Here is a 144,179-nt window from a genome sequence, read left to right as displayed (position 1 = left end):
CTCATGTGCCCAAAGTTGCTCTGCATTGACCTGATCAAGCAACAAATACAATCCAAGTGGACTACAGCATTGCTCGTCCCGTGACCTGTGCCTGGCTGACAGTGGAGACCAGTTCAGCAATGAGCTTCTAATGCCGAGCGCTCAGACCCCCAGCCCTCCTCTCAGACCCCCCCACCCTCACCCTTTGCCCTAATATGCCTTTAGCAACTGCCTTCAATCCATCAGTGTCTTTGGATGTAATTGAGAGGGTGGATGGGTGTCAGGATTGGGACGCTTGTCAGTATGTCAGATCCTCTGTTCTCCTGCCTATACATGTGTGTGTTAAATGTCATGGCAGCTGCCTACACACCTTTTGTTCCAACACCCCCTTGCGACATCTATCCTGTCACAGCTGTAGGAAATTCAACTTTTTGGGTCCAAAGCTGCTGCAGGCGACACACCACGCTGGAGCCTTTTCCAAAAAATCCAGAACGGTAGCTCTACATTTAGTACGGAAAACTTACACATAATTAGTTGTTTTTTTTTAAGCCTACAGTCTTTTTGAGAGAACAATAACGGTTTCCCCCAAGAAAAAAAATAACTGAAGATTCGCCCTTTCCTGACCTCAAAATCTCAGAAGGGTTTTCAGGGGGGTGTGGGAATGCAAAGGTCATGGGTTTGTAAAACTGCAATGTCAATGAGTTTCCAATGGGAGGGACAAAAAACATTTTGGGCACAAATCACGCTCTGGCACTGAGAATGTTACGGGTTGAGAGGGAGGTCTGGACACTGTGGTTTCCCACAAAGAGTAACTTATATGGATAAATGTTTTGGATAAGAGAAGGGGGGAAATTAAACCCTCCCTATGCTATATCAAGCTGGAAATCTGCCATTAGTCAGGGAAAATATACAAACATCTTAAACGTAACACACCCAAGCCAAAATCAAGAGAACACAATTGCTAAAACAACAAAAACCATTGACTGGTCATCAGTCTGCTAAGATCCTGTTTCCTTGTTAATTATCTTTTGCTCTCTTTAGAGCAAGAAACGCATATTCAGTCGTGGGATCAAAATGTAATAACACTAAACATCACAACAATGTAGAAACACTTTAATCTGAATACTGGAGACAGTGTCCTCAACAACTTCTATTAAAGCAAAGTGCACGTAGCAACAGCTAATGTTAACTAGCTGGCTAACACTGTAGATGAGGTTTTGTCGAAATTGCAAAAATTAATTGTCAGTCTTGAAAGCGAAAGTAAAAACCAATCAGTACTTTTTTTCATATTGTATGCCATAGTTTTGCAGCAAAAAAGCAATTAATGAAGTTATGGAGATAAATTATAGTTGTATCATTTGCAGCTTGTTGCAAAATGTAAATTCTACGAAAAATGTAAGACAAAAAAAAAGTAAGGAAAATGTTTTTTTGCACATTTAAAAATTACATTTGATCATTCTTTTGTAATGGGGCAAGTAAAAAGGTTGGCAGCACATTTATTGAATTGCTTATTTTTAATAAACCTAACTTTTTAAATTGTTCATTAATTCTCTTATGGAACAACTTGTGTAAACTCATTTTAAATGCTCCAGAATATGAACCAACGAAGATTTAACACAGGATATGAGCAAATAGTGTTTCGTTTCCCCTATTTGTGAATCATCATACAAATTCAACTGCATTAACATAAAATCAGGAAGGAGGGTGATTTTCAGGGAATTTTGAGTTTCATGTATGAGGTCTGGGATGAAAAAAAAGTCAGTTACTCCATTGCGTCTTTCCATATGCCCTTCCACAAAAACGCACTGTCATAAAAAGATTCCCATACCAGGAACAGCTGCGCACTTGTGGCCTTTTAACCAACCAGACCAAATAACAGTACAAGGCCTGTCCGATTCAAATTACTTGAGTTGAGGACTGCACATAAATGTCAATGTTACAATCTTCATCTAGACGTACTTTAACATTTCAGTGGCCCTCAGTGACAAATTATCCAACTCATCCATCTGAGAAATAAAATGCATCATGTTCTCATGCCCTGGTATACGAGCAATGTGCTGAAAAGAATCTTCCACCCTTTTGTCATCTCTAAACGCTCTGTAATTTAAAGAAACACGTTATCTCCCAGCCTAGACAGACGGTCACAGCTAAAGGGGAAAGTTCAAGAGAAGCTAGATGAGTCCTAACAGACAACGCAACCTGCTTGTCTTTGCTAAAGCCCCTTCAGCTGCCACTCGAAAAGACGTTGCCACAATATGAAATCATTTCCTCTGACCCTTCAAACAACTCTTGAACCGGCACAAGTCAAAATTCATGCTAAACCATTATTCCAAATCAGTAAAGCTAAACAGAGTTTGGCCAATATTCTCACAGTAAATGAACAACTGAAACGTGAAGGAATATAGACAATATTGTGCCCTAAAAATGCATTTTAAAGCCAAATTTTGCATGTAAAACTTGCCAACAGAATCCTAGAACTTTGTCAAGGCATTGCTATTCAGGTGCTAAGGGTGTTGTAGCAAGTTACAAAGGAGTTGCTAGGTGTTTGCTTACTAGTTCAAATCAAAAGAGCCCGTCCACAATTCTCTATGGCCCCATTTTCACCTGGTATTAATACGCATTTTCTGTGATCTGATCAATGAAATTTGGAGGTGGCCTGAGACAGATTCTGACCACATTAAATGAAGGTGTAAATGTGCTTGCAAATGTAAATGTGTAATCCCAATTAACATCCTTAAAGTTGAACTGTTTTTATTTGCCTGCTTTACAGTCTATATTTCTATAATTATTCATATTAGCAACAATATAAAAATTCTTTCTGAAGTTATATGCTGATAATTATGATTAAAATTATTATTCTATGTTACGGTTGATAACCAATATTACAATTCTGGTAACACTTTACAATAAGGTCCTATTAGTTACTTCGTGGCCTACAATACATGTGTTACAGTATCTATTTATTTATTATCTTTGTAAATTAATATTTAATAATAATAATAATAATATTTAATAAAAATATAACTGTTCGTTGTTAGTTTGTTTTAGCTCAGGTCCATTAAATTATATTAACAGATGCAACTTTTGATTTTAAAAATTTTATAAACTGTTTAGAATTATTTTTCATTGTAAGTTCATATTAACTAATGTTAACAAATTAATCCTTACTGTAACGTGTTACCAAAATGATATACTATTTTGTCCAAATTTATTAAAAGTAACAGAAAAACCTCAAATCAATCTCTACAAATGCATCTAGTTATCACAACAAGTTATGTACAATATGGATTTTGAGATTTGCTAACGATTATATTTAAAAGTGTTATTACATTATTAGCATTTTTAAAAATTAGCTTTAAGTAAGCATTAGATGATTGCAAAGGTAATATAACTGTAAAAATAGAGGAAATGAGCATGAACAACTAAATCGACAACATCGAGTCTAATCAATAAATGTAAAAATGCTCTAAAACCGGCAATATATCACGCATGCCTAACTGATATCACTACAGATTTCCACGTGCTGGACAGATCATAGTCTAAACCAGTCAAGGACATGACTAGATGTCTGGGCCATTACTGACAAAGAGTCATCAGTCATCAGTAAGAGGTGATGTCTTCTTTCTACAATGTTTTGGAGGGCGAGGAGTGATGGGGCTCAGGTGTTAAAAAAATAAAAACAATTTCTCAAAAGATATTTAACATGAGAGAAGTGGCCCACACACACACACAGTTTCTGCCATCCTGCTGAACACTCAAAGGAACTTATTTTCTCAAACACACACACACACACACACACACACACACACACACACACACACACACACACACACACACACACACACACACACACACACACACACACACACACACACACACACACACACACACACACACACACACACACACACACACACACACACACACACGCTTCTCAGAAACAGCTGACGTTACAACAGGCAACAGCTGACAGGCTACAGGTGGGAAGGGCACAGCCTCTTTAACTCTATACATCCCCTCAACCCCCAACACATAGCCCTTGTTCTTCTCATCCTGAATTTTTTACACTTCGAATCAAACACACACACATATACAGGCACACCTGTTTGTACCGCACAGGAACTGTGATAAACCCTTCCTCCACCGCAGCTTATTTATTTCTGATGGCGGCCTCCCCCGTCTCCCTCGCTCTTCCTCTCGGTTTCCTCAGCGCAGCGAATCTCCTTGTTCTGTCTGAGTCTTTGATAACCTCAGCAAATGTTTCTATTCACTGTGTAAGCAGTAAGCAAAATGTTCAGATGGCAACAGAGTCACGTGAGTCTGCCATGCCAGCCTTCTGAAGTACTTTTTTATTTTCACTCAGTAACTGAAAATGGTTTCTTTAATAAATGTAATTTAGAGAACCATTTAAGCAAGAAAATAAAGGTCAAATGTGTCAGAGCAGAGACAAACAGGTTTTGTTTGGGATTAAACCGATTACATTTCATGTTATGGCCGACATTATGAATCTATAATACTTGACGAAAAGTCAAACATTTAGATATCAAACATATTTGTTCTGTCTTTTTGCAAAACATTCTGTTGCAGCTGAATACCATGAACAAAAAAAACAAAACAAAAATCCTTTGTTTAACAGTAATGAAACCGACAACAGCAGGTTTATAAGCCTGCTGTCACTCTAAGAACTAATAAACGGATCCAACATACAGTTAACATACGTTTTCTTCGAGTTATTGAGAGAACTCAATTCAGTATTAATTAGTGCACTATATGAGGGATGGCTTTTTGTGTGCGCGCTCGGATGTGCCCAGCACAAAAACAGCGCACGAGTGCCGAATTGAGTTCTCTTTTGCGTCTGCTTGCGTTTAAATGGTTTAAAACCACATTAAAAATGTGCACACAGGAATCAATAAGCAAAAAAAAAAATATATATTTTATAACAAGTATCCAATTCCAGAATTGGAATCGATTTTTGATTCCCAATCCTAATTATATATACATAAAGCACACTAAAAACTATTGGTTACATGCACACAGCATCTCATTCCAGCATTAAGAGCGCTGGAACCAATAGTATAGAGATACAGTGATTAAGGGATTAAATATTTACAATAATCTTTCAATATCGCTTCGAAAGATGGTGATATAAATGTTAAAAAGTGACTTAAATTGATAGAAAGTGACAGTAAATAAATGTACAATGTGCCAAATTTCTATTTCAACATATGCTGTCCTTTGAAATGTTCTATTTATCAAAGAATCCTGAAAAAAAGTATCAGTTTCCACAAAAATATTAAATAACACATATTTTTTTTAACATTGATAATAAGAAGAAATGTTTCTTTAGCACCAAAACAGCAAATTAGATTAATTTCTGAAGGATCATGTGACACTGAAGACTGAAGTAATGTTTCCATCACAGGAATAAATTACATTTTAATATATATTAAAATAGAAAATGATTTTAAATGATTATAATATTGCACAATATTACTGTTTTTTCTTCTTCAGTAGTGTATCAGGCATCCCAGTTTTTAAATACAAGCACCACATTTTAATGTGTCTTTTAATGCACTAAGAAGTAAATAGAAGTCTAAAAAGTCTCTTAAAACATTAAAACTCAAACGTAGACTATAAACGAACAACAGCCTTTTTAAAAGCTCTGTAACAAGCACTTCAGAAAGACTTGCAAAGTAGAAGACAGCAAAATGAGAAGACGACAAAGAAGAAAGAAAAGTGCTGCCTGCTGCCCTCAAGATGGACTGTAGGAGTGTGTATGTAGCATTTGAATAATATAAACATTGAATGTAATCCCCAGAAGAAAACATGTAGTGGTTAAGATTCACAAAATCCTTGCTTAAGGCAGATCATGGAAAAGATGCGTAAACATTCACGTGTTAGCATGTGTGTGGGATAAGAAGAGCTCTCTCTGAGAGAGACAGCTATAGGGAAAAAAAAAACGGTTATTTAATTAATCAATTAAATCCAACTCATAAAAATAAAACCTTATCATATACACCTCTACAAACAAAATATCCCATAGCCAGTTCGGATTGGCCGACTGGGTCTTGTAGTTCCAAGCGCACAATTGCGTTCAGAGCTCCATCTGAGAGAAGTGTGCATATTCACATGAGTAAACACTCACAAACACTCAAAGACACGCACACTAAGTGTGTCACATTGGAAGGAGAAAGAGGGGATTTTTTTTTCTCCGTCCCTCCTCCCTCTCTGGCATATTTCCCGGCTCTCCATACTGCTGCCTGCATCTCCTGTGATGAGAAGAGGCCAGCCAGCAATCTTCCATTAAAACATAGCGGAGATCGGCCATACTGAGCCTCAAGAGCGAAGGAGACAATGTGTGCAGATGGCCCTAGACAAGAACCACAGCTGTACTGCCATAGAACTCTAGTGCCCCATGAGAGAAGGAGACAGCAGCAAGTAAGTTAGCAGAATAATGAGAAATACAGCTGCAAGCAGCAATTACTAAGGCCATGCACCCTAGGCACACCATCTATATTGAACTGTACTCAAATGTCAGCTAAATTACAAAGTTTGAAGCATAAATAAATATTTGAAAAGTTTGGACCATTAGATATCGTTGTAAGCAAACTACTTTGTTGGCAATAAAGTACAGACTATGGTTGTAGTCATGCTGGATGAACAAAGTATCTCTTTAGTCTGTCTGAAATCAAACTTTTAATGCTCTTAGCATTAGTTTTGCTTCAATTCTTGCAGAACTTCATGTCAAATTTGTTAACGTCTTATCAGCAAATAATTCTGAACATATAGGGTACAACGGGGCTAAAGGCACACCTTGGAAAATCAGCTTTTCAATACTCCCATAGTGTATGATTGCAGAAAAAAAAAAGTTTTATTGAACATTGATGGAGACACAGATTTGGTGTGGAAATAAATCAGAAAAGTGGCTTGTTTTGTTCAAATTTTTTATAAATGTATGAGGTGGCAAGTTATTTTTTATCCCACACTGGGTTAAAGACTCAATAGCATATTCTTAAAGGGGCACCCTGGTTGATTATGATTTCCCTTTTTTGTGTGTAATGTTGATGTTTGAGCATAAACAACATCTGCCAAGTCACGATGCTCAAAGTTCAAAGCAAAGGGAGATATTTTCTTTTAAAGAAATCGCTTTTTAAGGACTACAACAAACGGCTGGTAGGGACTACACAACATTCCTCCCGGGTTAGTAACATTACTAACCCTAAAATTTACATAAACCCCGCCCCCCGGAACGCGATTTATAGATTATCATGACAGAATATGCTAATCAATGATTAGAAGATAGTTAACTCCACATCAGCTACATAAATTTAAACATAAACAAAAAAGGTTTTGAAATTTTCAGGACACAAGCTGTTGTAGCTCCGCCCCCCGTACTGGGAGCAGCTGCTCATTTGCATTTAAAGGGACAGACACAAAAACGGTGCATTTTTGCTCACCCTTAAAAAGTGACAACTTTAACATGCTATATAAAAATATCTGTGGGGTATTTTGAGCTAAAACTTCACATACACACTCTGGGGACATCAAAGACTTATTTTAAATCTTGTGAAAAGAGCATTATCCCACCCCTTTAAATATGATTATCTCTAAGGTGGACAACAAACTTAATATATGATATTTACCATCTGAACCTAACCATGTTGTGTCAACAAATGGAAAAAGTCAGCCATCTATTTATTATCATGTAAATTATTGTGCCTTTAGACCCAACAGCAGGGGCGCCTTTTACCCCAAATACCATACTTTTACATATTCTTCCGTTATTGAATAACTGTTGCTTTAATTACCTTGAACAAAACTGAAAAACATTTACACGACCTTAGTCTCAAAATATAGTCAATAATTGTATTGCTTCTCATTTGCTAAATAAATTTACAACATTTTTAAAAAACATTAAATATCAGATGAAATTAGCACAGAATCAACTTTGCGTTTCTGTCCGCGATGGCGTCAAGGATCAGCCAAATTTCCACATGCATAGTCAAACGCAGTTGTTAAGAAAAGTGCTGAGGTGAATTTTTGTGCAAGCTAGTGGTTTGAAGAAGAATAAAGTCAAATGCGCTTTTTACCCCGGGTGTGCCCTATAATCGATCATTTTTGTCAGACATGGCCCTTAGATTTTTTGAGCGAAACTGAATGAAGACTGAAAGGAGTAGCGAAAAAATTGTTTTCAATAAATTCAAAATAGCCGACAAGTAACATGGCTGTCCATGACAAATGAGAAGTTATTGGACTCTGCATCTACTGATACATATGAAGAGGGCATGAAGTGGGATCTTGACATAATCTTGCTATTTTTCTATATAAATATGTAGCTGACGGTTTGAATGTGAGGCCCTAAAGTTGGTCTGATGACTATTTAGTCCCACCCCAATCTGTGTGCCAAATTTCTCAACTTCCCTTCAAACAGTTCTAGGGGCCACCATAGAGCCCCAGTCAGAATACTAATGAATCCAACAGGGCCTACGTACCTGCAGTGCTTGGCCCCATCTACAGTTAGGGAGAAAGAGAGAAAGAATTGGCAAGAAATCAGATCAAAAGGCTGAAGTAAGAAAGAGAGAACAGGAGCGAAATGAGAGATGGAGGGGTGTACGTTTCAGCACTTGGCTCCAATGCTTGCTGTTTCAGCTGTGCTGGAGTAATGGCCAACCCTTGCTCTCACGCCACTGTAACCCCGTTAGCCCCAGTTAGCCTGTTCGTTCCGTCCCGTCATGCTAACAGCAACACAACACTGTGCTGTGTATTTTACTTCAGAGATTTTTTTCAAAGAATTTTGAAGCCCATTCATTTGTTACAGGTTAAAATCGGTGTTACTAAGTGCTGCAAAATACAGGCCATTAATGCTGATGAAAAAAGCTGCACAAATTTTTTGTGGATTTACATTTTTACTGACTGTTACACGTCTGAGTTAAAGGTATAATGCACTTTGTGTACACCCCTTCATGCTGTTTCAAACCTGTATGACATTCTTTCTTCATAATAACATCAATGAAGATATTTTGGTTTGTTTACTAACATTCTTCAAAATCTTCTTCTTTGCTGTTTTGCCAGAACAAAAAGTCATACAGGTTTGGAATAACATGAGATGGGAGTAAATGATGACAGAATTTTCACTTTTTTATTAATTACTCACCCTCATGTCATTCCCAACCCGTAAAATTTCCATTGTCTTCGGAACACAAATGAAGATTTTTTTTTTTTTATGAAATCTGAGAGTTTTCTGTCCCTCCATTGACAGCCTACACAACTACCACTTTCAAGCCCCAAAAAGGTAGTAAGGACATCTTAAAAGTAATCCATGTGACCCAAGTTTATAACCTAAATTTGATAAAGTAATGTAAGTGAGTTGTTTGTACAAAAAACATAATTTAACACTTTATTTACTAAATATTAGGCTAATCTCCAACGCAAGTTCACGCAATGTCTGCTCTCGCGTCAACAACACACATGCATCGTGGTGCTCTCGTGAACGCGCTTTAGAGATTAATATTTTGTAAATAATATTTCTTCTTTACGTAAACAGCACTCGTGACGCTTCATAAAACTGAGGTTAAACCATTGGAGTCACATGGATTACTTATATTATGTCTTTACTAGCATTCTGGGGCTTGAAAGTGGTAGTTGAGTAGGCTGTCAATAGAGGGACAGAAAGCTCTCAGATATCATTAAAAAGATCTTCATTTGCATTACGAAGATGAAGCCCTTTTAACTCAAGTATCCTGAATAACCCTGAACGTGAAGCAGAGCTAATCTCCATGTTAGGTCGTATATCGTTAGTAAGCCAGTTACTGACAGGAAGAACAGAGGAAGAGTTCCTGTTATCTCTGTCTTTATATGAACATGGGATTGAAATCATTAGGATCTTATTCTATCTTCTCCTACATCACGCTGCAGAATCAGGTACAAGGCAGCAGTAAATGACTTTGTGTGTGTTCCCAAGGGAAATATCTCTGTCGGGTATGCATAGGTTACACCAGACGAGACCTGACAAGATGACAGTGCTCTGCTTTGTTCTGGAAGGAAAAAGCACACAGAGTCAGACGTTGACAGAGAGCTGATGGGTAAAGAAAAACATATTACTGTCTCAGAGTTTTATGAACATATAATGAAAGTAAATAAGGTCCAAAACAACACTGGACCCCATTGACTTTCACAGTATGGACGAAAACACAACAACAACAAAGAGACAGTTTAGAAAATATATTTCTTGTGCTCTACAGAAAAGGGAAAGTCGGAACAGGTTCGGAATGACATGAAGGTAAGTAAATGATGACAGAATTAAAATTTTCGTGTGAACTATCCCTTTAAGTATAGCAATTTATTCAATAAACAAAACAAATGTCACTGAAACCTCATCCATGAAATAAATGCTACGCATGTGAATATCAAAACAACATTTCACTTATGTAGGTCATGGCTGTGGTAACCTCCACACATGTCGGTTTTATGCAATAGGATTCATTCGCTAACACTTACATTGAGCAGGAAATACAGAAAAAAAAAGAAAAAAAAAGTAATGTGGATAAAATCGACGACTAAACCCCTCCGTCATACAAGAACCAAAATATCCACACAGACGCACTCAGAAAGGAGCAGACATTCACCATATTTAGAAGCAGAATTCTAACATAATGCTTCGCATAGATTAATCCCAAACTAAAAATAAACAAAATTAGATTTTTCAGGTTCTGATTTGTTATCCTTCTAACCGCATAGCCAGAATGAGGTCAACACACATCCTTTTAGCTCAAGGGGAATTTTAAGGAATTCAGTACTACTGATGATGACATATTTTGAGCTCAACTGAATAAGTCTGATTCACGATATGGAAATCAGTGTCGTGGGGACTGCGTGAAAATGTCCAAGCATGACAGATGTCTGAGCTTCCTACGTTCATTAATCAAGGATTCAAGTGTTAACCACCATAAAGGCAGCAATTTCATCATTTACCTCATAATGCATTCGGTGTCTTGCATAATAAAATGATTAAAAGATGTTCACATGAGAACCAATTATTCACGCTTATGTCTTACTATAAAAATGAAAAATGGCTCTGTGGTGTGGTAATGAATACGGTGAACGCATACAATTACCTCTGATGCAGTGAAACGGACACAAAAAATATGAGGTAGAAATCACTATGATTTGCACATAGGCATTGAAGAGATTCTCAAAGGTTAAACCTGGGGACTCTTCAGGCAGCAAGAGCATGAATGGTGGTTTGTCTTTTTAACCCATGTGTTTGTGTGAGTGCATGAGTGGTGGTCTTTATAAGGGATACAGCTGCTCTCTCCTCAGTAAGATGACACCAGTACTTCAGCATTGAGGTAACCACACTGTTCTCTAGACCTTGTTTGGACAGCAAAAACTAGTCCAGAAACCTTCTGCCTTCCAAGTCAATCTAGCAAATTAATTCAGCCTGAAGGACACAGGAACTTGAAACAACGGGGTCTTGAAACAACTAAAAGAATAGATTTTCTTCGATTATTTCTAATCATTATTACATTAAATAATGCTTGCATCATCATTAGTTAGCGTGCATTCAAAGAGTTTAATGAAATGTCATTACAATTTTATTTATTAATGCACTGGCAGACAATTATTTTTATGTCATGGTCGATAATCAATAAATTATACATTTAAATTATTGAAATCTATCATTTTAAATCACAATATTGCTTTCTCAAGTCTGAGATACCAATGCACAATTTGAAAAGCCTAAACATGCCAGCTAGCATTTCAAAAGCTCATTTAAAAAACATGCAACTCTGATTGCTTGTCTGAACCCCTGCCAATCTCGTGTCATCTGCAGCGGGAAAGGGTTGCCCTCATCTTCAGTGGTCTCTTTTCACACTGCTCATTACCTTAATTGATGTTTAACCCCTAGATCAGCTGATGGCGGCTCAATTAAGAGCTTGCTGGAGGAGAGATTAACACAGGGAAGGAGGGCTGTGTTCTCTCAGAGGAGCTTCAGCCCTTCACCGTGCCCTACTCCAACAGCCACATGGTCAGTAAGGACACTGAGGCCATTTTGAATAGGAAAGGGCAGGGAAGGGCTCCCCTCTCCCCATAATAATTAATTCAATCAGCAGCGTTGTGACCTTAAAGTGGATTTGTTTCCAATCAAATGTTGGGCAATATCAGATACCACTGATGATTCACTGGGGTTTAATGTTGTTTTGGATTACATTGACTTTCATTTTAAGGACAAAAACAGATATCTTCAAAATACCTTATTTTATGTTGCACAGAAGAAAGAACATAACATAGGTTTGGAATGACATGAGGGGGAGAAAAAGACAGGTTTGATATTTTTGAGTGAACGATACCTTTAACTTCACCAGTATTTGGCAAAATATCTGCTGGATATCTGGGTTAGGTCTACAGAAAGCATTTGTGTCAAATGCTTTGAGGGAGACACGAAAGGCCAGAGACATTGTTCGAGTGGAAAAATTGATTCAAACGTGGCCACAGGATACGATGTATAATCAGAAGAATATTTCACAAATCAGACAATGAGAACAAAGTGAAGACCTGCTTTATAGGCAGCAGAGGGCCTTTGACACATGAGAAAGCGTGCGTAATAAAACACACATCAAAAACAAAACAGACAGATAGACATCTAAAAACTGCGACAGTATAGTCATACATTTGTTTATGTGGGAAACTAGATAAGAGACTCAGAATGAATAGTCATTATTTTGACCTCATGTTGATGAAAACATCACCATAGATGATCAGGATGAAGGTATCACACTACTTTTGTTCTGTCATGTTTTGCATCATCCTGCCTTGCTTAACTTGGTTTCTTGTTCAATCCTCCCCCAAAAAAAACTTTTCCGAAATGCATCCGCCTAATCCTTTCCATGTATCTTACCTCCCATTATCAAGCAGCGCTTTTTCATAAAACGAACATGATTGTTCACAGGAGGCTTGTTATTTTCTGAAAACTTTTTTTTAAGCATTTCAAAACACCAGTGGTAGGTTTTTAATGCCGTGAAAGCACCTTTTCTCTCTGACTGTTATTGGAACCCCAGGTGAGAGGACATAACAGCATTGAGTCTCTGGAGGTAGAGCTAAGACCCTGCTGGGAATCATGACAGTACAGTACCTGTCTGCATGACCTAGACATTCAGCTCATTATGAGATTCAGCCTATAATGAGAGCTGGAATTCTCAAGCCACCCATCAAACCTTTGTACACACACATTACACTACAGCCAAGTGTCTAGGACAAACACACTTCACACTTAGAACTCAGCCTGTGCAAACTTCAAACTAACGAATTTTCATGAGAGACTGAAGTCACACGTTCACAACTCGTTTAAGACATTTCTTCTCTGAATGTGTTAGGACAGGCAGGGGTTTTAATACTGGGCTCTGGGGACCTCAAGGAGGCCGGCATGGGGTGTTAGGAGGTACTTCATTAAGTTTACTTTTTTTATACCAAAATTGACATCATATCATGAGATTAATAATGGATATTTCATTGATGATTTCCAGTGATACAATTACATAGACAATTACAGAAACAGATATTTTAAAGTTTTGTTTCTTTGCAAAAGGGGATCATCATATTTGGACGTCCTTGGCATCAAAAGTTTGACTTTAGAGTCAGCAAATGTAACAAAGAAAGTTTTTAAGAGTCCGAATACACCAAAAACACATGTTGTTATTGCATGTGAGAGAGAGAGAGAGAGAGAGAGAGAGAGAGAGAGAGAGAGAGAGAGAGAGAGAGAGAGAGAGAGGTGGTGCCGCAAAACTGCGTAGGTTAAACCAAACTTTTGTTTAGAGTCCGTGAGCAGGATCAACCAAACTTGATAAGTGGCTTCAGCATTCAGTGCTAAAAAAATCAGTCCATTCCAACAAACATCCCAAAAAAATACCTCGCATCAGTTAAAAACATATAGCAGCTAATATGTTCCAACACATAACACATGCTATCCTGTAGCGCACTAAACAGTAAACTGAAATGCAGTGGTGGACAGTAACGAAGTAAATGTAATTCGTTACTGTACTTAAGTAGTTTTTTTGCGTATCTGTACTTTACTTAAGTAATTAAATTTTGGAAGACTTTTACTTTAACTCCACTACATTTCAAAGTCAAATATCTTACTTTTTACTCTACTACATTTTCAAAATCAGTCGTTCCTTTTTATTTATGAGTGGATAAAAACTTAACTGGTCAAACGAGCCACCAATCACTAGCCTAACGTGCGTGCTTTGTTTTGAACTTGCCTTGGCGCTATCTGCGTGAACCAGAGCCGTTAAATATGAGAGTTGCGACCATAGACAGTAGGCTATGAGGTTGCGACACACTAGGCTTGTTCGACTTGAACCGGAGCTGCACAGACCGATCAGTTTATGACATCGCGAGAGTGATTGAAAAGCATACAGAGCCGTCTACACTAGTACACTCTAATCGATCTCGCAGTATTTTAATATCATTCACCGAATGGTCTGTGCAGTGTGCAGCCGCTGTGATCTCGCCTCCGCGCGGTCACGTGATTCGTGTAGCTCTCAATAGTTCCAAACAAATCGCGTTGCCAATGATTTTAAGCGGGGCAGAGAGCAGCAGCAATTATCGGTAAATATTGGGGCATAATGAACATTGCTTATTACGTTGACACTAAAATTACATGCATATAATAGCATTTTTTTTTTCTGGGGAGTAGCAGAAACACTGCATTACGTTTTGGTGTTTAATTTTGGAGGGAAATTGGCTACTCCCATAACGTAGAATTTTTTTTATATATATATATATACAAATATATATATATATATATATATATATATATATATAGTCTTCCAAAATATATACAGTAAATACTGTAAATGTATTGGGAACAGTGCCCTTCCGTCCAAAATTAAACAAACAAAAAATGTATTCAATTCAAATATATATATATATATATATATATATATATAGACTAATTAATGTCATTTTATTAATAGATTGATGTGCCAAGAGTGACATTGGAGTCTTCACGTAGACTGAGTTAAGCAAGAGTCTTGTGACAAAAATTATAATAGGACATTATAGTCATAAAAAAAATCATAGTACTTGGATACTTAAGTACATTTGAAGGCAAATACTTTTGTACTTTTACTCAAGTGAATGTTTAAAGGCAGCACTTCTACTTTTACTTGAGTAATATTTTACCTTGAGTATCTTTACTTTTACTCAAGTACATGGTATGTGTACTTCGTCCACCACTGCTGAAATGTGTGCGACTGCATCAAAATCATGTTGACATTTCAGACAGCGACTAACGTTAAATCTGACAGCTTGTCAGAAGCACCACAACAACGATCACCGTTCATATTGGCCCTGTAAGTCACAGTTTCTAATAATCCACTAGCACTAAGGTAGATATCTATTATATTTAATGTAATTGTGATGGATTATATCTTATTCCCTTGTCACCAGTTGGTTTTTAAACGCCTAACGTTAGTCTGAAGTGAACCTCCGTATCTCACTAGCTTCGATTTCAGACGCGACTTTGATGCAATAAAAAGAACCATACAACAAACAACCAGCGTATGTTTGCGCACGAACGCGAATGAGCCTGAATTTTGGTATTTAAAATAATAATAATTTAAAAAAATTCAGAGAGGTGACGGCAATAATTCAGCGCTGTAAGAGATTCAGCTAGACTGGACGAACGACTTACCCGGAGCAGCTACAAGATCCACATCTGTGCGATAAACACCAGGTTTCTTACGGCCCGATAGGTAAAGAAGATTAATATAGATCAAACCAGGCAAGAATATAAAAAATAGCGAGCAGATGTCAATAATAATAAGTGAACTCCTTAACTCCTGTTCAGGGTTATCATTTAGCCCGTACAGTCAAAAACCTCCATGTACAAAGTGTCCTATCCACCATGACTGGTAATGCATTATGATGGACAGATAATGTGGCAAATCAGACATGAGCTTTGCGTTTTTCGTCCAATCAGGTTAAAGTATGGGCACTGCTGTGTGGAAGAAGAATTGTGGGCGGGGCTAATGTGCAATAGGAAGAGATCACGCTGACGCGTTTTATGTATTCATCCGCTTCCCCATCTTAAGGAAAAGATCCTGTAAAATTCCTCTCAGTGTTTACATTTGAGAACTGGAATGTAATAATTACTTTTATATGTTATTGTATTTTATATTTGAAATATTTTATAATATATAAATATCCTGAAAATAACCCTCAATCATGATATGGCTGGTGCGCTATATTAAACACGTTTTATTATTTATAATCTAAGATGTACACGGTTCAGTAGGTTACGTCAGCAAGCAGGCTAAATTTAGTTTTCTTCAAAGCACATAAGTGCATCATTCATAAGTAGAACTGCATTCGTGCATTTTATTTCCAACCCGCTAAACCACAAGGAAGCATTAAGTGTGTTAAGAATGGCCTATTATTGGACAGAATATTAAATACAGTTTTTGACCAGGCTGATTTAGTGGCTCCATGAAATATACATCAGGCAAATCCAATAAAAGCATTGAAAGTCCTATTTTTCGTGGAGGAATATAGTGTTTACAGAGGGAATGGTGGTGGTGATGCACTCAGAAAAATGAAAATGTCAGAGTGCGGTAAGTTTGAAGGCAGTTGAAACGGATACAATCTAACTGATCCATCTGGAAATCAACTCTACGGGTTTTGAAATATCAAGAGAACAAAACACAATCAAATCCGAAATCTTATTTAAAGGATTAAATAATGAGAATGCACTTGCGACATATACTCGGATCAGAGCTGCGTGCGTCACTGCCATGGAGGAACACTTAAAGTCACAGGACTCGAAAACAAAACACTTTCAGTCTGCGATTTATATATGAAATGCGATATATTTTTGAGGAGATTATCACATAAATCAACGAGCAACGTGTGAATTGTCTTTATAAAGTTTATTTTTATTTAATTTTCTTTCTTTCTTTTTTATTTAGTTAAGTTTTTGAGGGCCTAACTCGTTGTTGAAGAATAAGCAAAATTTCGCCAAAAGAAGCTATTTCTTTTCTCATGAAGTCACTCGATTGAGTTGCAAACGTCTTTAATAATAAAAAAAACAATGGCAATTGCTTTTAACTAGCCTCTCTCTATATATATATATATAAAATAGTGCTGTCAAATCGATTAATCACATCTAACATAAACGTTTTTTGTTTATTTATATATATATATATATATATATATATATATATATATATATAATATGTGTGTATGTATATATATATGTGTGTGTGTGTGTGTGTGTGTAACACCCATATATGTATATACACACACACATATAGCCTATATATAAATGTATATAAACAAAAACTTTTATGTTAGATGTGATTCATCGATTTGACAGCATTAATATATATGTATATAAACATCAATTTACTTAAAAAATAAAAGAAGCAACATGAATGTAGCCCTTTGCATATAGGCCTACCTGTGGAGGAGAGAGATTACTCTGTTTTATTCCTTATGTAAGGAGCTTATGCACTGGGGTTTTGTGGAAGAGCATTTACACAAACAGATGGACACCCTGTTGCCCTCTCTCAGATCACTTGCTTCCTACACTCAGCCTGCGCACTGAACAGAATGCCATTCAGCCACAAAACCTTCACTGCAGGCAAAAACAATCATGAAAGTGGGGCTGCAATGACAGCGATGACTCAGACAAGACCTCTGATCTGGGATCAGTTATTGACTGACCACAGTGGGCAGTTATGAACAAGTAAAAAGATGTCAGATTACATCTTATTCATCTTTGAATCTACTATGGTGTGTATAGCAAAAAAGTTTCGATTGTTTTATTCACATGCAGATGGCGTTTCATTATTTAATAGTACCTGCATGCTCGAACACATGTTTCAAAACAGCTGCTTTCAGAGCTGAGAAGGCCTGGAAATGACACTTTTACAGATGGATTCTCTTTTGGCTTGCCTTCTCATTTCCTTCTTTTTTCCCACTCACACTCTTTCTTTGACGCGCAGATGCATGTGCAGATGCACACTTGTTTACGTTTCTTCTTTCTCTGCATCGTTCTCCATCTGCCTCATTCTCTCTTTTCCTTTATTTCTGAATGTATTAATCCAGATGAAAGGTGTGTGGGTGAAAATTTTCCTCTCTGCAGTGACCCGCTGATCTGCTGCACTTGGCTTCCGTAGCATCCTGTCTGCTGCCTAGCAACTCTCTGTATCTATGGCAACAAAGCCAACAAACCCTCCTGCCTCTATCAAACGTACCCCCACAATGAGCTGCAGTGGCAATCAGGAACAGGCAAGAGTAAGTGGAAAAGCGTAGCAAAGGTACTCTAATAATAATAATAATAATAATAGGTTATTAATAATAATAATAATAAATAAATTTTAAGTTGTCTAGTGTCATACTGTCAAATCGCCACTAAAGCACAGCATCATGTATGACAAGGCTGTTATGTAATGCAATGCAACAACACAATTTAAGTAAATATCAATATTTGCATTTACAGCAGCTAGTTAGTATTTACCCCATATATGGCTGCTGTTAGGTATGTACTTATATTTGAAAGTTTGAGAGTGTGCTCATTCATGCATATTAATATGACTATCAAGACATTGTGTTGCTCTCTTGACTTTACAGATTATTATAAATATTGGCAACACTGAGTATTGTCTATAATATTTTTTTTTTATTTACAATTTAATATGTATTTGCTTTTATAATCACGGCATCATACAATGTGGGGTAGTGTGTGTGTACCGTATAGAAGTTTACTCTGCAAATTCTGGTGACGTTGCGCCCTCTAGTGGCCACACGCACAAAACCAGTGAAAGATCCGGGACTAGTTTTCCAAAAGCATCGGATAGTTCACCTAAAAATGAAAATGATGTCATGTACTCACCCTCCAGTCGTTCCAAACCAGTAAGACTTTCGTTTATCTCCAGAACACAAATGAAGATATTTTTAATGAAATCTGAGAGATTTCTGTCCCTCCATTGACAGTCTATGCATCTATCACTTTGATGCTTCAAGTTCATAAAGAGATCTTAAAACTAATCCTTATGAATAGATAGTATTTAGGATTTTATTCACATATAAACATTGATCAGCGAACATAAACAGAGGTTCAACTGTACTTGCTTGATGCACGACAACAAACCTCATTGATTCTTGAGGAAGTTCAAACATGTTGCGTAACACACAAGAATGAACCTCATTGGTTCTCTTCTCGCATGTCAAGTAAGCAGGCTTGAGCTTCCGTTTGCCATATCTGATGTGTGTGTTGATGAATGTTTATGTTAATAAAAGCCTAAATTAAATCTGTTCATCATTTAAAGCGATCGAGTCTCTTCATAAAGTTTGGACTAAACCGCTCAATTCATATGGATTAGTTTTACGATCTCTTTATGAACTTTTTGAAGCGTCAAAGTGGTAGTTGTGTGGACTGTCAATGGAGGGACAGAAATCTCTGATTACATTAAAAATATCTTCATTTGTGTTCCGAAGATGATGATAGTTTTCATTTTTGAGTGAACTAACTTTTAGGTTGTACTAACAGTCGAATCATCTTATCACGAGATGTTTTCCAAAGGAGCTGTAAATGAATTAAAACTTGGAAATGTTCAAAGATCTACAAGTGCTCTGAAATAATGTCAACGTAAGAAGAATGCAGTCAAATGCAGGGCAACCCTAAATCAAAAATGTATAATAAATACAGTGATGACAATTGTATGAAAATGCACACAGAGTATAGATGTTATATATAAGAATTGTGTGATATAATGGGCTTTGCATGCTGATTAAAATATAAATGAAAGCTGCATGAAAACTGCCTATATATTGCACTAATTTTCTAACAGATAAACATACTGAATCAGTAAGAAATCTAAGATCATAGTCCATAAGAAATGTGTTGTTATTATTTATGAGTTAAAGAGATTTTACAGTATGGAAATTTTCAGCCAGAAAGACTATCGAGGCAAAATGTTGAGAAATTTGTTCTTGTGAATAAAAACTTTGCAATGCAAAACAAAGAAATTAACAAGTTGGTTACTGACAGAAAATAAAGAAATATGTCTTTCAGTAAAATGTTTAAATCACATTTAATAAAAGGAGACTTAAATCCTATCAAAATCCTAGCCATTTGGGACCTAGTTGAATGGATATTATGCAGTATCTTAAGCCATATATTGCATTGGCAAGTCAAGATTTAAGTGGTTTGTTTCAACCAGGCTCTGTACATTGTGATTATTTTTTAAATAATTGAAATAATAATTTATTGACTACATATTCACTAAATAAATGCACCACTTTTTGTTAGACTTCTGCTTTTAAAATAACAACAAAAATGTTTTAATATAAAATGGTAATATGAAGAAAACAACAGACAAAACCATTTTCAAATTAAATAAATAGAAGTTCAAGCTAACCATAATGACTGTTTTTATGATGTTTATGATTACATTATTATGTCTTTATGTCATTACAAATATAAGTACCTATCAGCATGTAGCCTAGTTTGAGTGATTGGTAGGCTATAGTTAGAAGTAATAATAATAATTATCTAAATTACGAGCCACCTAAAATAAAACTGGACCCAAACTACATCATTACCAATAAGATAACCATTAAAGATACTGTAAAAACGCTTGTGCATCCATTGAAAATCAGCTGTTTTTTTAGACCTGCAAATAAGTGACGTGCACTAACCCTAAATGACCACCAGAGAGCATTCAAGGCTTAATTATTATGCTTCGGAAAGAGAGTTACAGGTATTTCTGTTATAGATTTAACTTTTGGGAAACCCATTTTGGTTAACTGCAATAATTCGTTTAATCATCATTTTTTATTTGTATAATTTATTCTTGTTACTTATCAATAGCCATTGGTATAGAATCGTGATATTGATTAGTCTACATCAACTTTCATATGTTATGTACTGTTGGCTATATATGACAGTGAAAGCTATGCAGATAACCCATCGAGTTTGTTGGAAATCTCTCAATCTCTTTCTAAAAATGATCAACCTATGGGGAAGAGCAACAAGACATGTTCCTGGATCAACATATTTTGCTGATCCTGGAACAACATTTCAGTACAAAAATGTTATCCTAACCCTATCCTTACCCCCAAACCTAACATAACCCATAACTTATCCCTTAAATCAGAGGGAAATAATGGGTGAATAACACTGATGTAGAAGCACCTTACCCTGGTTGTAAGTCTAAACTTGACATAAACTGTAAACGTGTCCCTCAAATTTGATTGGTTGTTTGGAATGTTGTTCCAGGATCAACAAAGGTGTTGATCCAGGAACATGTTGCACTTGATGAAATCACATTCACCCAGAGCCTATAGAGGGCCCAGAGTAACTGAGTAACTGGTCTCAGGCCAGTAGAAATAGCCTACTGAACAGGGATGACACTCACATAACATCCAGACACATAGTGCAACATTCACACATTTTCAGTATTTTCTACTTTGATAGCTAAGCCAGTAGTAGGGTTTCTTTCATTCCATTAATTAAAGAATGTAATGTCACCATAAATGTGATCGTCACTTGTCAGGCAAATGAAAACTTTATAACAAGTCTATTAAGTCACACTGATGGGGGTGGAGGACCGGGGAAGTAATCTGCTGGTCTCTGTGAATAAAAGAAGAAACATCTCAAAGCTGTTTGACTAATCTCTGCTTCTCTTGCTCGGTTATTGTGCGGGCCTTGGCCAGCAGCAGCATGGGAAGGCGGGTTTGTTGCCCCCTCCTACTGAAATTTAGCGTGTGAACAGTCAGCTTGTTCCTGGGCCAACAGAGTCCCTTCTTTCTTCTTTAAGAGGACCGCCTGCGCGCGGGATCTAGAACCCTCTCTCGGTCTTAATATATGCGCATATTAATTATGCTGCATTGTAATTTCCACCGTGGGATAGAGCATGCAAATGAGCAGTTTATGTTTATGTAGGCTACAATCTCTCTCAGGAGGGTGAAATTTAAACCAGCACCCAGGCCTGTTCTCATGAAGCCTAACATCTCATTTGAAATTGACCAGGAGCTTCATTTTAGAAATTTGGTTCGCAAACAGCGCACATGTTTCCTGTGGGCCCTTAGGTTTTTGTTTTTTTAATGAATGATTTCTTTGTGCCTTCCAGCTTCTTTGTTCATTCATCCAAAATTGTAAGACTTTCGATTTAATTTAAGTTACTTCATTTTATACCTGTCTTTTAGAGTCAGAGGATTGACTTTTTTATCATAGCAAAGAAAGTGACTTGCATAAACACGCACGCACGCACGCACGCACGCACGCACGCACGCACGCACGCACGCACACACACACACACACACACACACACACACACACACACACACACACACACACACACACACACACACACACACACACACACACACACACACACACACACACACACACACACACACACACACACACACACACACACACAAACCTTTACTTCTGAATGGGGACATTCCTTAGAGTTCTACTGTTTTTAAATACAGCTACTGTAACCTAACCATAACAGAAACATTTCTGGATTTTTACTATATATATATATATATATATATATATACATACGTATACATATACACTCAGGCTATAATGTTTTTGAAAAAGAAATCTGAACAAACCCTATCTAGACTAATTACCTATAATAGGCTTATACTTGTTAAATACGCCACAATATTTTTCATTTTAGAATTCATTACTAGTACTAATGTTATAATTCAACATTCCATCTTCTCAAAATTGTCGTTAATGTTATCTTTATATTGACTGGCATTAACAAATAGAATTATTAAAAGATTATTCGTTAATATTCATTTAAATAGAAAATCATAGCACATATTTCCACATATAGCCTATTAATTTTTAATAGGCTATTACTAATGAAAAGTTCAATTGTAACTTCGAAAGTAAATGCAGCGGGAGCTGATGATGCCACAAGTGCTGAATGAAGGGAATATGCTGAATAAATATTTCGTCAAAATATCATGGATGTTTTTATCGCCAACATTTTGATTAAAAAAATACACAAGAAAACATGGAAGTTTCATGTCATAAATATATTATTGAGTATTATCAAATAAATGATAATGGCTTTAAGACAGCGTTTGCCAAGAACAATGTCAGAGATTACGAACTCACTACACTGTGTAACAAAATGCGGCATATCTTTTTGTTAAGTTATCCTGCTTAAACCTTTAGTTATGTATAACCAAGTATGCCACATTTGTTTCATGCAATGCCTGATAACGGTCTTAATCGTATTTAACTATTAAAGTAGTCTAACTATTTTTGCCAGGAGGAGAGCATCAACTATAAAGAAAGAAAAACGATATGTTTCTTATGTTAAACTGCGCCGTATGGAGCAGGTGTACTGTTTCAGATGCGTTCATCTGGGTGATTTCCAGCATCTAAGAAGCCTGTGCAATACTAGTTGCCATGCTGTGCCACACATCTAGCTATAGAATGGGCAGTGCTGCTTTTGGAACAAGGGGATGGGAACGACGAGGATGTCGAGAGGTTCATTCAGTTCTCTTTTGTTAAGCCGGCTACACAGACTATATAACCTGTAGTCTAAATTGCATATCTTAATTTATTTTTATTTATTTTTTTTACAATGACAAGGTGACATTACTTACATTTAGTCATTCTTCCGTAATCTGAGATGAAAACAGTAGCGACATATTTCAGGTGGTGGACCCTCAGGCCGCACAGATAAGAGCATCACGTGTTTCCTCTCACTGAACAAATGCAGAGTAACAAATATCCATTCGAAAGTAAAGTCCGTGACAAAGTGAAATTATACGTTATACATCCAGAATCTCGAAGTTCAACGTGATATCTCCCAAAGGCCATCGGTGCACCGTAAAACGAAACATGCGCAGCTGTTACATTAAGAAGCTTATTACCTGAGTCATAAATAGTTTTTCATTATACCTCAAGTTGATTGAGTCACACTAAATCATATTTCTGACTAAATTAGATAGTTATAAGTATATTTTAATGGTTGTTTGACAAAACATTTTACATTGTGGAATTTGATGAAATCGAACTTCTTAAGGGCTGATTTCAGCACCGTTTCACGGACAGCGCCTCACTACGCAAGGAAAAAAAGCGCGAGCAAGGCTAGTTATAGATTATTCCAATAGAATAGAATGGAATGGAATAGATTAGGTTAATTACATTTTATAAATAAGCAAATCACAGTTATGTATAATGCAGGACTTCCTTGTTTCAAGATCAATAAATTAATTCTGCAGGATGATTTGGATAATGAAACTACACAACAAACAAATGAGAATAAATTATGAATGGGAGCGGGTGAAGAGAATTTAAATATGTAGCCTGACCCAGGTCCTTCTGATTCAGTCTTACACTTATTTTACGCACAACAAGGGAACCATGCTGATATTTTAGATGCCTGTAGTTCTACTCAATGAGAAAGAGAATCACCCCTGTTGCCCCCTGCATCGAATGACATTTATTTTTCATCTTTCAGTCTTTCCCTTTATCCCATAAAAGAGAAGGATTAGTCAAACAATTCACCGAGTCAACTCTATTTCCCTTTTCCCTTTCTTTTTTAAGCCAGAAATTGTCAGGGTGGAAGTTCTCGATCGACGTCCATCCATTGTCTTCTGGGAAGAAGATTGCTCAAATTATTGTAAATACAATAACTCTATAATAAATGGGACACGAAAATTGAAGGGGCTGATAAGACTAGCCCTCAAATCTGACCCCAAGTATTTAGTGTTCATCCTGCTTTAAACCTGGAGGATCTATACTACAGGTGATTCACGTCACAATAATTATTATGACAGAAATAATGCTTGATTTATTGATAGTAGCCTAGAATAAATAAGCACTTTTGCAAAAACAAAACCAAAGAATTGTTGCTTAAAAAAAAAAAGAAAAAAAAAAGGCTATATAAATTTAATTTAAAGAGAAAGCGACATTTAATCGCAAAGTCTTGTCTATCTTTATTTTTCTCTATATTGCTTGGAAATAATAACCTCGGTAACATACACAATTACACCCACATAGGCTAGCACAGGCCAACGAAGAGGCTTTAAAAGTTGGCACGGATTCAGCGGTCAGATGATCCAATCTGAATTTAGACTACTTTAATCATTTCGTTAAATGCAAAACATATTTCGTTAACTGATAATCTAAATAAACGAAATTCTTAAAAGTAAAATGCCGTGTTGAATATGAAATATTCATAACCGTATGGCAGAGGTCACACGTAAAGACGGTTGGAATTTCTCTCACCAAGACACTCCTTTTCCACATTATAACACGGGAATAATTACACGATATCAGGATTGCGTATAGGTTTGATAAATTAAATAAATGCAGTGTTTATTTGTTCTTTTGACGAATTATTAGCCTACACTGCATCAAATTTTAAATACACGAGCTCTTCGGTATAGGCTACAATAGGCTACTGACTAATGTCTTATGAAGCTTGTAAAAACAGCATGTTAAAGTAATAGTTAAAAATAAATACAAAAAAGTAGACTATGCTTTATAATCTTTGCACAACTGTATTAACCAATATAACATTTGGCTAAGTTTTTAAGGAAAACCTGCCACCAAAAAAGTTAACAATTTTGTGTCAGTTGTGTCAATCTTGGTCTCTATAGTAGAAATGCTCATTCATTGTTTCAATAGTAGCCTACGTGCTGAATAAAAGTCTCGCACTTACAGAGTAGGCTACTGAAGTAGCCCATCAGGTTCAACCACTGAAAATAGCTGATAAAGAGTCAACTATTACAGGCAGAACACCAAAAATGTGGTTGTGAGGACATAAAGCTGTAACCGGCGCCAAGAACAACGGCATTAATGAATGATAACGAGAAGGCATGATGAACTCAGGTCTCATGATGGACTCTGCCTTTCCGTTAATTACAGGCATCAAATAAATATTCTCATTTGAAACCGATTACAATATATGGCATAAAGTTGTGCATTTTATCTCCGAGTAGTCTGCTGCTTCACTCAACCCCATTTTGTAGTCAAAACGAATTTCCAGGTCATTTGCATATGCAAATTAGGGTTAATTGCAAACCCTGTCAGGCGGTGCGTGGGAGATGTCAGAACGCCATTTTTGTTTTTCACTTAGACCAGGCTTGGGATTTGTCTTTGAGAAAACAGCTCTTACGGTTTCCAGTTACCAGGGAAAGGGTATCCTGGGGTAAAACTTGTTCGTGCTTAAGTAGGCTACAACTACTAAATGGAGATGTGGATTTAAAAAAAAACACACACAAAAAACAGACAATGCCTATGTCTGAGACGCTCAGATCTTTCCCTTAAAGAAACAATTGCTTACACATATTGATAATATGCCAGAACGGAAACATTTCCACAATTTGCAATTGTATGATAAATGGACATTCAGATCCATGCAAGATGTGTGCGCACTTCTACTAATAGTAACTCGGTTGAATTTTGGGGAACAAAAGATGACGTTTGAGTTGCCAATCACGTATCGGATTCTGAACCGTCCAGCGTCCCAATTCAAAACCAGACCTTACAAGTAAAGCCTACAGCAGCTCACAGACAGGCTGATTTTGAAGGTTGGTCTTTCTACATTCTCCCTCTTCCCCCCTCACACACAGAATCATTCATTCACGTGTGTGAACATAAGCTAGCCTACCTCCACTCTATCCTGCAATAATGCATAAAATGCATATGTAATGTGTTTGCATATAAACTACAAATTTGAATATTGTTAACAGAATCATAACGTTGAATTCACGTGACAAAAACTGGCACCTGATATTAAGAATAAGCAGAACCAGCCCAAGTCTATTGCATACTAATATGATGCACTGGTGGATGGTTAATAGAATATCATTTGGAGAAGAAAAAAAAAGGACAGACCACCTGATGAAAATGTAATTATAATGATTAGTTTTGAGATTTTACAGATGTGTGATATTGTATTGTGCGTAGCCTATTTATTTCTTTATCATTGTATTTATTCTTCTCAAATTACATTATTCTTTTCAAATATTATTATCTTCCATCTGCTGGCTTAATTAAACTTAAATCAATTTGAAATAAACACACCCGAGTTTCACAAACACCAGGCGTAGTTTACGGATCTTTGTCGAGTGCAGCGACACAATTTCAAGAGAAAACATCAGATCAATAGAGTCATTCACAGGCATAGCGATCTAGGCTATACGGTGCGTCTCCCCTGATGTCCGAGCTCACGTTTCACTGTAAGAGGCGAAATGTGAAAAGACCAGAATAGATCAGCCCACATTTGCAATCCTTGTCATGAGTTTTACTGCACATAATCGCCTTAGCACACTTTCGTGGCCGAAAATCGTGGTCCTGAGTTGGTCAAACGCCTCCTTGGAAACACGTGTTCTTATTAGGAATAAATCTCAACAGCCTGACTTCTGGAGCGCACGCTGGCGGTTTATGAAAATCATACAAGTAATTTCGCCCTGGCCGCTTGTCAAGCACACACGCACACGTGGGCACATAGCCTACCTCTAATAGGCCTACTTCAAAACGTCATAACATTATTTTTATAAGGCAAAATGGTTTCTTAACTGTTAACTGTTCTTTGGGAAACTCCAAATGATTCTACCATGGCATCGCCGGCAAACTCCCTCTTGGAACCTTTATTTTTAATAGTATATGAAATACACATTTACGTTTAGGCTAGGCTATATGATGGACGAACTATAGCTATTTATTCACTGGCAGGAGAAACAAAATCTTAGTTGGAGCTTCAGAACTTTCCGTCCTCGAATTTACAGGTTCAACACCAGTGCGTGGCTCCAAGTAGCCTATAGGCTATCCACCACTTTCGGAATGCCTTTAGTCTAAAAGTGGAACAGCATAAAATGCAAAATGTTTTCTTTAAAAAATATTTATTTTAAGAGATCCTCCTTGTGATAAAACGTGTTGGAGAATCCCTCCGGAAATGACTATGTGTTAAAGCAACGGACTAGTAGAAACATGCTGTTGGTCGATAATTGATAATGACCCTGGGACGTGCCATCATCACCGAGCAGTGTCAGTCTGATTCTCTCAGCATCTTTGGCGGACACGATGCCTTGGCCCATTACCTCGAAGCTCGAACTCATTACTTCTGGACGGGTTCGAGGCCTGCGTGCCCCCGGCGCACTGGTAACAGCGGCTTTCGCGTGCTATCCAGATTTGGAGAAAGGACAACAAGCGATGGAATTTGAGACAGAGGAATGGAATGCATTAAGAGTCTGAGCTTTTAGAAAAGGGAAGTCAGACGACTGATGGAAAACCAAGACATGCGGCCTCTGACAGAGTTGTCTATTTGGCAGTCGCGCCTCCTATTGAACCAGTAATTTATTCAAAGGAGATTTTTATCCCCAGCGATCTGATTCTTATGATAATCAACAGACTGAGACCCCTTTCTGTCCCCTTGTCTGGGGTCTACTCTCGGTCCTGACGGTTAAAGCTGATTTGCACGGTTTCACCCTGTCGATTCAGTGGTCACATTCCTAGACACTTATAGAGAAAAAGGCAAAGACAAAGGGTTGCTGGGAGCGAGTCCACTTGATTTAAACTGTGGGTTACAGTTAAAGGAGTCTCTAAGTCAAAGTGTTCTTAGTTCTCCTACAAAAGGCACTTTTTGTTATTTCATTACTGCACCACAAAAATCAAGGCCTTCCTGAGGCTCAGATATAAACTATGCATATTGTATAGACTACCTTTAGATACACAGAAAATATTCTTATTTGTATTAAACACGAGTGAATAAAACCGAGCTATTGTATGCCTAATTATATTATTAACAGATTTTTCCCCCCTCCTATATTTTCAAGGACACGTTTTCTAGGTCTATAGAAAGAACTTACTACTTGGTTAACAAACAAACAAAAAAACGCAAATTATAATGCTTCTCCGAACATATAAGCAGTATTGCATTGCTAATTCAAGAGGGTGGGGACAAATTCTAACCGCAACGTGTCATAAGGGGAGGGCTTAAAATATGCTATATGTTTTTTGGCTTGCAGGTTGAGGCCCACAAGCGTTTAATAAGCGGAATGATAAGAGGGGGGACAACGAGCAGCTCATTCCACTCTCCGTAGGGGAGAAGAGGAGCATCTCAATGGGAAATATTGGTGAAAAGACTGCGTGCAGCCCGATACGGGCACGCTGAATGGATGGGGCCACTGCAACGTCACGCGGAGCCGCAGCCATGAAGCGGAGGACCGAAGCGCTAGACAACATTCTGGAGCGCACGCAGCTCGCACGCGCACATATAGGCTATCATTGCTATCCGTCCTGAAGACCATCGATGCTCGTGGATAGGAGTGAGTATACGCTAATATTTACGTTTATATTGTAGATTGCATTCATAAAACGGCAAGAATTCTGTAATCGTGTTTTAAAGGTGAAGCGAGAATTGCCAGGAATAAGTCCCAGAACAGGTTGCGCGTGTAGCGGTCCTAGGGTTTGGCGCGCGAGACACGCTGCTGTTAGAGGTGATCAGGGCGCGTGCATCCTCCTTGGACACTATTAATGGGAAATTGTCAGTTGTAGCTTATCATATCGATAGTCATCGCATTTTTCATAAAAATAAGCCAATAGTTGGTTTAAATGTAAGAAATTAGAAATTATAGGCAACGGGTTCTTTCAGAAGACTCAACTCATAAGTATAGCCTATGTATATGGAACCCCATTCTCTAATTTGGAAATTATTGGCAGTTAATAAGTAAATATTTTGATAGGGCTTTATTTGTTTTCATTATGCCAATTTGCCAATCTGTAAATGATATCGTGAAAGTGATTATTTTAAATGAGAATTTAGAGTTACAGCAGTGTGCTTTATGTCTGAATTAAAAGCTTTCAATGAGAATATTTATCAGTTTTTGATAAACAGCCAGTGCGGAAAAGCTCGTGGTTTATTTTATGAGTTTTTACTGAATCTTCTTTTTATCTTTAAGCCACAGAATAAAACGAGAATAACAGAAATATTTCTGGGTCATTCAAACCACATGATGGGAAGAGCGTTTATTTACAGAACAATTATCAATAGAAAATATACTGAAGAATTGTTTCTAAAAGCTTGGCAAGAATGATTGTAATTTGTTTGGTGTTTATGAGATGGAGGCCTGTGCGCATGACGTGTTTAATCCTGATGGCCAGCGTTCAGATTAATCACAAGGCCAATATCTACTCTCCACGTGCCTCTTTCATGCGCGTTTTATTCATACCCATGAACACTAAGGCACGTTATAATTTATAAAAAATTCAAATTTTATAGGTTTATACAATATTAGACATAATAGAGACATGTATGTATGTAGGCTATGTATAGGCTACATGCCCCCACCCCCACCCCACAACATTAGTAAATATTATTTAACAATCAGATTGTGACAACTGACCGAAGGATGACCAACGTCACTCATGATTGACTTGAACCCTTATGGATTGTGCGACCGTTGTGTGACATCTCATCGTTTCTCTTGCGTTTATATAGCATGTTTATTAATGCAGTAAGATGGCAGGAGTCTTAAGTAGCCTACATGTGGAGGACATTATGAATTTTGTGATAGTCTACTTTAAAAGTTATTGTTGGGGTTTAGCCTATCTGTGTCGTTTAAACATCACAATCGCGGACGTTAAGGTGTGGTCTACCTCACATATATCTCTGTTACTCGACTATAGGCTAGCTATATTACCCCAAACATTCTATACACAACGAGAAAGTAATGGTCACAGCCTGAAGCACTCGGGAATGTCTATTTATAAAGACAGGGGGAACAAAATCAGACTTAAGTTTTCTCACGTTGTTCTCTCTTTGCTCCCCCCCATAGGACGCCAATTGAGATTTTGCACGAGGGGCACTATACACAGGTAGCTACAACTATAAAAATATTCTCATTTTAATAGGCCTATTTTTACTATTGTATGAGCTATACACACATATGGCTACACACACACACACACACACACACACACAATCAGATCAATTATTTCATTTAGGCTATAGTGTGTGAGAGAACATTGTATTGCGATTGAAAGAGGACAACACCAAAACCGTTAGCTATTATACATGTTTAATTTTAGCAACAGAATATTTCGATTTTTAGTTTTTTATTTTAATCTCATAGTTAAACTATAGTGCGTCATCGATATGAATAGGTGAAAAAATAAAGCCATGGAAATAACAACGACCAGCTTACTTGACAAGACGCTTATCATTTCATATAATTGAAAGCAATTTCCCCAATAAATGTAGGCTATATGACAAGAATATTTAGTGTAACGTACAAACATTATAATTGAGAAGTTTCGTCAAAAAACACTTAGGCCTACCTACTATGTAGCCTAGGACTATGGCATTTTCCACAACACGAATAGCTCACGTTTCCGTTTCTTATTCGTAGCCTATTTAATGAGTTATAATTCACGTTTATATGGTTTTCAGTAAATGGTAGCATAATCTGGTAGCCTAATAAAAATGATTGCATTCTCCATGTTGCATTTGCACGACTTTAACATAAGGACAATCCTTACAATAAATTAAAATAAAACATAGCCTATATAAAGACGCAAATGGACACAGAGAAACAAGCACGCAATTTAGGGTAAAATTTATGATGTCACCTCTGCAGTTGCTTACATTATAATTACTCTCGTTATCAACAATTTAATGCAAGATACGTCGATAATTTTGGGAACCAGACATTAACGAAAAACTTTGGGAATAGGGAATTATTCCTATAATTATCTATATTATATAGGCCTAATAATATTTGGAATTATGCATATATTTTGGATCAGTTTGATTCGAATGATTAAGATTAAACAGGGCACAAAATAAGTCATTTTTATAGCCTATAATCGCTTCACTGAGTCACACAAATGCTCTAATTGGTGTTAGATAGGTTAGATTTTAGGTTAGATTTTAATAGGCCTATCACTTTATGAAGCTAGTTACTAATCTGTCCAGTATAGTTAATCATTATATATTTTAGTTAATTATTGGCACCAATTTATATTTTCTCAGCACAAGAAACAGAAAACCTGAGACTTGAAGCGAAATGGGATGTGAATACAAGCATTGTGATGATCTCACCAGCACTATTACATTAACAATAAAAAACAAAACAATAATAACAACAATCATTATTATTATTGTCTTTAATTACTGGGATGCTGGCCTATTATCATTATTATATTGAAAGCATTTATTTTCCTTTGGCTCAGAACATGCATGTGTCTGTCTACCTGTGTATCACATAAGCATGTTTGTGTGTGCTAACTGTTCATTTACAGGGAAGCTTCTAGCATTCTAATTTACAGCCAAAAGGCTTGATGGCTGAGGACATTTTGTCCTGTTAACAATGTGCTGGTGCAGTTAGTAAAATAATTAGATGATGAGCTGTGTGTAGAGTAAATAAAAGTGTTTGAACTCGCCCCTGTGTCGCCATTTTCACTAGGCTTGAAAGGCTCTAATAAGTAATGACACTCTCTCCCTCTCCCTCTCTCTCCTCTTTGATTGCAACACCTCTGAGAGTGTATGGGGAGGGGCTCCTCTCACACAAAGGCTTTTAATTGGACCAGCTCCTCTTTTATTTGCATAAAATCAGATTGACTGAGAGTCGTGAGAAAGAGAGTGAGAGAGAGAGAGAGAGAGAGAGAGGCTGAGAGAGAAAGACCTCATGATTCTGCCACTTAGCGCTGAAAGACAGGTTTTTGAAACACAAACAACAGCAACTTGAGGGTAAATTTACGGAAAACTAAAACAACCAGTGTTACTATTCTTTTAACTTTTTTTTCTCCGTCTGCACAGTCAGGGTCTTTTTTCCCATTTAAAAATAAATCCCAGCCTTTGCGGGATGCGTTTGAAGCCATCTCTCACACAGGGAGAATGATCAGCCTGCAATGTAAGACAGAGACAACAAGCAGTGAATGAACCCCTTGCATTTCTAAAAACCAGTTCAGACTGGTTCAACAGACTGGTGAAATCATAGCCAAGTTTATTCTAGCAGGTTTTAACCAGTCAGCTTTAAAAGGAGATGTTGGACAAATAACTAGTAGGTCTAAAAGCAACAAGTCATCCTTGCACAGTCATGATCATTAACGAATGACTTGCGTTAAACACATCAGGTTTAATTAAAGCTAGCGTTGAGTTAAATACAGTTGACTTCAATTACATCCTAATTAGAAAGTTAATAAAAGATCTTCTCTTTTCAGGTCCCAGTTCAACCCCAGCTGGGTTTTTCATATGGTGGAAGAGGACGGGTGGCCGGAGGGGTTGGCTGTTATCTTTGGTTATCTAGCTGTATGAGTGTTATTCATTCTTCATAAAGCTAGATAACCGAAAGTAACAAGAATCCCATTACACACCTGAAAGGCATCACCCCACCATGAGATCTGTACTCTGTCCCTCTCCTCTTTTCCTTCCTATGTCTCCCCCTCTCTCCTCCTCAATCTCTGCATCTTATTGCAAGAGCAAGCCACAAAATGGCCTCCATCACTGCTGATAGAGAAGGTAAGCAGCATTTTTTGTTACAGTTAATTTTTGTTAAAAAAACAAGCAGTGATTGTACCCTATTCTCATATTAAGTAGTATGCAGCATCATCATCTTTCCTCTTAATGCCCAACTATTCTCATTACCCTCCTTATAATGGATGTAAAAATTGTGTTTCCACTCTGGGATAGGGCTAATACAATTGTAAAAGCTATCCATTGTTTTTAAGAAGCCTGTTATGGAGTTTGTTCATATTTGTCATACTTATTTGCATGAAAAGGAGAGCAAACAATTCATAAGAGCAGGTGTGAAATGTAAAATTTGACAAAACTGCAATGTTTTTTGATGTAAAATGCATTACTCAAGGACTAAATCTGACTAGCATTACACAAATAAATGGGATATTTGATTCATAGCTACACAGAAAGGAGAAAAATACATATTCACACCAATAGGCGACAACTTTCATTACAAATAATGCACATAATGTATGTAATTCTGAACAAATACCAGCAGGATTCCACTGATTAAATGTAGTTTTTTTTTTTTTTTTTTTGTAGAATAATAATGTGAAACAGGATGTTTACCAATATACAAAAACTATGGATTTGTGTGGATAGAACATGGTTTATGCGAATATGCAGAGCAGCAGTATGCTGGTCAAACATGATCACGTTTAATCTGTAAGTTGCAAGTCTAGAGCACAGAGCAGCAGGCCGAGGCTTAACACAAGGCCACATGATAATCACCCACGGGTGCCTGTACTAACACCCAGTCCGGTGCTTTCTGAAGTATTAGTCTGCAGCAAACGGCACAAAGCTCATTCACTCGTTACCTTTGTTTAACAAGGTCGGTGAGTTGAGACCCCATTGTCTTTTTCAATACCAAACCGGACTCGCTCAATTCAACTCCTGCGTTTGAATAATTAACGGGCTAAAGCTTTCCCACGCAAATCTGGCTGCTATTCTAAGCTTTGGATGCATTCGGACCTTGAGCCAGCACTGGAAACAAACGTTGATTGTCTGAACTTGAATTTTGTGCTGAGAGGTTCTTGATTGGATGTGACAGTGTTATAAATGGGGCTGGGATAGAGCCAGCGCCGGCATGGACATTCTCTAAGTAGCAAAGCTTGTTGGGATGGTCCTGAATACAGGTCTGTGGGTTCGGCAGCTGAACCTTAACAGATTTTGTTGGCAAAACCCATTAAGAAGCCTGGTATTGACAAATCCCATTCATTAGGCTTGTGATCAATAGGTGGACATCAGCCACCAGATCATGGTATGTTATAGCCTAGTAATTTAATTTCTCATTTGGAATTAATAGATCACTGAGGCTTCAAAAGTCTGATTTAGCAATGCTATTTAGTAGTAGGTACATTTTAGATGCTGTAAATGACAGGGAATCTATCTGGTGAGGCGCTGTCATTCTGTCTGTGTTGAAGCCACAGACGCTGCTGCATTGCAGGTGCAGGGATTAAACTGTTCATCTTTGAGAGCAAAAGACAAATAGAGTCCAAACGCACTGAGAACAGATAAGTGAGCTTGAGCCAAATTGATCAAGTGGGTACTACAAGCGGTTATAATATTGGGTAGATTGTGTCCTCCAATGACAAAATATTTCAAACCAGTTTCTACCAAGCAAACGGAGTTTATTGAAACCACTGACAAAAGCTGCCATTCACATACGATCGTCGCATTTCGCAATTCCACGAATTCCACATACTTTACGAAGCTCCTACACTGTAAAAAAATATTGTTGGTTTAACTTAAAAAACCTAGTTGACTTTTTAAATTCATTGAAATTAAAAAAAACTTATTGACACAATGGAGATTGGTTTAATCTTAAAAACACAAAATATGATGTTATCTGAAGCACATAAATGATCTAAGTTGATTTGATGAAAGAAAAATTGTGATAATAAATTATGTAAATAATATTTTATAGTCTACAGTTTCCCAGCAATAACATGTGACAGACTCTTAATTTGATTTGTCCTTCACAGTATTAATATTTTTATTGTCAAAAATACCTAAACAGCAATTCATAACACACTTACCAGTATGCAGCAAATCTGATCATTGTCTTGATTTGCATCACTCCATCATTATCCATTTCTCTTGTTGCATCCTTTACATCAGTCTAGCAGTGAACTGTCCATTTTGGCCTGTACAGTAAACTATAAATGACATTCAATTATGAAATGTCCTTAAAAGTGGTATAAAAGAAAGATCTAAAAGTACATATTTCAGGTGTATGTTAATAATACTGATGTGATTCTTCTTGGCAAATTACTTGAATGGTTAGCATACCTTGACTATTTAGCATAAAGGTAGAAGGTAGCATTTAGGTTGGATACGTCACGGCCTGTGAGGAATAAAGTTTGGCAGTCTAATCAAACTGTCTGGAAAGAAGGGAACAGAGGAACAGGAAGGAAAAGCACGAATGGCAGTTTTCTTGCACTTAGCATTTCGGACTTCAAGTGTCAACTAGAAAAACAGGCATTGTGCCCTTATTATTACCACCCTCCTCCTCTCTCCCGTCAACTGTATGGTCAATAGAGCCAGGCCACTTGTCACAGAGACAATGGATTCCTTTACCAACCTTTTGACAGCGTCCCAGTCACATCAGCCAGGCCGCTTTTGGTGAGCGCCGCTCTGATTCCTGCCCCCGGCAATGCTTCTCTTTCTTTGGACGGAACTCACCAACCGAGCCCCAAAATGGCTGCACTGTTGGAGAGGAAACTGAGGAATAGACACCGTTCTCTCTGACCCCCTCCCGCCCTGACGTCGCCCCAAAGAACTGTGAATTCCCTTTAGGCTGTTAGAGAAGTCAATGGGCCCACACACACAAAGGGGATTAAACACTCAGCAGTAACAGGTGTAGCCAAACGTTGTCCTGACTACATGAAAGGCTGATTCATCACACACGCTGTATGGCGACAAGAAGACCACACCGTTCTCGTTTAGACATTTAAATGTAGTCTAAAGGAATGAATGGGTAATTGCACAATGGGTTTGTGTTTAGACTGTGGCTGAAAATAGCTGAATTTGAACATGGCAGTAATATTGAATGCTGCCATATGAATTATTTACACTCATAGTTTTAAGAAATGTTATTGGAGAAGCAGTTAAAGAAAACAAATATTTAGATGTTGTAAAATCATACATCTGCTTGATTGTCCAAGTTTAATGGGCCATTCTTTTAAAAGCTTGGCATGGCGAGAAAGTACTCGCTCTGGTGAAATGACTTTTTTTTCCCCCCACTGAAGCATCATTTGGATGGCTTTTCACATGTTGTCCACTCTCTGCCACATTGTCCTGTGCTCTCTTCAACACACCTACATGCACACAGTCCTATTGTTACCTCAGCTGTTAATGTCAGACGCCTGACAATGGTTCCTATTTGCAGTATTTGCATAAGGCACTTTTCCAGCAAGCGTTTGGAGTGGTCTTGAAAGAGGGTCCACTTTATCCAGCCACAGCTAAAAAAATGTCAAGTGCCAATTAGAGAAGGTTTGCTGCCTTTCAGCAGGACCCCACCCCTCCAATCCCACTCTTTATTTACCCCTCAGCCAACTCTCTCACACTCAGGCCTGGCTAACGGCACCTGAAAACAAAGACCACCTCTACCTCAGCTACCTCAGAGAAATGAAAGAAGCCACCTAAGAAAAGACTAGCCCGCCACACTGTGCCGTTTCCCCATGTGGAACCATCCATCAGATAATAAAGACTCCCTGAGCTTCTGAGATGATTAACAGGGATTCATAGTCAATCCCTCTGCAGATCTGCCTCAATATGAACCTGTCAGATTGGGTTTTATAGCTGGTACTTGTAATAGTAATGCTGGAACTTTCTGGTCAGTGGCTGGTAATTTTGCCTTATCTGGCAGCCACTGTGGCAAAACATTTTAATAAAACTGTATATAAATTATAAAAACATATAAAAAAAACCACAAAAAAAACAAATTATATATATATATATATACATATATATATATATATATATATATACACACACACACACACACACACACACACGCAACAATTATTCATATAACATAATAATACAATTCAATATAAAAATTTAAAACTTATATAAAATATTATATATTTTATATAAAAAAAAAAAAAATGGCTGGTAAAATTCTGTCTTTGTCTGGTGGGCAAGAAATTTAATTTCCCACCCCTGACTAGGTTATTTTATCAAGGCATGTGCGATGACCTTGTGTTTCATCCTCCAGCCCAATGAGTGTTTCACTGTTGACTAGAACATTCCCTGTGGTTTATATGACTTCCATTTCATTCTCCATTATACTTTCAGAGCTCCTACAGCAGGTGGTCAACATGCATACTTATAGAGCAACTTTTAACATTTAATTTAGCGATATGACACGGATCAGTAGCTATAGATAATGTGAAGACTGCATTTTAATACTCAAATAAGGTTTGTGTTTTGTGTGCACACTAAATCACCACGAAGAAAGTGTGTGTTATAATCTTAAACGGCAATTTTTGAGCTCTCTGGGACACCCTTGTTCCTCCACACGGCGTTTAGTTCTGTTAGCCGCCTCCTGCCACCCAAAGGATTTATCCTTCACTCTGTCTCTTTCATTCAATATCTCTGTGTAGATTTTTTCCCAGCCTTGATTCTCAGATGGTTGGGTCTGATTTGCATGCATTTGCATAATGAAAGTCATTTGCATGCTCAAGGCAGACTTTACCATGAGAACAGACATGAAAAGGTGTGCGTGTGCGTGCGCATGCCCGATCGTGCTTATGCCCTCACATGCTGATGCATTTATACCCTTCTTCCTTCATCTTTCCATTTTCATTCTCGTATAGACCAGCCATCCTTGATGCCAGGGAAAGGAAAGAGTGAAGAAGGTCGGTTGTGTGGCTGTCGTCCTGATGGTGTTGCTGCTCCCCTCCCCTTCGCTACTCGCTTGCCCCCTTCCTCCTGTCACGAGATGCAGTTTGCACAAAGCCACCATCTTAGAACATGCGGGCATTAAATGGAAGTGGAAAATAAGCAGGTATGACCCACCATCACTCTCCTGCGTCTCACACCCTCCTCTCTCTCCTCTTCTATTTTACACACGCTGTCCCCTCTCTCTCCCCCTGCTCGAAGCCACTGTTCATTACAGCAGATGTGTTTGTTAATTGTGAATATCACACGTCCTGGTTGTGATAGGCGCTGAAGGGGGTGGGGAGATGTTTTGTAGTCGTTTGCATTAAATCATTCCCCGGCACAATGGCTGAAGCAGAGCTGCATCTGCGGGCATCAACGTTGAATAGATCGCCATCAGGGATTCTGCTGCCCCGTCGCCGTACCATGCCAGCCACGGAGATGGCGTGCTGCCATTATTGAGAAGAACAGCAAGCCTTCTCTCCAGCTTTCAGCCATAGTCGTCATGATATTAGCTTTCCCATGAGAGAGGAGCTTGAATGAGCAAAATGGATCGCCGTTGTTAGTTTTACATAACTAGAGAAACCATTAGCTAACACCTTGGATTATTCAGCATATACTTAAAGACAAATTAATAGCAAAAACATGCTAAGAGAGAGCAAAGTCGGAGAAGTAGAAGGAGGGTGCGTGATAGAGAGGTCTCAATAAGGACGGGCTCTCTTTTGTACATCTTGGTTTCTAAGAGTCGCGGGCCAGACAAGTCCAGTATTGTTCTCTGTGGCGAGCTTGCTGTGGAGCACTGTTATTAAGGCCAGGAAGCTATAAGTTTAAAAACCGCTTAACCAAAACACCAATTAGAGCCGGCTGTGCCTGATTAAGTGAGGTAGCTAAGTAAACAATACAGACCATTGTCCTTCATTCTCTCAGAGGGCCGCCTTTGTTCGGTCCCATCACTGAAAGTCCAGACAAAAGCCAGAGCTAGGAGATACAGTGGAGGACTAGTGTGTTAATAGCGATGTTCAGAGCTCAGTCTCTCTGTTTAAGAGGAGAAGGTGTCTGCTAGCTGTATACACTTACAGAAAAGTACTGTGCCGCCACGGTGCCATGTGGGACTGTGATGGTGTTTCATGGCAATACTATGGTACCATGGTATTTACTTGGTACCTCCATGATATGACACCATGACAGTACCATGACACATCTCCAAAAACACATTTTTTGTAGCTTTTTTGTTTGTTTGTAAAAACTACTTTTTACAGTCCCTTTTTAGGTCTCCATCAGAAACTTTTATTGCCAAACTACTGTTCAAAAGTTTGGGGGCAGTAAGATTTTTTTAAATATTTTTTGAAAGAAGTGTCTGCTCACCAAGGCTGCATTTATTTGATTAAAAATACAGTAAAAACAGTAATTTTATGAAATATTATTACAATTTAAAATAACTCTTTCTTTTTTTTTTGCTATTTGAATATATTTTAAAATGTTATTTATTCCTGTGATGGCAAGGAGACTCTCGTCTTCAGAAATCATTATATTATGCTAATTTGCTGCTCAAGAAACATTTCTTATCACATCAATGTTTAAAAAAGTTGTGCTGCGTAATATTTTTGTGGAAACTGTGATACATTTTTTGGGGGAATTCTTTGCTGAATGCAGTTCAAAAGAACAGCATATATTTGAAATAGAAATCGTTTGTAACATTATAAATATCTTTACTGTCACCTTTTTTTAATTCAAAACATTCTTATGGAATAAAAGTACCAATTTCTTTTTAAAGATTCTTTCTGACCCCAAACTTTTTAACGGTAGTGTATATCTAGTGCAACCACTAGAAATGAATGTTAATGTGAGCAAATCAAACTTGCAGAACAGCTACACAAAGAGTTTTCCCACAACAAACTACAAATGTAACCGTCCAAAAACTTCCATCTAGCAAAATGACAGCAGCAATGAAACAATAATATCCTCTTTTCCACTTTTATCACATTAAATATGTCATTTAATTTTTTTAATTCCAAAACAAAGATTTTATTGTTCGCGAGTGACAAAACTCTTTATGCCGGTAGCAGAGAATTAAAGGATTGCAGTCACACTGGGTCTACAATCATGTCATTGTTTTTAGTAATCTAAGTGCACCGTAGTAAACAGGTGGCGAACAGGGAGAAGAGCGGCTGAGAGGGACGGCACAGTAAATTATGCACAGTAAAAACAAAGCCAAAGCACATCAGATAAAAAAAAAAAGGAGCGAAGAATCTGCGGCAGCTTGCGTCTGGGAGCGTGCGAGGTGGCTGGGGTTTGGGCAAAGGGGCAGACATTCTCCCGTCTGCACACACACATACACACAAGGGTCCCCTTTTCTGAGCAGCTGCTCTCGCCTCTTCATGCAGGCACCAGCCTTGGGAACCACCACGACGAGGCTCCCCCAAAAAATGGGCACCGGGGCCCCCCAAAGTCTGAGTCTGTCTGCCTCCCCCCGCCCTCCGTCTCTCCCTCCCCCTCCTGACGATGATGCTGGGTGCCTGGGAAGGACTCAGAGTTCATGGTCAGACTGCCTATTGAGCTGACAGGCTGACTGTTTGCTCAATTCACTCTTCTATTCAGTCGGGACAGGAGGAGGGAGACAGAGACACAGTAACACTCCCATGAGCATTCATTTAGGGAAGACAACCGGAGGGAAATAACGAAAGAAAGAATGAAAGCCAAGGCGTTTTTTTTTTTTTGCGAAACATTTGGCTTAAAGATACCAGCCTGACCATCATGCCAAAACTTCCGCTCACACTTATAACATTTTCCGACAGCCAAACAAAGATAGATTCATTGCCACCCCATAAATACAGAAAAAAAGCGAGAGTTTGATCAGCTCTTGCCTCCTTGCATTCTTAATCACCTGCACACCTCGAGTTGCTTGTCTGAGCCGCGTGGAGCGACTAAACTCTGGAGTTCTCCGGGCTTAGGTTGTGTCACATGCCTCCTCTTTGCTTCTGTTCCACGTCGTACCAAGAGCAGAGGCACCGTCAACTTCGGCCTCAATCTCTCAACCTGGCACTCGCTGAGTCACAGCCGTCTGAGGAGTTTGCTTGCTGCTAATTTCTTAATGAACCCTACAAAACAGAAAGAAAAAAACACATTAAAATCCAATAACAGAACACCTTAAAGTACAAAAACAGTCCTAAAGAGATAAACCGACAGTTTTCAGTAATCAAATGTATATTCTGATTTGAATTGAAATGGTTCAATTATCAAAAATATGATTTCACTTAACACGTTTCCTGTTTCTTTTGTGTCTTTTCAGGTTTTTGGAGTCAAGTCGAACAACGTGAAATCCATTAAATGGAGGAACGTTCATACAGACGGCTGAAGGAGTGAAACGGGTTACTTTACTATGCATGTGCCCCAACATAAGATAACAGCACTTTATTTGTTCTATATGGATTCAAACTTGGCATTTGTGAAACAGTTTTAGAGCCTACTGTTCCAATGGCCATATGTTGCGAGCCAAGTATGTGTGTGTGTGTGTGTGTGTGTGTGTGTGAGTGTGTTAAAAAATATGTGAGAAACTGTTAAGTCTTTCTTTGTATGGGTCAGGGTCAAAGTACTTAACGAATTGTGTATTTGTACAAACACACTAGTTTGGAATTCTCCAAGAATTTTTTAGAAAATGTCATTTTTAAATGCCAACCATTTTGGTACTTTTTGATAAAAAGAATTTAAGAGATAAAAATGTGTTAAAGATTAGATTTAGCCTATAGATCTTAAAAATTATTTTAACAGTTTAACAAGGCTGTCTTGCTACAATCTTTAGCATAATGCACTTTATAAAACACAAACTGATTTTTTTTTAGTTCAATAGTTTTCAATATTAAAGTAAAATGTAGTGGCCTGTGTATATTCCCTAATGTATTTCTCCAACAACTGATTACTAACTGATATCTAACATGAATTATTAGAAATAACGAGTGAGGCTCTGTAGATTCTGCATGTATGAGTGTGAGACCCACGGCAGCAGTGAACGATACTGCACTCTGATTGGACAGCTCAGTGTGTTGTACGCCACACACTTGTTGGACAGAGAGCTGTTGTCTTTAATTTCTATGCAATTGCGTTGGGCTTGCAATCACCTGGAAGAGAAGGCAGATCAGAGCAGCTATTTATGACAGCAGGTTAAGGTGAGAGGAATATTTAGCTGAATTAATATGAATATTTCACTCCTCCAACTGTGAAGTCACTGACCACAAAAAAAGCATCTTCAACTAGCTTTTGTGTTTTTTATTTTTGTTTCTTTCAGCACTCAAAATAGAAACAATTTTAAGGGGTATCCAATGCTCTCTAAATGTCTCTCTTTATTTTGTGTTACAATCAATCATAGCTGAAGAGAAAATTCAGTGTTGAATATGCAAATGTTTTAAGAATTATTTACAATTTGAAGAGAATTGTGCAATCTATTTTGTAATTATTTTTCTTTCTTTTTTTTGGACAATTTGACAAATCAAGTAATGTGTGAAGACAATGGATTGATGAAATGGGGCCTTTTACTATGCAATTTTTTTACTTCTATACTTTCCTGTGATTATCTAGAGTTATGATTTTCAGCTAGAGTACTGTAATGATAATAACAATTGAAATAATATTTTCTTTTAATTTTGTAATGATTTAGTTTAATTATTTTCCCTACTGTATGTTTTTGTTTAATGTTGCAGTAAAACGCAAATGTGTGAGATATTTTTGTTCACCATGACATATTTTCTGTATTGCCACATGTGCCTTTTAACAATGTCCTGTTATGGATATCAATAAAAGTTTACTTTTAAAACAAATTTGTGCTGTTGTCGCTATGATTTTGGGACTGCTAACTGAGAACAAATCTAAAATGTATCTGATTAAATTCTAGAATCCTGAAGGCACCATAACCTGAATCGAAGATGAAGCATAAGTCTAGCTGAATTTTCTTTCAACGATTTTGGATTGGTTAAGGTTATTCAACTAGCAGTGAACCCGATCCAGTCTTGCATCCAGTATTCAGCATTACAATCCAACAACATTTCTTGGCCGCTCAGCGCAGCTTACAATCTGTGTGGCTGTGTGCCAGGAGACAAGGTGCATTAGTGTACTGTAGGCCATAATGCTGCTGATTGGTGGAACCCTGAGACTGTGCCTGAATTTTAACCAGTCAATTAAACAACCAAAAACTAAGATTATTCATTTTCTAGGGCTCTCAACACGTTTCCTGACTGATATTTTACAGCAGTGGCCTCATATGAATAATTTTTGGACTTTTAGAAAAGGATTTTTCTTATAAAGAGTACAAAATTTCAGTAAAAGTAACAACCACATTCAATAGCATAACTAAAAGAAGTGAAAGAAACAGTGCGCCGCAAATGGTGGTCGCTGTGTCGTCTGGGCTGCACAGAGAACAAAGCAGAACAGAACAGACAGTGTGATACAATCACTTACCAAAACATCTTCTAACACAACACTGCTGTCATTTCAATGTAAACCAGGGAAGTAACTGAAAGACAGAGAGTCTAAGAGTGATTTTGGAAAAATGATTCCTCCACGGATTACTTAACTATTCAGCCCAGTCATTCTATGACTAAACTGTCAGCAGTTTGTTAATTAACTGGCTTCAGACAGGCTTAAAAGTGAACATAACTTCATATATTTTATATATGCATTTTTAAAAAGGTACACATTATCAAAATTCACCAAATGAAACAAAACATAATCAATCCTTCTTCTAAAACGTGTTTTTGTCTTACCTTGATTCACTATGGTAAGCCTGTTTGCATACGTCACTCGCCTGTGCGTGTCTCGTCATATCAGTAAATAGAGAGAAGTTTCTAAGGACTACTAAGGACACGTGGTGTATGGTGTTGGAGTGGTGAGAAAGGCTGATGAGGCACGCTAAATCTGTAACCTCTGGGGAATCTCTAATTTTACAAAAAACAGAGGAGCGTCTGCTGGAAAAATAGAACATGACAGAGCTTGTAATAACACAAGAATAAACATTGGCTTGGTTTTTTTGGAGAGAACTGAGGGATTTGAAATGTTGTAAAAGCAACAGAGATAGCGTTTCTATTACTTAACAGGTAAGAAAGGTATTTTATTAAACAAATAATTGCCATGTGTAGCTCTCTAACAGAGTTCATTGTATAAAGCATTATCTATGGAGTGGTGCAGGTATGACATCACTTTGTAGGCCAGTCGGCAGTTGCTGGTTCCCACCACAAAAACCCAATAGGCTTTTCCCATAGGCTTTTGAATTATCGCTAAAAACAAGCTCTGTGAATTTTCACAGATGAACACAACTTTTATGAATTTTGAAGCCTAAATGCAGTCGCCAGAAGTAAAAAGCTAAAGGTAGGCTATAAACTACACCACGGTTCCTCAAATTCAACGTCACCATCACCATCACTGACAACATTTCCCCAGAACGTTAGAAAACAGTTAGAATAGTTTGTAAGAGCACAATTATAACCATAACAATACTGTAAAAGTGGACTGAGCTTACCTCTTTGGCGTGATGACATTTAATCTCATTGACAGCCTCTGTAGTCCCATTTAGCCACTTGTTAGCAAATGCCTTTTTCAAGACACGATACAGCTTCAAAAAATGACGAGTGTGGTAATATTGATGTATTTTATGTCGCAGAATAAAACGTGAAAGTGTCTTGAGCTTGTGCCGTTTAACCAAAGTCCCATTAAAAAAAATTAACGATGAAACCGGAAGTGCTAAAATGCTTACTCGCTTCTACATTTTGGCCTGCAAAGTGATGTCATATCTGCACCACTCTATTGTGAAGGGTCATATCTGCAGTCACAACCAAAACAATGTTCTCCTGTAAAATCCACACAGTTTTGTTTTTTAACCGCTAGAGGACCAAAAGTTACAGAGTTATTACCTTAAATAATAATATTATATTTTATTATTAATATTTCATTTAAAGGGTTAGTTCACCCAAAAATGAAAATTCTGTCAGTAATTACTCACCCTCATGTTGTTCCAACCGCGTAAGACGTTCGTTCATCTTCGGAACACAAATTAAGATATTTTTGATGAAAATTCGTAAAAAAAAAATTCGCAGCGTAAAAACACTACGAGGCCCAGAGAGAAGGAAATGAATAGTGGAATAAAGTCGTTATTTTTGTTTGTTTTTGCGTACAAAAAGTATTCTCGTCGCTTGATATACTTAAGATTGAGCCACTGTAGTCACTTGGACTATATTAACGATCTCTTTAATAACTTTTCTGGGCCAGCAAGTTTGGGCCACCTAGCAGCCTACGGAGAAGTGATCAGCTCTCAGATTTCATCAAAAATATCTTAATTTGTGTTCCGAAGATGAACGAAGGTCTTACGCGGTTGGAACAACATGAGGGTGAGTAATTACTGACAGAATTTTCATTTTTGGGTGAACAAACCCTTTAAATATCTAATATTTAATAATAATAATCATTTTTACAATATAACTTTTATTTATAATAATTCTGTAGTTCCATGTGTGCCTTAAATAATAATATTATATTTTATTATTAATATTTCATTTAAATATCTAATATTTAATAATAATAATAATCATTTTTACAATATCACTTTTATTTATAATAATTCTGTAGTTCCATGTGTGCCTTTTAACAGTGCCATGTTCTGGATATTAATAAAAGTTTACTTTGAAAACAAACATGCTATTGGTTGCTAGACCTTTGGGACTGTAAACATCTGATGCATATCTGAAGAGACCACATTAGATTGGCTTGTTGTGGCCTGCATTTCTAGCTTTCGGACGCAGCCTTGATTCCCAGCTCACGCTGATGACTGTCTTTAAATCCCCACCGTAGCAACCAAATATTGAACAATTCCTGTCATAACTATCTGCTGAGAAAATCAACACTGACGTTACTTTGTCAAGAAAAAATACTGCTCTTTGATTTGCTGGGGTCAATGATAAAGGGGCCAAACAAAAATATTGTGTTATCATTAAATCTGGTTTAGATTTAAATATTAATTTTTGAGTAAAATAATTTATCAAAAAATATGTAAAGCTGTTAATATAAAACTGTATAACTGTGAAGCTCTAGTACCAAAGTTTTATCACGTTGATGACAGAAAGAAAATATTACATGAAATTATAAAGGGAATGTCTAAAGATTCCAAATACTGATATATATAATCTATGATAAATCCTGAAAGAAAAAATAGGACATTGCATTAATTATATATTATCCACAATCTAACATAAAAATGCCTGTTCAAATAATTATAATTAAGTTTTTAATAAAGCTGTTATGTTGTGTAATGCATTGAGATTAAACCCAATATCAGATACAATGTAGTGGTTACTAAACAGTTTGGTCATTGTGATGAAATCTGGGAAAGCAGATTCATGATCACTATGATATAATTTATCAAACAGCACTTATATCCTCATGAATCACCATTTCATTGTGTCTTCGACTGCTCCACTCCAGTCCAGAGCTGCGTCTGACTTGTCGTCTGCCTGGTTTCCAAATCCTGTTCAAGCTCCTGAAGTCACTGGGCAAAAAAAAACAAAAAAAAAACAAGTAAATACAAGATGGAGGATGTGGGAAAGGAATTCGAACCCTGGATTTGCCTCATGGGAAAGCGAACAGCCCCAATGGGCGTGTGCGGCAGGGAAGAGGTCACCCCCGCCCGCCGTGATGGTGTGAATGACGAGGGACTGGAGAGAGGAGTCAATGCAGACAACGCAACAATGAGAGTTTAAGGGTGAGAAGGAGGAGAGAAACAAGAGAACAGACCTGAGGTCAAGTTCAAGGCCATTCTCACTGTCTGGCCATGCAAATGAGGTTGAACGCACACACACACACAAACACATTCACATAAACAAATTCACACTTTTCCCAGCCCACACAGCATTCCCTCAATACAGTCTCTCAAATGAGCTTATTTTGTAGACTTAATAGGTTGTTTACATGAGACCCTATTTCTGCCTCAAAGTAAAAAAAATATTAATACAAACAAACATAAACTGTGACTTTATCTCCCAATTTAAAAAAATGTATTTCCCAATGTGCCTTTTTCACAGTTGTCTTTTTAATATTTCACTCTGAGGTGGAAACTGAGTTTAAGCAAGCAACAAAGGTTAAAAAAGGGTTTTTATTATTTTAGTGTTTTCATGCCACATTTTTTACATTCTAGATCTCATGTGTTGTTCAATAATGTCTGAAGATGAGATCTAGACTTTAGCATCTAGACATTTTGACCTAAAGACCTGATGTTTTTACTCTGTTGTGGCAATTTTTCTTCTCGTCTTTTGAAGCATATGTCTTTAAAATTATTTTGTCTACCTTCATTTATATTGCTTATTTGTGTTGTTTGTGTTATAATGTCAGAGGAACTGTGCTAATGGTGAATTTCCATCAGATTCTGCACAACATACACACAAAGACAAACCTCATCTTACATTAATGAGTAAAAACGGCTGTCACTTGCTGATAGACTGTCACAAGGATGCCTGTTAATTTGTTGAAACAATAGAGCTGCACAGATTCACGAAGATTCACTGATAAATATCAGTATTTGTTTACAGATATAACAGTGAATCCTGCAACAGATGAAGGATTTAAAAATAGATTTTTTCCCTACAGTATATGATTTGGTGTATTATTATGTGCTGATGGACAGGACCACACATACACACACTCGTACAGTCTCTCACCCACACCCAGAGAACGTGCCCAGCGTCCCAGTGCTGTTCCACAGCTGCTGCGAGTCGGCTTTGTGCCATGCTCCACCTCTCTCGCTCTCGCTCTCTCGCTAGCTTTCATGCTGCCTCCTGGTTGCCGTAGCAACTGATGGCACTGACTCAGAGAGGAAAGAGGTCTGCAGCAGAGAACAACACTTGTGAGCACACACACGCACAGAACACAAATATATGCCAACGCACAAACAAACAAACACACTTGTGCCATGCACCGCTCACTCTCTCTCTCACACACACCTACAACACTGCTTGAACACATTCATATGTGATGTATATTGTGAAGTTCAATCTCTAACTGACTGATGCAATGCTGTTACATATGAAGAGCCATAATCTGTATAGATGTTGCATCTGATTCTGGACTAACAATTACATTCAAACAATGAATCCAGATGTTAACATTTCATTCCACAAGCCCAAAATGAAAAGAGTGTTTCAGAAGCAGAACGCATGTATATGTCCCGGTACTGTGCTGATTGACAGGGGACTGAGGCTCTAATTAAAATCTAAAGTTTGGGGTCAGGAAGATGTTTTAACGTTTTTGAAAGAAGTTTCTCCAGGATTCTTTTATAAGTATCGAATATTCAAAAGAAAATAATATGTAACAGTGTCTTTACTTACACTTTGATCAATTTAATGCATTTTTTCTTTAAAAAAAAATAATTCACAAAACTTTGTGGTGTATTTTGTAATGTAGGTGGAGTGAATCAGTCATTTTAACTATTCATTTGAATGGTTTAGTCATCTAAAATATAATGTTATAAATTACTTTTTCTAGGCACTGGTCACTTGGTTTTAGAACAAAATAGCAAAGCCATGCAAACCCTGAAGTTGAAGCCAAATCAATGGTTTGCAACCTCAACAGGCCCAGGAACACCTTACTCAATATAAATAAGATAGATAATACTTCATAATAGTTTTCATTAACAACATTCAGTTGTTAATGTTATTTGTTCATTGACCTCCTGCAATATTTGAGGACTGGACAGCATCTATTCTATTGGGACCCTGTTATGGTCATTTCCTCAACGCGACTGCCTACCTCTCTAGCAATTTTACACTGGCAATTCACTGCAACCAGTAGGAGAAGCAACCATAATCCTTTAGGAATTTGAATTAAACTTAAATCTGCTGGTTAAACAGTGACTGATCAAACTCAACCAGGATTAATAAAACGGGGGGGATTAAATTAATTTTTAAGTTCAGCATAGCACTTCTAATACCAAACTAAAATGGTCTTTAATTTCAGATGTTTGAGAAGGAATCAAAAATCATAATAGGAGATATTAGAATAAATCATGGTCTTAAGTGACACTTAAGATTTGCCAATAAACGCAGCAAGTTTTTAAAGGAATTGTTCACCCAAAAATTCTCATCATGTCGGTACTATATTATTTAGTTTTCTACAGAACACAAAATAAAATATTTTGAGGAATGTTGGGAACCAAACAGTTTTGGTTTCTATCGACTTCCATTGTATAGACAAAACAACAACAACAACACATGTTCATGTTTCATAGAAGAAAGTCATAAAGTTTTGGATTACACTGTAATTATACATTTAAGTACGGAGTAATATTAAGTAACTACATGTACTTATAGGGTTAGGATTAGGTTTGGTTTAGGGTTAGTTGCATGTAATTATGCATCATTTATAGTTAGTAACTACATGTAACATATGCAAAAATTACACTAAAAAAGTGTTACACAGAATTTTTATTTTTGTGTGAACTATCCCTTTAAGAATATACATAGATGTAATGGGAGGCATCATTCAAAATTTATGTAGTGATTTTTTTTCAGAGGTTCCCACAAAATGCCATCTATTCATTAGCATGGAGTGACATGAGATTTGATGGGAAAGGTTTTCTCTGTGCCGTGATGCTGTAGACACAGGATGCCACCGTGGTCCACTGAAGAAGTCTCAGAGTGCTCCTTAATGCTGTCTCTAATATATCACATATGGTCTCTGGATTAAGCGGAAGACAGACAGGAACACACATAAAACGCAGGGCCAGAACACTGGCTGCACTCCACAATGACACTTTTAGGGGGCTGGAACCCTTAATTAAAGCACAGACGTGAAAAGGGGCCGCAGACAGAGAGGAGAGCAGAAGAAAAGCAAATGAGATGGAGTCCTCCAGACTGTCTGGGAAAGAGTGTGGGAGCGTGTTGCCCCTTGTGCATGTGTGCACGTGTTTATGGAGTGTGTGTGTATGTGTGTGTGTGTGTGGGGGGGGGGGGGGGGGGGTTTGACTTATATCATATCAAATTGTGTGATGCGCACACAAATACTTTACTTGAAACTCAACTTACTAATATCCAATATAGTTCAGATATTTCAGACAAACCTGTCACCATACTATGAGGATGTAGGGAACTGTGCATACACACCAGTTTTCTGTCTGAGAAGCACAAAGAGTAGGGGTGAAAGGTCAAACAAGCGCTCTACGATGGGTGGCTTTCTCATGCTAATTGCCATACCCATGCACCCCCATCTCTGTCTGATACAGAGTTTTGGAGCTCCCTGATGGCACTGGGTGACATCCTCCATGAGCATCCTGGGAAGTGGGTGGTGACTGACGGTATGCGTCAAGGATGGATAAAAAAAGTGAAATATCGTTTAGCCTTCTGGAGAGAGTAACGATGGCAGGCCGAGACTTTAGAGACTTTGTGAAAAGAGGGACGTCTAGACACGAATGAAAGATTTTTGAGGCCATGTTCAATAATACCGGATTGTTTCTTTCAAACGAGTCATGCTATCGAATCACATTAAGGCTGGAAACTATATAGATTTCAGATTTTTTCATGTACATTAAGTTAAACGTCAGTATAAGAGAAAGAAGAGAACGCTTTTGAACTGTCTGACCTTCTGAGGGGGAAGATGGAAGGTTACTTTAGTCCATGCCATCTTTAATAAAGCATCAAGATGCATAAAAAATTTCTCTCTAAAGAAGTTTAACACACAATCAGCAAAAAGGGTAATGACAAAAATCTATTTCTAAGGAAAGCACCTATTAAACAGATAATGATGGTTTTCACTGTCTGGAGTATATAATAATGGAAAATGCTTTTCGTAAAACATAAATAACGTATTAACGCGCACACACATACACACTTTGGGTTTTGGGGTTTTACAAAGACTCTCCAGAGACTTTTTATACTGTACAACATAACATTCTATCCCATAACCCTTACAGAAAACATTCTGTGTGATCTAAACCTGACAAAACTACTCAAAACCTCCTTTTAGGGATGTTTACATTTGTAAAAACAAAGAAAGAATAAAGTTTTCTGTTAGGGTTAGAGTTTGGGTTCAGTTACAGTAGGGTATTTATAAGCTATATGTGTGTGTGTGTGTGTGTGTGTGTGTGTGTGTGTGTGTGTGTGTGTGTGTGTGTGTGTGTGTGTGTGTGTGTGTGTGTGTGTGTGTGTGTGTGTGTGTGTGTGTGTGTGTGTGTGTGTGTGTGTGTGTGTGTGTGCGCGCGTCAGAGAGAAAGAGAGAGAATTTTGCTGATTTGGAGCCAACTTCTAGAAAAAGAAAGAAATCCATTAGCCTAAACTGTGTGCCAACTAAGCTTTAATAGCTAAGAAACTGTTTGGAAACTCAAACCTCACACTTCTCTAATTCCCTCACATTTGTATTACCCCATTGTCGTTTTCTAAAGTAAAACAAACAGACTAGGCTATATACTGTGTAATTTGGTTACACTTTATTTTAAGGTGTCATTGTTACAGTGTAATTATATTTTTAAGTACTGAGTAATATTAAGCAACTACGTACTTCATTAGGGTTAGGGTAGAATTAGGATTTGGTTGAGGGTTAGTTGCATGTAATTATGCATAATTTACTGTTAGTGTTATTACAATGGTAAGTACATGTAACATAAGGACACTGTAAAATAAAGTGTTACCTATAATTTTAATAACGAGCTTAATTACAGCTGTTAAACGTGTAGTTGGGATACATTCAAAGAAACAGTTCACATAACTTCACGATCAACGAAGGGTTCAGACGCTGTCATTGACGTGACAATCCGTGAAATTGTAATGAAGCGAATCCGCGCGCAGCCGCAGGGTGTGTCTGGGAAATCACAAAGCCTGACTGGTTTCTCTCTGTAGCAACCGTGATAGCAACGCGCGGGGATGAACGGGTTAATACCACCAACTTGGCGGACCATAACTTATAGAAGTGACACATAACAGTGAGTGATCGGAACAGACACTGATCGGTTTGCCTCCATCACTGAATGGCGAAAACTGCCATATAGACCACCATCTATGGGACACGGGTATATCATAAATATTCTACAAGCCAATTAGACTTATAAATAAATAAATAAATAAATAATTGCGTGAAAGCAACGCAAACACTAACCGTTTATATGCACTGTTAGACTGCATCAGCCCATTCTCAGTGCATTTGTCTATTTCTATAGGCTGTAATAGGCTACTATCTATAGGCCTATTATATATAGCCTACTATAATAAAAAAATTGTGCTTTGGTGCATCATTAAATCGTTGTGCATTTGTTTAATTTTGAAAATACAGAGCAAATAAATAGGCTACATAGGCTAATAATAATTAATAGATAATAAATAGGCTAATAATAATAATAATAAGCACTCTTATTCAGGGAAGGATTGGAAGCAATAGACCCATGCTAAGAATTAAACTAAATAGCCTTAAATATAAATATAAATACATATATAAAAATATGAATAAATTATAAAACGTATTTTATGTAAATACGTGATTTTTATATTAAGTAGAAATAAAACACCGCAGCTCTTAAAAGCTATAATACAGCCTAAGGTGAATACATCAACCCAATTAAACCACTTCCTTTATTTTTCGTTTTTTTCAGAACATTTTTTTCGTTCTTTTGATTTTAGATACAATTGCGTGGCCATAAGGGTTCACGGTGTGGAACTTCATCATGCCTGTATTGAGAGAGAGGCGCCCTCATTAGTGCGCGCGCATCTTAATTTTTCTCCACCGAGGAATTATGTGACGTCAGCCTCAATTAACAACACACAGGGTCAACGGGATTAAAACACAGGCTACCAGTTCTCACAGTTTCCCTCGCATCAAAGTAAAGCGCCTTTTGTTTACTGCGCCTCTGCGCATTCTATACACTGCAAGACCCAATTAAAAACCGGAAAATAGTAAATGAAGGCAATGAGATCATTCACGGACCCGCTGATATTCGTTCCAGCCAATCAGAGTGAGGCAAATAAACCCAGTGATTTTCTAAACGCAAATAAGGTTTGTGATTGGGAGGGGGATGCAGACTCATTTCCGAGTGACTGAAACGTAAAGATCAATTTAAAGGCATATTTTCGTTATAATATTCGTTGCAGTTGGATGGCCTTTGTATGCCAGATAAATTATTGTTTGTGAATGTCTGTTCATTTAGGCCTACTTTAGCTGTGGAGCTACAAATGTACACACGTTTTATACCATTAAAAATAACAAATAGGCTATGATCAGGCTACACAGCAACAGTGTATTTGTTAAGATTTTTCAAATATTAAAATTAATTATACTGATTGATTATTTTCGTTTGAACGCAAACTGTAACCAGCTGGCAACTATCAGTATCGGTACATTTTTGTATTTCATCTATTTAGCTTTCTAAAATTTCGTGAAATAAACCAAGTTGCTTAATTTTTTAACGAGACATCGAATTATGCAGGTGAAGGCAAATTTGTTATAGCTGCCAAGAAAATGCCACTAAAACAGAACGTTTTTGTACAATTCTGTTGCATCAAAAACTGAATAGGCTACATAAAAGGAAAATCTCACATGCAGTTATGATGCATGGGGGCCACTTAAATTCATACAGATGTTTGCGCATTGATAATTTTATAAAAGAGCCCCATTTATTCAGGACAAACGATTAGATCGCTTTCATTTCAGGTTTGTTAATTTTACACGAACAGTAACACATCTAAAAAGTGAGGAATATAGGAAGACTACATACTGTAAAATGCAGGCAAAAAGAGGACATCTACTGTAGGCTACATAACTCTGACCTGAAAACTACAAATAGACTAATCTACACATTCTTAAAAATGAACAGCACAAAATTGTTCTTACAGCTTGATGCCATAGGATAACTTTAAGTAGCAAAATTAACTTTGTTTTTTTTTTTATTCTTGCGCTATTTAGAAAACCACCTGTAGCCTACTATAGACTACTGCTACTAGTTTTAAAGAACCAATGTGTGCAGATCTAAAGACCTTTGAATGTAACAGAACCTTTTGAATCCCCAAAGATCCACATGCAGCGAAGAACCTTAATGTTTGTAGCGTTATGTTGCGTCAAAGCCAGGCCTGGAGCAGAGTGAGGTATAATAAGTGAAGCAACGCTGTATTACAAAGCAAGAGGAACATTTGGCAGAGCAGTGAAGATGGATAGATGATACACAACGCTTAAGCGTGGGCTCGCCTATACACTTTTTCCCGGGGTTCGTGTCAACCGAAGGGTGGCTAATGAGAGACGACAAGCGACTGAAGAAGGGACGAGAGGTAATTGGCATGGAGTCGTGGGAAACCATAAACAAACAGCTGCCAATGGCATTTTGTTGTTCTCATCCCTTAAACTAGTGAAAAGAATCAGAAGCGGAGCTGCTCACTGGCAGCTGGGAGCGGAGAGCGCACGAGAGGCCCAAATAACAAGCTTAGCAATTATATAGCGTGCCACTTGCATTACACATCACAGGATCATGAACACTCACGATTTAATATTCACTGTTTCCGACTGGTCACAGAGAAAACTCATCATAATTCCATCACAACGGCTGTTCGTGAAAAGTACGCAGGCCTACCTTGTCCACGGCAGACGCCATATTAAAAAATGCCGCCAATGAAAACGAGGCTGTGCTTGTGAGAGATACGGTTGTACGTTTGTAGGCTACTGTTGTGTGTAATGATGTAGACTATTACAACAACAAAAAACTTCCGAGAAATAAAAAATATTTACAATTTTAGTGGCACTTTAATTTTGCAGCCACTTTAGAATTAATTACTGATGATGGTGAGAATTTATTTGAAAATCTGGGAACTCATAAAATTAAGTAAATGAAGATGGAAACAAAGAGGTTGTTATACTTATTGAAACATTAATTATGACATAGAGACACAAAGGAAGATAGAAAGGCTTCATAAACAAGAACTGTTCTGAAAGAAACGTAAAGATTTGGATTGTTTATTTTTAATTATGGCAAACAGGGGATGCATTTAAAAACCTTAATCTGAATTGCTAGTCCATTAAAGCATTTATTTTCACTAGGAAAAGCCTCGGAATTTTTTATATTTTGGGTTGAAAACATTTTTTTTCTGTAGCATGAAGATTTATTGTTTGTGATCATTATCAAATAATGGTTATGTTAGTTTAAGCAGGGAAGTTTATAATATACCATAGCTGATTCACATGAATGGCTTTAGGGCAGCGATGAATGAACTGATGAATGTTGGTTTAACCTCACAGTGGGATGGACATATCCTTAATCAGTCATAAGGTGGATGTTAAACATAAGGAGGTGTCCCTAGGGTGTTCCCTCGGGGCATATCCCTCTCTTAGCACGCCCCACTATCCTTGTGACCTGCTTGTCCTTGTCTAACAGGGTCAAGCCTCCAATTAGCCAGAGGTCAGAGGTCAGGGACAGGGTCCTCTCCTCTAACATATGGCTCTAAAGGCTGATGGCCTATACTCTTCAACAACAGGTCAATGTCAGCCATGCGATGTTATGTGAGCAGCTCGTTTTAGCAATATTAACATCGAACACGCAAATCTGATAATGTTGAATTGATCCACTGACTTTGCACTTTTCAAGCTTAAGGAATGGATTTCTCCTTTATTTTCCTGGATTTATTAGCTTGTATGTTTGAATATTTTTTAATATATGATTATTGTTGATAAAGCTTACAAATATGATCCAGAGTTGCCATTATGCCAGCATAGCTTGTTTCGTTAGATTAAAATAAAAGATCCAGCAGGATTTCCCACAATTATTGTCACTGTGCTGAGCAAGCGAAAGTCAGGGAAAATAGATTTGGTCATCAAACTAGCTTGATTCATGTTAAAGAAAGCATTTTAATCTTTGTGCACATGTAATGCCTTTCAGAGAGAGAGAGATAAACTGTGTAAATTTAATTCAATTTAATTACTCTTTAATTCTAAATCTTTTTTTCAACTGCCCATTTGTGTTTTTCATGTCATCGCCAATGCTTGTCTTGGGATTGGCGAAGACACATAAACTGCTCCCCACCATGCTGTCGTTTGCGATATATTATATCCTTGCGATTTGGGGTTTTAGAGGAAAATGTTAAAAGGGCACAATTGAGCCAGTCATGCATGTTCTATGTATTCACTCGGCGTGGGCGTAATTCTCCCGAACACTTTTCCTTTGATTTCTTTCAGTTTTCACAGTGTCTCTCAGATGCCAATAATAGACTTGTCCATCAGCCTCTCCCTCCCTTGGAGTTAATTGGAGCTGCAGAGATTCAGACCAAGCACTGAAGTTTGATTCATCATTGGATCACTAGATTATTAGATTAATCCTCCCCAAGATTAATGCCCCACCTGGACCCCATCTACCCCCCTGCCAGGCTATCCTGCCCCTTCAATGCCCCTAACGGCCCCTGGGCTCTTTGATAAGGCTGACCTGTGATGGGATGTGTGTGCACGCTCATGGCTAACCACCAGGGTTGTTTGTTTACTGGAGTCTTTTGCAGAAATGCATCTTGAAATTAAAGAGCTAAAAACTCTAAGCTAAACTCTAAGTTGAATTTGGTCTTTTTTTTCTGGATTCAATTTATATTCAAAAGAAACAACACACGTTGGTTCAAAAGAATTATCTAAAAGACTATGTACAAATACTCATGTGGCTCTCCGAATTTTATTATTATTTTTTAATAAAAAAATTAATATTAACACTGGTGCTTGGATGGTCAAATAAAATGTGCCTGACACAATTATTTTTATTTTTACATTAAAAAAATAACACAAATAATTTTGCACTACTGCTTGAATGCATGTCTAATAAAATGTGTTTAAAAAAAAACACCACAAAATTTTAACACTGGTGCTTGAATGGTCAGATAAATGTGTTTTACAGATAAATTACATTTATTTTTTAATTTTATATTTAATACAAAAATTATCAAAATAAAGTGACAGCAATATTTCAGTCTCACTTCCAGACTGATCGACACAAACCCAGTATCCGATGCTTCTGTCAGGGCAAGCGAGTTGCACATCCCTTCACAGCAGAGAGCAGAGTGGCACAAAGAGTCAGGCTAATGAGGCTTGAGTGGCACTGGCATATACAAAACGCTTGGCATCTCTTGGCAAGCACATCCCTCTATCTCTCTGCTCGCCGGCCTTCTCATCGCTCTCTCTCTCTCTTTCTCTCATCATCGCCTTTGCTGGCTCTTTCCGCCAGGCCCATGGTTTCCTGGCAGCGATGCCCGTCTCTGTATGCCATCCTGGGAGGCGTCGTATCCCCTCCAGAGAGCTGGCCCCTGCGGCTGATGGAGCCTTTCAGTCCAGAGAATGGGGGCATTGTGAGGAATTGTGGGTCATGGCCGGAGTAGGCGGCAGTTTGCTCATATACAGGCCCCTCACACACTCACACAGGGCGCTTAGAACTGAGAGCCAAAGATAGACATCCAACCTCTCAGCTTTAAAAATGTCTCCTCAGGAAGTAGCAGTGTGAGAAAGTGTGTGTGAGAGATGTGCATGGCAACACTAAAAGTATGCAAGTTTGTGTGTGTGTTTCTCTTGAGCGCGTAAAAGCTAAAAAGAAACAATTTCACGGCATTGTGCGACGGTGTGGTTGCGTTTGTGATTCGGCCCCTGCATACATGCATTTATTGCATTCATGTCTTAAAGAAAGCATTGTTGGAGGTGTGTGTTTCTTTGAAGGAACTGGTTATACATGATATGCACATTGTCTGGATCTATTTATTCAAAAATATTAATTTAAAACTTTTGAATAGCTATTTAATAATTAATGATATTTATAAATGAATGTAGCTCAAACAGTAGTATGCATGGCGCTTACAACACCATAGAGAAAGAAAAAAATAAATAAAGATGCGTACACTCAAATGTATTGAAGATGTAAGAAAAAGGTTACACCACATGACATGTTATGGCATTTTAGAGTCATTTAATTGAAACGTTTGTTGAAAATGGTGAGCGTTTTTCAAATCCCTATGAAACCAAGTATATTTTGCTGAACTTGTCACATGTTTTAAACCAGATATTTTAAAGATTGTCCTTTTATTTATCATGAACACTGCCATTGACACATATGCTATTACACAGTAGGCCTATAACAAAAAGTTATCTGTTATATGGGGCAGTCATGGCCTAATGGTTAGAGAGTCAGACTGGTTACCTGAAAGTTGTGGGTTTGATTCTCAATACAGTCAGGAAATGACTGAGGTGACCTTGAGCAAGGCACCAATCGCTCCTGCTGTGTGTGTGTGTGTGTGTGTGTGTGTGTGTGTGTGTGTGTGTGTGTGTGTGTGTGTGTGTGTGTGTGTGTGTGTGTGTGTGTGTGTGTGTGTGTGTGTGTGTGTGTGTGTGTGTGTGTGTGTGTGTGTGTGTGTGTGTGTGTGTGTGTTTACTACTCCTAATGTGTTTACACTAACTTGAATGGGTTAAATGCAGAGGACAAGTTCCAAGTATGGGTTACCATGCGTGGCCTTCACATGTTCACATGTGTGTAGCCTACCTATGAAAACAAACCGTTTTCAAAGATGCTGGAAAAAAACAGCACAGCACCGTCATATTGGCCTATACTACATTTAAAGCAGGGACAAAGGCATGTTTGATCTGTAGATAGTGTTTATAGCAGCTAAACAATGAAGCTCAGTCAGGTAGCCTACTGTAGAGACGAGCAGCGCTCTCTCAAAGCTCACTCAGCTCCACCTAGTGGCTATAAGAGGCCACGCAATCCTTCACTGCACATTTCACTGCATTTTCACTAGTCTAACCCGAGTATAATACACACCAGCACCCTAGTTATACCTCATTTTCTCAATGCATAGTGCTCATTTCCCCACCGCTGGCAACCCTGAGTGGCCGGAGGTGTTTTGGCACATGATGTATCCTTCCACAAGCGTAGGAGGAGAAATATAGTACCATTGTTTGCTTCGTCTTCTACTGCTCATGCAGCCTATCCACGGACACCCCGCCTCATTAATATTCAGCCACCGGACTCCTTTCTCTCACCGTGCTGCACTAAGACAAAAGAGCATTGTGGAGAAACCTCCTGTTTTAATTATGATGAGAAGGTGCGGAGGGGGTGTGAAGAGAGAGAAAAGCGAGAAGAGAGACTGATTTGCTGGTGTGTAAGACATTCACTCTGTGACATTTTGTGTGTCGAAAGTGTGTTTATTATTTCTATGTTTGTGTTTTTACTTGGGGTTGTGTTTTTTTAAGGTGGTAGGCTATTTTGTGTGTGTGTGTGTGTGTGTGTGTGTGTGTGTGTGTGTGTGTGTGTGTGTGTGTGTGTGTGTGTGTGTGTGGTACAGCTGCAAGTCTGTTGTGGCTTGTTGCCATCATGCAAATTGGCATCTGATAAAACAGCATTGACTGAATTTGCTTAAGGGATGTAGAGGAAAGGAGTAAATAGAAGAGAATTAGTTCTTGTTGCAAAACCCACAGTCACAGCATTTCTCGCCTCTCCCTCTCTGCCTCCCCCATTCCCAAATGAATCATCTCCAAATGAATAAACCAAAATCTTGAAATAGCTGCTACTTTATCTTTATTTATTCATTTAGGGAAAATATGTGTTTGATGCCTGACACTGTACTGATAATCTACCATTCCATGAGCTAATATCACAGCGATTAGAGTTGACATGTGACTGAAAAGTTCATATCGGCACCATATCCATGATAACTGTTTTCTTTTTTTTCTTTTTTTATTGGCTGATATTTGATATTCTACTTGAATCTGCCTAAGATTGAAATCACTGTCTAGAAAATGTTTTACAAGATTTAATTTAATACAAAAATAAATAATTAAATTTAATATTTAAAATATGTAATATTTATAATTTAAATATTTATCACTTGGAATATATACAGTATATATAGAGAGAGATATACACACAAACAAACAGTTTCATTTATTTGCTAAAGGCATGTTTCCTATTGTTATGTTTCCTATTGTTGAGTGTGTAAAAGGTATTTAAAAAAATCGAAATCGAAGATGATCCACTGTAAACAACTGTAAAAATCATTTAAGTAAAATGTATCAATCACATGTCAAGATTTACTGATTTTCCTTGTCATGGCCATGTCTATCGAAGTCTTCATTTAAGCTTTAAGTGACCCACTCCGTCAGCTTATCTAGATAGAGCCTCTCCACTGTCACGTCCTCATTCAACTGCACCATCTCAATTAAGACTCTATGATGGCTTCACCCCACTTGACCCAAATTGACCTCTGACCTCAAGGTTCACGCCTCCCACAATGTCAAGCATGCGTGTGGATGTGCTTGGCCAAGGGGGGATCGTGAGGGGGTCGGTAAAGGGCTTTTGTCCCCTCTGTGTCCAGCCACCCTCTCTCCCTAAGGATGCTGTCAGGGCTTTTATTGTGTTCCTTTGAATGTAATGGGCCCTGAGGGAGGGCTTGCAAGAGCAAAAATCCCTTAATCATCAAACAAATATGAGTTTAAAGTCAGTTTTGTGGGATTGAAGATATCCAGCTATTTTTATGTGTTTTCATCTGAGTTGTGAATATATTTCTGCCCAGTTTTTGCTCTTAATGATGAAAATCACCACTGACCGCCTCCTAAGTTGGTATTTCTTTTCTCACGGCTTTGTTGTTCATTTTTTTCTTGTTCTGCTCTCCGCTTAATGAACCTCTTGAACTTTGCTGCCCTTGGCGGAAGCAGGTGTGAGCTCCACTGTGCTCTTTTCCATTCAGATCCAAACACCTTCACAAGCCTATAAGCGAAAAACATGGGAACCTCGCATAAGAAAAACATAAGCACCAATTTCTGCTGACAGGAAACTTCCTGACCTCAACGGGCTTTGTTAAAGCCCCATAGTGTGTGATTTTAGCAGCCTTATTGTTCCGTAAACCGTGCAATCAAAAAAGTTAACAAACTAAGGAGTGCATATTGTAACTGAAAAAATACCTTAATTAGACAAAATATCTCTTATCTTTGAAGAAATGTAAAATAAATATATGCAAGGTATTGCTTCATTTAATTTGTAATCCACTTGCTCTCTCTCTGTATTTTTCTCGTTGTACTGTTTGTGTGAGCACTGATCAGAGGGAGGCCTGCGGTTGAAAGGGACCATGGCCCCTGAACACAGCCCGCCTGTAATCCTGTTAATGTGAGCTAAAGACAGGCACTCTCCCCATACAGACCGGCTTTCAGAGCACACACAGGACTTTCCCCTCGGCACACAGTCCCACTGACCCACTTAGAGACAGGAGAAAATGGATGAACTCTCAAATTAAATGGTTTCTGATTCTGGTTTTGCTGAAAGATAAATACCAAAATAATAATGATAAATAAATAAAAATTAATACAGAACATTCCCCAAACATTTGCATATGGTTCCCATTTTAGTAGCTTTGTGGTAGTTATAGTTTTTTTTTTTAAGGTTCTTCAGATTTTGTGTAACCATAATCCAGTGTTCTCATAATATTGCAGTGCCATAAACACCTAATGAACCTATACAGAACTTTGGTTATTTTTTAAGTTTTATTTTTTTTTTTTTAAAGAAAAGAAAGAAAACATAGCTAAACCAAAGTTTCACTGATTAAAATTGTTATATGTCCTACAATTAGCTTGATGCCGCTAGTTTTTAACAACTGCAGACTACAAGCACAATTAATCAAGACGATCACGTGGACTTCAACCTCCAGTAGTTTAATTTTGAAACCTTTAAATCTCGTTTTCAAACAAAACACAAACAAATCAAGTATGTAAATAGCACATTACGTGCAGTTAGAATTCTTCATTTTTGGTGATTATAAAGCGCAATTAAGCACTTCAGCCTCAGCGTCTATTCACATCCCAGCTGTCCACCTGTCTGAGGCCTGGGAAAAGACCTTGGCGCTGGTTCACGTCTCTGTAAAAGACGCTCTGCGCGAATGAAAAGGGGCGTAGAGCTGCTCCTCGCACAGCCCGCGAGCTCCAGGCGCTCCTAATAACGTGTTATCAAAATAAGACCCCCACTTTCTCTTCTCCGTTTGATCCCAGAAAGTGAAACTGTGCTAATTACGCGACGGAGGCCATCTGGACTCTTCGTTAACCCTTTCCGCAGTGATTGTAGGCTATAGGCGCCATTTCGATTTAAACGGCGCTTTCACTTGGAATTAGCGTGATTTGACGTCATTGTTTATCTTTGAGCTGAATGTAAAATTAATGTCCGCGTGACTTTAACCAAAACCACAGAAACATTCCCGTCTCGAAAAACATAGGCTACAGTGTAATTCACTCCCACACACTCACACACCTTCGAGGGATAACAATTAATTTAAAACATGACTTTTAAACAATATAAATCTTTGAACAATTTATTTAAATGTCATTCCATACAGAATTTGTTGTTCAAACGCAAAATATGCTGGGTAGAAATAATCCATGTAAAGAAAAAAAAGTATTTGTCCTCAAATTAATCTCCTTAAAACTGATAAACGTGTAACATACATTTAACATCTTACGTCAATCCAAATATTTTTCCCCTCCAAATTTTAGCAATTTTCTCATTAAAACATGTTCATGAGTCCCAATATTCACAGTGTTTCTAATCTGTGTGTGAAACAAATAATCCAGAAAACAATATTTATCTGAAAAAAAAACCACACACAAAAAAACTTGTAATTTTATGTTATAGACATTGAAATATTCCAGCTGTTTATGATTCATATTTTTCAAATTCATTTTTGGGGAAATACAAATTACAACAAACGAATACAAAACATTTCCCACAATCATCCCATTGCAGATTTTCCTTGTTTTTGAAAATATATTAAAAAATAAAGAGAAAGCATAAACTGCATTTTACAGTGAGCTTTCTTATATAACAAATATTTCTAAGAGCTAATCATGCGAATAATCAGCTTATCCTCTGTCTCGGCGCTGTGGAGCCATTCGCAGCTCTGCAACACCATCTAGTGGTGTTATAAGGAATCACAGGTATGTTGCCTCAGAGTAACATAATATACGTTTAAACTTCTACATTCTCATTGTTCCTCAGGTAAATAATTTTATATAACAACATATTATGATAAAAAATAATGGAACAAAGTTTGTTGTTTTATTTTAAGTCGGTAAAATAAATTGCACCCGCAGAGAACATCACAGGTGGCAGCTGAACAAATGCAAACAGGTGAAAGCAGCTCATTTAGCTGCTGAGTTTTTCCACTTCGTTTGGTGTGGCCACTTCATGAAGCTCACTGTGACCTTCCTCCTCCCCCGGCACCTGAAACAAACATTTCATTACAGCACAAAGCAAGTCTTGTTTAAGATACTGTCTCTGCATATTGGACATCAGTTGTTCCACTCAATAGTTTTAATATGTCCCGACAATCCATTACTGCATATTAGGCAATAATGCCTAATAATTGCACTGTCAGTCAAGGAATCTTTGTTTAAAACACACAATATAGCATATCAAAATGATATCAGAAAGTCTTCACCTCCCAGTAGAGTCCATCCTCAAAGCAGTGAGTATCCGGAGGAGCACCGTAGATTGGCAGACTCAAAATGAACCCTGAGGAGTGCAAACACATATTCCTATTACACAAAATACTGCACACACATGTATGCACAAGGAACAATATACAGCAAAAATTCTGGTTGATTAATTTTCATACAACTAACTGGGATTTAACTATTTAATTGTCTTTTAATTTGACTTACAGTGTAACAGTGTCTACACCAGATGCGAGCGGTGCGACGAGATAAAAGCAAACAGAACCCATTATAATTGTGACGCTGTCTACTCTGGATGTGGCACAACACAACACAACACAGCACAACAAATCTCCGACAGTAAACCTATACCTCATTCCATTCCCCACGTATTCAAAGCGCTCATGCTACTTTTGACACGTAGAACAAATAGGGGTGTAGACACGATGTTAGCTTCATACACATACTTCAAGAAGTTATTTATTTATACGTTGTATGTATGATTTTCTTTAAAGCTGTGCAGAGATCAAAGGACATTTATTTATTTTAAAGTTCCTCTATGGTGAAAATAAAGTTTTTAATGTTTTTTACATGTCTATGTGGTGTTTTTAATATGCTTTAAGACAAACCTTGTGCAAATTCATCAGTCAACACTATTGCTGAGTATTTTCTTTTTTGAACGAGTCACGTCAACGTGTAGGGAGGGGTTGAAAACATGTCTATGGATGCTGATTTTTAGAAGGCAGTTGTCTGACTCTGAGATCGAATGGGAATATGGTTTGTGTAACATTAGCAACACATTATTAGCAGTTTGATAACATAGTCAAGCCAAAGGCTAATCATATCAATTACCGTTATGTGTCCGAATTGTAGAGAGCGATACATAAATGCATTACCATTCTGATACATCAACTTGTAGACAAGCCTGTATAATTCACTTTTCCTCTTCTTCTGAGTCATTCTCTGGTTCAACACACATATGGCGGAATTAAACCAATATTTAATTCTAACCAATTATTTTCACAGGACTTTTTTTTTTTTAAATGTCATTTTGATTATCAAAGATTAGTTTTAAGGGATAAAACTATTAGCTGCAGGGGGAAAATATTTTCTATTTCAGTTTATATTCCATGTTTTTAGTATATTTTTAGTCCAAGTTCCATTTTTAACTTAAAATATATATATTATAGTTATTTATTATAATGATTTTATTATTGTTGTTATTATTTATTATTGTTGTTACATTTCCGTATTAAATTCTTTACATTCACATTTTAAAGTGGATCGACCAACATGTAACAGCTAAAGTGTTAGATTTAGCAAATATTTAAATATTCAGCTCTATACATGTTTGTATTGTTTATATTTATTTTTCAGTGTGTTGCGCAAACTATCACTGACGATGTGCAGTGGCGTCTATGCAGATATAAAATGTGAATAATTTTTTATGCTTATTTACAGATTCATAAATTTTTTTAGGAAGTCTACTAGAATAGGTTTACATGATTTAATTTTAATGTTCAAAAATCTCATTGCCATTCAAATGTATCATTTAAATTGTTGCAGCACCTGTGTTCAACCTTTGTCTGAAGACTCAGTAGATAAGTTAAGATTGTTAAGAAAAACAAGCTGATAGGCCTGAACCTCCTTCGCAAGCACGACTTGTGCAAGACGATTCACAGCGGTAATTTCTTTTAAATAATACATCTCCTACATTTCAGATGTGATGTTATAACTGTGTCATTTCTCTACATCACGGCAAAAAGTGTATGTCCGTATAACAATGACCTGCATCAAACTGCACGGTTCAGGAAGAAACCAGCAGGCAGACAAGCATGCACTCACCACACTTTACAACTGTACACCCACCTGTAACTAGACCACCAAACAGAGCCATTCCCAGTGTGACGGCCAGGGAGATAGCCTGAAACCCTCCCTTAGATTCAGGCTTCCATTGTCCAGTTTCAACTTCACCGAAAACTCTTTGCAATCTGTATAAGATTAGATACAGTGTCTCTTCTCACAAAGAATGAGTTCTGCATTATTTTTGGCAATGACACATGTATGCAACATATTGCAAAATATTTACCTTATTAAGTAAAATGTAATATATATACGTTATATATAAAGAATACAGCAATAATAATAAGAAGAAAATTGCACATTGTTACTAAGCAATTAAACTAAAGATAATGTCAAAGGATTAGTTCCCTTCAGAATCATTTTTTTGGTTTGTGTTTTTGTATTGTATTTCCTGACAATTTACTCACCCCCGGGCCCATGTCATCCAAGATGTTCATGTCTTTCTTTCTTCAGTCAAGAAATAAAGGTTTTTGAGGACAACATTCCAGGATTGAAGGTCCTCAACTCAAATATTTGAACTGATATTCTATTATATCTATTGTCTGAGTTACATTGCTAATGCGTGTATTACTTTGGCATATCATATCTGTCCCATGCAATGGTTATGTCAACAACGCAATTTGAGAGTGAATCCCACATTGTCACTTCCTAAATTTCGCAGCCTGGAACCAACTGTCTTGTCCTTACCACAGCATGAACACTTATTCAATGAATGACATTTGCAGCAAGAACGTGCAAAACTGCTCGCTCATCTCAGCCTGTAGCGATCTCAGAAAGTGCTGCTACATCAGTGAACCGTCCAAACTGCAACGAGACTCCTATTTACACACCTGTTGTTAAGCAAATACCTCTGCGTTCTAAGCAGTGAGTGATTCTGACTGATAATAAACACCTCTGATGGGGACCACTCATGATCAATGACATGTCCGTGATCGAAACGCCCACCGCTGCAAAACGCGACGCAAATGTAAATGACTAACATTCTCCAGCGCGCACACACACCGTGTGCTTTTCATTTGAGAAATACATGGAAACTGCCTTGGAACGAAATGACAATTATCATTCTACGTGTGAGCAGTGCTGTCTAATACGAAAAGGTATCCGACATTAGCATCCATCGCTGTTCGTCCTGTAGTTATGAAATAGTATATGCCCAAATATAATTCTGCTGAAAATGCAGCTGCTTGCGTACTTCGTATGTAAATAAGGTGAATACATTGTTTTGGATTTTAAATCATGGTAATGTTTACATTTCATGATCAACTCATTAGCCGACACATGGACTCAAATTAGCAAAGACATACAGTGTCTACTTAACCGCTATGTCTGCTAATTTTCTATTGCTGTTGATATTTGCTAACATTGCAATCTGCTTTGTTATACATGTTGCTGCTGTACAAATACTAGGAATTGCTGTCGCTCTGTTAGATATAGGAATACAAACAAAAGCCTATTTCACTTTAAAGAATTCAGCAAAGCTTTCTTTGTATCCTTACATTGCCTGCTATTCTCTAGCTGCTAATGCTAGTAATTCACTCTAAGCATTAAATCAGGACTGTTGACATGACACATGATGTAAACCTCGTGAATGGTTAGTTCATAAGGAATTGAAGAAGCAGACTACACAAAAACGCATAGTGATATAGCATGAAACCCCATGCACTTATCTTAGATGTTGAATTTCAGAGGATGAGCAGAGAGCTCATTGGCTACTTATACGGCAGGAACAAATCAGCTGCGCCCCTATAGATAACGATGTGATTATGAACACGTGTGTTAAAGGACCTATTAGCCCTGCGCCATCTATAGTTTCATGCCAGAAGCCCAGAACTTTGTATAGGTACTTTTTAACCACAAATGCTCGTCTTGCACGTCCACGACTTTACGCATTACGTAATCACGTTGGAAAGGTCAGGCGGTTACCTGACGTAGGTGGAAAAGGTAGGGTAGGGCGAAAAACTCCACCGCATTTTCTCCTCCAACTTCAAAATCGTCCAACATCATTGTTTTACCTTTTATTTATAATTTTTTTTGTAAAGGGCGTTTGACTTAGTCTTTGCACGTTCGCTTTGTAAACACTAGGTCGGTACTTCCGCCTCTGTCACGCGTTACCTTTCAATGTGATAACGTAATGTGTGGCGCATCACAGCAAGTGCAAGACGAGCATTTGTAGTTAAAAAGAATATAAATGTTTTTGTTTTTTTGTTGAAAATGACAGATTGTTTCGTTAGATAAGACCCTTATTCTCTACTGGGATCGTGTAGAGACCTTTGAAGCTGCATTGAAACTGCAATTTGGACCTTCAACCCATTGGTTCCCGTTGAAGTCCACTATATGGAGAAAAATCCTGGAATATGTTCCTCAAAAACCTTCATTTCTTTTCGACTGAAGAAAGAAAGACATGAGTATCTTGGATGACGTGGGGGTGAGTAAATTATCAGGACATTTTTATTCTGAAGTGAACTAATCCTTTAATTATCATTAATTGTCTTTAAGACAATCACAAATCATTATTCATGCAAATAATTACATATCAACTACTGACTTACCCTTCTCCATAAACTTCTGGGGATGCTAGGGCAGCGGTGACAGCACCCACCACAGCTCCCAGAATTCCTGGCATTCCATGCAGGTTATGAATGCCACAAGTGTCCTGAATTTTCAGTTTCGATTCCAAAACCGGCTAAAAGAGCATAATAGAGCAACCAATGAGATACTGAGGTTTGGTGTGGTGTTTACAGTTGTGTGTTAGAGAAGTGTGTGCTTCTAACCGTGAGGTATTTGTATCCCAGGACTGAAATAGTTCCAGCAAGGAATCCTACGATCATAGAGCCAAATGGTGTCAGCATCATCTCTCCAGCTGTTCCCACAGCAACACCACCAGCCAGTGCGGCATTCTGAATGTGCACCTGAAAAAGACAGAAGCTTGTGTGAGAGTTTGTAATCTTGAAGTTTGTGATGTAATATCAAAGATGGCCAAAAGGGGATGCTCACCATGTCCAATTTGCCTTCTGGGTTGACGAGGGCAGAGAAAGCGAATGTAGACAGTGTACAGGCGGCCAGAGAGTAGTAAGTGTTCATGGCGGTTCTGTGCTGGGGGTCCCCGTGGTGTGTAATGGCTGAGTTGAAGCTGGGCCAGAACATCCACAGATAGATGGTACCTGAGCAGAACCAAAGCTTTAGTGGCTCCAAGAGCCCTGGATGACCACAGGCCAGAATTTTGTAGGCGTGTAAACTATTCAAGTGACTCACCGATCATGGCAAAGAGGTCAGAGTGGTAGACAGACGAGTTTCTGTGTTGGCTCTTGTTCAGGTTTGGTCTGTACAGGACACGGGTCACCATTAAGCCAAAGTATGCACCAAATGTATGAATGGTCATGGATCCTCCAGCATCATTGGCCTATAGATACCATTGACATTTAAATTTATTTATCAGTTTATCAACAATTTATCAGTAATTAATCCAGTACCATGGATTTATTATGACCGCCGCTAGCGTAGCTAGCGAAAGCGGTCATATAGGGATTGTCAAAGTTTTTTTTTTTTTTTTTTTTTATCATCTACTGAATTTTTCGTCAATGATACCAGGGACACCGAAACACCGGGGAACATGAAATTTGGTGGGCATGTAGCCCCACTAGACTTTTACGGAAAAATTTCGTTTGGTCCCCGGGGGCCACCCCCCCGCGCTGGGCCCCCCCAAACCCAAAAAATGCAGTTTTTCCTAAATAACTACCTGAACTGTGGCACCGAGGATGAAGACATTTTTATGGTATGTTGGTCTTAAGGGCCCACATCAACCTAGCCCATAATCACTCATTTGTGATTTGCGCCCCTCCCATAAAAAATGAAAATGCAATATTATTCTGCTTTAATCGCCCCTATCTTCAGTTGAGATGTTCAGAACTGCACCATATTTCATGTGTATGATTAACTTGACATCCTCTGGGGGTATGCTAAGTTTCGTAGAATTTCATCCATGGGGGGGTATAAAATAAATTCATTTATGTGCACAATTAGTGACTGTACACTCATCGGCCTGTAGATGGTGGTGTTGAGCGAAGGGTTGCTGGTTTAGGATGATACTGTCACACACACACATGCAGGAATACAAACAAACGCAAGCATGCACACACACTGACATCCACACGCACAGACACACACCCATACACACACATACAAATCCACATGCACAGACACACACACACACAAACACACACGCGCACACACATGTACGCACGCATACATACACGCACAGACACACACACACACACAGACACACACATACACACACACACAGACAGACATGCACATACTACTACTTTTTTTAGGTATATACATAAACACGCAATACAGCCAAATTGCTCCACGTCATTTATTTTTGTGGAAAGCCAGTGCAGGCCTGAGCGGCGGTCATATTTTGTACCGCCATGCGGTACATCTAGTTTTTTATTAAGCATGTATCAAACATTAGAGAAGCACAATATATTGGCACCATTTTGGTTATCGATATTGGGTTGAGGCTCTTTTTTTACATTTAGATTAACTTCAAATGTAATCTTTATCAGTTTTCAAAATACTGTACTGTAATGCTGTAATGCCTAAATGCATTTGAAGCATTTAAAACAATTTACTTTACAATTTACTCTGCAGTTTTCTTTCTATCTTATTTAAACAAATCCGTATAGAATTTTAATATCGGCATTTATCAATTATCAGCCATAAAATGAAATGAATTATCAGTTTATCATTATCAGCCAGAATTGTAATAATGGTGCATCCCTATAAAACATGTGCCCAGTGTTTGGAAAATTAACGTCATTTATGTGAAAATTACAATTTAATAACAATTAACAAAATTTGAAAATTAAATTTGTTGTGTTTCTGTACTCACCCCAAGGATAGAAAGCAGGATGAACTCATTGACGGCAAACAATGTCACCTCAAAAATGGCCATAACAAGTAGCTGCACAGGACTGGTCTTCCCCAAAACGGCGCCAAAAGAGATCAGCACAGCACCAGTGCAGAAGTCTGCATTTATCATGCTGCAGAAGAAACATATTCACTGTGAGAAAATATGAATATAAATGTGCATGTGCCTGTGTGTTAGAGGCTGCAAAGTCTAGTCAGCTGCTAAACTACCACATCCACTCAGTGGCGCTGTGTTCAGCTGTAATCCAATATACAGACATGAGGCCACAGCAGCAAATGTGCATTCAAAACATGAAGGATAAGAAACCTGGAAGCTTAAAGTTAAAGAAATTTTAGCTGTCATCTTTCTGTGCATCACCCCTTTACTGAGATGAAGTGATTAGACTATTGTTGCAAATCTTCCATCTTCACTGACAAATAGATCTTTGTGAGCTGCTTCCGCTGACATCAGTGTGATGAACCTCTTACAGTAAAATGTAATTTACTGTATGTAACAACAAACTAACGCATGTTTAAGGTTTCACCTTTCCACACCAACGTGGATCTTGCCTCCATGCATGCCGTGGACAAAGCCCTGCATAAGTGTGGCCCACTGTAGGGAAAAGGCTGCGATGAGGAAGTTAAATCCGACACTACTGAATCCATATCTCTGCAGAAATGTCATCAGGAATCCGAAGCCCACAAAGATCATCACATGAACGTCCTGGAAACCTAGAACACACAGTCAGATAGCTGTTTTAAAATTATTCTCCATCACAGTCTCATAGTTTTACATTTTTAATAGTATTCTCATAGACTGTAATTGATCACTGATATGTTTTTCATGACATGGGTACTTGGCAGCACTATTCAGGGCCAATTTTACACTATGGGTATGCTGAACCCAACATTAACCCATGTGTTCTTTTCTGTGTAGAGCCATTCATTCACCCATTTCACTTCTTTTGACACAATTACACTGTTGCCAAGCAACTGGCCATTGACCTGGGCACCAATGAGGATGGCACGGCCCCTGTAGGCAAACTGTCCCACATATCTCTCACACTCTTTGGCAGCCCATAAATTAGTCTGAGCTCTGTGTGTAAGCTGAGTTTGCTGCAGGACAAAAAAAGTATTTTAATGGATAGTTCACCCAAAAATGATACTTGTGTCTTTCCAAACCTGTATGACTTATTTGTTTTGTAAAACACAAAGGAGACATTTTGAAAATAATTTGGCCATACAATAAAAGTCAATGGGGTCCAAACTTTCACTGTATGAAGTTCTTCAAAATCTCTTTTTTTGTATTCCAGAGAGAAAAAAGGCATACAGGTTTGGAAACAAGAAATGGCTTGATCCAATAACTGTGAAGCAATTTATTTGCATCCTTAAAAAAGCAAAAAAATGAAACAATGATCTTCATAGACCTCTCAAATTATTATAAAACATTATAATTTATTTTATTTAAACACACAATATATAAAGATTTAATCTACACCCTTGAATGGAGTTGTTTCTCATATGACACCTGTAGTTATGTCCCACTCCCGTGGTTCTGTCTTTTCAAACTAACTCAATATATAAAGATGAAGGATAGTGACAAAATACTGTTCAGACAAGAAGTCTTTCACAACACAACAAAATCACTGTTCTTTGCTCTGGGATTTGTCCATTTCTTTCTTTATCCTTCCTAATTTTGTTTATCCTACCTAAGTATTCTGTTAAAACTGATAAGTGAAGTTTGTATGTCATGATTTATGCAACTCATTGTATATAATTCACATGTAGGTGTCTCCTGGGCTTGAAGCGCAGACACAACATGCAATACAATAAATGTAATTAAGTGGTTCACACAAGTCTGGAGCTGAGGGCAAGTTTAGTGCAAATCGCAGAGATTAAAGGACGAGACTTGGGTTTAGTAAAGTGAGGTGGATGGGAAATCCAACTACAGTTGAAACTTGACGACAGTTGCACAAAGCCAAGCACAAAACAAAATCAAGCTTTTAAAGAGATCAAATTCTTAAAGGTAAACATGCTTCACTTAAAACCAGTCAGACTGCTCAAACACAAGTAACACAGTTTAGGCCAATGTCTGTCGGCAGTTCACCCAATCAAACACATTCCTGAGGTATCAAGTTAAAAGGCACCGTATCTGTGTTTCTGCTGGCAAACTAAATAGATTTATTGATCTACATTGTTTATTTTTTTAATTATTACCTAATTGCATGATCATATCAGAGCCACAAATATCTTCTCAAAAATGAATGCTGAATATAAAAATCCAGCCCTACTACTTACTAGTCTTCTACACACCATTCTACATGTCACTTACTGGGATAACGATAGTAGAACTCATTCTCGTAATCATTTCTAGAAGAAGTTCTGTTTTTATTCCACTCCTTGGGATGAGTGTCATGGTCATACTCCACCAGTGCTCCAAAGAGGATGATGAGGATGACCTCCAAGATGATGCACAACAGTGGCAGCCGTAGCCTCATACTCGTTGAAGAATCAGCCATGGTGCTTCCCTTTTGCCAGTATGCTTTGCTCACTCTCTATCCCTTTCCCTCTTTCTGGAGCAGGGCACAGGCTCTGATGAGTCTGGAGGCAGAGTGGAAGAGAACATCAGGGGACACAAGTCTTTTTATTGTTAGTTTGGCCACTTCATGAGCTTGTTAACGCCCACCTGCTCTCTCAAGGCTGCTGATTTGTAGCAGTTCTGGGCTCCTCCCTCACCTTTTTTTGCTCATGAGGTGTGCAAGGAGTATGTTTTGGGCTAATAAGAATATTAAAGTCAAATATGAACAATGCTATCGCAACTGAGCGATTTTTAACTGGCATACAGAAAGGTCAAAGATTTGTGTGGAAAGGTGAAAAAAAATAAATCTGGGTTCTTGTCTGGATATGAGAAGCATGAGACCAGAAGTGTAAATGGCTCCAGTGTTTTGAGGCCGATAACGATCACAGTTCTGTTAATATTGCTGATGCGGGCTGTAAATAGAAATCTAAAGGTAAGACAGGGCGTGTCTTAATCATATTCAAACATGGTGGTGTATGTTTTATCCACATTGAAAGCAGTTAAACCTAACTATTACAAAGTTTTTCTTTTTTCCAGCATTCACTTTCAAACACATTCCACAATACACACATATTTACAATTACAATTTAAAATAACTATTTTCTATTTTTATATATTTTAGAAGGTAATTTATTCCTGTGATGGCAAAAGCTGAAATTCCAGCATCATTACTCCAGTCTTCAGTGTCACATGATTCTTCAGAAATCAGTCTAATATGCTGATTTGGTTCTTATATTTATCAATGTTAAAAACTTTTGCTCTGCTTAACATCTTACTAACCCAAAACTTTTGAGAAGTTGTTTCTGTATTAAACATTAATAATGCAAATACTAGTAAAAAAATATATATTTATGGTCTATACATTTTCTCAACTCTCACCATTAGAAGGTGTAGTAAAAATCTTGGATCCTGTATATACACATACATATGTGTATGCATAGACAGGAGAAACACTAGAAATTAGTGACATTGTCGAATCCAACAAATATCCCATTGGCTGGTTTAAACTGTCTCTAGTTTCACAGGAATCATTTACACTGTAATGTTTATACAACACCGTTGATAAAGGCCTACAAAGAAAAGCTACTAATCCGGCTCTCTGACTGACAAGGGCAAAAAAAAAAAGAGAAAAAGAGGGTTTATTGCACTCCTACGGATAAAGTATGATAAGAGGATGAGAGGTAATTCTACATGCTTCGGAAATAAAATAAACGTACAAGAAACTTGAGTGTTACCTTTTTGTGAAAATTTGATATAGTACAGAGCCAGAACCAACATCATAACCTTGGGGAAGAACTACAGGTGAGGCAGGTCTGAATCAAATTTTACATTAAAGGACATGACTAAATATTAAATATTTGAGCTTTCTTGGCAAATATACTGCATATTACTGGTTCTAATGATTTATTCAGAAGTTTAAAGTTCCACATGAACTGGAAGTTGCGAAGGACTTTGCTTCAGTCTTGTAACATATTTAAATCGGAAAAATGAATGAGGTAAAAAGAGGGCGGGGCTTGATTTTAGCGCGCATCCTTGGCATCTCTAGCTCTGAGAAGACTGATGGTTGTAGGGGAGTGGCTAAGGATGTTCTGGCCACGCCATCAAACTGACGTCATCAGGGAAGGAATGCCATTTCAGAGATGAAATCATTTTTCAGATTTTGACAAAAAATTCTGAAACCGAACAATTTTTTTCTTTTGTGAATTAACCTGCAGAGATTAATTGCTCACCACAAGACTACGTAAATATCTCCAATTGTGATTACGCAGACTTTAACAGGCTGACAAAATGTTAAAACAACTTCATGAAAAAATCTCTATTTAGGAACAGCTTTTAGGACTAACCTTAAAGCTAAACCCCTCAAGTGTCAAATTGACTAATCTGGTCAACAATGCTTGACCTTTGATCTTTTTCACCTCTGCTTTATGAGTTGCTGAAGAGTGTTGGGCTTACACACATCTGTGCATGTGTGTACAAGTCCTTTCTCAAATCGAATTTTTTTCTTTCAACCTTGTGAAAAATGCTGGTATCTCAGGTACTGATGATTAAAGCTAAAAAATAGTGGGCTTGATAGAAAGTATGAAAAAGGTGATGGATAAACTCGTAGAACGTAATACTGGGATAAGTGCGCACTCTCCTATCTAAAGTGCTTTTGAAAGAAAGTGAGAAAAATATACCTACCATGACAATGGCAATCAAAAGAAGCAGCATAGCTCTCAAGAACGGCAGTTTTAGCAAAACAACTGCTCTCTGTGTGAACCAGCAAAATGTACACCAGAGGGACATTCATGGTGCAGAAAAAATCAAGTCAAACCTGTGCTCCCACAAAAGTCTGTCACTGCTTTGAATTATTCTTGAGGGTTCCAAGAGGTAAACTTGGTAAAAAGCCTGTAGGTAGATGTATATGAGATAACGCTACTTCCAAGAGATTCTCTTCGCCATCAACAAAGCTACTGCCCACTGGGGTCTGTTGAAAGATCTCGAGATCATAAATTCCAGAATTCCTTTACACGCAGCTACAGGTCCTGGCACACACATTCATCATCTGATATTGGACAGGAGTGGAAACAGTTAACTTAAACTATAAGCAGTGAACCACTAATTGTCTTTCAGGCACTGAATGCCATGTACACTTTTATGTTACTGGCATGAAGGAATGCCAAGTCTTTTCTTTCGGACAAAGGGAACTGTAAGAAAACACAGTTTTACATTGTTTATCAAATGATGAAGAACTGCAGTAACCATTCAGAATAAAAAAGAAAGCAAACATTACAAATTAATGTGTTGTGTCATTGCAGGACAATAGTCAAAACCCTGTTAATATTCAAATTATTTTACTGACAGAAAGATCTATATTATATTTTTAATATATTAAATATATATAACAATATATAATATATTAAATATTCTGAACCCATTATTCAGAGTGTAATAACTGGGAGTAAGTGACCTCATAAAAGTATTTAGAAACATCAACAAATATCATATATTGACATTAAACAAACAAAGGCCTAAGTGCCCCTCTTTGTGTCAGAGAGCAGCCTGAGGGTGAGGACAGGGCTGTTACCAGGGCATGACAAGTCATTACACCTTTTCTCTTTTAACTCAGTATTTAATAGATCAAATGTTTGCACACTAATTTTATGCTAATGAGGTCTATAATATTTCAGATCAAGTTACACATACAAATACATTACAGTGTCTACTGTATCTCTATTCACACAATACACTAAATGCTACAGCAGGGTTTCCGTTGTCCGGTAATTGCCGGACATTGGCCGAAAAAAAAATGAAATGTCCGACAAAATTAAATCTCTCCGGTCAAATTGTCCGATTAAAATTACCTAATAATCCCGCCCCCCTAACACAATCTGAATTTAAGAATAAGCCTAAAATGTATAAAACAAAAATACATCAACCTTTGGCTATGTTATAAAGGAACAGGCTCTACCGTTTGAAAGTTATTAAACGACATCGCATGCTGCATTTCAAATAAAGCGCACGCCTAAAACGGATGTAATATAGACCTAAACAACGAACAAATGAGTGAGACGTTTCAAATATGGCCAGGCCCAGGCAGACTAGCCATAAAAGCTTTTTTCAGAGGCCAGACATTTAGAATCTGATTCACGATGGTGAATCAGGAACGCCTGAAGCCTCAGATGTCCAGACAGCTCCACCACCACCGGAGAAAAAGCAGAATCGGATCAAGATGAAGCAGCGAAGTCGCCTTGCGGAGAACAAGGTTACGCGGCTTATGCGCATTGCAAGTTGTGGAGAGACACTAGCCGCGTTTCCATTAGGCTACCCTTCAAATTGCGCAAATTGAAATTGCGAATTAAAAATACGCACAATGGAAACACGGTAATTTCGCAAAAACGCCAGTTTATCGCAAGAACGTTTTTATGCTCGCATGAGGTGGTTTTTCAGGCAATTCGAAAAAGGAATATTTCGCAAAACTGCAATGGAAACAGTTTTTGCGCATTTGCAGTCACCTGACTTAGAAGACGCGGTGTGTTTGAGGTCCATGTATAGCTACTAGGGGTGGCACGGTTCACAAAACCCACGGTTCGGTTCGTATCACGGTTTTAGGGTCACGGTTTTCGGTTCTGTACGGTTCTTGTTGTTGTTTTTTCTTTTAATCTTTAACACTCCAAAAATTTACTTCAGCATATGATATATAGCTGAATTATCTAATTATTAATTTATTTATTTCATAAATGGGGTGTGTTTGCAAAACGCAGCTTCTCATTTCCCGTGGGCTGTGTCGGACAGTTATTTGTCACCACTTTTTGCCAGGGTTGATATTATGTCCCAGCACGGATGTACCAATACAAATAAATAAAACATTTCCAGTTAACTAGCAAAGTATTCGTTTCGTTCGTTTGTTAAATAAGAAGCAATCTAGCGCTGAAATGTGTTTTTTTTAATCAAGTGATCAAAGTGCTCGTTGCCGTTGCGATCAGTGGCGCTGATACAGTGTTCTCGTGGCTCGCGCACACACCGCAGCGGCCGCACATTCTTCACTCAGACGCGCGCTTCAGTCCGTTGAGGAGACTCTAGGCTACTCTATTCGTTCCGATGAAATCACAAAACAAAATTCATACAAATCTGTCCCTGCTTGATATACAACCGCTGATAAACATAATCGGTTTTGATGAAAAAGAAAAATATATACGAGTGCAGATTAGAACTCAGAACCTTTGACACGCTTGGCAAGTTCTGCCACTGGACCATTAAAGTACATACCGGTACGTGGAACAGTCGATCTATGTAGCCTATTTATTCACGTGAAAAAAACAACATATAGCCTAGTGGAGTTGATCTCATTAAATGTCTAAGTAAACCCAGTGTACTATTTAAATCGATTGCTGGACATTGTAATGTTATTCTACATTTGTCTGATTTATGATTTAGCATTGTATTAGCAGTAGCACGGGCACAAGGCTACATTGCGCATGCGTCGAACCGTGCGAACCGCGCGACGCACACACGCACCGAACCGAGACAAGCGAACCGAACGGTTCGGATGTTTTTTCATGTACCGTGCCACCCCTAGTAGTTATATTTGATTATTAAATAATTAATTTACATTTTACAATCCTACTAGCCCTTTATTTATATTTAAAACCATTCTAATTGATTTGGTGAGGAACATAGCGTTTTGAGCAGCATTTGCAGACCCTGTCATGCTGTTGGCCATAGCTACTGCAGTAGACGCATATCGCAGTATTAAGGCTAACGATTAATCGATTAATTGATCGTTAATTTAAACGACGATCGATCATGGGAATTTGTGAAAATTTACAACCCTAATACCAAGGTTATTATAGTTTTTTTTTTATTATAGTTATTCTATATTAGTTTTTATTTTAATATCATTTTCAAATTTCCTATAAATTTCAGTTTAGTTTTAGTTAGTTTCATTAATGGTTTTGTTAGTTTTAGTTTAGTTTTTATTTTGTGAACACATTTCTATTTAGTTTTTATATATGTAGTTTCAGTTTCAGTTTTAGTAATTATAGTTTAGCAGAGTTAACAGAACATTTCCAGTTAAAGACATTTAATTTCAGCAAAGTTTAATGTTTGCAGTTTACATTTAACTCTTGTGAAAACCTTTCAATAATAACAATTAAATAATTGTTTGAGGATGAACAAAGAACCAAACAAATGCAACTAAAAAGTAAAAATTATAATAATATTAAAAATGAAATCTTGTTAAACGTGGTGTATAAGAAAAAGATATGCGTATGATTATTATGATTATTCTTTAAGGTTATTTCAATTATTAATCCTTTCAAACATTATTCTTGTATTGATCCATTTATGCTTTCTGTCTATTGCATCGTTTAAAATCATATAATCATAGTTATACACATATTCAAATGTTCTCTTCAGACCAGACATTTAGTATACTTCTACTCTGACAAATATACGTCTATTTCTGGGCTATAGACATGCTATTTGTTTTTTCCGTTTTCTGCTCAGTGTGGTAGGCTATCTTGTCTAATATGTGTGGTATAGGCCTATCTTGTTTAGGCTAGTTTCACATGAGATGGTTATCTTATACCTGGAATTAAGGTACAGCTGTATTTGCATGAGGTGGAAATAGATTTGGGCCTTTCTGCTTCTTAGGGCTGGTTCACACAGTCGGTTTTGCTTTGAAAAACGGAAAAAAGAGTTTTTCAGTGGGGAAAGAGAGGCACAGTGGGGTCAAAAGTTGAACTTATTTTAACTTGAGTGCCGCGTTTTTAGAGCGGCGTGTCATGCACGTGATGCTGCAGAAGACGCGAGACTCAAGCGCAACGGTCATACATTGAAAAATAAAGTAGCACAGTGGAAAAAAGTGATTTTCCGGTAGGCTTATTTAGGAGAGCTTATTAATTACGAAAAACGATTATTTATTTTTGCGAATTATTATTTTGTTTCAGTTATTTTTTCAGTAACTGTTGTTAGTTTCGTTTAGTTTTAGTTTTTCATTAATGTTGAAATTTCTATTTTATTTCAGTTTACGAAAATGTTTTTTGACCAATAGTTTTAGTCTTAGTTTCAGTTTTCGTTTACGAAAATAACCTTGGTGCATACCCAGGCAAACATGTTGTGCATATGGATACGTACACATACAGATGAATACACGCACACTCTCGACACCTGGTTTTGTTATTATGTGGATCACGTTTTTTGTTTGTTTGTTTTTGTTGCCAAATTGGTTTGGAACAGTTGTTGAATAAACATTTGAACTGAACAATTATGCTTGCCTATCTGTTGAACTTACAGTTTTATTGATAAACAGAGCGGTACTGACTGATTATGTATGTACTGTAATATAGTTATAATATAGTTATCGTTCTTGGTGTGAACGGGTCTTCAGAGTGAACATAAAATGCAGTGTCACATGATACCTGTTATGTTTCTGTTTGCTGAGTAGGATAGTCTCACTTTTTCCCATTAATCATTTTATAGAAACTGCTAGGGCACATTTCTTTGTGTCATGTACGGTACTTCTATGAGGTGCCCCTAGGGACATTATTCAGAATTACCATGCATATACATGTACTTTTCCTCTCACATACACATATGTAATTCATTCACATACTATAATGAAAAAATGCTCACACACATACAAGTGAAATGCTTTTACAAACACAACTGAAATGCTCTCATACATACAACTGAAAATATTAAGCTCACACACACAACTGAAATGCTCACACACATACAAGTGAAATGCTTTTACAAACACAACTGAAACGCTCACACACACACAACTGAAACGCTCACACACACACAACTGAAATGCTCTCACACACACAACTGAAACGCTCTCACTCACACAACTGAAAAGCATTTCAGTATGTTGTATGCAAGCATTTCAGTTGAAAAGGAAGGTGGTTAAAGTCCCCACTCCAGTCCAGTTGGTGGCAGTAGTGCGCCTCAAGAAGAAGAACTAGAAGCTGTTGAAAGAAAGCATAGTAGACTAGCGCAGAGTAAAGTTGGCAATAAATTCACAGATTCGAACTTCCCGGGTCAATAACTCGTGAGCTAAACGTTGTTACTACACAAATAACACCTCTTTTTAATCGTAGTAATGTAGACAAGCAGCTACAACCTAATTTTCCTCAAAACGAGATTTCCCTCGCAGTGGACAAAATACATTGAACTCTATGCGCAGGCGGCAGAGAGGCAGATCCGAAGGGACCATCCCGTGTGCAAAACCCGAAAAGCGTTACTACGAAAACAGTCAATAAATTCACTGTCACACACTATAGTGTCATCAAATTCAGTTCACACATCACTGATGCCCTGATGGTTATACTACAACACTTATTTTGGAAAAAATATATTTTAAATTTTATATACAATTGTAAATGTATCATGTTGATGATTGTTATTATGAAAAATATTTAATAACTTCACTGTAATTCACTGTATTGTTGCCAAATTCAGTACACATATCACTGCTTGATATTTTCCAAAATAAGTGTTGTAGTATAACCATCAGGACAGCAGTGATATGTGAACTGAATTTGGCAACAATACAGTGAATTACAGTTAAGTTATTGAATATTTTTCATAAAAATCATAAAAATGATACATTTACAATTGTATATACAATTTAAAATATATTTTTCCCAAAATAAGTGTTGTACTATAACCATCAGGGCATCAGTGATGTGTGAACTGAATTTGATGACACTATAGTGTGTGACAGTGAAGTTATTGACTGTTTTCGTAGTAACGCTTTTCGGGTTTTGCACTTTGCAGATGGTCCCTTCGGATCTGCCTCTCTGTCGCCTGCGCATAGAGTTCACTGTATTTTGTCCACTGCGAGGGAAAGCTCGTTTTGAGGAAAATTAGGTTGTAGCTGCTTTAGTCTACATTACTACGATTAAAAAGAGGTGTTATTTGTGTAGTAACAACGTTTAGCTCACAAGTTATTGACCCGGCAAGTTCGAATCTGTGAATTTATTGCCAACTTTAAGTCAAGTCAAGTTTATTTGTATAGCGCTTTTCACAATACAGATTGTATCAAAGCAGCTTCACAGTATTAAATTTAAATAATACAACAAAGTTTGTTTCAAGAGGAATTTATTGATTGATAAAATTAAATTAAATATCCCCAAAATATCCCCAACTGAGCAAGCCAAAGGCAACAGTGGCAAGGAACCGAAAAACTCCATCAAGTGACCTAATGGTGTCCTAAAACTCCATCAGGTGACCTAATGGAGAAAAAAAACCTTGGGAGAACCCAGGCTCAGTCGGGGGCCAGTTCTCCTCTGGCATTTATGAGCTAGAGGCCGGATTGTAGTTTGAACTGTGGGATTATATGAATGCCTGGCTGAAGAGATGCGACTTTAATCTAGTTTTAAACTGGGAGAGCGAGTCTGAGCAACGAACAGTATCAGGAAGACTATTCCAGAGTTTTGGAGCCAAATGTGAAAATGCTCTCCCTCCTTTGGTGGTTCTGAATATCCTAGGTATGACCAAAAGCCTTGAATTTAGTGATCTTAAAGAGCGCGATGGATTATAGGGCGATAGAAGATCCGTTAAATAGACTGGAGCTAAGCCGTTTAGGGCTTTATAAGTCAGTAGCAATACCTTGTAATTAATACGGAACTGTATAGGTAACCAATGCAGTGATGATAAAATCGGTGTTATATGATCATATTTTCTTGATCTCGTAAGAACTCTAGCGGCGGCATTTTGGACTAACTGTAGCTTGTTTATTGAGGATGCAGGACAACCAGCTAATAAGGCATTACAGTAATCCAGTCTCGAGGTCATGAATGCATGAACTAACTTTTCTGCATCAGAAACTGATAGCATATTACGTAGCTTAGCAATGTTTCTAAGGTGGAAAAAGGCTGTTTTTGTAACATATGAAATATGATTTTCAAAAGACAGGTTGCAATCGAGTATAACACCCAGGTCTTTTACTGTAGCGGATAAAGTAACAGGACATCCTATGATGTTAAAGTTGTATTGTGCGAGGTTTTGTGGGCGGTTTTTTGAACCGATAAGTATTACCTCTGTCTTGTCTGGATTTAATAAAAGAAAATTACGCGTCATCCAATCTTTTATATCTTTAACACACTCTGTCAATTTGGAAAATTTAGCGTTTTCATCCGGCCTTGATGAAATATATATTTGAGTGTCTTTACTCTGCGCTTGTCTACTATGCTTTCTTTCAACAGCTTCTAGTTCTTCGTCTTGAGGCGCACTACTGCCACCAACTGGACTGGAGTGGGGAATTTAACCACCTTCCGTTTCAACTGAAATGTGCTTCCGTTTCAAATGAAATGCTTGCATACAAAAGACTGAAATGCTTTTCAGTTGTGTGAGTGAGAGCGTTTCAGTTGTGTTTGTAAAAGCATTCCACTTGTACTGTAAGTGTGTGAGCACTTCAGTTGTGTGTGTGAGCGTAATATTTTCAGTTGTATGTATGAGCGTTTCAGTTGTGTTTGTAAAAGCATTTCACTTGTATGTATGAGAGCATTTCAGTTGTGTGTGTGAGCGTAATATTTTCAGTTGTATGTATGAGAGCATTTCAGTTGTGTGTGTGTAAGTGTTTCAGTTGTGTGTGTGAGCGTAATATTTTCAGTTGTATGTATGAGAGCATTTCAGTTGTGTGTGTGTGAGCGTTTCAGTTGTGTGTGTGAGCATAATATTTTCAGTTGTATGTATGAGAGCGTTTCAGTTGTGTTTGTAAAAGCATTTCACTTGTATGTGTGTGAGCATTTCATTATAGTATGTGAATTAATTTGGTTTCATATGTGTATGTGAGAGGAAAAGTACATGTATATGCATGGTAATTCTGAATAATGTCCCTGGGGCACCTCATTACTTATCTTTGCATTTGATATAAATGAATGAATGCACCTTTTATACAAATATGTCCTATAAGCAGACCTAAATCAAATCTGCAGAAACACAACAGTAGGGTTTTACACAAAACCTTTTAACACAAAAGTAAAAATCCTATGACTTTTCTCACCTTTGTCTTTTCTCAGATGTTATTCGTTTTATTCAAATACAGTTTGTAATGTTAACTTACATCTCAGAGCTGTTGGAGTTCATATAGCTTTGCAGTCTTTATTGAAGAATTTTTGGCATCCCTGTGGAAAAAATGAATGGAAAAAATTACGTTTAGCGCTACAGTAACGTAATTAGCAATGAAAGATAACAGAATAATTCATAGCAAACCTCAAGATGTTAACTATACACATTTGTACAAAAGCTGCTTAAAATAAATATAAAAGGACTAGACTCCATCCTGGTACAATAATATACTAATTTGATTGGATGAATAGGTTACAGTGAGGGAGATTTCCAACTTTAAAACTCGGCGTTCATAAACCACCAGAAATGCTAAACCATCTATACAATTTACGATATAGCCTAAGGTTTACGTATAATTTACACACGATTATAAAAGGGTATTTATTATATATCAGTTCGTTTACACTTTACTTGCCTGACTGGAAAGGTAGAAGTCGTTAGCTTTCTGCAGGAAGGTTCGTGAGTACAACAAGAGAGTCAGTGGGGGAGGGGCGTGCGCGATTGGCGCAATACCCGCGAAAGAGAGGCGAATCTAAAGACAAGTAAATCTAATTTAAAAATCTAAGCATTTTAATAAAGATACATTTACATGAGAAGCAAAGAAAAAAAAAATCATAATAATTTCCCCCCAGCATAAATTAGTTAATTTTGATTTCTCATTCTCTGATGGCCACTTCTTGCTTATGTGCTTAAATGTGTAGTAAGTAATTGCTTTAAAGTCACCATGAAATAAAAATTCGTGGGTTTTTTTAATGCTATATTGCAGTATTTATTATAAATGATTTATCCGCGTACACATCATTATTATTGTTTTAATTAATCTGATCTTGTAATCTTTAAAGGGGTATAATGCCCTTTTTACAAGATGTAAAAACAATTTTTTTTACATCTTGAGGAAGTTTTAGCTCAAAATACCCCACATATATTTTTATATAGCATGTTAAACTTGTCACTTTTTGAGGGTGAGCAAAAACGCACCATTTATGTGTCTGTCCCTTTAAATGCAAATGAGCTGTGCTGCTCCCGGCACAGAGGGCGGAGCTTCAACAGCTTGTGTCCTTTTACCCATAGATATCATATATTAAAGGCTAGATGTCTCGTCCGCGCTGCTGGCCAATGGAGGTCGACGTCCGCACACGGCGGCCATCTTGCCACAGGGAGCTCGCTCACTCGTAACATTGTGTTAATGGTGCATGTACTTTTTAAATAACCATAACTTGCTCAATTTTCTACCGATTTTCAAACGGTTTGGTTTGTTATAAACGTCAGAGATGTAGTTATGACACTGCATACTTATCAATAAATTTAATATTATATATTTAAACATGTTCAAGCATCCAGAATTATAGCCACGTTAACAACGTTTGTAAGAAACCAAACCGTTTGTAAATCCGTCAAGATTTCAGCAAGATAAGGGGATTTGTGTTCGTGCTGATCACTCACCTTACTTCAGATATCACAGAGCTCGCCAGAAAGCTTCCCTGTGACAAGATGGCTGCCGGTGTGATGCCGTTCGAGACTCCGCCTTAAGACATCTAGCCTTATATGGATATCTATGCTTTTACCTCACACAGACATGCACTGGAAATTTCTAAACTTTTAGCCTTTTATGTTCAAACTGGAGTCAGACAATGATGGAGAGACTCAAGAAGAAGTGACAACATGTAGAATTCAACAGGACATTTCTGAATAAGTATTGATTATTGATGATAATCTATAAATCGCGTTCCCGGGGGCGGGGTTTATGTAAATTTTAGGGTTAGTTATGTCACTAATCCGGGAAGAATGTTCTGTCCTATACCAGCCTTTGTTGTAGTCCTTTAAAAGCTATTTCTTTAAAAGAAAATATCTCCCTTTGCTTTGAACTTTGAGCGTTGTAACTTTGCAGATGTTTTTTATGCTCAAACAGCAACAATACACACTAACCTAAGTTAGAAAAGTGAAATCATAATCAACCACTTCTTTAATACATATAACGCCCTCTCCCACTGGCATGGGTGTTGACATTTTTCAGTGCAAGGGTGGAGCTGGACAACCTGTCCCTAACATGATCACAGCTTTAGAGAGCTGCAGGGCTGGCATATTTTAACATATTCTACAACATAAAATAGCTACATCAATAATACCCCCTTGTGATTTTTTTAAGAGCTTTTGCTAACAAGTGACTAAATGGGACAGAGGTTGTCGGGGACATTAACATTAAATGTCATCACGATGAACAGGTAAACTAATTACTCTCTAGTCCACTTATACAAGCACCCTTGCAAACTCTTCTAACGCAAACTTTTAGGGAGATTTTTTTTTTTTTTTTTACAAGAGTTGTCGGAAGCTTAGTGGTGGTGACGTAGAAGTCTTGTGACCCTGGATTAGTTTGTTTATCCTACTTTTAGCTTTTTACTTCTTTAAAGGTGCAGTAAACTTTTTTTTTTTTTTTCGCTGTTGAAAGTGGATCAGACTGAGCACCAAAACACACTTGTAGCCAATCAGGAGTAGCTAAGTCGGGAATAGCCTACATTCATGATTGGGGAGGAGGGAGAGCTCAGTGCACAAGTCAGACATTAGCAGAACAACTATAGAAAGAGAGATGGCAGAGAAAAACTTATAACTTTAAAAAGAGTTAATATCAGAGAAGCTTTCCAGCGCTGGAGAGACCTAAAGGAGCAGGAAGTCATGAATACAGACATGGAGATTGCTTATTTCTTCTCGATACGCAAATAATTATTATCTTTTTTTTTTTTTTTCTGTGTTTCACAGAACTCAGATATGCTGTCTTATGCTTGAATATACTCTTGTGTCATTTTTGATTGTTTGTTCATTTGCATTATTAGGTAAGCCTATAACGTCTAAACCTCCACCGCCTGTTTCGAGCATCGGCTCCCAAAGTGTATCCGAAAAGTGAGATATCATACTCCTAATATCTGTTTTTTTCATTTGGTTGCCCTTTTAGTGATCGCTATAACCTCTTAACCTTGTCACATTTGTAATAGGATAATTTTAGTGTCTTTGACTATTGTGTTGTGTAGGGAGCTGTTCATGAAAACTGTGTTTGTTTTTTGGGTTGGAAGGGATGACTTTGTCATTGAAGGAGTAGCGGAGCTAGATAACAATTAGACATTCGACCTGAATTATCAAATTGACTTCACTTATTGATGACATCGTACCCTCGGGCAGCAGGCACATCACATTCTGCCATAGTCGTTGCCTGTTTTGTATAGCATGTACGTGAATGTGGGGGCGGAGGCATCAAGATAGGGGAGTGATCCTTTTGGGTAGGGGCTTGTTTGTTTTGGTGATTTCAAATATCAACAGTGTTTACCAGAAATCGCTTATTGCACCTTTAAATTTCATAAAAGTTTTGTTGATTTGTGAAGATTAATTTTCACTTGTGGAAAAAAATCTATCATGTCTGATATAGTGCATTTCTACAATGACATTGTAACTTAACAATTTTGCATGATCTGTGATCAGTTGTGTGTCCCATGCAGGCAAGATACCAAACATCCCTGCTATTCCAAACCACAGTGAAGTTAACAACATGATGATCACAAGTTCTTAAAATCCTGACCTCTTTACTGACGATACTATCTCACAAATTTATTGTAAGTAAATTATTTCAGTTATCCACTCTATCACAATTAGGAATATTCAAGCATTGCATAAGACCCATTTCCACTGCCCTATCCCAAAAAACAAATTCCTGCCAAAACCGTCACAAGCATGCCATATATGCAGTATGCTGTGAAGTGTGAGTGTGTGTCACTTGATCTTTCCACTTCATCTTTGTGAGATAACAAAATCAAATGATAAGTGAGTATAGATAGGGGGGTTGTTATCTAAGGGAACATATAGGTAACAGGAACAGCTTCATGAGACGCCAGCCGAGATCCCACAAGATAAGAACATGACAAAACCTGCCTGGTACATAACAGATACATACATAGCTTCTTGAAATAAACGGAGGGATATACAGCAAAAGGGACAAAGAGAGTTCATTTATTATATGTTAAATTATAGAGAATCTAAGACTTTTCCCTCTGTTCTCTTTTTCACAGTTGCGCAATTCTGCTCATGCATTCTGCTGCCTTCTGAATGAAAATTGATTCAAGGAGCTATAAGTGAGTGTAGTGAGATTCCATTCGTGTGTGAGCAAGCGAGAAAATGATGTCTATCTAGATGTGTGACTGTCACATGGAAATGCACACCCAAAAATTTCTCCGCAAAAATGTGAGCCATTAGCAATTTTACACACTGAGGTTTGACATCAGGGACAGAGAAGATAATAAAATAATTGACACCATTATAACTATGATAATTGCAACACTGGAATCATGGTTCAAATGAATGAAATTACAATACTACTTATTTTCATTTGTTTGGCAGACTCATTAGATGTGTGAGCCAAAGAAGGCGTGCTGTTTTAGTGCTGTGGAGAAACTTCAAACCGTGATAGTCACAGTGCTGCCTACGCTCTTAATAAAAAGGTTCCAAAATGTTTTTTTTTTTGCAGCAATGCCATAGAAGAACCAGTTTTGGTTCCCCCCAAAAACTTTCAGTGAGCATTTCTGTGCGATGGAAATGTTCCATGGATCTTAAAGGTTCCTCATGGAACACTCTCAGAAAAAAAAGGTACAAAAGCTGTCACTGTGGCGGTACCTTTTCAAAAGGTACACCTTTGTACCTAAAGAGTGCATATTAGTCCCTCAAAGGTACATATTGGTACCAAAAGTGTACATATTAGAACCCTTTACCAAGGGTTTAGACAGAACCAAGGGTACTGTCTAAAGGGTAAGTGACAGCTTTTGTACCCTTTTTTCTGAGAGTGAACCAATAAACCTTTATTTTTAAGAGTCTAAACTTTCATGAAATGTAAAAAAAAAAAAAAAAACACAAAACAATAAAATGATGAATATTAAATCATCAGAATAAACTTAAAAAAAAAAAAAAAAAAAAAAAAATATATATATATATATATATATATATATATATATATATATATATATATATATAGCCTATATAAATAACTCACTTACATGGATTGTTGGAAGTTGAATTTAATTATTGCAATTTTTTTTCATGGAATTGGTTTCATTGCAATAAGTTTCCAACTTTCCAACTTTTTTTTACTTAATTATTTTATTTATTTAGGTTATTATTTCATGTGCTTGTAGATGAGCACATGCAGACAAAACTCCAATTCGTCCAGTGTTCAGAGTAATATAAATCAGTGATGCAGAACGTTTTGTGCTGTAAAACCTAAGGTGTGTTCTTAAACTGCAGACTTTGCATGTGAGTGAATGACACAGTCACTCTCCAGAACTTTATCTGATTAAAGTCAGTGCCAATCTACTATGAGAATCTCAAACTAGCGGCAGACAATGAGCATATGACCAAACAGAGAATGAAATGGCTATTCATAGAGGAATGTGTAAAGATAGCCGGTCTTATCAATCAACCCGTCAGCAGGGACTGCAGACTCTATTGCAAAGAATAGAATTCCTACTGATAAAAGGGGTGAAAAACTGCCCAGAGATGTTCCTGTCAGGAGTTGTCAACGGCTGTAACTCAAACAAAGTTCTCCACAATCGTGTTTCTACCATTCAAGTGCTTAACTATGTACACAAAACACACACATACACATTAAAAGGGAACAAAACATGCAATGAAAAGAGAATTCTTTCTCTCATCAAAATTTCTGACACATTCAAAAGGTAAGTAAATTTCATAAAAATGCATAAAAACAAAAACACATGATGGAAATCCAGTTCTCTTGCAGAGTTCTCTGAAATTTCATATTGATTTGGACACCTGAAAAGCTCTTCTATCACCTTATTGAATCAGTAGTGTTTGACTTTAGTCTGACTCCAGATAAAGTGAACCTGGTCTGCACCGTGTCACATGTACACATTGTCACGCTTCATGTTGGTTAAAGCTCGATTAACCTGCTTTTACAGAGAGAGTGAAGTAACGTGTTTGGTTATGACATACCCACAACTGATCTGCCTTGGTGTTGATGATAATGGTATGAAACCTGTAAACACCACACACCTCTCAGTCTACATTCTGCTGGTTACACTTATTCGTCTGTAGGACATCTGATTGGACATCTGTTCTGAGCGCTCTAAACTTATCATCATTAGTTTGTCTAAACTCAAATTTGTTAAATTCTGTCATTATTAGCCTCATCTAAAAAAAATAATTAATGGAACACATAAACACACCATAAAAGTCCATTCTAATATATAACGCTGTTCAAAAATGTAAGGGGCAGTAAAAAAAATTATAATAATCATATAAACTGTATATGCTCACCAAGGCTGCATTAATTTAATAAGAAAATTGGTTAAAAGAACAAAACAAACAACAACAACAGTATCAGCGTGGAATATCAATACAGTATAAATTAAACGTTTTCTATTTTAATATATTTTACAAATGTAATGTTAAAATGTAATTTATTCCTGTGATGGAAAAGCTTAATTTTCAGATGCCATTACTCTTCAGTGTCACATGATCTTTTAGAGATCTTTGTAATATGCTGATTTGATGCTGATAATAAGAGACATTTCTTCTTATCAACGTTGAAAACAGTTGTGCTGCTTAAATTATTTGTACAAACCATGACACGTTTTTCATTTCAGCATTCTTTAAATGAAAGTTCAACGGAACAGCATGTACTCTTTTGTAACAATTTAGTTTTTGTTACCAACCCCAAACTTTTGAATAGTAGTGTACATAGAAACTACTCTTTCGAAGAATCAGATTTCCACAAACACACAGTCAATTAATGCTGCTAGAACTTGTTTGATGGTTCAAAAGCTATGGGAGCCAAAGCAAAACGGTATATGAAGGTGGCAGTGGGGGTGCTGAGTCACAATATATCAAGCCTGGGCTTGACATCAGAGTTAGGCAAGACGGTTATCCTCTGGGGCGAGTCGATCATTTGTCAACCACTGTCTCTTGTAACTGAGAGTGTATGCATCATTGGAACTACACAACCTTGACTCAAACCTTACTTTCCCAGGGGCTGGGTTAACATGAGGTTAAAGTGTCAGCCTGGGTGCGTGTATGTGTGTGTTCGTGCAGTTTGGGGGTGAGAAAATATTTGTTAAGGACCTGTATATTTGCATGCATGCATGCTAGATTTCCTAAAAAATCAATAAATAATATAACATTTAAAGTTGGCATGAAATGGAAGTTGCGATAGTTTAGTCCCTATTGTGACATGTATCCGAGTGAAACAGCTTTCTTGGACAAGATAAAATGTTGGGTGGGACTTGATTATGCCCATAAGAAATTGATGTGGTTGTTGTGGTTAGCCATTGCTGTGATCTCATGTAAGGGACGGGTTGCCCTGCTCTTGTGCCAGTAAACACATCAGAGAAGAGAAGAGATGCCGCTGCAAGGGGGACGTTATTTTATACCAGACTACGAAGGCACATGAATATATTCTTTTTTAAATAATGATGTGAACATATAAATCATTTATAATAAATATTGCAATATTCCATTAAAAACAAAAATAAGAATCATCTTGATTTCATGGTGACTTTATTTTGAAATTAGAACTAATATAGAAGACTGGGAGTGAGTGAAGGAGATGAAAATAGTCAAGAGTGAGACAAAGGTCACCTAGACATGCCTTTGTGAACACACACAGTTGTGGATGACAGAAAGAGCCATTGATGAAGCAGCACAATGCAAAGTACACTGACAAATGCTTGAATTCCATTATAGCGCTTCTCCTCCAACTGCTTGTTTCCTTTTCGTGTTTGCATGCTCACTGCTGCCCGTGGGTCAGTGCTGGGGGAGTTCAGTAACAAAGCTGTCATTGTGCTCCCAGGTTAGAGAGAGAGAAAGAAAGCACAAACTATGGCTCATTCCACTTCCTTTTTCTGTTCCGGTCATGCAAACTGGTCAGCTTAGTTTATATGGCTAAAACTGACTAGTCATACCAATGCAAATATTTATGACTGCACAACCTAAATAGTCTAGACAGTTTAAAATAACCATGTAGTGTAACAGGGTTATAATAAACTAAAACCATTAAAAAAGTACCTGAAATAAGATTAAAATATACAAAAACTTATTTTATTTCACCCAGTTGCCAAAGAAAACGAAAACAGAAAATATAAAAATAAAAACAAATTAAAATTATTAATAAAAATGGTTCTCAATATTAATATATATATATATATATATATTGAGACAAAAAAGTATTTTTCAGTTTCTGGTTGGCAAACATTAGTGGATCATGTTCATAGTTGATGTAAATGTATAAAGTACACACGATGGTGGAGAAAAGAGAAAAGGTTTGAAAGGCTATTTTCTATCTAATGCAATGAAATGTAGACATTTTCTAGTCTAAATATCACATCCATTGACTGGTTCCTGGGAGACATCATGCGTAATCACCAAATGAGCATCTTAATTCTTCTGCTTCATCAACAAAAACACACTGCGTGGGTTGGAAAATTATATTTTTTCACCTCTGGGCCTTTTATGACTACCACAAAATTGTGAAGTTGCCTCCATCATCTGAGGTTTACTTGTTTCAGGCTTTCCTGGTCTGTCTTTCAGAGAAAGAAACAATGAGAGTCTGTGTGATACTCATTAACATCTGGAGCAGAGGAGAGAAAAAGCCTGCGTACACATCCAACACTTGTCAGATGACCCTGAATCTGTGTGTTTCTCCACTGCAGCCAGAGCATCTGTGACTCTAGAAGAAAAGAAGATTAATGTCATGGACTTTTTCTGGATGTCCTTTTTAAATGAAGGATGAAGGCTGAAGACTAAGGTGAGACTTGTCTTTTCCTCGACGGCTTTCAGTTTGAATCAAATATCAATAAAACTTTAACCATCATAATGTTGTTTAGGGAAATGATGGAATCCACAATGAACTATTTTACTCTGCTAGTGATTTCAGCCTGTTTCTTCTTGTGTACCTCTGCAAAATACCACCATCATAATCAAGGTATTGCAGTTGATTTTAGAGATTTTGTGATTACAATATAAACATGATTTGAAAGCTATTACAAGACTAAAATGATTTTTTTTTAAAGATGTATCTTTACACATTTTAACATATAATATTAAATTACACACTGTTTTTTCTAGACAATGGCAAAGAGCTAAAATACCTCATGGAACCTCTGGTACATGCTGAGGTCACTGCTCGTCGTGGACACACAGTTGTTTTGCCCTGCAGGATGAGGTTCAAAGTACCACTGCATTACAGAGTAAAGTGGACTAAAATCGACCCCCCTAGTCAAGGAGTGGAAAACATAGTGCTTATAACAAACGGACATGCAGATAAGCAGTATGGCTCACTGGGGCCTCGAGCGTCTCTCCTGCGTGCACATGCCCGGGATGTTTCCCTCCGTTTGACCGATCTGGAGCTGGAAGATGATGGCAGCTATCGCTGTGAACTGATCAACGGGATTGAGGATGAAAGTGTTATTATTACGCTGAGGATTGAAGGTAGGACAGCGCGACAATTGGTAATAATCTTGACTTTTATAACAACAGTAAATAATAATAATAACAAAAGTTATAAAAACAAGACTACTACTACTACTATACTAATTTATTATTATTATTATTAGTAGTAGTAGTAGTCTTGCTGTCGTTATTCCTTTTTAACTTTTGCTATAATTATTATTAGGATAATAATAATTAATAATAAAAAATATATTTTAGATAATTTATGATGCTTAACCATTAATATTTTTTTTACATAATAATATAAATTAATATTACTACTAATTTTATTCAAATTAATTATTACTACTAATAAAATTACTACTAATAAAATTAATATTAAAATTAATATTACTACTAATATTACTAATATGACTACTACTACTACTATACTAATTTATGATTATTATTATTAGTAGTAGTAGTCTTGCTGTCGTTATTCCTTTTTAACTTTTGTTATAATTATTGTTAGGATAATAATAATTAATAATAAAAAAACTATTTTAGATAATTTATGATGCTTAACCATTAATATTTTTTTACATAATAATATAAATTAATATATTCATTATGATATATTGATTAATTTACCATGTATTTCAGGGGTTGTATTTCCTTACCAGAGTCACCATGGTCGGTACAGATTTACTTTCTTTGAAGCTCAAAAGGCCTGTGCTGAACAGGATGCAACACTTGCCACCTACAAGCAGCTTTACCAAGGTAATAATCATATTTACACATTTTGATTGTTTACTTTTATGTGCAATTGTACACTTTTGAGCAATATAGTCCTAAGTTTCATTAAAAAGATAGTTCAGGCAAAAATTCTGTCATCATTTACTTTTTTTAATTTACTTTTTTTTTTCATACTATGGAAGTCAATGGGGACCAGCAACTGTTTGGTTGCCAACATTCTTCAAAATATCTTCTTTTGTGTTCAACAGAACAAAGAAACTTGAGGGTGAGTAAATGATGACAGAATTTTCAGTAACACTTTAGTTTAGGGTCCTATTCTCACTATTAGCTAGTTTCTTATTGGCATGCATATAAGAGATGCATGGGATATTGGCTGTTTATTAGTATTTTTAAGGCACATATTAATGCCTTATTCTGCATGACCATATAATCCTACCCAATACCTAAACTTAACAACTACCTTACTAATTATTAACAAGCAGTAATTAGGAGAATGATTGAGGAAAAAGCTATGGGCAAAAGTCATAGTTAACTTACAGTAAGAATTGGACCCTAAACTAATAGTGTGCCTAAATCCCTTTAAGTTGACTGGTATGTGTTTGGTGCTTATACCTGTATCCATGTATGATCCTACTTTTCAGCCTGGACTGAAGGGTTGGACTGGTGCAATGCTGGATGGCTGAGCGACGGAACTGTCAATTACCCAGTCCTGCACCCACGGCCGGCTTGTGGAGGGGATCTTCTATCAGGCATCCGAAGTTATGGGCCTCGTCACAAAACACAGGACCAGTATGATGCTTTCTGCTTCACCTCTACCACTAAGGGTCAGTGAATAGGGAATCTGTAATCGGAATTAGAATGGGATTTAGATGATGAGAACACATATTTATTACCAGCTCAAACCTTTAAACAGTAGTGTTTATATATATATATATATATATATATATATATATATATATATTATTATAATTTTTTTTACATCTGTGTGTCTGGATCTGTGATCCTTTCCTGACACAATAATTGTTACAGTATTCAGGTAAATTGAATCAGCTTGAGGACGTCTTTTATGGGAGAGATCTTAAACTGTTTCTGTTTAAAACAAATGGCCATTATAAACAGTTGCCGTTTGTTTCCCCAATAGACAAAAAAAGAGACACACCCGATCAGATCTCTTGTTTTTGTCTTTAGGAAAGACTAGGAGTCTGTTACTCTGTGGAAAGACATTTGAGCTTTCACTATGCCCACATGAGATTGTTGAATATGGCACTGGAGACCTGAATGTCAATGACAGATATAGGAATTGCACCTAGAAAACAGTTCAGTTTGTTGTGCAGATCATAGTTGTTCACTAAACTTGTACATATGGGGTTATTATTTCTGTTTTCATCTTATAAATGCGAAAATGTAAAAATAAAAAGAACTCACTTTTTTGCTTTCCCAGGGTCTGTTTTCTTCATTCCAGGGCAGTTGGATTTTGACAAGGCTGAACATGCCTGCAGACGGGAGGGTGCCGGTCTAGCGAGGACTGGTCAGATCTACTCATCTTGGAAGTTTCAGCAGCTGGACCGCTGTGATGGAGGCTGGCTGCAGGATGGTAGTGTACGATTCCCCATCATCAACCCGAGGGAGCGTTGTGGAGGGATTGCAGAACCAGGGGTTCGGAACTTAGGGTATCTCAGCAAAAGTTTGGGTCGTTACGGGGCTTATTGCTACAGGTAACTGCTCCAGATTTTGCTGCCAGGTAAATTTTTGCTACAGGCTGTCTGCACTTATGCAACACACTAGCCTAAAGGTGAAGTCCCTAAAAGGTGCAGAACGTATCCTTCATTTGTATGTATGGGCACCGCTAGAGGCTCTCTGCAGTGTAGAGCTGCAGGAAAGGAAATGTATGAGCTATACACTTAGCATGATGGCTTACAGCTAGCATTGGGTTATATAACAGTTCATTTAATAAGCTTGTTTTAAAGCAGGAAATATTAGATCCTTCTGTGAAAACTTCACTTTCAAATTAAGAGTGGAATGACACAGAAAGTCTTTAGACTACTCATGCTTGAATAGCTGTTAACTCTTTAGCTCTGACTAAGGCTGTGCAGCATATTTCAGAGGCAACATGTATTAAATATATAGCACCTAAATGTTATATTGTGTAGCACCATACACCGGATGGTACCTGGTGGTTGGATTTTTATTTATTTATTTATTTATTTGAACAGTCAATGAGCAAAATAGTAAGATTGCAAGATGTGAAAATATTCATTTTAATACATTTTATAATAATAAATTACCAACAAAAATATGAAATTTGTATCTGTTAGATTTTTTTTTTTTTTAACAGTCCTAATGTGTCATTTATAAATTACATACACATGCACAGTGTTTTTAAACTGCGACAAACCGTAATCTCAACTCAAATTCCCATTAAATATTCTTTTCAAAATATTCTTCACAAATCTCACAACTAGTGATGCTAGTTAGAATATTAACCAAAGAGTTTTTAATTCTTAATCAAGAATAATCAAGAAAATTCATAAACACATTTCTTATTGTAATAACTTTTTTATTGTGATTGCTCTGTTTGCTTGGAATGTAATTCATTCATTCAGTTTCTAGAGTGATGAAATATGCCTTGGTATCAGGCTATCAAAAACTAAAATATGATTTTGTTAGTGATGCATCCCGGAAACTAAATTAGTAGTCTACTAAAAATGGCCATCCTCCAGAGTAGCCTACAATACAGACCTGAATAACTGAGCACCAAGTTGCAGAATGACCAAATGTTTTCCCATAATTAGACTCAACGTGGGTCTTGAAATCACAAACATTTGTGGATTGCATATCTACCCTGCTTTATAAAGCTATGCTGACCCAATGCCTTTATATATATATATATTTTTTTTTTTTTTAAGTTGACATTTTTATGTATTTCACTTCTAGAATATTCTAAAACCAACGACACGAATCAGAATATTCCTGTTTATTAAATTAGGTCACTGTTAGTCTATGAGTTGTTGAACTCAAGTTGAATCTTGGTTGGCAAGGAAAATCGAGGAAAAACACAGGATACTGTGAATGTTTAAGAATGGATAAGTGATGCTAAAGGGCAACAACATAAAACAAAGTAATTCAGACCAGCTGATGTTAGACAGCATGTGTTCATAGGTTTATCTTATAATTTATTAAAAAACAAAAACAAAAAGAAATGGGAGCCTGGTCAAACAGTTACGAGCTTTGTTTGGATGTTGCTTTTTATCAAGTGTGCTTTTATCTTAGAATTACAAAATGTAATTCAGTGTCATGGTCTACACAGAAAAATGGAGAAGAAAAAGAACGTTAATGAGTCTTAAGTCTTCGGTTACAGATGTTTGCCGTACTTAAACTGTTATCCGATTTTACCATTTAAAAAAAAAAAGTTAAGCGGGACAGATTTCTTTATATAACATTGAACTTTGTAGAGTTGATCGATGTACGCCTTAAAGGAGGATAAAAGAAGGAACAACATAATAAACAGGAGAATGAAAGAAATAATGAAATGCTATGCAGTGTGCTTGTTTCAAAAGTTCCATTTTATATCCTTATATGCAGCTGTTGTTTTTGTTGCGGTGTCTTCTATGACTATTTCCTTGTTCTGACCTGTGGGCCATGTTACCAGTTCTCCATTTAAGTATGCTGGTCCCACTGTGAACAAAATACATGAAATAAACATGGCACGAAAAATGTTGGGATTCAATGGCTCAATCCTTTAGTTTTGCAACACCAGTGATGCTTAGGCATGTATAATATAATATAATATAATATAATATAATATAATATAATATAATATAATATAAAACGAATTTTCACCTGGTGTACAAGTGATCTTAGGTTCCTCCCACTGTCCGTTGCTCTGACATGTGATGACAGGATTCTGTCTCTGGATGAAGCCTGGCTCACAATAGAAGCGCACCTGTGAATTCGCCCTGTACTTTAGTTGGCGACGTCCAAACATCTTAGCGTGCAGAACAAGAGGGGGCTGACCACAGAATGCTGCTAAAGAGAAACAAACAACGATGATCTTTTGCTCTTTCTGGGCCAACGCGTCCCTGCAGAAGGTGATGTACTCACCAATGCCCTTCTTGCAGGTGTAGGAAAGCTGGTAGTTGCAAGGGATATCACTCCAACGGCCATCATCATACCACACTATGACAACACAATCCTCCCCTGACAGGAAGTAGCTGTCTGGTTGTCCACGATACCAGTTCTCAAACAGCTGACAGAGAGAGAAAGAGAGAGGAAAAACAGGGGAACAAAATAATAAATTAATTGAATTAAATATTGGAACTTGCAGTTGCAGTTTGGAAACCCCTGCTCTAGTGCATGTCATTTTCAACTAGTAAGATACACTGTCTTATTTTTATTTTTTTATTTTTACAGAAAGCCAAAATAGCCTCACCAGAGGGCTCCCATCTGACCAACGGAAATCTCCCTCGATGGTCTTGTCATTGAGACCGGTCCACTGATATTCCCTGTATTTATCTAAGGAAAGAGAAAAGCAAAGAAATGCCAAATAACCAGCATACACTGTCAGTAAGACACAACACAGACTCCATTTCCAGTTTAACACCCGGATCCATCATATATGACAAAAATGCATGGGCTCTTTTAACACAACCCTCATTCACTGACATGAATAAGGTGACACGTTCAAAGCCCTTCAACGTTTTGATGATTGTATAGAAATGCAGAGGAAAATGCTGGGCCCCTCAATGTTATGTCAACAAACTTGGTCCTTTATGAATTCCTTTATGTACTGTAAGCTAAACCGCTTCAGCAGTTTGACACACCTCTTTTTGACTCTTTATTTAAGCAATATCACTCAGGCAAGAGTGCTGCTTTTCTGATTCAGTCATATGGTCGTGGAAGATATTGTTTTTATGTAACAGTTCAGTAAACAAGAAGTTAGTATTAAGCAGGCTAACTTACATTTTAGAGACAATATTGGCATTAGCTTAGTCCATTTTTGCTCTTCACCAATGAAAATAGCTCCCAACGAAGCCAAAGCAGATTTATCCAGTGCAAGTATCCAAATAAACACACTGTAAATGTTTCGTTCCTGAATAAATCAGTGTTTTTTGAACAAATTGGCTGAGTAAAAAATTCAACGACTTACTTATAATAGAGACTTTGCTTTGTTTATTGCTGATTGAATCAGTGTTTTTGAACAAATTGGTAGAACGAATGATGATTCACTCATCACTCATCACTCACTATTGCGCCACTGGTAGAACGAATGATGATTGACTCATCACAGAAAGAGTTACTGAAAAATCAACACCACTTGTGAAGACTGACAACATCTACAACCTGAAAATGACACCTGCTTAAACACATTCCATCGGGTTCAAATCAGGAGGCGGCCCTATCATATGACTTCCTATCATATGATGTTAAAAATTTAAACTTGATGGAAAAGTTCAAATTTTTAACATCATATGATAAGAAGTCAAACTGATAGGATCAACAGGAGGGTTCACCTCTACGAACAGCTGTTCAGACATACCATTGATAAACTCCTGTTCCTCAGGTGACATAACAGAGACCAGGTGACCTCCGCACATGCGACAGTGCTGCTCTGCAACCTCCCATTTCTGCCGTTTGGTGAAATGTTTGTAACAAAACCCTTGGAACTTTTCCCATCCTGGTTCACAGTGCTCTAGATCTTTTTTGGAAGAGAGAGGACAACATTAAGTGCATTAAGCAGTCTAATTTAAGTTGTGTTAATAAAAATAAAAAAATCCTACAATTGCTAATTTTTTTTACAATGTAAAAGTATAATGAGGCATGCAGGTCACTCACCTGTCTCGCAGAAGTCTCCTCCATAGGTGGGTAGACAGAGACACCTACGACCTGCTCCACTGTCCAAACAAGTCCCTCCATTTTTACATGGGTTCTCCAAACATGCATCTAAAAGGCCATTCACGTTTTTATAGCTGACTAATAAAATATTGCACATAAGGATATAAAATCATGTATGATTATAACCACAAGGTGGCGTTACTAAAAGCCATTTTGAGACCGTATGGCACACAACTTGTGGACCACAACTCAAAAAACAGGCTGAAACTGGATTTCTGATTGGTTCTGTTAATCTGTATTTATCTAAAACATGCCATAGCAGAACCGAATCCGTTGCCTTTTCTTTCTGATTGTTCTGTAACTTATCAGTTTCTAGTCATCATGGCCCCACTAAACTCCTTCATGCACCACTGAAACTATTTGTTTTGATGGGGGTTACACACTTCTGATAAATTCTCTCTATCTGTCTGCACTGTAGTCTTTGATAGACGTGCTAATCAGTTGTTACAGATTAGTGCATGTCGGTTATCAAGTTTCCAGGTATTTTAAAGAGATGTACTGTATCTAACAATGTTTGGAGGATAAACAGCGCCCCCTTTGGAGATATTATGGGTAGGTCAAGTGATTTAAACAACCAATAAATGGTGCTATCACTCCCATCTGGTTTATTTGTTATTTAGTAACAATTTTGACTATATTAAAAATTATTATTTGAATCGTTAATTGAAATAAAGCCGAAATAAAATATAAAAATCAGATGGTGAAAAATTAAATGTTGCTATTACAAATTAAATAAGATGAAGTACTAAAATGATTAAATGAAATAATAATAAAATAAAACTGAATATTATTTTTAAAATAAAAAAGGTTACTTGCATTTTTTTTTTAAATGACAAAAGCACATAAGAAAATTACTGAAACCAAATATAAAAATAAAAGATCATTCAAAATATTAATAAACACTATAATAGTATATAACAACACTGGTTTAAGGGGCCTAGTTTAATATTTTATTTATCATTAAATAACACTAAAATACTTTTTTTTTTTTTTTTTCTTCAAATGAAGAGAGATTTTCTTCATTTCTTCATAAATGAATTATGAGAAAAATGAGAACTATAGAAGATATGTTTGGCCCACTTGCAGTAGTACAATGTGTTTACCTGAAATGTAGCCTGTCCTATCCAACACTTTCTGTGTAGGGCTGGCAGGTAGAGTGGCAGACTCAGGTGTGGTTTTAACACGAGTCTCATCTTCCGTATTGTCTGTGTTTGCTTTAGTCATGAGTTTATAATCATTATCATCATCATCATCTTCATTGTCAGCTGTTGTAGTGGATGGTTTCTGGGTTTGCTCTATGTGCTCATTGATGGGAGCATTGGTGGAGTCAGATTCACTTAAGGCTCTGATGTCTGTGGTAAGTGCAGCTTCTCCACTGAATTCAACATCTGCTCTGAACTCTCCTGGGTTTGTGGAAGAGGCCACAGTCTGCCAGATAGGACTTTGGGTCCCACGAGGAAGAAATGTAACCTCCAGACTTGTTGTGGGTCCCACAGTGCTGTCCTGATTATCTTCATTATCACTATTGGTTTCATTATGCTCCTGCATATCTGTCAGGTTAGAGGGAGTGATGGTGGACACTTTTGAGTATGGAAGCTTAGTAACTGAAGACCAGTTTCCTGGAGGTTCTCCTTCTCCAGAGGACTCATCCTCATCGCTGTCTACAACGTTGAAAGTTATAGTAGAATTATTAAGCTCAGTGGATGTGGTGATTAGGTGATTAGGTGCTTCTCCAAGACCTTCCTGCTCCACCTTCTCCAGTTCTTCTTCCACAATCCCAAGGCCAGATGGAGTGGTGCTTTCAGGGAGGACTCCTTCCATTTCCTGTGGAGAACTGATTTCTACTTGTGCAGGCCCATGCGTGGTTGATGTGCCAAACAGATAAGGCATAGGGGTGGTCAGCAGTGTGACTGGCAGGACATCATCATGATCGCCAGAACCTTCAGACGACTCGGTTTCCTTCAATGTTGTGCTCACAGTTGAATAATCGCTGACATCATCATCATCTGAGACACCAAGAGACACAGGAACAGCTGAGGTCTCCTCAGTATTGTGATGGTCTGCAGAACTGTTTTCATGAATGGGTTTAAAAGCTGACAGTGAACAAAATCAAAGAATATTAATGTCATTTATAACCATGATCAAGACATGGAAATCAATCAATCAATCCATCCATCCATCCATCCATCCATTCTGTTTAACATCCTTCCCTCGAGAATAATAAAAAAAAAAGTATAAATTGAGTGTTCATTGGAGAACGCTCATTGTCGTTGAGACCCCTTGTCCAAGACCCCAGGACTTTTGTCGTACTTGAACCACGAATACAGATTTTTTTTTTAAAAATGGATTCGAGGAGTTTTGAGGTTGAAAAGTAACAAATCCTTCCCTCGCGGGTCAATTTGACCCCCATAGGAATGAATGGAATGCGGGGAATGCAGCAGTACACATAGAAAAACCTAAAAATGCTCAAAATTCAAATTAAAAACGCTACTTCGCCAAAAATGGATATTATAATGTCTACATGTGTATCTAAATATATATTTTTTTTTTCACAAGAGGTCGGCAAAGACAACCAATGTAAGATATTTTGAGCTGAATTAAAAGGTTTATGCATGAAATTGTGAGTTATTTTGAATTTAAGTTGAAAGAATTTGAGGAATGTGCTTAAATGACTAAATGACTATTTATTTATTATTTATTGATCAAATCTAGTCATTTAAAGGTAAATAAAATTAAAAATTGAAATTAAAATCTCCCAAAAAAATTGCATTAAAAAATAGAAAAGATATTATAAAAATTTAATTAAATAAGCTTTCTGGTAAAAAAAAATTAAGTATAATTTTAGGGCTTCGGGTCATTTTGACCCGCGAGGGAAAGATTTGTTACAGGACGCAAGGGAAGTTTTGTCTATAAGGCCTCTCTAAACCATCAGATTTTAAAGCTTTTTCCAAAAACTTTCCAAACATGATTTAAAGAATGAATGAATAAATAAAAACAAATTTAAAGGCATTTTCAATTCAGTTCTGAATGGCACACAACCCTGATTTTGATATATTTTTGGACACAAAAATATCATTTGCTGATACACTCAGTGAATATTTTGTTTCTTTTTACTTACTTGTGCTAATATTGTTCAGATGTGTTAATGAGAAGCTCTCTGTCTCAGTCTCAGTTGTCGATGCTCCATATGTCTCTGATATATGTGGAGTGACCAAATGTTCTGCCTTTTCTGTGGATAACAAGGACAAATCCTCACCGGAACCATCCAACCAATCTTCAGTGGTGGATGTTCTTACTGAGGTGGACTGAGTTGTGTGTGTAAAAAGACCTCGTTCTTCATCTGACTCTGGAGCTTCTGTGATATTTCCTGCATTTTCCTCGACTGTAGCACCTTCAGGAAGATATGTTGAGGGACCCGACTGGACTGGAGCATTGTACGTTGTGGTGTCATTGCTTGAGTCATATTCCATCGTAGTGCCCTTAGTAGTCGTAGAGATCTCGCTAGTCACATGATCTTCATCCTCATTCTCTACGCTGGTGTCAGGCATGGGTTGGAAGTGTTTGGACCCCTCTATCTCCTTCGGTTGAGAGGACGGTGCCTCTGTTGTCTCAGGCTGAGCCTCTGTAAGTGGGATGAAGTCAATGGGCTCTCCTGGCTCAAAGTTGGTATCTGGCATAGGTTGGTAGTGTCTATGATTGCTGCTCTTAACACCATCAATTGCGGAAGCTTTTATTTCTGGTTCTCCTTCTTGCATGACATTATTGTGTTTTGGATCCATGAAAATCTCTGGAACAGACTCAACTTTTTGCAAGGTGACCTCAGTGGACTCAAGATATCTGTCTGTGCTGGCTGGGGTGGTGATGTCTCTTCTGGTGCTAGCAGTGACATCTTCCTGAGAGCTTGGTGTGTGGTTGTGTTCCTCAGGTTCTGAAGTAGTCTGTGTGCTGTAGACAGAGAAGGACTCAACAGCCCCCTGAGCTTCATTTTCGGACTGTTGAGTGACCTGATCCATGCTGTACTCCTCTTGGGGATCTGTTAAAGTCACAATATGCTGTTCTGTGTCCTCTGGCTCTGTTGCCATATAATCTATAGGTGTGACTGTCTGAGAGTTGCTGTTAGCTGCAGAGGAAGAGTAGAATAGATACATTTATCCAAGCATTATGATTGTATGGTGATTGATTATGCCTAATAATTTAGGTCAGGGGATTCCAACTTTTTGATACCAAGAACCCCCAAACATTATGATATCAGTGGGAGGAACTAATTTCCTAAAATATAAAAGCAGTTCTTATATTTTCATGTATAAAAAAACAAAACATTCATACTGTGTGAGAAAAATATATTTAAGAACACACAATGCATATTAGTGCTCTCATATATCACAGCTTTTGAACTGTTATAAATGTGACTAAATTAAATAGCTAGCTTTTACATGGTCATTGTACTATGAAATTGTTCAAATATTATCAAGAAAACATTTACTTTTATTCTTTTTTTCACAAATAGTATTATTTTTTAATTTTAATTTTATTGTCATACAAAAAATGTCACAGTCACACAAATCAAACAATGATTTGTCCCAAAAGGGGGGGAATCATAGGGATTATAGGGGTGGTAGTGGCGCAATGGATAAGACACATGCCTTTGGTGTGAGAGATCCGGGTTCGAATCCACTGTGAGACACCAATGTGTCCCTGAGCAAGACACTTAACCCCTAGTTGCTCCAGAGGCGTGCGACCTCTGACATATATAGCAATTGTAAGTCGCTTTGAATAAAAGCGTCAGCTAAATGAATAAATGTAAATGTAAAAGAATGATTATTGCTCAAATTAGAGTTTGTTATTCATATGGTCTCTAGACTCTAGCGTATGCCTGCATATACGGTACAAACTGCGTTCCGTAAGGCTTTCATATGGAACGCTTATTTGATGCCTTAGATACGGGATGATTCTGTATTATACAGAACAGTGGCAACTCTATGTGCAGCCCTAAAAATGCATTTATTTCCCTCAAATTTTTTTTAGACCCTCTAGCACCCCCTGGGGGGGTCCCAGATTCAAACCCATCAGTCAATACCTCTGAAGCAGTAGACATCATGGGGAGTATGTGGTTCCGGGAATCCTGTTTGATTGCTAAATCGATAGACTGTCTTGACACCAGGTTCAGAGCCCCCACACCGTTCACGAGGGGTCACAATGGGGTAGCGAACGCTTCCATCAGCAAGCCAGCCAGGACTGCAGTGATTCAGACCATCATTCCATGCGGCATACAGCTGGCCAGTGGTGGCTAGTTGAGCTCCCTGCTGTTCACAGTATGTCTTAGCTTCTGACAAGCTGAAACGCTGTGGGGTCGACCCATGAAAAACCTCCCCTAAAAACAGTTACATCAATGAATGAACAAACATTTTTGCTTTCAAAAGTCATTGTAAACAGGGTGCATTCTTTGAATTGGGAATTCTTGCCAATATTAAGAGCTAATTTGGAGCATAGTTAGCATTGTTTGTAAAAGTGAATATTAGCAATGTTTTGGGATTGGTTTACCATGAATGTTCTCCACATAGCAATACACGTCAAAGAGTTCATCATTTTCCATCATGCCATAGTTTCGAACGCCTGGTAATCCATCCATGTCTCCAAAACAGCCTTCACGGGGCATTTGGATTGGGTATCTAAGAAGGCATTGCATTAAAACATTTTAATGGACTTTAAAGATGCATGTATTTTGTCATTATTAAAAACCATCTAAGCTTAATCTTGTTGTTACCTAAAATAATTTCACTGCACTGGTTAGTGTCTGGCCACTTTTTCAGCAGCCTTGGCTACGGAAGTATTTTTCCCAATAATCTTTCCAATAGGATTTTTTTTCTTCAACATTAAAAAAAATTCACAGTGCTTCATGGGAGTGGGCAGACCTAAAGAATTCCATTGCTGCGATTTGCTTGTCATGAATCATTGAGATTTCTTTGCAGAATTATTATGGGTAATATATAGTTTTTCACACAGACTTCTGCTGTTAAACATGATTATTTAAAAATAGGTTAAAATATTTGTGAGTTGATTGTTTTAACAAAAGCATATACCTCTGATTATCTATTCCAAATATTAAATGTTTTATTTTTTGCATTATGTGTGAATAGACAAATTGCTAGTCCCTGGAAACTTGTCTGCATTACATCTAGTGTAAGCATACACCTCACAGGGTGGCATAATTGGTTATTTGATGTGTCTATCACTCACCTAACAGAGCGATCTGAAACCCAACCAGCGTCACACTGCTCATAGCCACTGTGGTACGCAGCCACCAGCTGCTCTGGAGAAGCAATCTGAGCTCCAATGTCCTCACATGCATCTTTGGCCTTATCAAAAGTGAAAGCATAGCGACTTGAGGTGTGGCGGTAGTGGAAAACAACACCTAAGAACACACAGCATATTAGTGATCTCATTTATCACAGCTTTTGAACTGTTATAAAGTATTAGTAGCCATTTACTAGTGTGGAAAATTTCTGTCTTATTAAAACACTGCATTTGAAGAAAACAGTCACCGTATTTTATTATTAGCTGTAGCAATTTTGCGCAGCACAAGTGTTTTCAACATTGATAACAATATAGATTTTTTCTTAAGCATCAAATCAGCAACTTTTTTTCCTGTATTTTGAATCAAAACATTTTTTAAACTATATATTATACATAATTATGTTTAAAATAAAATATACTACAGAAGTCTCTTATGTCCACCAAGGCGGCCTTTTTTTTATTTTATATATACTGTATATATATATATATATATATAATGAAATGTTCTTTATATGTATTTGCATTTTATATACATTTATTTAATACAATTAGGCAGGAATTTCTATCACAATCTTATGAACTACTTCAAACCACTACTCATTATCATCATGACAATATGTGGCAAAATCTAAAGTTTTGTCACAGACAGAGACTTTAATATAATAATCACCTTTTACTTTGACTTGGGCCTGGTCGTGAGCATCCTCCAAGCCGTGCTGGACTTCACAGCGGTAGAAGCCTGTATCATTTTGCATCAGCCCATCCAGTCTGAGGGTAAGATCAGCTGAAGAGGCAGCATAATTCAGCAGTGAAGCCCTGCCTTTATACAACTCACTCACCTTTACCCGCTCACCACGGGCCACTAGGATCTCTGTCTCTCTGTTTGATGAAAGAAAGCTCCATTTGACTCGTGACTGGGTCAGTACGGCATGCCGACCCAAAGACAAGGACCGGGAGAGACTCACCAGGCAGGGCAGAGTCAGGGAGCCCCCCAAAATGGCAGACACTGGGCTATCAGGAATGGCCACTTGTAAGAATGTGTTCTCATCTGAGGAAAAGACATGAATGAATGAGGTACTAAAGAATTGACAGTTTAATACTGAACTGAATTGGATTTCCATATTCAATATTTAAAGCTTAGGTCCCACTTTACATTAAGTGTCTTTAACTACTAATATTTAAATGTATCATTTGACAATGCAACAATTACAACAATGCACTTATTATGTATACAAGTTTTTACATTGTACTGAATAATAAAAAAAAAAACCTGCATGTAATTACAGCTGTAATTAATTTAGGTAATTACATCTATAATTACATTCCCCTTACCCCCCCCTTACACCTAACCAGATCACAAAACCTGTTCTTTTAATTGTACCCATATCCCACCTCAAAAGCAGCAAAAGAGTTCTGGATTAAACTTTATTTTAAGGTGTCCATGTTACAGTGTAATTATACATTTAAGGACTGAGTAATATTAATTAAACAATAAGTACTTGCTTACTATAGGGGAGGGTTATGAATGAGTTTTTTTTTTATATAAATTACTGTTATTACAACAGTAAGTAACATATGAAACAAGGACACTGTAAAATAAAGTGTTACCGAGTTTTGCAATACAATATGAACACATTAAGTACATTGTATCAAACATGTTTTAATGTAAGTACTTAGTAGTTAAAGACAACAAATATAAAGTATGACAAAAGCTTATAATAGCATTTTAATGTGCATTTACAGGCTTTACATTGCTGGAAGGCAATAAAAGTGCAATAACACACTCTGTAACTGGTATCATAGTGTGAATGTTTGACTCTAAGAGCTGTCTGTGACCTGTACTGTTGTTTATCATTGATTATATCCTGTGTCTTGAACAGTAGAGGTGAGACAAACCTGCTGCAGGACGTAGGACGGCCGAAGATGACAAGACAAAGAGGCAGATGGTACGCAGCAGTATATGCAGGAACATCGCTGATCTGAGACCGAACACAGAAAGAGAGAGAGAGAGAGAGAGAGAGAGAGAGAGAGAGAGAGAGAGAGAGAGAGAGAGAGAGAGAGAGAGAGAGAGAGAGAGAGAGAGAGAGAGAGAGAGAGAGAGAGAATAGAAACAAAGTCAAAGAACAGCATTATAAAAGTCAAACTGGAGCTGTGACAAACCACAACATAAAGTCTTTGTGTTGAAATGAAAGAAGCAAACATTTATTTCCAGTACAGTAATTTAGCTATATGTCACTGAATTTAACTGCATTCTGTTCCAGTGTAAGTTCATGGATATTCATGGGGAAATGACACACTGTCTTGTGTGAGAAAGTGAGAATTGAGAAAGAGGGAGAGAAAGTTCTTTGTGCCTCTGTTGTTGCCAGATTGTGTGAATTCACATACTACATTTTTTTATTCACATTCTGAGTTCTTGAGTCTTTGAAATCAGACTGTTTGACTGCAAAAATTGTATAGCTATTTTAAAAGCATTAAGTGACTAAATTAAGTGATTTTTAATATGTTGAATTAAGGAAATAAAAAAGGGGGTTTTCAAACTTTTTAGGAGGGATCACCGCCTAGACTCAGCAAACCCAGGGACCACAAAACTATAATAATAGAATAATAGAAAAAATAATAATGCTAATAAAAATAACTGTCATCAAGACCATTAACATTATATAATCCATAATTTAAAAATGTTATCTATCTATCTATCTATCTATCTATCTATCTATCTATCTATCTATCTATCTATCTATCTATCTATCTATCTATCTATCTATAACTTAATATTAATAATATTAATATGCTCCCTGAACTACTTAAATTACTACCATATTATAATATATGGTACAGCAAATAGCCACATGATTAAAGTTCAAACTGGCATTTTCATATACAATAATAAATAAACCTATATATTGCACAGCGTTATCCACATAAACACAAAACACCATCAGGGTAGCACACTTTAAAAAATATGAAAAATATGAATTTTCCTATAAGAATATAATTAGATGATATTATATACAGGTAAACCAATTAACAAATACTTAAAATGTTTAAAGAAAATGGTATATTTTTAATAATCTTCTCCACAGATCCGCCTTTGATGCCCTCTGGTTGAAAACTCTGGTTTTAAAAGCATGAGCCTGAATAGAACAGAACAGAAAGGCTTGCCTACATTTCTAATTTTCACTGCAGACCCACAGCATAGTCTTTAGAGGGTGTGTTTATTCTTTACACAAGGAGATTTTGCAAACTTATAATTTGTGCTGAATAACATTTTTATTTGTTTTATTTGGCTTTATGTGTGGCTAACCTAACCCTTTGCATTTTTTTTTTTTTTTACAAGCCTTTCTGAATCAGAGGTTAGTCGAGAGCTTGCTGGACTGAGGATTTGGCAACCCTGTGCTATGTCCAGCTGGCATGATTCAGATCTATGGAGTCTTTGGAAGCTCTTGTATGTGCTTTGAATTCTGACGAGTCATCGAACAGACTGACTATCCTTTTCTAGACATGAGCATCTTTTTACCAGTACATCCATCTCCGCTAATGTCATCTTTATGCACCTGTCTCTGTGCAGCTCTTAAACTACACACAGAGCACAATATAGACTGTGTTTAGTTAAAACGGCCCAGTGAAAGGGAATGTTTTTAGCAGCTAGATGGTTTCTAAGTGAGACAGGCCGAAATAAATAAATAAAAGACCACCTGCTAGATCCACTGAAATACTGTTTGTAAAGACTGAATGAATTGAATAGTCATGCCCCAAAGAGTGAGCCAGAAAAGCAAGTAGACATAACAGTGGTCCAGTGATTCTAACAAATTTTAAATATCTCAGTGATTTTTTAAAAACCCATATGCAAATATTCAAATAAGTTTTAGCAACAAATTGAAAGCAATTTTCATGTAGGACTCCAGGCACAGTTTAAATGAAGTGGAAGGTAGTGAGTTGATTACATCAGTTTAACATGATAACATATCATTGACTTTAAGTTATTTTAACAACAGGATGTTTACGGTGATGTCTGTGCAAAATAAGGGGTCATTTAAGTATCTAATTGTTACTCTTCTCTGTTTACATGAAATCTTTTACAACCAACCAGATGTGAAATTACAGACTACATCCCTAAAGAAAGACCCTCATCTCTGATGTGTAATGTTACCTAATAGAGCGCACGCTGATGTAGAGGAAATTTACTGATGCAATGTGAGTTTTAATCAACGAGACAGACATGGAAATGCAATGGAAGTGGAGTTTTTTTGTCTTCTGAACAATTAATCTGTTTACCACTTTAAGTTAAAAAAAAAGAAGTAAAAAACTAACCTTTCAGCTGTGCTGCCATTCTGGATCGCAAAAAAATAGGATGCAGGAGAAGCTCAACACTTACTCCATCAATAAAAATCAAAGAAAAAATAAACACAAATGCGTTGTTTATCTAAAGTCAGTTTTGTTTATTAGTATGGTTGAATTGGATCATCAAAGGTCAGCAGCAAAGACACTGGTTAATAAAATGAGATTAAAAATAAAAAAAGGAATGTGTTACTTGAAAAAAGTAATCTGATTACACAACACGTTACTTGTAATGCGTTACCCCCGACACTGTATGTATGTATAGGACATGTCCACTGTAGGCTATATATATATAATTTGTTTGTTTTTTTACATAAAAAATAAACAGTATGATTTGCATCTTCTTGAAAGAGCAACAATTCCACAGCACACTTCCTTGATATAACCTTTTTCTCCTGCTTTCAATTTAAAAGTTCACCAAAGATATGGCCCATTAAGCGCTCTGATCCAGAGGTTCAACAGAAGTGGTTTACTGTAAGTACAAGACAGGAACTACAAAGGCCAGAAAAAGCTGAATTCTTGAATTCTGGGCACAAAAGCCTCAGACGCACCAGAGCAGGAAGTTCTGACGCTATGGTGCATTTTTTAGAGATGCAGAGTAATGGGTACATGGAAACGGTATGCCTGAGAGGAAAAGACGAGAGAGATGAATGGAAACTGGCATGAACTGGTTGACCAGTAGTTGGATACACGAATGTGTGTCACCGGCGCCATAGAGGAGGAGTGTGTTTGCAAATTCACTTTACCTCCTCTAAAAGTGCACTTGGACTTTAATCTCCAGGATTAAGGAGAGAAGCACATCATTTTTGTGACCAAAGACTGAACAAAGCTGCATTGCTGTTTAAGCAACTATCTGCAGGTATTGCATCTGTGTCTCTGTTTATCTTGTAACCTGTTGTTCTTGAGAACATTATCAACAGACGCCAGCAACATTTCCTTAGGCCAAAAGTAAATCCAGATGGCTGCAAGGGCAAACATGGAGGACAGGGCCCAGCAACCTCAAGAGTGCTTAGGCAAGCATCTTCACGGACGCCTGCTGTCTGGAATACAGAATGACTTCATTTATTTCTCTTACAATTGATTGTCCAGAAAAGTATAAGAAGCTCACAATTCCCTGCTGAAGACTTGGTTAGTCTTGGACTAGTTTGTGCCATATTATGCCCATACTGGATCTTTTGGATCAACTCTCAGACAAGGGATGGTAAAACAAAGCAGACATACTTTCCCTCACACATCATTCTCTGTGGAATGCTGCTCTCTTTTGTATTTTCCCCATTTTTTCCTTTACTTTTCCATGCTTGGTCATGGGCACTATACCCTTGCTCTTTCTTCTCTCTCAGTGACACACCCACCCTCAGACTCAAGCCATTTCTAACCTCACGTGACTCTCTGCGACTTCGTCCATCACCCGGGGCAACACCACTGTCCCCAGAAACACAGACCGACCGGAACTCACACAGAGAGAGACAGAGAGAATAATTCTCCCAGGCTGCAGAGGTCTGAGGTGTTTTTAGCCAAGCAGGCAGTGGTAGATCTGGCTAGCCAAGCATACAGCCATTCTCTGAGCTCTGTAAGAATCTGCAGAGAACGGATCTGAATAGTGGACTGAGCCTCACAACTAAACCAGAAAAAAAAAACATTAAAATAAAGAATACAAAACGTATTCACCTTATGTAGCAAGGCGGAAGCAAGCCATTTTTTATGTTATTGTGTAGGCACTTCTGATTCATTAACTGATATATAACTGGAAGAATAACAAAATGGTTAAATAATTTGCGCTACAAACCAGTGTTTATAACTCATTAATTATCAATAATGTATTATTACCAAAAACATACATTTTCAATGAATACAACATATACTACCATATACATTTTTTTTAAGTTCTTAAAAGAAGTCTCTTATATGCTCAACCAAGGCTGCATTTATTAGATAAAAAATACAGTAATATTGTGAATTATTATTACAATTAAAAATAACTTCATGTGATGGCAAAGCTGAATTTTCAGCAGCTATTACTCCAGTGTCACTTAATCATTCAGAAATCGTTCTAATATACTGATTTGGTGCTCAAGAAATATTTCTACTTAGCAATAAACTGCGTATATTTTTGTAGAAACTGTTAAAAAAAATTGTCATGATTCTTTGATGAAAAGAACAGTCTTTATTTGAAATCCTTTGTACCACTATAACATGTCTTTACTGTCACTTTTGATTAATTGAATGCATCCTTGCTGAAGAAGGATAAGTAAGGATAAGGATTGCTGAATAAGTATTCATTTCTTTAAGAAAAGGCTTTTGAACAGTATATATTGCCATTAACCTAAATTAATAAAAGTGTTACTTTTTTAAAGAAACTATAATATAATATAAAATAATATAATATAATATAAAATAATATAAAATAATATAATATAATATAATATAAAATAATATAATATAATATAATATAATATAATATAATATAATATAATATAATATAATACAATAGTTAAATAAATACTAATACTTAAATAAATAAAAGTTAATAATGGACAAACTGAACTATTTATAGAAAGACAGGCCGATTTTATTTTTCTACCAGCTGCAAAAGCTAAATTTGCTTTACATTAAGATGCATGTTTAAAATCATTTAAATAATCTCCTCAGATCTGAACATAGTAACATCATTAATATTTAAAAAAAACATTTAAGGGGAAAACGTGACATTAATGTATGAATCAAATGAAGAAAGTATGCAACATCAAATCTTTTTTTCTGGGAATCTGCAACAATCCCATCCTGCATTACTTTCTCAGTGGTTTATCACAAGTGACCCTTTACTCTTCACATTGGGGTGATCAGGACGGGACATGAGTGCTGTACAGTTAAATTAGGTCAGATGTGTCCTGCAGGGGTTCAGGCGAGTATTTTGGCTATGGTGATTGAAAGAGAGAACACCTAAATAATTTGAGAGGAAATGATTATTTTATTCCAAAAGAGATACTAAATATAAGTGAAGGCATAAATGTATATATTTGTTCACAACGTCTTTAAAGAAAAGCAGCAGTGGATAAGAAGATGCCCGGATGCCTCACAGCAGGACTCAAACAGTTTAACAATCTGACAGATGGTATAAAGGATCTTCATCCTATAACCGTTTGAAAAGCACTCACACATCGACTGACTTCAGCTCTGTTACACCTATTTGAGCGATGGGTTAAGAAACAAGCTGAGCCACTGTGAAGTTTAAAGGCTGAATAAAGTGCTGTAATTTTACATTTGAAAACACACAGCAGACATTCTCAATAGAATAAAGTTCAATCGTGTAAGCACTGGAATAACTGCAAATGTAGACCAAACAGGTATTCATGAATCATGTCTCTCATGCTACATTTGGCACCTGGATTTCTGCTTAGTTTGCTCCACAAAGCAAAATCATCCAGCAGGTGTGCTGCACATATCTCTTCCCCATTTGTACAACCACATCTAATATTTGTGTTTACAAAGCCTTTAGTCTCAGGCACAATGTTAAGATCTACTTAAATTTGCTGGAGTCACTAAAATCAGCACAATGTTAAAATGGCATTTGACAAGACTCAATTCAACCTTATATCCACATCCAATAATATAGTGCTGGGTAGATTACTAACAAATTGTAGTTCTTTACCGAATCGTTACGTAGCCTACGATGTAGTTAGTAAAAATGTAGTTAGTAATGTAATCCATTACATTACACATTTTAGGTCAAATAATCTGACTACATTTTGATTATTTTTGATTTAACTTGTTTATAACATTGAATAGAATAGAATAGAATCATGTTGTACCATTTTAAAAACAATAAAAATTTTACCATGTAATTATAACCACCTAGTGGCTGGTCTGTGTGTGTAATTTCACAAAACTAGAAGACTCTGTAAATGTACATATGCAATAATATGCTTTTTCAGAAAGGAAAATTTAAAACACAAAAAAGAAGAATTAGGGAGAATCTATATATTATGAATTATTTACTGCCATTGAGTAATTTTTGGAATCTGATTACGTAATCCAGATTACATGTAATCTGTTACTATCCAGCACTGTTTATATAGATTTAGATTTATGTCCCAACGTAACATTAATATGTGATCTGATACACAAGAACGAATTTTGTTCATGATTACATTAGCAGTTCTTCTCAGCACTCAGTAATCTGAAAAATATTATCTGCAGAGCTAAATAACTGACTATTTTTGTGCAGTAATTGCATATTTAGGTAATGGAAGTTTTTTTTTTTTTTAGGTTGATCGTTTACTACGGTTGCTGCAAGGTTCTCAGGCTCAGTTTCTGCTTATGCATATAAGACACATTCACTTAGAAATGTCAAGAGCAGGTGTCGTCTTTTTGAAGGCTAAGTCTGTGAAGAACACTTATGCACCTTCCAACACTGACAAGCTTTCAAACACATTCTAAACAAATTCTAAAATTAATTCTCACTACAAGCACTCCAGGAATAGATACATGCTCAAAATTACAAATCCAAATGAAAAGGGCTTTACAGCCTGATGCCATTAAAGAGCCTTTGTAGTTTCTCTCTCTCTCACACACACACACACACACACACACACACACACACACACACAAAACTGTACTCGATGGTGCTTTAAAAATCCGGATGCAAAAAAACTGATCTCAAGAACCTATAATGAAACATCAAGAACTTTAAATCTTAAAGACCCATTTGCAGCCAAAAAATATTCATAAAAAGAAAAAAAAGGTTCTTATGAAGAACAAGTATTTAAGAAAGTATTCTAAGAAACACTTTATCAATTAACACCTATTAAATAAAGTTAGCCTATATTATAACAATTTTCTGAATAGATACCACTCTGCATAATAGTCTGTACCAGACTAATGTCTAATTCACATGGGATGATGCAACATGCATATTCAGCATTGTAATGTCCACCATAGAATCTTATGCTGTGTGCTCAAACTTGAAAACATGCTGGGCAGAAAATATTCCGCATAAGCAGAATTCACTTAGCCTACTAATCCTAAAAATCCAATAGCCATGAAACCAGTTTTCTAAGTTGCAACTGATTACAGAATCATTATAGTCAATTTAAAAGCCACATACCTCATTCCAAAGGATTCCTATTGAAAAGCCCCCGTTTAGATGGAGAATTGTATAGTCTCATAGAGTGCAGAGACTGGAGATGATGGATGCTGTGAACTCGTCCAGAAGAGGAGAAGAAAGAGAGAGAGAGAGAGGATGACAGAGAGAGGAGGAATAAAGGCGCAGGAAGGATCTCCGATCAACCCACTCTCTTTAACCAACAGGGTTCATTTTCCCATTTGTCCCTTGGCCCGATGAAGAAAGTGGGAAGGGACGGAGAACAAAGTTAAAATGTCCTAAATTAGAATGAGCTACGAGAGAGAGAGAGAGAGAGAGAGAGAGAGAGAGAGAGAGAGAGAGAGAGAGAGAGAGAGAGAGAGAGAGAGAGAGAGAGCTCGTCTCCTCGAGAAAATTAGAAGTGATGCAGGTTTTATGCGTGCCATTGTTTAACGCACAAAAAGAAAAGAAAAGAAAAGAAAAGAAAAGAAAAGAAAAGAAAAGAAAAGAAAAGAAAACGATTCTGTTGGTTTAGCGTTTAGCTCCAGGTGTCAGTTGTTGAGTTCATAACTGTTGGGAAACCGCTCTCTTGGCCGACATTTAGCTGATTCTGTCAAAGCATAAAGCAAAATTAAAACCTGTCGAGGTGAACTTACATTTCAATGATAAAACAAAGATCAAATTGCCACACGGGCCAATTTTTGTTTCAGTATCTAATTATTTAAGTGATTAAATATATTTTAAAAGTGTAAAAGACTAAAATGGTAGCCCTATGAACCATAAACATAATTATGTGAGATAACACGTTCACGCCATGTTGTAATTACCGTAAATAAGAGACGACAACACGTGAAGCTGTAGCCTATACAAGGGAGCTTTTCACGTCCTCGGATAAGGATTTATACGTTTCTCTTGCATTGTTAACTCCAAAATAAATCTGCAGTAGTCGCGTGGTACAGCGGTCACGTGGTAGGCCTATAAGTCTCTCAGAAAATGACGAGCCTATTACGATTTTTTTTTTTTTTTTAAATAAATATAATTCATTAATTAGGCTTAATTATAATTCACTCATGAATTATAATGTATCTGTTTTTATCTAAAAACGTCAGCTTTCATTTTTGTGTTGTCTTAATGTTTGTTCAAGAGATATTCAACACAGAATGAAAGACTGTGACATTAGTCTACTCCCCTTATGTGGAGGGAAATGTAGGCTAATCATTTTGTTACATGGAGGATACATTCACTCTCACTGAATCTACCCATTGTTTAAAATAAGTATTCCTATTTAAAGGGATGATCAACTTTGTATTGAGCAAGAGTCCAAGGGGTGGGTGCCACAATGAATGCTTAGGTTCACTCATTTTCTAGACCACAACAACACAGTAAATGAGAATTAGATGGTTCTATAAGCGTTCAGATCTGCACATTTCCTGGCTAAATAAACATTGTCATGGCCAAATATAAGCTGCACGATTCTGGACCAGCGTACACCTTCCGTGACTCGCTCAGCTGACTCTCCAAGCGAAGGGAAATTTGTGTCAAGATCGGTGAGCTCTAATAACCAGATCCCTCAGTAATGATGAGACAACTGCTTATTCAGAGAAATTACCAGTCTGAAATGGTTTAGAGGCATGAGTCACTGCTGATTCACATCTGTAAGTTTGAATCCGATCCATTTGTGAGTCATGTCTGTGAAGGCAACCGCATTTGCAACAGGCCACAGTGTCTAGCCTGTTAAAATGGTAACTTTCAGAGATGAGAGGTTGATGATAGAAGGTGATTTGTTTCTGCACAGAGAGAAGAGGGTTTGTATCACATATTTTTTTTATGCACATTTTAAATGTGTTTAATCAACACAGCTGGCTGTCTCATACTCTGTGCAGAAGATGAAAAGTCAGGTATCACTCTGAGCATCTACAGGAAATTACTATATGCAAAAAAAAAAAAAAACATTTTACATAAAACTACAGTACATTATTTATTGGCTCTTGCATTATGGTAATCCTTTAGTAATGAGCAAAGGGTACTTATTTCTGTACCACAAGATTACCTCAGTCTGCCAACCATTGAGGATTTTAAAACCTGATCCGTTTTACAGACATTACTACCATCCACATCCAAGCCACAAGTGGGAAAGTATGAAGTCACTGGTTGCCGTCTCTCTGCTGCAGCGCACCATTAACCCCAATTTCATCAATGACACTTTACAATAAAGTTCACATTGTTAAGAAAAGTTAATGCAATAATAAACTAACAATAAACAATTTATAGCATTTATTAATATTTAATCATCTTTAAATATTTAATATTACTAAATCTAAAAGCTATTATATATTTATTATTGTTAATTAATATTTGTCTGTGATGCATTAAATAATGTTCATTTATACCTTATTTAAACTTCAAATGTATTTTTTTTTTATTTGTACATGTAGAATTTAGAGTTAGAATGTAGAGTTTAAAATGTATTATTTATATATTGCAATAACTAATATCAATATAACCTTATAAGGTATTATATATTTCATTCCAGATTTACCATTAAAGTAATTAAAAGACAGATTAGGGCTAAATTATATAATGTTTTCAGTTATTTACATAATTATATAATGTTATATAGTTTCCAAAAAACCTATTAAGCATTGGAAGCACAACTATTCTCGATATTGATGAGAACTTTTTCTTGAGCATCAAATCATTATATTAGAATCATGTGTCACTGAAGACTGGAGTAATGATGCTGAAAATTCAGCTTTGCCCTCACATCACATAATAAAACATAAAAAACGTATACGTATACGTATACGCATACGGACACTAATGCATCATCCGGCAAACCATTGAATGTGGATATCTTTTCTCCAAACAAATATCCACCCATTCCTTATAGGAGACTCTTGCAGATAAAAAAAAAATAAAAATAAAATAATTTGTGTTGTAACATCAAGTAACATCTAAGGAGTCATATCATTGTTAAATTTTCCAAGTATTGATTTTAGTTTGGGAGGAAGTTCTGATTTATCATCTGTCCACTAAATAGGACATCATGCATCACTAGCTATTTTTCATTCATACTACAGTATGTGACTGTTGTTCATGAAAATACTTAAAACTGCAGTGACCTTTTTGGCTGTACATAAATGTATTTGTGTTATTAGAATGTAATTTGCAGTTGCATTAAAAAAGTAATCTGATTACATAATGTCCATTACTTGTAATGCATTACTCATTACATCAAAAAGTAATTGATTGCGTAATGCACGTTACTTGTAATGCGTTACTTTACTCGTTACATCAAAAAGTAATTGATTATGTAATGCGTTACCCCCCAACACTGCTCATTTCAGAAGAGATTGAAAACACCTGATCACTAGTTTATCCAGTCTGAAAACATCAATAGATCAATGTAGATTTCAGTCTGAGGTTTTCTCAGAGGTGAGCTACAGTAGAAATGTGTCCATTTTGAACATAATCTGAATTACCATCTAATAATGGTCTAATAAGGGTAAATCGATGTACTCTGGTAGACTAGAGGGAGCGGGAGCGTTTTCAAAATAGTCAGAGTTGGGTTTCCACAGAGTTGTACCTTGATCGTTTGTAGAGATCTTTTGAGGAAATCACGTCCTCATGTTCGTCTCTGCTGGCCGAACGGGAACAAAATCAATTGCGTTTGCAATAATTGAAGCTGTATTATATATTTTTTATATATATTTTAGTTTTCACATGATTTTAAATACACAAAGTACTGTCATAAAGTTACTGTGTTGTTACTGTATTATGTATTATGTATCTCTTCAATAAAAAAAAGATGCAAAAAGTGAGGTTAGTGCATGTATTTTAAGTATTGTTCTTAAGTATTAAACATGTTAGAACATTTCTGGTTGTGTCACACCTTGACAAAGGCTTGTTGCCAAAATGTTGGTGAAATAAAGTGTTTGCAAGTGAGTGTGCGGTCAAATCTCCTTTAAACAAATTTGTTTTCTTTGACCTGCACCACGGATGGTGCGCGTTTTGCTTGAGTGTTTTATTAAGGAACTGTGCAAAAGAGAATCCCATATAAGGCTGGAAAACACAAGCTTGTCAGTCGCTGGGAAACTGGTGGGCAAGGAAGATCTGACTGCTTCCCAAACATCACCAAAGTGGTGCGACCAGATCCTTAAACACAGACTGACTGATGATTGAGTGGGTTTGGAGGGAAAAGAGCTTTGACTGTAATCTCAAGGATGGCAGATGAGGCCCTGTACATTTGGACAGTTAAATACAGGAGGAGCAGTAATTCATGTGGTGGTGTTGAATTCACAGAAGAAGAATGCTGACTCGTCCTGTTCGTACGGCTTCAGAAAGACAAACAGGCAGAGAGAGGAACTGTGAGAGCAGTTTTTCTTTTTACTTACTGTAAAGGTTCTAAACAGAACACAAAAATTAATGTGTACAGTTCGCATAATATCCAACATCTTTTGCCACTTAACACTTTCTTCAAAGCAACTGAACCAATAAAGTTAACTTAAAATACCTTTTTTATACACGGAAACTATAGAGCCCCCTAGTGGTATTTCAACTCAACTGCTAAGAAGTTTAGCTGATATAAAAGGTGTCAAGTTAAAACAGTATCTTTAAAAAAAATCGAATCATTTTTGATTCAGAGCTAGATCCATTGCTTTAGCTGAAAGGCTGAGAGCTGTGAGTTTTTGCTCCCATGCATTCTCCACTACTTTGTACAGTTCCATGGTGGCTTTGGCATCTTCTACTGACGAATGGCCTCTCTTCCCTGTCTGAAAATGTAAGAAGAGTTTCTCAGTGGAAAAAACTGAAAGCCTGTTCTTATTTTCATATAAAAATAGTCTGACTCTCAATCATAGGATTCAAGAGCTGCTTTTGAACTGACTCCAGATTTACTCTGAAATGTCTGACAGCTGAACTCCTCAAAGAACTCTTTGCGGCACAGGTGAAAATGACATCCACTGTGCCACCTTACAAAGTTCTGTGCGGAGTTAAACCCACCTGTATGTCCTTGTCGAAGATAGCTTTAGTGAGCCTCTTCAGAGACACAGTTTGATGCTCGGGCAGTCCAGCTTTCTGGTTTAGCAGTGGAATCCGCGCTGTGTCTCGTGTTTGGCAAGCAGGATGGAAATATTTTAAGGCCTTGAAGTCATTTTGGATGGCATGGCCCACAACCATTTTCCCTTTTAATATCTTCAAGATCTGTGTGCAAAACATATATAAGACTAATCAGACCATTACTGGTTTGTCAATACTCGGTTTTGTTTATTTTAAGCACGCTGAATAAATGAGATGTAATGCAATTAGTTAAGCATTTCAATTAGGCATTAACTGATATGAAAATTTGGGCCGATAATGAGAAGCTGATAATTATTTTCAAATTATAGTCAGTAAAACTAAATAAATAAAAATAGATAAATAAACACAAAAAAATAAAATCAATCATTTTAAATGCTACAGATGAATTTGGGCATAGCAAAATAATAATGTACAGTATGAAAAATGGATATTAATTTTGAGATTTGCTAAATATTACATTAAACAGTGTTTAATGTATCAGATGATGGCAAAGGTGATCTAAATGTAAAAATAGGGGAAATGTACATGAACAATTAAATAGACAACACCAATCAATTAAAAAATATATCTGATATTGGCTGATAACTGATATGGTACTATTACTACATATATTACTACAAACGATTTTAACCTTTCGATACGTTTTTATGGAGATCAACTAGGAATATAATATGTCCACAAACAAATAACATTCTGTGATTTAAAAAAAAAATAAAAGAAAGCCTGACTTTATATAAAAGCTTTCATAACATATATTTGGTGGGCTGCAATGTTCATGTAGCTAAAGTTTTTTTTTTTTTTTTTTTTTTTTTTAAGCAGATTTGCTTGATAAAAGTGTCTGTCTACTATATAAATAAATGGACATGCACATGATCATTTGAGTACAGATGTTATTTCATACCTCTTTTTGTGCCTGATGGAAGGGTGTGGCATTGGATAAATCCTGCCTCCTGACCCCACTATAGCGAGTGCGGAAATCTGTCACAGGATTGACGGGTTTGATAAATTTATCAAAAATAACATCACCGTCGTAGGAAACAATACTGCAGCGTGCGAGTTCACTGTTACACCCCTTCGGTCCTGTTCCCACCATCTCACAGTCCAATGCCACGTATTTTAATGGTCCGAGAGTGCGGGGTGCCGCTTGGTGTGTCGGGTCCCTCTGAGATGTGCTGGCAGTGGATGGAAATGAAAGTGTGGACTGCTGGGAAAATGTATTTGCAGAACTAGGCAGCTCATTGGTTTTATTAGGCAGACAAGAGGTAAATTTAGGAAAAATAGCATCTGGGGTTGATCTCTCTCCTCCGCTGAGCTGTGCATTTTTTGACTTGTTTTTCTTTTGCTGCTGGATCTTTTTGTTTCGATTTTTATTTTGTTTCTCTTTTAACAAACCCTTGTGCTCCAGGTAATGTCTCCTTCCAAGGAAACGATCATGTTTGGCATTTCCTCTGTATTTACCTGATTTGCCTCCATGACCAGGCTCACAAACCAGGTTCAACATAATTCCTGACATTCTTATTCACTCTTAAAGGTTGATTATAACAGGTGTCTTCTTGAAGTTGTCACTCTTAAATGGAGAAAAAAGGACAATGAATGATTGTTAAGACAAGAACTAACAATGTTGTAATGGGATCACACAAGATGATTTTGACAACATAATTTGTCTGTTTAAGATCTTAAACAAGGGTTTTTCAAACTAGGGTCTGGGGACTCCCAACGGTCTGTAGAACAGTTCAGAGGAAAAACAGTATTAAAAAAACATTTAACATAAATAAATAATAAACATAAGATATAACTAACTAAATAGAAAATATTATAATAAATACATTAATAATAACCCCTGTTACAAACAATGTTTTTTAAAGTAACTAGCATCTCTTTACAATATGGGATAAACATACATTAAACGGGGAGATATGATATTTTAATAACCAGGTAGATAGACGTGACATTTTCACTTTTGTTCTAACTAATTTTAGTCTGTGTAATCAAAGAATTAACTCAACTGTACAATCACGATTCACGAGTCTTGTAAATTGAGGGCGAAAAAACAGGTTCGTAAAATCTTAAACACATTTCCATAATCGAGTTTAAGTTAAGTATCACACTGTGTACACCGAAATAAATTGTGCGACTCTATTACGGATAGAATTGCCGGATACATACCATTATTTGCCCCAAAAAGGCGATCTTTGATATTTTTTCCTCTTCCCGTGTTCAAGCCAAGCACACCACATGAATACATGTGCACTTCCGGGTCGGAGGGTTAAGCGAAGTTCGAATCTTACGAACAACTCACTTTAAAGAACCGGATCAAAACTGATTCTGCGATTCAATGTAGGTGATGAAGTACTATTAGAGACGTTTATATACTGTCTATGATTAGAGAAAGTTCCGAAGAAAAAATAAATAAAAATAAAATAAAACAAATGCCATGTGTCATGGTAAGCACATATTGGTCTGTTTATTACGTTTTGGGATATGACCCAGTTCAGTTTGTTGCTGGATTTAACAGTAAGCCTAAACATAACTCCCATTTACATTTGATGTTTTTTGCTAAATCCATTAAAAAAAAAAGTCGTTACTTGAAATAAAATAAACGTTAAATGAAATCAAATAAATTTAAAAATAACATTTAATTTCAGCTAGCTGCCAAAGAAACATTTATTCATTTTCATTAATTTAACTTAATTTACTAAAGTAGGTTAAACTTTAAAAAACATAAACTATATACATTATGTATTTTTTTTGAAAAATTATAAAAGAACGAAAACCATCAAGTACGATTGAACTCTGATTCGCGAACGAATTGTTCAGGCCTGTGTTTTGAATCAGTTCAACCGATTCATTGATTTGTTCACGAAACGGACATCACTGGGAGGCGGTGCTCTTCGCGAACATGTGTGGTTGGAGTGGTACATGTAAACAGAAAACTCATATTACGTTCCAATTAAGTTTCTCAATTCCCTGACTACTCGTAGTATTGAAAGGCACCCAGTTTAATCTGCATGGTATTTTTTAATGTTATAAAAATGTTTGTGGCGACTTTTTCAGAGCAGGAGCAGAGAGAACTAGCCGAGAAGCTGACATCGCTCCTGTCAACCTACAGAGGCATATCAGACTCCTACATAATAGTAATGAATTAACGACTTATTGTACCTTTTTAGTGTTTGTGCTTTATGAACTTCTATGTTTAACGTTTGTCCAGATTCCAAGTGTGAGTGACTAAGTGTAACAGTAAACAAATAATCCCGCACATTTAAGCCGTGGGTTTTTGTGTCAGCTGAGCATGCGCGAGTATACTGAAATATACATGTGAAAGTGTATCGGTGTTTCTCTTTGTCCACACAGGAGTTCTTCAGTGAGAGTTTGTGGGATACTCTGCCTGTGAGCTGGCAGGAAGCCCTTGGTGATCTTACACCCCCACAGATCGCTGATCTGCTGCTGGATAAAGAGATTAAGGACAGGCGGTAAAATGAGTTTATACTGTGTATCTGTCTGTAGTTGTTAACAACACATTGCCTTAAAATAAGATAACCGTACAAAGTCAGAACATTGCTTTGCAATATATCAAGATTTTCATTTAGGAGAAAATGCTTTGAGATGAACAGATGTAGTTATACAACAACTATTAAAGATTTTAACATTTGACTATTTACACATCTTAAAACAGTAAGTCATCAAAATAATAGTTATAAATGTAGTTAATGTAATAAATATAGTGACTAAGTTGAAAAAGAAAGTCATATTTTAGTGTTCTCAAACAGCAGAAAATGCCTCTAGCAACACCAAGATCATGGTTTTGATTATCATGGAATGCATTAAGTGATAAAATATATCTTGAATGCAATGAAAAGTCACTCTGGATGAAAGCATCTGCCAAAAATGTTTGTCCCATATTTTACATTGTGTGCTGAACATCATTTTTTCATACATTATTTGTATGAGTGTTATTTAGTATCATTGATGTACTATTATATACTCATTTGAATTTAAATTTAAGTTTTAAAGTTTAGTTTTTAACATGTCTGTATAGCTTTTATTAACTTTTATTTCAGTTTTAGTTATACGTATTTTTTAGATAACTATGATAACCCTGTATTGTACAAATGTAAACTCCTTAAAAACAAATGTAAATTCCTTAAAATCAAGCATTAAAAATAATTAATATTATAGTGAACTGCATGAGTAAAAAGAATAAGTTACTTCTTTAGAAAAGCTCAACATATTAACTTTTATAAATATTTTTAATACAATTATTTTGTAAATCCATTAATGGAAGTAATTTCAAAAGGGTATTTTCTCTTTTAGGTACCCGTCTGTGTGGCCTCTGTCTTTACTGGCACTGCGGACAGCAGCACATGTGCTGTCGTTTCCACGTAAAGCACCAGGTGGGCACAGTCAGGACGCAGGTGCAGCAGTGCCAGAGTTTCAGTCCAACCAGAGTCAGAGCTCTTTGTTAGGACACATTTTCCGTAAACACGTCAAGCCCAAGAAGCAGCACGAAATCCGCCGCCTAGGCACGGTGGGTACAATATAATGCATGTGATGTCAATGTGGAAAGATTCTGAATGTCATTATGAAAGAAACAACCCTCCAATAAGATCATTTGATACACTAAAGATTATTTAAAACATTTTCTTCTGTTGTGCTCTCTCCTAGCTGGTTAAGAAGTTGTGTGATCAGGCTAACTGTAACTGTGTGGTTGATGTTGGGTCTGGACAGGTACTGTTATGTCTTGCTTCGTTTTGTTATTTTAAATATGCCAATCTTTATATTTTGAATATGCAAATGACCTACTTTAATTAGATCCATCCCTCCAGGGCCATTTGACACGGTTTCTGTCTTTTGGACTCGGCCTAGATGTTACTGGAATTGAGGCTGATCCCAACCTTGTTTCTATGGCTAACAAATTTGATAGACAGCTCCTATTGGTACTCACCAAAGAGAACCAAAGGGTATGACCCTTATAAATATGATATATTAAATATTATATTTTACATTATATTGAAAAAAATATCCTTAAAATGATATACATTATGTTCCTTTAACCTCTTTAGATATTGATATTACTTCATATTGATATTACTTTTCAGCTTGTATTCTCATTCAGACCATGTTTTATTAAATTTTTTGTCTTACTGTGACCCACAGTTTGTTTGTTTTTTGGATGTGCTGTGATATTTCTAATCTGCATTTCTGTTGTAGTCAGGAAAAGCTCAAGGTCTGCATTCTGAACCTGGTCCTTCTCCTCGTCATGTGGTGGGCTGGGTCAACCCACATGCTTCATGGGATGTCTTCGTTCAGCAACTTGTGACAGCAAGTGAAAGTGACAGTAGTATTGGACCAACCACTGGGCCATATGAAAAGAAACAGAGGGTGGAAGATCTGCATCTGAAGCCTCATTCACGCCAAACCAAAGCAGAGGACAAAGCAGAGTTACAAAATACTCTTCAGGCTCAAAAAACTCACATAAATATTTCAGACTCTGTAGCCCAAGTAAACACTGGGGCTTTTCCATCAGGAATGGCAACCGGAATTCTTACCTGTAAAAGCATGCCAGTTACTGATTGTGGTGCCAAAGAACTGGGTAGTTTTGTCCTTACAGGTCTTCACGCCTGTGGAGACCTCAGCTCCACACTTCTGCGCCATTTCGCCAACTGCCCTCAGGTTCAGGTCATCACGTCTGTGGCTTGCTGCTACATGAAAATCTCAACCCAGGAGAACCCAAACCCTCCAGGGGTATTCCAGTCCCCGTTTTCTTCAGAAATCACTGTGGCGGATTCCTGTTCAGAATACAGTTATCCAATGAGCGACTGGGTACGTGGATTAGCAGGGCACCAGTTGTCCTACAAGGCACGAGAGGGAGCGTGTCATGCAATAGAGGACTATCTCCAGCGGTTGAGAGAGGAGAGCGGGTTACTGCGGACACACTGCTATAGAGCCATCTTAGAAAGCATCATCAGAGCGGAGAGGCCCGAAATGCGCAGACCGGGAGTTCAGACCGTTAAGAAAGCCCACGCACTGTCATTTTCTGAGTTAGTTTTTCTTTATCATGACATTTGATAATATTAATATCTTTACAGAACTGGCAAATCTGTGACTCACTCCTGCACTTCAGTTCCTGGAACAGGAAAAAATAAAGAGTTAAATTAAAGTCAAAATCTCAATCATACTTTAAACTGTCTTATTTGAAAATACATCTGAGATACTAGACTGTCGCATTATACTATTGTTTTGTGTTTTATCACAGGTATGCTCGTTTGGCATTGCCACGGGTGGGCCTACCCGCTGATCTCCCGTATGACTCTGTCTGTGTGGAAACAATGCTAGTGCACCAGGGTAAAGTGGTGGTGTATTTCAGTCTGGTTCTTCTCCTGGCACCTGTGGTGGAGACTCTAGTGTTACTGGACAGAATGATTTTCCTGCAGGAGAGAGGTATGTGTCGCAGAGCCAGTCACTCATGAAAAAATGGTCTAATGACCAAACTAGATTTATTTTATGTTGACACCATTGTATTTATTTATTTTTTACATTTTTGGTTACATAATTAAATGTAATATTGGATTATATTATTTATAGTTTTTACAGAGCGGGTAAAACCTTTGTATTTTCACATTTAGGTTTTAAGAGTGAACTCATCCCACTCTTTGATGCTGCTTTTTCCCCACGAAACCTGGTACTGGTGGCCGTCAAGCCCAAAGAAGCATGAAGCTGAGTGAAATAACACACCAAGATATTGGAACCCACGTTCTGTATCACCACATAATTAGGTTTACAGTAACATGAAAGAACTGGCTATAAATTAAAACTGCCACACAAACCATCAGACATTTGGGAACTGAAATTATAGGTCTGAGTTTCCATTTTCCAGAGTAACCCATTAATGGGCCATTGTTCAGGGGTGGTGGTGGCGCAATGGATAAGACACATGCCTTTGGTGTGAGAGACCCGGGTTCGAATCCACTGTGAGACACCAATGTGTCCCTGAGCAAGACACTTAACCCCTAGTTGCTCCAGAGTCGTGCGACCTCTGACATATATAGCAATTGTAAGTCGCTTTGGATAAAAGCGTCAGCTAAATGAATAAATGTTCAGTCATTTTTTGTGAAATTCTTACGAATTCTAATCTTGTAATATATGATTTTGTTATTAAAAAACAAACACAGACATGACACTCAAACTGATTTGCTTTTTTTCTTAATGATCAAATAGATGTGCTGTACAAGGTTGTTTCTCCATTTATAAGGCACAGGATTATTTCACACTGGGAAGAGCTGCCATCATCTGGTGTTTTCACCTCGATTACAAAAGACATTTAAGAATCATTCAGACAAGTGTATGAATATTATATCTATATATTAAACACTGTTCAATGAAAAGGCTGACATTGCTTTTTATAGCCTATAGATGGCACTCTTAAGACAAAATTCAGGACAATATTTGTAGGCCCCCACAATATTTCTGGTACTCCTACTGTAATAAGATGCTCATTTTCAAACTTTTTTTTATAGAAAGTAGGAGTGGCAATGTATTAAGTTATAATTGCAAATATTAATTATATAATTTAATCCTAGAATTCCAAAAGTTTCAATAAATGAATGTTCTTCTGGGTTTATGCTCTTACACGACCTTCCTAACAATTTGTGATTACAGGGTTTAAAATGATTCGCTCTCAAATATCAATTTTTACCAAAGTATTTAATAAAATATAACGTGTATTAAATTTGCTTGACCTTTTAGAATTTTATTTCCATTTATCTCAGGTCCAGGTCTAGAAATCCCTTTCAAAATTCCCTCATCTAGGTTTTCCTGGGAATCCTGCTGGTAAGAATGACATTCGTAAAAAGGCCAATGTCAGTTTATATTTTGATATTTATACATTTTAGCTTATTTTAATGGTCATTTTGTATTATTGTAAATGATTTTGAGTCATATTATGCCCCCCCTGGTTGAGAAACATTGCTCTTAACAAATCATTGCATCTTGTACACTCTTGATAGTTTGCTTCCATACACAATTCTGCATGTCACTATTTATTTTTTTGATAAATGACACTTACAAAATGCAGCTGAAGGGAGACATAGAAGAACATTTAATTCTTCATGCTCTCTACAAAGAATTCATTACATGCCACTGTGAGAGCAGCCACCAGCACAACAAACTCCTGAAAGTCCACCTCTCCATCTCGGTTCTCATCCAAATCAGACATGATCTTCTCCACAACCAAGGGGTCTTTACTCGCCTACAACAGGACAGAGACAGACACAGTCATTCATAATGTTCTTTCAATTATGCACATCAGCCATAAGTGTTAATGCAACTTAATGTGGCTAGAACTTACTGCTAAAAAGTCACCGAGTTCTCCATGAAGCAAGCTCTTGAGCTCGGCTTTGCTTAGCTTGTACTTGTCTCCTTCTTTGGAAGAGTATGTGTGGAAGACTTTAATGAGGCCTTCCATTGCATTTTCCAGTTTCGAAGCCATGTTGTTGTTTCACAAAGTATACTCTGCAAAAATACACACAAAAAAAGAAAAGTTACGCAAAACCTAAGTTTAACATTGCACTTTTAAACACCTGAAAATCTACGCAGATGTGTTAGTGGACTACATGTTAATTTAAGTGCATTCTCTATTCATCCAACAAATATGCAAATACACAATTACGGTTTTGTGAGAATGCATAGCCCTTTTTGATTCTTTAATGCATTTGCACAGACAACTGCTGACCGCAGGGGCCACTTCACCCCCCCACGGGACCCCAAAGACTGGAGTTACACAGCACTGAGGGATCTAATATCTGAACAAACAGACCTTTTGGCACTGGCAGACTGATGACTATCATTAGAGAGAGGGAAGACAGGTATGCATCAATTATTCAATTAGCTTTTTGTATGAACTAAAGGCTCCGAGACGGTTAATCCACCATTAAGCGATGTAGACCCAATCTTTTTTATATTAGACGGCTATTAAATCTAGCATACAATCTGTCAATAATGCAGACATTAACATTTACATTATAGTTAACATCAGATTACGGTCTAAAACAATGCAACTAATTTTAAATGCAACTTTAAAAAATGAACTGTAACCTTCCATCCCATTAGTCAGTCTACAGTTGGTACAAGAACCACTTTCACCTTCATCGGTCACAGTAAATGTCATGCCTAAAAAGACAAAAACTGCCTTATCCGTAAGACATTGAGAGTTATTTATGTTTTAAGAAATAATTCTTAAATAAAAATGCTCTCATCCCATACATTAACATTTGACATCATTAAATAATAATCTTAAGGATTTTAACCTTAAACGTCTCATTTTCAACAATGGCGTATATAAACAATATTTTCAGAAATCAGCATAACGTTTGAAGTCCATAAAAAAAAAAAAACAGTTACCATAATTAACTTACCTAAACAAGAAGAAGTGGTACCTAGCGCTTGAAAAGACGTGCTCATTAAATAGCGTCCATTCACCTGTGCGGGGCAATTAGTAAAGGCGGAGGCGGAGCCTCTTCCAACCGCAGCCCGCACGTATGATGTCATCACGCACGCTCATGCAATCGAAGGTCTACTCATGAGGATCTGCCCAAATAAATCATGTGATATCTCACGTTTATTTAATTAAATAAAGCTGTAACTATGCAAAAATGTTATCTTTTTTGTAGATTCAGGTTGATTGGGACACTTTTCCCCAGTCATCTCAATGGCAAAAAGTGTCCCAATCAACCTGAAATATTTAGGCCTATATATATATATATATATATATATATATATATATATATATATATATATAGTGCAAACCCTGTCTAGGGGTTTCTTCTGTTTGTATTGTTTGATAAAAATGCTTTTGACTGGTATCACTAATCAAGAAAAATATCAAATTAATTCACATTGATTTGGATGATTCCTGACTTGTCAAGGAAGGTATGTGCTGAAACTTGAAACCTGGCTCTCTTGAGGCCAACTAAGTGAATTCTTGGCATCATTCTATCTCAGATGTCACTTGCGTAAAAATAACTCACGTTCACTACAGTCTAGGTTTAATCCATGTGATATTATATCTCTGTCAGGCTAAAGGAATCTGATGTTGCATGTTATGAGGTGGAGTGAAGTAGGCCTACAGTATTGTGGCAGGACAAGTTGGTATTTCATTATCAAATAAATGTGACTAGATTGAATCTATTAATGCTATCTTAAATTGTATTCAGTTCCAATTTTGTAAAAAAAAATTAAATCAGTCACTCTTTAGGTCTGCAGAGAAAAAAGGATGATAAATGCAGTAACAACAACAACACACACAAAGTAGTAATGACTGAGTAAACGTCCAGCACATTTTTTATTGCTCTAAATGTTTCCACGAAAAAAAAAATTTAAAATCATTTGAGAAGCTAGAAATGGCGTGCGAGGCTGCAAAGAGGATAACGTGGATGTGTCATAGCTTCTTGTTTATTTGCAAGCATCCATCTGTTCAGTATTATAAATTGTATGACTAATGCTTTACAGCTAGATAGAACAGACATAAAATCATTATGTAGTGAAATACATTTATGTGACATGGGTGTAAAAAAATAAATACATTTAAGTGTCTGGCAAAAAATGGATGAAAATAGAGGAATTAAAACTGAATATAGTCTGTATTTACAAATTAATTTAATTTTTTTAAATCTTAAAACATGATTTAATTAAATAATTCTATACTGATACAATTGTATACTTTCTGAGCCAATAGTAACCATTTTTTACAGTCTATGATAGTAACACAATTTTATTGAAATAAATTACTTGTTTCAGTAGACATTGGTGATTGAACAGTATTGCAGTTCGCTACCTTAATCAAGATAAGTATACTTGCATACTAAAGTAAATAGAAATGTATTGATTATCACAGTCAACAGTCAACTAGGCCAGTAAATCACTGTCTAGATCTATCTGGTTGTTTGTTTTGCTCACTGACTGAATCTATGAGTCAGAATGAACCTTTTCCAGTCCTTCTGCCACCAATGAGTCAGACAAACCGGTTTAGACAAACCTTAGCTGAACATCATTGCAGAACAGTCATTGTTACTATACTGCATGTCATATTCTGAATAAGAAAAAAATCTGGTCATCTCAGGCCACAGATAACCATATTTATGTCTTTCAAGCAAGTTCTCTCAAAGTTTGTTGACATCTATCAAAGAGCTGATCGCTGGCCTGGTGGCCATCTTCATCTGTACCATTCCTATCTGTAGAATTCTGGTTCTGCGGCAGCTCTATCAAAGAAATCGATCTCACTGAAGACAGACGGCTATGCCGGCTGGTTGTGCGCTGTCTTATTACGTTTGGTTTCCCCAAAACACTCCTCAGTTGAACCCAGAAAAAGCTCTGTTCTGTGGGTTGCTGGGGCCACTCCAGGTAGGTTTTGGTACTGAGCATCTTTTTGAGCTTGCAGAATTTACTGGGAAGAGAAGTTGGATCAATAGGCTCCTTCACGATCAGAATCACATCACTGAACGTCTTTCCAATGGCCCGTTGTTGGGCAAAGTAGAGCTCGTAGTTGCACCACACGCTGTTCACAAAGCTCCGCGATAACACGAAGATTACCTTGATAATTAGAAAACAAGTTAGGATGCTGTCTGTGTTGGTCTAACATATTTGACATTTCTGGGAACTCATAAAATGCTTCAGCACTTCAGATTTGTCTTTTTGATAAAAAAAATTAAAAAAAAAGGTTTATTGTATACGGAAGCCCATTTCCACGTCAGAATAAAAATAAAAAAAATAAAAAAAATCAATAAGGTAATTTGTTAGAAAATTACAATTAGAAATAAAATCACATTGTAGAAAATAAAGCCCAGAATATAAACAAAGCTGCAATAGCAAGATAAAGTTACACTGCAAAGTAACATTGCGAAATATAAAATATATTTGAATATAGTGTGAAAAACAACAGTTCAAAAGTTTGGAGTTTTTTTTTTAAAGAAATGCATTTCTTTTATTCAGCAAGAATTCATGATTAAATTGATCAAATGTTACAGTATAAAGACTTTTACATTTCTTTGCAAAAGATTTCAAATAAATGTTCTTTTTAACTCATTAACTTATTTCTGAAGGATCATGTGACACTGAAGACTGGAGTAATGGCTGCTGAAAAATATTTTAAAATATGTTAAAATAGAAAACAGTTCTTTTAAATGATTATATTTCACAATATTTACTGTATTTTTAAACAAACAAATGCAGCTTTATGGTGCAGCCTCTTCTATAAGAAATTCTGGCTAATCCTTGTTATCCAACTGGGCTTGTATTACATTTATTTCAGAATTGTTGACACTGTATGTATCTTTTGTAAAAAGGAATCTTCAAAGAAGTGTGTGGACGTACCTTGCGACTACTTTCAATATTCTCAATGATGTTATCAATGATCCACTTCCCTGGCATGAAGTCTCTTTCATGGATGCAGAGGCGGTAAGGAGGCTTAGCATTCTCTAGACAAGGGAGCAGCTGGTCTCGGACCCACTCTGCATCCGAGTGGCTGTAAGAAATAAAAGCATGAAAGGTGTAGTCCACAGTCTGACCTGAACCTTCTTTATGGGCCCTGTACTTGGCTCTGATGATCTGGTATGTTGCTTTAATGTACCATGGACCATTGGAAACGTAGCACAGAAGCATGATAGCTAGGACAACAACTACCGTTGTTGACACGGAGATGATAATAACGAGTGTAATATTACAGGTTAAATGACCAGGGAAGTATTGGGATACCCTTGTGTTGAGAAGAAGTTCGGGGTGGTAACACTTGTAGTTGTCCGGCCAGTCTGTGATGGTCACCTTCCCCTTGCTTGTGGTTTCCTGTATGAAGGTGTAGAGATCACAGATACAGTGGTAAGGGTTGTTGCCTGCGGCCAGGACACGTAGACTAGGCATGTCCTTAAAAGACGTCATGCTAACAAGTCCAAATGAGTTTCCATCTAAAGCGAGTGTCCTCAAATATGGATTCCTCCAGCCGGATGGGATGAACTTGATCTTGTTGCCGCTGAGGAGAAGCTCTGTAAGGTTGGATGCCTTATTGAAATAGTCCATGTCCAGCTGGTCTAGGCTGCTGTATGAAAGATCGAGGAAGACTGCAGAAGTGGGGAGGCATTTAAAACAGTCGCTTGTCAGACTATTATGATGAGCGATTACTTTGGTAATGGTCTGTCTCCAAATACAGATACGGTTCCCCATGTAATGCAGCTGGTTGTGGCTCATGTCAATTGTTGTCAGCTTGACAAAGTCCTCTGTCAGAGAAGCCAAGTCACTTAGGCTGGTAAGTCGATTACGGCTGACGTTAAAGGTTTCGAGCTTGTGCAAATTGTTTTTAGTTTCGCATAGAGGGTTATAAATATAACTGTCTCTCAGCTGGTTGTTAGAGATGTCCAGAAGCTCAATATTTTTCATCTCCGGCCACGAATCGCACGGCACACTGTTGAAGTTTACATTCCATACAATGAATTGGCGTACATTATTAAGCCAGGTAAAGCTCCAGTCGAAGCGCATTATATCTGGATTACTGATGTCCCTGTAGAACAAAACAGCAAGAGCATAACAATTATAGATGAGAAGATTTTTTTTATACATACAGATTTATAAGTAGGAATGAGAACCGTAAACAATTTAGTGACTCCTGTTCCAATTTCGAAATGATTCTGATTTCTTAACAGGTCCCCGATACATTTTAGCTGATACAGATAACCGACAATTCTTTATTTTTGAAAGCCGATAACCGATATATTGGCCGATAAATCAAAATTTATATCATTTTTGAGAGCCTGATTACAAAAACAGTCTCACCATTAAAAACCATGTCTCAAGCACACAATTATAATGCTCTCATTATAATTTTATGTAGCTTATATTGCAAACTTGATTATATAAAAACCATTATTTATCGGCTTTAATATATCGGCCAGATTTTCTTATTGGGCCGATAATGACAACATTAAAAATGAACATATATTGGCCGATACCGATATGGTGGCCGATATATCGTAAAAGGTCCATTAACAATTTTCATTGTACTTTTTAAGGTATAAATATTTGGAACAAAGAAATGCAATACCATTGCCAAAAGATGAGAATTTCAATAACATTAGAATAATTATTTGAGTATTTTTTTTTTTAAATCAACAGGAGTTAATTTACTTACGAGAGAACCAGCTGTTCCAATGTCAAGTTTGTCACACTGGATCCCGACGTTTTATTCTGTGAACGAGCAAAATCGATGAGCAGCAGTTCCAGGGCTTTGATTGGACTGATTTGCAGATTTACCAGAGCCATTCTCATAACTTCCTCATTGAATTTACCTCGATAGAATGTTAGGCGTTGAGTCTGTACATACTGCAGGCCATAGAAAATATCCTGTTTACCAGTATAGTACTGAAATTCAAAAAGGTTTCGAAAACGAAGCACATCAAAAGTCTTGTTTGCTATGTCTTTCAGTATCTTTGGAAGCACATCTGGGTTTTTGTCGATAGCTATATCGAGCCACAAGTTTTTTGTGTTAAGGTTGCTGAAATACCCAGGTTCATAACTTTTAAAACCAGTACCAGTTTTAATAGCAAATTTGTCCAATGAGATATTTTCCAGCACAAAAATGTCTTGGCTTCCTAATTTACTGACCAGAGATCCACCAATGGACAGCACTTTTAACTGGGTGAAATTCAAAAAAACAACACCCAGAGATGCTTGTGTGTACAAATTATTAGACATTTCTAAAATCTTCAAATTTGTGAGCAATTCAAGAGCTTTAAAGGGAATTTCTCTCATAGAGTTATTAAATAAGCTCAGCTCCTCCAGCAGAGGGTTTCCCTGAAAGGCATCATCCATAATCAGAGAGATGTTGTTGAAGTTAATCTTGAGGACTCGCAGATGACTAAGTTTGGAAAAATCTTCTTTGCGGATGACCTGTATGGTATTGAAAGACAAGTCAAGCTCTTCCAGTGAGTCAGGCAGTGTTACAGGCACATTATCTAGTCGTAAACCTTTACAGTCAGCTACACGGTCTTTAGATGCTATTGTACAGGAATCCTTGGCTTTAGTTGGCTTAATTTGCAGAAATGCCTGGAAGCTGAGAAGTAGAGCCAGCGAAAAAAGCATTCTCATAGGCTTTTCTTAGATCTGCAACAGAGGACAAAAAAATGTGTTATTGGGATCCTAATCACTCAGTTTCATCTTTCCAACTTTTGTAAGAATAGAAGGATTTTTTGGCTTAATGACATGGACAAGGTTCAGCAAGCAAATCAAGATCAGAATTTATTTATTTAAATGCTGCCTTTACATAAAATAATAATAATAATATGATCATTATATAACAAAAAGAAAAAAAGTATTACTTGTTTTTGGGGGGGTTCATTGTTGTTTTGATTTGCTGTATTTTTTTATTGTTATAGTTTTAAAAAAAGAAGACAATGTTTGTAATAATAATAAATAAATTTTACTTGAAAGGAGAATTTTTTATAACTATAATCATATATGTAATATGTAAGTATGGTTGACAAGAGGAAATGGGAAGAGAGTTGTTGGCAGAACATTACAAATTCTATATCATAGTGTCAGTTTTCAGTTCTTGGAAAAATGAAATTATCTTATTTCAGGGTATTTCGACATTTATATTTTTTTTTTCTAAAGCACAACTTCTAAATGTGATCTTCAAAAATCAATTGCTATGTAAATAATATGAAAATGTAAAATATCCTGTATCCATAATACAAAATTATGTACTTTTACTTTATTTTTGCTATAAAAATCATATTGCGTACCACAAATTAAAAAACGACTAATTAAGAAGCACATCTTACCTTTTACTTGAGAACTTGCAGTTTTTCAAAGTCTGTGTTTGTGGCAGAAGCAAGAATCCACAATGAACCCTCCAATGAGTGCAATGCTCAAGCAATAAATATACATCTTTTTGCCATGTGATTTAATGCTCAAGTGAATATATCTGCCAAGGTCAGAAAGAGGAAATGATTAACCTAATCTCATGCTTTCCTGTAGTAGAACAGACCCTTCATTATTGTCTTAAGTTCCTTGTTGAGTTCCATTAAATGATTCAATGTTTCACCGGCATAGCAGGATTTTACTTTTTTTCTTTCACAAGTTTACCATTGACAGTCTTCCTGTCCATAAACACTAGGTTCAACATAATGTTTTGAGTACTGAATAAATAGATATTCTAAAAGATTAAAAAATATATTTTATGGCATTTTTTAAACAGCGCTCTGTTCTGAAATAATGTAAATTGATTAAACACTTGACACATATTTATTAAATCATATATTCCTAAAACATGTTCCTCAAAGTAAGGCTATATTTTGAATAAAGACCAAAAAGAGTAACAGAAAGAGGTGTAATAGAAATTACCTTTCTAAGAATTAACATACACTTTCACATAAATACATTTGATCAATAGGCCTACATGAATGCATTTTCTTGCTCCCATGTATTTGGAGAATCTAAACTCTACAAGGTCAAGCATTTTTCTTCAATTTTTCAATTATTATAAAAAAAATTTTGTGAGAAAGAGTTTTCACTTTGAGAAACTGTATTTTACCATACGTGGGTTTACTTTATCTTAATCCCAGGTTCAATAGTATCTCAGAATGGCAAACCAAACTAGATTTTCAGGCATGTCTCAATTTACACAGTTTGATATAAAAGTAATAATTAAACGTTGGTCTAAATTTAAAGATTTGTGAATACATGTCATTACAAATTTAGTAAAGCAATATTGCTAACAATAATACGACACCTATAAAACATCTAAAGCTTTAAAACATGATGAAATTCTTGAAATTCCTTTTAGCCTACTACTCGGCTACATTGTAGGCTACTCAAGCAAACACAAATAAAGTTTGGAAAAAAGTACACCTGGGCTTTATCCTTAAGCAGTCAACAAGTATTTTGGAGATATTTTGAGATATCAAACGTGCAACAAGATCGCTACTCACAGCGGTAGGTCATATATCTCACTGACACTATAAATATTGTGCCAATAAAAATGAGCAGGAGTTACGAGGAGGGAGAAAACGATGTTTATAAAGTTCCTTCCGTTAGTACACAAGTCGTAAGATTTGATTAATTTGATAAACGTTTGAAGACAAACATACGCACACCTACTACAAACAAACACAGGTGGTGTGTAGCCTACAGACTGATGGTTTTAAAATCGGTAGCTAATTTTGCAATAGGCAAAATCACGATTTTCATCGTTCGGATTTCATGCTTTATGAATAATCCTCACATGTACATCATAGCTCTTATCAAATTAAAGAAAAATAGCGGCTTACCTCAGAAGTTTCCGCAGTGGACACGGAAAATATATCAGTGTCTAAAGAGGGAATTCAAGCACATCCTCCTCCTCCTCCTATCAACTGTCTCTGAGCTCCTCGCTTCAGTCTGTGTGACTCTGTGACTGGTTGTACAACCCAGACAGTAAGTTACTGCGGCGATGAACCGCCCAGTTAATGGTTCAGTTATTCAGCTGTGCGGTAGTAGGCTATATTAAACACACAAACGATTGTTGGAAAGCTAATCAGGCCATCATTTCACCCTCAAGTCGTTGTGTTTGGCGGAAGATATATTTACAAGATATTTTGAAGAATGTTTTGGATACCATTGACTTCCATTGCACAAAAACACACCACATTTCTCAGAACATCTTAATATGTAAAACAATATTTTTTGAACTATTTAAGCCTTAAAGTCATGAAATCAATATTGCGGTATTTATTATAAATGATCCGTGCTCATCATTGATTGTTTTTATTTATGAGCCCTTGTAATCTTTAAAGGGGTGGTATAATGCCCCTTTTTGCAATATGCAAAATAACTCCCAGAGTGTGTATGTGAATTTTTTGCTCAAAATACCCCCCAGATATTTTTTTTTACAACATGTTAAAATTGTCCCTTTAAATGCAAATTGGCTGCTGCTCCCGGCACAGAGGGCGGAGCTTCAACAACTCGTGCTCTGATTACAATGATGGCGAGACTCAAGAAGTGACAACATGTAGAACGCAACAGGACGTTTCTGAATGGTTAGTTGATGAATTTATGTTGCTGATGTGGAGTAACTTCAAGTCTTTGATTAGCATATTATGTCATGATAATCTATAAAATCGCTCGTGTGGGAATTCTGTTAAGATGCATACAGAGTGATGTGCTATTGCGTTTATGTTGCGTACTGTATTGCATGTGCGACAGCTTGAGCAGACCAGAGAATGTCTAATATGGCGAGAAGTTTCACTCTCACTACACTTCCGGCTTCTGAACTGGTTGCAGTTCCACTCTGATTCCATATGAGGGCGCTCACAGGACGAGTGCAGAATGAATGGAGGTCAATGGCGGTATACCCCTCTAGTAATTTGAATGTTGTATTCGAAAGGAGATGCAAAGAAATTACACATTGCTGGGTGTTAGATTTTTTAGAGTCACTTATTTGATTTAAAAAAGTCTTTCAAAATGTCAATGACGTCAGAATGCTGACGTCATTAGCAGAATGCTAGCGTGTTATGGGCAACAACAACTCAACCTGTAAGAAATCAAAACGACATAAGTACTCGTTCATTCAACTTTCGACCTAAAACCCATGTTGAACTTGCAAAATCTACAATCACATCTGAGATTTCTCAACGGCAATCGGGTGAAAGAGACAAATTTAGCCGTCTAGCCCCATTGACTCCCATTCATTTTGCACTCATGGCGAGCGCCCCCAGTGGAACTCTGGTGGTACTACAACCAAAATTCGGTACAATAGGGCTTAATAGGGAGTGGACAGGCTCTCCGTAGACGGGCTCTGAGCAGACTCACAAATGCTGTAGGCTAACAACTCTTCCTCCTCTCAACATTGACTGCGTGTTCCCGGGGGCGGTTGTAGTTCTTAAAAAACGATTTCTTTAAAAGCAAATAACTAACTTTGCTTTGAACTTTGAGCTTTGTAACTTTGCAGATGTTGTTTATGCTCAAACAGCAACACACACTAACTAAAGTTTGAAAAGTGAAATCATAATCAACCACCCCTTTGGTCAAAATAGCTCCCTCTACCTGTTGCAACGTGTTTACTGGCGTGAGGGCGGGACAACCTGTCACTCACATGAGATCACAGCAGTACCAATCCACAGCGATTTAATTCAACTCCCAATGGACAAAATTCCAATCAAAGTTTCCATTTTTTTCTTGTTCAAGAATTCGTTTCACTTAGTATACACCATAATAGGGAAGAAAGGACTTTTGCTTCTAATGTTTTTTGCACAATCTATTCAAATGTAATTTGCCGACGTGTTTTATTCATATATCAGACACACATAGCGGAACTATAAAGTTTACTCTATTATTATTCTTCTCCCAGTTCAACAGCCACTTACATTCATGTATTTCGGGAGAAACTGGGGAATTCAGGTGCTGTAAATGAACTGAACTGCTCTCTGAACTGCAGCGCTCATCTCGTTATAGATCAAGATAATTTATAAAGGTTTTTAAACGAAGAATTTGAATATCAGATAGTTGACATGGTAAGCAAGTTTGTGAATATTTTTAATAAAAAAAGGAAAAAGGAAATAAAACGAATACCGAGCGATTCATCTGTTAGTTATTGTGGCTGCGGTGTGTCACGTGACAATCATGACGCGTCGCCATGGAAACAAGGGGTTAGTTAAAATATTTTTAACTTACGCGTGAAAGGGTTGATTTAAAAAATATATATTTTCTAAGTAGACAACAATAGCCCAAGTTTAGTAAAACATTTTTTATTGAGACTATAACAAATAATTCTGCATCCATTTTTAGGTGTGCCAGCTGCCACTGTGGGTGGCACCGGCACACCCGTGGCTACGCCCCTGCTTGGGAGGTATGTAAACTGTTCAAAAGGGAAATAGCCTGTGGGAAGAAACTGTTCCTGTGCCTAGATGTTCCTGTGGCCAGTGATCTGAGTTGCCGTCTTGATGGTAACCGTTCAAACAGGTGGTGTCCAGGGTGAGTGGAGTCTGTGATGATTTTACCTGCTCTCTTCCTCACTTTGGAGGAGTACACGTCCTGGAGGGTTGCCAGGGGGGCACCAAAAATCCTCTCCGCAGTCCAACATAATCAGTTGTTTTCTGGAGCTTAGGGAAGGCACATTCAAGAGTCACCAGAGCCATTCGGACTGCCTAAAGGCCAATTTATACTTCTGCGTCGAGTCTACGCCGTAGTGTACGTCGTAGGCTACGCACGTAGGCGACGCCATCGTGAGCATTTATACTTCTGCGAATGTCTGTGTTGCTCTGCAGTTACACCGCCGAAACGCTAGTTGGCGCGGGTGGGTTTTAATGTTCCACTGTGTTTACATTCCTCGCGGCTGTCTAAGCAATGGCGACTGAAGGAGTCATACAGATGGCTGTATTTCCGCACTTCTTCAAGCAATCTCTCGGTCACTTTCCATGGCTCTTCACTGATCTTCGGAATTTAAAAATGGCGGGCGGGCGGTGCAGAGTGCAGAAGATCATTCTGGAAATGCGTAGGAGGAAACGCGATGCTATCCAGCCGACCAATCACAGATCTTGCGGTCCGCGTCGCCGCGACGCGTAGTTACATTTTTGAGGAGGTGCGCGTCAGGGTACGGCGAAGGGTACGACGTATGGTACACGTCAATGCATATGCTACGCCGTACCTTCTACGCGCACCCGACGCAGAAGTATAAATTGGCCTTAATAGTGTTAACACAGGGAGACAGGTTAATAACAGCAGTATTTAATCACTTAAATCCATTAAACATCTTAAAAGCAGCAACCTAGCACTGCTGAGATTATACTCAGTGAATTTAGATTAACCCTCCATTCAGTGTACATCTGCGTCTGTAGCCGGAGCCATCGGCCCTGTTTCATGGTGGAGACTAAAGGCCAATTTATACTTCTGCGTCGGGTGCGCGTAGAAGGTACGGCGTAGCATACGCATTGACGTGTACCATACGTCGTACCCTTCGCCGTACCCTGACGCGCACCTCCTCAAAAATGTAACTACGCGTCGCAGCGACGCGGACCGCAAGAACTGTGATTGGTCGGCTGGAGAGCATCGCGTTTCCTCCTACGCATTTCCGGAATGATCTTCTGCACTCTGCACCGCCCGCCCGCCATTTTTAAATTCCGAAGATCAGTGAAGAGCCATGGAAATAGACCAAGTGATCGAGAGATTGCTTGAAGAAGTGCGGAAATACAGCCATCTGTATGACTCCTTCAGTCGCCATTGCTCGTAGAAACCTAAACTCAAAATAGCCGCGAGGAATGTAAACACAGTGGAACATTAAAACCCACCCGCGCCAACTAGCGTTTCGGCGGTGTAACTGCAGAGCAACACAGACATTCGCAGAAGTATAAATGCTCACGACGGCGTCGCCTACGTGCGTAGCCTACGACGTACACTACGGCGTACACTCGACGCAGAAGTATAAATTGGCCTTAAGATTATACAGAGAAGTTACTGGTCCTAAAATAAACTATAGTCAAAAACATCACTTCTATCATTTAAGGTCTGTATTATTATTATAAAGACTTCTTTAAAGTCATTGAATTTACTTTTAAATTCAAATTGCCCTCTAAATGTATAAAATCTTAACTGCCTGTAGCAGGATTTCTTTTAACATCTCCATGTCTATGATTGATTTTCAACTGAAACTCTGTGCTTCACTGTAAATAGCTCATTAACACTTATGATACAGGCTCAGATAACAGCTTGTAACTGACATTGAATGAGAGAGACTCTGAGACATTCAGGACTGGTACACTGCACTCTCATCCACTTTTAACATAGTTTCATTTGACTTTCTTTTGACTCTAGCCCAACTTAATACATTTGCCAGAATTTACATGTGTTTTCAAACAACCATATTTTATATTTGTCTTTTGCCTAGTTCTCTAGTTATTCTAGTTCTCAATAACGTTTCACATTTCATCTCAGTTTTAGTTGTCAAGTTCTCAATTACTTTAATGTATTTTTCTAGAACAAAGCAACAGGATGGGGGTTTGATTGGATTGGTGATGCCTTCCGCAATGCTTTTGGTAATATCTTCGGACCCATACTTAAGCTCTTGTTACCAGCAATTGCTGCCTTGCTCATGGCAGTAATTATGATTGGATGTTTGATCAAATGTATCCAAGCTTGTCTAGGAAGGTTTATCAGAAGCATTGTCTGGGGAGGCATTGGAAGGAGAGATATTGTAGAGGAGGAGGAAGAAGAGGAAGACCCTCACTATGAGCGGTTGCACCCGGCCCACCGGGGGCCGTTGCCCCCTGTCGGCAGAGGACCGTTGCCCCCGATCAACATGGTGCAGTTGCGCCTGGCCGAGCGGTCAGTGTTAGTGAGTGCCTACCATAATGTTTTTGTACCCCATCAGCCAAATGCAGTTGCTGCCAATCAGCCGATTAGTGAGTAACTACTGTGATGTTTAAGATTAAACAATTTTAATGTTTTGGTCGTAGAACATTTACGACCACAGGGTGGAATTGCAGTAGATTTTACTTAGATAAGATTAATTATGTTACTAACCATGAAAATCTGAACTTAGATTTTCATCTTATGATAAACTGTTTATTACTCTTCCCTTTTTTATGTCTGATGGTGACTAACTTTCCATTCCAGATCTAACAATAAAACAGGATAACTTTTACTTCCTTTTATTTAGGATGTAGCCACCAGACGAACTTTCGATATGATCTAACCCTCTAACAAACTTTTGACTCAATGTAACCTAGGTCGATTGGGACTTTGAAAAAGGACTCAATGTCCTTTTTCTTTTGACTATATTGTGAAATGATTGACTGAAATATTAACCCCTTACAATGTTTTTGATATTTTGCTGATGTAGCTAACAAAGGGTAATGAAGGGGGGGGCTTGCTTTAAACAATTTAACCAATCATATTGATAGCGCATGACATGTTAGTTATGATGATTCTATTTTGATGTGTCTGGCTTTACCCTATAAAGCCTATTGTATTCTTATGTTGGGCCGAGAATCTCTGAGTATTGCTCGAGAACTCCCGGCCGTTTGAATAAACCATCTGAGGGACATTTACTGAAGTCTGTCTCGTTTATTATTTATGCTGCGCAGCAAGAAAACTAGTTAGTAAGGGAAAACAAGTTAGACTAGGTGACTTATTGAGTGGGGACGTCGATTTGTAGACGAGACCCAGATATTGAAAGGGGACGTCGATTTGTAGACGAGACCCACATAGTCAGATATAGGGAAAAATCCATTACAGAGTTTATCAATCTGCAATTAGGATTCACACTAACTTTGAGGAGGCCAGCACTCACCACTTGTGATGCATCTTTTGCAGTTATCATTGTAAATCATCCGTGAGATTAGTCTCTCTATATCCACTCAGATGTTTAGTCTTTAAAACAACCTGCACTTATTATAGATCTTTCCTTTAAAAGGAATTCCTTAAGTCTTCAATCTTATGACCTTATTTTTTATCTCCTGTTCTTTCTTAGACAAAACCTTTCATTTCATCACCTCTAGTTGAAATTTGTATCATTTCGGCTCTTTCTTTTTTTGGAGCAAGTCAAGTTGTTGTTTATCTTTCCAATCAGAATCAAAACTCTTTCTAAACATCTTCTTAATTTCTGCAA

At 37.1% G+C, this 144,179-nt stretch overlaps 8 protein-coding genes and 1 long non-coding RNA gene across 26 annotated transcripts in view; 3 read left to right on the top strand and 6 right to left on the bottom strand.

The window, feature by feature from the left end:
* Window positions 1–15,964, bottom strand: part of mef2d (myocyte enhancer factor 2d) — a 66,371-nt gene extending 50,407 nt beyond the window's left edge. For 6 of the 13 annotated variants that reach the window (XM_082149174.1, XM_082149167.1, XM_082149172.1 and 3 more), the window contains exon 1: window positions 15,674–15,921. The gene's annotated coding sequence lies outside the window, so the exon portion shown is untranslated. Of the gene's footprint in view, window positions 3,767–15,673 lie in introns of those variants that run through there. The other 7 variants (XM_082149173.1, XM_082149166.1, XM_082149175.1 and 4 more) reach the window with 7 other exon arrangements.
* A 13,278-nt stretch (window positions 15,965–29,242) lies between these two features.
* LOC309483789 lies at window positions 29,243–43,189 on the top strand. The gene is made up of 5 exons (XR_014200647.1): window positions 29,243–29,301; window positions 30,811–30,850; window positions 33,197–33,494; window positions 38,315–38,505; window positions 41,668–43,189. It is a non-coding gene; the product is annotated as an uncharacterized lncRNA (long non-coding RNA).
* Window positions 43,190–62,658: 19,469 nt separating this feature from the next.
* rhbg (Rh family B glycoprotein) lies at window positions 62,659–73,198 on the bottom strand. The gene is made up of 10 exons (XM_082149503.1): window positions 72,901–73,198; window positions 71,114–71,300; window positions 70,552–70,702; window positions 68,910–69,057; window positions 68,652–68,818; window positions 68,429–68,566; window positions 68,207–68,340; window positions 65,664–65,785; window positions 63,800–63,873; window positions 62,659–63,582 (listed from the first exon to the last, which is right to left on the bottom strand). Exons 1-10 carry the CDS (start codon window positions 73,085–73,087, stop codon window positions 63,505–63,507), a joined length of 1,386 nt encoding a protein of 461 aa, XP_082005629.1. The 5' UTR covers window positions 73,088–73,198; the 3' UTR covers window positions 62,659–63,504.
* A 144-nt stretch (window positions 73,199–73,342) lies between these two features.
* hapln2 (hyaluronan and proteoglycan link protein 2) lies at window positions 73,343–104,925 on the top strand. 3 transcript variants are annotated; one of them, XM_082149504.1, is made up of 9 exons: window positions 73,343–73,579; window positions 86,535–86,601; window positions 92,406–92,500; window positions 92,580–92,677; window positions 92,821–93,183; window positions 93,787–93,903; window positions 94,521–94,703; window positions 95,321–95,594; window positions 104,797–104,925. In XM_082149504.1, exons 4-9 carry the CDS (start codon window positions 92,584–92,586, stop codon window positions 104,852–104,854), a joined length of 1,089 nt encoding a protein of 362 aa, XP_082005630.1. In that variant the 5' UTR covers window positions 73,343–73,579; window positions 86,535–86,601; window positions 92,406–92,500; window positions 92,580–92,583; the 3' UTR covers window positions 104,855–104,925. The 3 variants fall into 3 exon arrangements, with proteins under 3 accessions (XP_082005630.1, XP_082005631.1, XP_082005632.1); XM_082149505.1 differs by lacking the exons at window positions 73,343–73,579; window positions 86,535–86,601; window positions 104,797–104,925 and adding an exon at window positions 98,290–98,777 and having other exon boundaries at window positions 92,363–92,500; XM_082149506.1 differs by lacking the exons at window positions 73,343–73,579; window positions 86,535–86,601; window positions 104,797–104,925 and having other exon boundaries at window positions 92,363–92,500; window positions 95,321–96,293.
* On the bottom strand, window positions 97,036–115,760 carry bcan (brevican). 2 transcript variants are annotated; one of them, XM_082149501.1, is made up of 14 exons: window positions 115,508–115,760; window positions 107,962–108,044; window positions 106,736–107,113; window positions 106,009–106,183; window positions 105,313–105,440; window positions 104,849–105,142; window positions 102,890–103,891; window positions 100,875–101,864; window positions 99,712–99,819; window positions 99,416–99,574; window positions 98,309–98,391; window positions 97,981–98,125; window positions 97,720–97,905; window positions 97,036–97,554 (listed from the first exon to the last, which is right to left on the bottom strand). In XM_082149501.1, exons 1-14 carry the CDS (start codon window positions 115,510–115,512, stop codon window positions 97,430–97,432), a joined length of 3,861 nt encoding a protein of 1,286 aa, XP_082005627.1. In that variant the 5' UTR covers window positions 115,513–115,760; the 3' UTR covers window positions 97,036–97,429. The 2 variants fall into 2 exon arrangements, with proteins under 2 accessions (XP_082005627.1, XP_082005628.1); XM_082149502.1 differs by having other exon boundaries at window positions 97,720–97,902; window positions 115,508–115,759.
* A 4,089-nt stretch (window positions 115,761–119,849) lies between these two features.
* On the bottom strand, window positions 119,850–122,820 carry isg20l2 (interferon stimulated exonuclease gene 20-like 2). Its single transcript, XM_082148985.1, has 4 exons — window positions 122,729–122,820; window positions 121,464–122,129; window positions 120,485–120,685; window positions 119,850–120,255 (listed from the first exon to the last, which is right to left on the bottom strand). Exons 2-4 carry the CDS (start codon window positions 122,073–122,075, stop codon window positions 120,112–120,114), a joined length of 957 nt encoding a protein of 318 aa, XP_082005111.1. The 5' UTR covers window positions 122,076–122,129; window positions 122,729–122,820; the 3' UTR covers window positions 119,850–120,111.
* A 614-nt stretch (window positions 122,821–123,434) lies between these two features.
* Window positions 123,435–128,450, top strand: mettl25b (methyltransferase like 25B). 2 transcript variants are annotated; one of them, XM_082148810.1, is made up of 8 exons: window positions 123,435–123,696; window positions 123,914–124,032; window positions 124,874–125,087; window positions 125,225–125,287; window positions 125,386–125,520; window positions 125,771–126,600; window positions 126,816–127,000; window positions 127,186–128,450. In XM_082148810.1, the coding sequence occupies exons 1-8, from the start codon at window positions 123,571–123,573 to the stop codon at window positions 127,272–127,274; spliced, it is 1,761 nt and encodes a 586-aa protein (XP_082004936.1). In that variant the 5' UTR covers window positions 123,435–123,570; the 3' UTR covers window positions 127,275–128,450. The 2 variants fall into 2 exon arrangements, 1 of the variants encoding a protein (XP_082004936.1); XR_014200500.1 differs by lacking the exon at window positions 127,186–128,450 and having other exon boundaries at window positions 125,771–126,708; window positions 126,816–126,954.
* Window positions 128,451–128,582: 132 nt separating this feature from the next.
* Window positions 128,583–130,061, bottom strand: s100a1 (S100 calcium binding protein A1). The gene is made up of 3 exons (XM_082148811.1): window positions 129,973–130,061; window positions 128,907–129,070; window positions 128,583–128,807 (listed from the first exon to the last, which is right to left on the bottom strand). Exons 2-3 carry the CDS (start codon window positions 129,045–129,047, stop codon window positions 128,658–128,660), a joined length of 291 nt encoding a protein of 96 aa, XP_082004937.1. The 5' UTR covers window positions 129,048–129,070; window positions 129,973–130,061; the 3' UTR covers window positions 128,583–128,657.
* Window positions 130,062–130,990: 929 nt separating this feature from the next.
* tlr18 (toll-like receptor 18) lies at window positions 130,991–138,098 on the bottom strand. 2 transcript variants are annotated; one of them, XM_082150986.1, is made up of 5 exons: window positions 137,869–138,098; window positions 136,381–136,754; window positions 134,730–135,700; window positions 132,926–134,102; window positions 130,991–132,145 (listed from the first exon to the last, which is right to left on the bottom strand). In XM_082150986.1, exons 3-5 carry the CDS (start codon window positions 135,683–135,685, stop codon window positions 131,702–131,704), a joined length of 2,577 nt encoding a protein of 858 aa, XP_082007112.1. In that variant the 5' UTR covers window positions 135,686–135,700; window positions 136,381–136,754; window positions 137,869–138,098; the 3' UTR covers window positions 130,991–131,701. The 2 variants fall into 2 exon arrangements, with proteins under 2 accessions (XP_082007112.1, XP_082007113.1); XM_082150987.1 differs by having other exon boundaries at window positions 136,381–136,523.
* Window positions 138,099–144,179: the final 6,081 nt, after the last annotated feature.

Source organism: Leuciscus leuciscus (genome assembly GCF_965113295.1).
Source record: "Leuciscus leuciscus genome assembly, chromosome: 20".
NCBI classification, from domain to species: Eukaryota; Metazoa; Chordata; class Actinopteri; order Cypriniformes; family Leuciscidae; genus Leuciscus; species Leuciscus leuciscus.
The sequence above is the reverse complement of the archived record's forward strand: the minus strand, read 5'-3'. Positions and strand labels throughout refer to the sequence as shown.

Coding starts and splice junctions, on each gene's coding strand:
- rhbg (XM_082149503.1), bottom strand. CDS start 73,087: ATGGCTGATTCTTCAACGAGTATGAGGCTACGGCTGCCACTGTTGTGC. Junction 68,819..68,909: donor TGACCTCTTTGCCATGATCG/GTGAGTCACTTG, acceptor GGTTCTGCTCAG/GTACCATCTATCTGTGGATG. Junction 68,341..68,428: donor TGGGATACAAATACCTCACG/GTTAGAAGCACA, acceptor ATGCTCTTTTAG/CCGGTTTTGGAATCGAAACT.
- hapln2 (XM_082149504.1), top strand. CDS start 92,584: ATGATGGAATCCACAATGAACTATTTTACTCTGCTAGTGATTTCAGCC. Junction 92,678..92,820: donor ATACCACCATCATAATCAAG/GTATTGCAGTTG, acceptor TGTTTTTTCTAG/ACAATGGCAAAGAGCTAAAA. Junction 95,595..104,796: donor TACGGGGCTTATTGCTACAG/GTAACTGCTCCA, acceptor AATTTTTTTTAG/ACCCTCTAGCACCCCCTGGG.
- bcan (XM_082149501.1), bottom strand. Junction 99,820..100,874: donor TAGGACAGGCTACATTTCAG/GTAAACACATTG, acceptor ATGGCCTTTTAG/ATGCATGTTTGGAGAACCCA. Junction 98,392..99,415: donor GGAACAGGAGTTTATCAATG/GTATGTCTGAAC, acceptor CTCTTTCCTTAG/ATAAATACAGGGAATATCAG.
- isg20l2 (XM_082148985.1), bottom strand. CDS start 122,075: ATGTCAGGAATTATGTTGAACCTGGTTTGTGAGCCTGGTCATGGAGGC. Junction 120,686..121,463: donor TCCATCAGGCACAAAAAGAG/GTATGAAATAAC, acceptor TTTTGCACACAG/ATCTTGAAGATATTAAAAGG. Junction 120,256..120,484: donor TCTTCGACAAGGACATACAG/GTGGGTTTAACT, acceptor TTACATTTTCAG/ACAGGGAAGAGAGGCCATTC.
- mettl25b (XM_082148810.1), top strand. CDS start 123,571: ATGGTATTTTTTAATGTTATAAAAATGTTTGTGGCGACTTTTTCAGAG. Junction 123,697..123,913: donor TATCAGACTCCTACATAATA/GTAATGAATTAA, acceptor TTGTCCACACAG/GAGTTCTTCAGTGAGAGTTT. Junction 125,288..125,385: donor TTGATGTTGGGTCTGGACAG/GTACTGTTATGT, acceptor CCATCCCTCCAG/GGCCATTTGACACGGTTTCT.
- s100a1 (XM_082148811.1), bottom strand. CDS start 129,047: ATGGCTTCGAAACTGGAAAATGCAATGGAAGGCCTCATTAAAGTCTTC. Junction 128,808..128,906: donor AACTCGGTGACTTTTTAGCA/GTAAGTTCTAGC, acceptor GTCCTGTTGTAG/GCGAGTAAAGACCCCTTGGT.
- tlr18 (XM_082150986.1), bottom strand. CDS start 135,685: ATGAGAATGCTTTTTTCGCTGGCTCTACTTCTCAGCTTCCAGGCATTT. Junction 134,103..134,729: donor TTGGAACAGCTGGTTCTCTC/GTAAGTAAATTA, acceptor TTTGTTCTACAG/GGACATCAGTAATCCAGATA. Junction 132,146..132,925: donor ATATTGAAAGTAGTCGCAAG/GTACGTCCACAC, acceptor CTAATTATCAAG/GTAATCTTCGTGTTATCGCG.